Source organism: Phascolarctos cinereus, unplaced genomic scaffold (genome assembly GCF_003287225.1).
Source record: "Phascolarctos cinereus isolate Bilbo 61053 unplaced genomic scaffold, phaCin_HiC Scaffold_3;HRSCAF=262, whole genome shotgun sequence".
Lineage (NCBI taxonomy): Eukaryota > Metazoa > Chordata > Mammalia > Diprotodontia > Phascolarctidae > Phascolarctos > Phascolarctos cinereus.
The window spans coordinates 64,889,114-65,033,292 of record NW_027555736.1 but is presented as its reverse complement, the minus strand read 5'-3'; positions in this window follow the sequence as shown (position 1 = coordinate 65,033,292).

Sequence of the window (144,179 nt, the reverse complement as noted above, 5' to 3'; positions counted from 1 at the left end):
AGAGAAGATAACACCAACATTTCCATAACAGCTCAGAAGCTTGAGGATACCATTTTAGACTATTTGGCTCTCCTTCTTTGACTGGCAAATAGAAAATGAGGGAGCTCCCAGACTAAATATTACTAAAATGGAAATCTGTTGGGCAGGAGGAAGAAGCTTAGACTATAGGGAAACAGCGAAGACTGAGGTGAGTACTAGATAAGGCCGAGAATCTGGAAATTGATATACTAGCTCTGACTCAGCCATTGATGAGCTGAACAGATCATTTAGCTTTTAATGTCTCACTGTCCACATTTGTTAAATGGGGATAATATTATTTATTCTGTCTTTCCCTTGGAGCTGTTGTGAGACAAACTATTCTTAATTAATGTAAAGATGATGTAAAGCAAAGGGATACTGGATAGGAAGATAATAGTAAAGTTAAAGGACCACCAAAAAATATAAACTGTTATTTTACTTTTCCTTTGGTGTTCATGAAATTTATTCCAATAGGAAAAGCAGAAATCAAAGGAAAGATTGAAATCATATAAGAGATCTAGTTAAGGAAAAGGAAAGAATGTCAAGAGTTAGGGGAGTGTTGAATGGGAACTCTAACTGTGGAGCCTCTTTCTCCATAGTGGGATTCTGGGATCCTTTGGAAGGGCCAGATAGTCATTATTATTATTATTATTATTATTATTATTATTATTATTATTATTATTATTATTATTATTATTATTAAATGTATTTAATTTTAATTTTATTTTTAATGAGAAAAAAATAATTTTTCTTCCTATCACTGACCCAGCCCAAATGGCAAAAAAGAAAAGAATAAGAAAAATAAAACCTTTATAACAAATATGTGGAAACAAGTAAAACAAATTTATGCCAACAAATATTAATCTCATTCTTCACCCTTAATCAAACACCTCTCTTCAGGAGATGGGAAACATGTCTTATTATTGGTCTTGTGAAATCGTGGTTGATCACTCCATTGATCAGTCATCAAGTTTTTCAAAGTTGTTTGTGTTTACAATTCCTTAATAATACACTTCTTCTTAATTTTTTTGCTCATTTCACTTGATATCATTTCATGCCAGTTTTCCCAAGTTTCTCCAAATCTGTCCCTTTCATCATTTCTTACAGTATAATCATATGCTATCACATTCACACACTGTAATTTGTTCAGACATTCTATGGACTCCCCCTTAGTTTCCAAGTCTTTGCCGCTTCAAAAATAGCTGGCATAAATTTTTTTTGTGCATATTGGTCTTTGCCCAGGAATTCTTAAGAGTTCCATTAGACAAACTTCGTATTTTAATTCAATCAACAAATATTTATTATGCGCAAAGTTCTGCTCAAGGGGCTCTCCATAAACCTTGATAACCTATTCAGACTAACTTCTGAACACCTAAATCAAAGATACAGTTATCATTAGGCTTTAAAACATGGTAACCCACAGTAGACCATCAGGAGCAATAATGATTGCTATCATAACCTCATGTCATCTGCAGATCTGGATTTCATCTCAAATGCCATAAACCAAGTTTCCTGAATGTTTCCCAACTATGTCATTTTAGAGGGGCTTTCAGAGAAACCCCAAAACATAAATTCCCTAAAGCAATGTCACTTGCTTCCACTTCTGACTAAGTCAGTTAACCTCTCTCAACCTTAGGTATTTCACCTCTAAAATTGGGCATGAGGATAGTCTTCTGGAGTCAATTATTCCTTCAAAAATATTTAAGTAGCTACTACAGGTAAGGAATCATGCTAAACACTGAGGAATATAATAATGACTGAAATATGGATCTTTCTAGCACTCAGTTCCAATCCCTTAGCTTCAGGAGGAAATTCCTTTTGGTATCCACCTTAATTGCAACTACTAATCTTTCTCTTGCTTCTTCTAGAATTGCAGCTCTAGTGGTAGAAGTGGCCTCAGAGGCCCTCTTATCCAGCTCCTTCCTTTTAGAGGTGAGGAAGTGGAGGTTCGTGGAGGTTAAATGAGTTGCACAATGTCACAAGGAATGTTAGAGGTAGAATTTTAATCAAGGTCCTCAGATTCCATGACTAGTGCTCTTTCTACTTGACTACACTGACTCCTTGAGCTGTTGTGCTCTTCATTCAGACCACAGAAATTCACTAGCGTTTCTTCCATATACGTACTCAGTATTTTGCTTATTATGATTTTCATGTTTTAGAACACCATCATTTCAAAATTGATCTTTCTCTTCAATACCTAGAAAATTATTCCTTATAGCAAAGGAGAGAGAGAGAGAGAGAGAGGGAGACAGACAGATGGAGACAGAGAGACAGAGAGACAGAGACAGCGATACAGAAACAGAGGACAGAGAGATAGAGAGAGACAGAGAGAGAGAGATTGAGAGAGAGAGAAAGCATTTCAGCAAAATTAACCAATGTATAAACCAAGTCTGATGGTATATGGCGTTCACCTTTGACTCTACTACATGGATGTCCTCCAATGAAGGCCTCCCTTCTTGGTCCTGAGTGGGACCCTAGGATTCTCTTCCTTCTGCTACCCTCCTAAACCCCTGTGAAATCTAAAATTTTCATGTGTTTCATAACTCTGTTTCTTGGCATTACCAATCTAGCCAGGTGGACAGGATCGCTTAACCTCTCATCAAGCATTTTCATAGACTGTTTTTCTCAGGAAAGTTCTAAGCCTTCACTTCTAGGACCATATTTTATACAATTAAATTTAATTCAAAAAATATTTATTAAGTGCCTACTATGTGCTAGGCAACATACTAAGCACTGGACATCAACATCAAGGAATAAAGGCATTTATAGCTCACTTGTATTTTAATTCCTTGGTTTCTATCCAGATGGACACATTCCTAAAAGGAAGATAAATATTTATAAGGCCTCCTCCCAAAAGCTTAATGGGCATTATTTTTTTTCCCTTTAAAATCAGTGTCCACTGAGGAAGCTGAGACTATTTGCAAAAATGATAAAATTGGCTGATTGGTACCCTATGGAAGTCTTGACTCATTGACCCCTTTTTGTTCTACCATTATTTTTCCTTAAGAGTTTAACGTTCACTCGTGATTTTCATCTTCCCAAGGTACCTCCACATTCCTTACCAACTTGGGAACTTCATTTCATGAATTGTTATCTGTGCTACAGTTTAGGAAGGAAGAAAGGAGTTGAGCTTGATAAGCAGGAACTAGGCCTCCCAGCTCAGGAGCTTGGTTTAGCTCACTGGCCACAGCAATCTTAGGCATCAGCCACCTCCTCTAAATTGTGAGCTACTGATTTAATCATTTAAACTTTATTGGCTTATAATGAGTTCTTGAGCTGTGACTAAAGCTTAGGCTTATAAATTTAAGATTTAATTCCAGTAGCCATTTTAGGTGTCGGGTATTTTTATCATCCTAATTTTCTCAATATTTTTTAACACAGGCTGCATCATAAATATTAAAACTGTGTTTTATCCCCAAATGACTTTGAAGGCATTGAGTAGAAAAGGCTTGTATCACAATTTTAGCTGCAATTATTTATTCTTTATTTGTTGGGTTTGGGGGTGCAAATCATATATTCTGTTCACTAGGTAACCATGACCCATAGGAAAACCTGTCTCCTTCTTAGCAATCAGGCTTTCCTAAAAATAATGCCCTTCTCATCACCCCTTATCACTACTAAAAGACATTTTAAGCATTCACAAAAGCAAATTCCATTCTCACTCCTTCCATAAAATTTTCTCCAGTGACTTCAGTTCATTGTAAATCTCTTTAAATCACAAAATGTATATGGTGAAAGGAATCTATAGAGACATTGCTTGGTATAACAGAAAAAACATCAACTTAGCAGTCAGGATGCATATATCCAAATTCTGGCTCTAAAGCTTAGTCTGTGTGAACTTGGGCAAATCACTTAATCTCCTTGGGCCTCAGTTTCTTCAAATGTAAAATGATGCTATTGGACTTGATGCCTTCTGATGTCCCTTCTTACTCTGGATCTTTGATCCTATGACCCAATCCTGATCCAGCCATAAAAAAAATAATTCCTGCTACAAAATCTCTGACAAGTGCTCTGGGACTTCCAGTTGAAGACCTCCCATGAGGAGCAATCCTACCTAATGTTACTTTTTATTAGGCAGCCCATCCCAGTTTGGGAAATCTCTATCAGATGGTTTTCCTTAATTCAACCCTTTATTTGCACTTCTGAAAATTGCAGCCTTTTTTTTCCCAAAATATTCTCTGGACATCTTTGAGCCCTGCTTTTAACTTCAGAATCACACAAAGAAATCATCCTTACTATTTCAAATTACCAAATTCTTCATAATAACACCTATAATTCATATAATACTCTAAGGTTTGTATGGCATTTTACATGTTTACCTTATTTGATCCTCAGAAGCTCATCAGATAGGTAATACTATTATTCCCATTCTACAGGTATGAAAACTGAGTATGAAAGGTTAAATGACTTAGAGTCATACAATCAAAAAGTATCTGATGCAGGGTTTGAACTTGGGCCTAGCAGACTACAAGTCCAGAATTCTAGCCATTTTATCAACAATCTGCTTTCTTGACCCAGTATGTTCTCACTAGAATTGACCGATCATCTAATTTGCCAGACTTGGTTCCCATTGACTTTGTAGCTGTTATCCCCAAATCATGAAAAAGAAAAGAAACCTCTCCTTCACTTCTCTTGCTATTTAACTGTTCTCTCTATAGCCAATATCTAGTATAGCTTTACTTTCAGACCTACAAAAAATTTCTTTTCTTTTCCTAGAATAATCAAATCTTCTCAACTGTCTACAAATAATTCTGTCAGGTTAATCACCTAGCTTAAGTTATTTCTCATAGGATAATGTAATCTAAAGACAGTATTTCAAGCCTGCTCCAATTATTTGACATTTACAAAATAGAATACGTTGTAATATACAAATGGCTTTGTTGTCTCACAAAGAGATTGTAAGCTCCTTAATCCAGTATATAGGTGGTGCGATGGATAGAGTGCTGGTTTTAGAGTCAGGAAGTCCTAAGGTCAAACTTGACCCTAGATACTTACAAGCCATGCATGGTATTGGGCAAATCACTTAAAATTCTTGCCTCAGTTTCTTTGTCTATAAAATGGGGATAACAGCTCCCAAGGTTGTGGTGAGGATTAAAATAGATAATAATTGTAAAGCACTTAGTACAGTGCCTGGAAAAATAGTAAGTTCATATTTAATGTTGTTGTTATTAACAGAAAATATTTATTATTTAGTTAAGATGAGTTCAGTGAGAATTTCTCCAAGGCATTATGCTGGGTTCAAAAGACATAAATACAACAAAACAGTCCTAATCGAAGTGCTTACATTCCTCTGAGGAGTACATAGTATATACCCTCAAACATTCAAATGGATTTCCTTGTGCATCTACACTGTCTGTTTCAGAAATACACGATATTGAACAAGCTCTGTGTGGTGTTCATATAAATGCGTGTCGCAATATGTACAGAAGACATTCATCATCTACTTGGTATTTCCAGTCATTTCAAATGAATAAATATTTATTAAGTACAAGATAAGTACAAGATAGATTGGAAATAATCTCTAAAAGAAAGCACTAAGGTCAAGGAATTCTGCAAAAAACTTCTTGTAGAAGGTAAGGCTTTAGCTGAAACTTGAAGGAAGCCAGGAGGTGGAGATGAGGAGGTAGGAGGAAATGCTAGTGAAAATGCCCAGATTTAGAGATGGAGTAACTTGTATCAGAAACATCAAGAAGTCACTACCACTCAATTGTGCAGTATGTGGAGGGGAGTAAGGTGAAAGAAGACAGGAAAGGCAGATAGGGTTCAGGTTACGAAAGTCTTTAAAGGCCAAAAAAGTATTTTTATAATGACCCTGGATATAATAGGGAACCACTGGAGTCAATTAAATATGGTTGGTGGTGATAGGCTCAGACTTGAACTTTAGGAGATGAATTTGACTCAAGTTGAAAATGGAGTAGGGAGAGATTTGTGGTTGAGAGACCATCTTTGTTCTTTTTTAATGTACTTTATCTCCTTTATAAACACTCAATGTGTTCATCAAGTACACAGATATGTGGTGCAAAGTCTATGGAAAGTAACACAAAGAGGATTAGAAAAAGCCTGTGTAGGTGATCAGAATAGCTGATGTATAGTCATTACTTAAGAAATATTTAAATATGAAGAGTGAAGTGATTAGAACCAAGCAAATGTTGTCTATAGTAACAGCAATATTGTTTTAAGAACACTTTTGAGTGACTAAGTCATTTTGTCTATTACAAAAAACCCAAATTAACTGTAAAGGGCATATGAAGGACAGACATTATCTGTATCCCAAGAAAGAACTGATAAATAGAAGTATGTCTAGAATGGCTTTCTATATAAATGTATATATACACATGCATCTATATACATATATGTATACATATATATATTTGTGTCCAATGAGAGCCATCTCTAAGACAGGGGTGGAGAGAGGGAAGAAAAAAAGGGGAAAATAAATTTACGTGGTAACTTTATTATACATTTAAAAAGAACAGCAAGTTATACGTAGTAGATTTTCAGTTTCATAAGCAATACCTTATTTTATTATGTTATGGAAATGCTTGTTTTTGTTTCATAAATTGAAAATAAAATAAATTAAAAAATTTAAGACATGATTGACTACATTCTTCTGATGTTTGGACTGTATGCAGTATTTTCACCAGCAAGCTATTACAATAATCCAGATGTGAGGTGATAAGGGCCTGTGCAAGAATGGTGACAGCGTCTGAAGAGTAGAGAGAGCATATATAAGAGATGTTACAGAGATAATAGGAATAGGCAACAAATTAGATATAGGGATGAGTAGAATGAGTGTTTGAAGAAGACATCTAAGTTGTGAACGTTGGTAACTGGGAGGATGGTGGCACCTGAAATTAGGAAAAACGGATGTCTGGGGCTGGTGGTGAAAATGAGTTCAATTTTGGACATGTTGAGTTTAAGATATCTTTTGGAATCCTAGTATAAAATGTGCAATAAGCAGTTAGAGATATGAGACTGAAGATCAAGAAAGAGGTTACGGATAGACAAATAGATCTAAGAATCATCTGCATTGTGAAGAACCCTTGGGTTTTGAAATAACATAGAGGGAGAATAGTAGAGGACCCAGGATTGAGCCTTAGGAAATGCTCCCATCAGTTAACGTCTACTTCTCTTCCCTTTCGTGGATAACCTCCTTGAGAAAGTTGTCTGCAGTCAGTGCCTCCATCTCCTTTCCTCTCACTCTCTTCTTAAATCTCTACAATTTGCAAGCTAATCTCATTATTAAACTCAAGGTGCACTCAGCAAAGTTACCAATGACCTCTGAATGGCCCAATCTAATCACTGTTTTAAAAATCTTCCTATTTCATGAATAAAGCCTTTGCATGAACTCTGCAAGTTTTCAAAACATTGATTTCTCCTGGTTCTTTTACCTATCTGATTTTCTCCTTTGCTGGATGGATGTTCATTTGAGTGGTAGAAAAGGATGAGTAGAAGAGAAGAGGAAGTTCTCTGCAAATGACCTCAATGTTTCAGTAAAATAGAAGGCAAAGTTTTCATTTGAGATGGTGGTGGTAAAGGAATCCAGGGGACATTTGAGGAGTAATGAAAGAGTTTCAAAAGTTTCCATGGTGAGTAAGATGGTGCAGTAATTTGGGAATTATTAAATTATTACCTTGATATTATGTAACAAATATGTAGTGGACCTAGTCAGCAGAATTTTTTTTTCCATCCTCATCCAACAGAACGTGAAAAAGAATGAAGCCAATATTTGCCACATAGTTTTTCTTCAGGCTAGTCTCTAAAAAACTGCTTCTTTTTTATCATTGCCAAAATGATAATACCAAAAAAACTCGGTTATTGTTTCATAAAAGTTTGGGCCATGTGGAGAAACATGGCCCAAACTTTTATAAAAACAATAACCAAGTTCATGCAAATAATATAGACCCCAAATGTAACTTACCTTAAGTTTTAAATTGTAACAATTCAAGACAGCAAGAACTAGATTTTGACTCTTTTTAAACATCACCCAGAATATTATGAGGGCTAACTTTATGTTAAACTACTGATTAAAATACATTGTTAGCTATTTTTGAGGCACCCAGGTATCATGCCATCCTTTTAGTCAGGAATATCTAAGTATAAATCCTTCCTCAGATACTTAACTAGCTGTGTGACTCTGGGTAAGTCACTTAACCTCTCTCAGCCTCAGTTTCTTCATCTGCAAGATGGTACCAATAATCATATCTGCCTCCAGAATTGTTGTGAAGCTCAAAAGGGGAAACGTGAAATGATTTTTAAACTTGAAAACAATGTAAATGCCATGCATTATTATTATTATTTTGTTGCTGTTGTTGTTGTTGTTGTTGTTGTTGCAGTTGCTGTTATTACTGCTGCTGCTGCTGCTGTGAAATGATTTATTCTGGTGACCACTGCATCTATATGCGCCTAGTGTCTCTAGGAGGAAGGGCCGATTTTCACAGGAATGATTAAGATTCAGGATTGTTAGTGTCAGTCTCTTCAATGGAAAATCCAATTTCACCTTGGGGCACGCCCATGTACTAAAATATGGCAACACCCTGTTCCTCTCTTAGGGGAATATGAAGGTGGACCCATTAGGCAATTCCCCTCATTTTATGATCAAGAAGTTAGAAAGCATCATTATTTTGCCTCATTACCCATAACCACTGTGATAAGAATAGAGCTGGAGGATCATTTTTCCAATCACAAGAATAATTCCAAATGTTCAAGATTTCTAACTGCAGTGCTGAAGTACAAATTAAAAGAAAAAAATAGAGATTTTTGTGAAAATAGAAGAACAATTATCTGGAATAACCATGGAGCAGTCCTGATTCTAGGTTAGGAGCTGCTCTACATGTGGAAGAGAGGGAGAGGGAAGTGGAAATGGAATAAATATTTAGATACTACTTACCAGCTATGTGCCAGGCACTGTGCTAAGTGCTTTACAAGTATCATCACAGTTGATCCTCACAACCACCCTGAAGGACAGGATTCCCATTTCAAGGCTAAGGAAACTATTACCCTTGAAGCAATGGAGCTCCTGTGCTATCCATTGCTCATTCTCATTCCGTGCTTGGTTCTCTTCTTTTGTAATGACATCTTTAGTGCTCCTGCTGGCCAAGTGGTCTTTAAAATATGCTCTGGCCTATTTGCCTCTACCATGCATTTTCCTATTACACTTTAATTTTTCAAAGTGTTTTCCATCGCCTTTCACCAAATCTTGTCTTAAGCACTTTCAAAGTGCTTTCACATCTCCTTTTTAATGCAATCTTGTCTTAATTAATCTCCAATTACAGAATTTAAGGCACCAGCAAGAGCCTAGTAAGAGAGATATTTTTGTGCTGTAGGAGTTTTTCAGAGCCTTAGGGAGATGACTAATCTGCCTATATGTAAGGTTGACCTAGATTCACTGATATATTCTTGAATTCACAGATGATGAACTTTATTGGAGAAAGCTAAGATCAAATTGATCACAGATCAAAGCCTATTGACTTCTCAAATGAGACACATTTAAAAAATCTACATATTATTTTCCAATTAACAAAAATAATTTTCTATCCCTCTTGGCTCCTCTTCCTCAATGAAAAGAAAAACAGTGACATTGTAACAAATATATACAAATATACCGACAATCCAAGCAAAGTTTTCCCTAGGTCATATCCAAAATCTTTACGTCTCCATCTATACCTTTAATCCATCACCTCTTTCTCAAGACATGGTTAGCATCAGTGGAATCATGACTGATCATTGCATTGGTCAGATTTCTTAACTCCATCAAAGTTGTGTTTGTTGATATTATAGAAACTATTCTCTTGCTTCTTCTCTCTTCACTATTTATGAGGATGAACATACTTTCTAGAACTGGTTATCAGCTTAGATTCTGTGAAAATCTTATCTCCAGAAGTACCCCCTGAAATCAAGAAAGTGGGATCCATGCAATTTCTGCCTTGTGGGAACTCACATTCAGTTGACAGAAGAGACAACATGATGTAGCAGAGAGAATCCTTGGTTTGCAGGCTAACAATGTAGGTTCAACTCCCTGCTATATGTACTGCCAATGTGACCTTGGGCAAGCCATTAACCTCTCTGGGCATCACTTGCAAAATGAGGTGGTTGGAATAAAAGATTTCTAAGGTCCCATCCAACTCAATATACAATTGGCAATTTCCCTTAGGAACTACAGTATGTCAGGCTAGGAAACCGGCATTCTCTCTGAGTTCATTTTGTGGGAAAGAGCAAGAGAGCTAGGTTAGAAGGATCTAACAGGAAAGAAATGACTTGACTTCCAGAAGTCTTTGCTGGCCCAGCTTTGGGGCCTATACAAACAAGAAGCTTTAATAGAATCACTGCCCAGAAGACCCAATTAAAGAGGCCAAGGGAGATGACTAATGAATGGCAGTTGAGGGGAGAGAGAGAGAGAGAGAGAGAGAGAGAGAGAGAGAGAGAGAGAGAGAGAGAGAGAGAGAGAGAGATTGATTTTCAGTTAGCCACAGAGGTTTTTTATTTATTTGTTTTGTGCAAATGAAATAATTGAGAAAGAGTAGAATCAGAAAAAAAGTCAATGTGTTAAAATCAAATCCAAATTCTAAAATCAAATGTTGCCTTTGTGAGAGGTTTCAGCATTAAGGCAGGGACAAGGCAGTCCTTAAGTGACTCTAAAACAAATTAGCTCAGGTCAGATGGGCAAAACCCCATCCTAGAAATCCATGCAGCACATCACTAAGGCAGCTCAAAAGGAACCAAACACTAAGAAGAACCCACAGGAAATAAAAACACTAACACTACATGGCAGTGCCCCGGCAAACACAGATAACAAGGGTGCCCTGACCTGTCTCTGGCCTTACCTAATAGCTTTTAACCAGTAATGTTCAAAAAACCTCAGTGAGGCTGTCTCTGCTATAATACCAGGAATAGAATCACAGAATCACAAAATCTCAGACAAAAGAGACCTCTTAGACTCTCTTCTAACCTTAGCCCTGGTTGAATAAGGATCTCCTCTATGGCACCCCTGGCAGTAGTCATCTGACCTTTGCTGAGGAGGAACCCAACATTTCCCAAGGCAGTATTTAGACAGCTTTGTCTGGGATTTGTTTGTCTATTTGTTTGTTTGTTTTTCCTTAAGGGGAATCTTGTCCCCTCATCCCTGACAGATGGACTAGTACAATCTCAGGACTTTTAACTGTAAATAATCCTCAAGCTCTAGATCTGTAATTGATTTGACTCATATTAAGCCCAAACCAGATTCTTCCACAGTTAACAGGTTCTCAAAAAACACTTTAAACATAAAATAAATATATTATAAGACATGTAAAATACAGAAAGGGGACTTGCATCTGAGTCCTACTAGCGTAGGGAAAAAAAAATCATTAATCTCCTCTTTTTTTCCAGAAAGTCACTCCCCATCCTGGCAAAAGAAAACAATAATAAGAGAAATCCCAGGAATTTGAGTGGAGTTGTGGGCTCAGAAATAGGTCAGGAGCCCCATACTTCTCTGTAACTCTCTTCCCTTCTGGCATCTGAGTCCTTTATTCTGCCTCCAGAATCAGTCATCTTTGTCCTGAATGCCAGACAAAACTACATTTCCAGTGCTGTCATTTTTAGGGGATGGTCCTGCATCACCTGGCTGGGCTCCAGAACTCCTCACCCTCGTCCAGCAGCTTATACTTCTGTCAGGTGCCGCTAGCTTGTATCCCTCATCACTACCATTTTATACTTCCCCTTCTGTTCTTCATGATTACTCTTCCAAGAAAGACTTTCCCTCCTCTTTACACACATACCCTAAGAAGGATTTCTTTCTTCCATAACCACTTAAGTATTCATCATCATCATCATCATCATCATATTAATAATAATAACTAACATTTATATAGTGTCTACTACATGCCTGTCACTGTGATATGTGCTTTACAAATATTATATTATTTGATCCTCACCACAATCTTAGAAGGTAGGGATTATTATTATTATCCCCATTTTACAGGTGAATAAACTGAGGCAGAGTTTAAGTCACTTGCCCAGAATCACACAGCTAGTAAGAATCTAAGGCAATGTTTGAAGTCAGGTCTTCCTCACTCCAGATCCTGTGCTCTAACCACTGTATCACCTAGGTGCCTTAACATTATTATAACATTAATGCTACATTTACATTAAGTCCATGCCTGTTTTTCTGCAACTGCCTCCCCAACTCCATCCCCACTCCTCCTAGTTTTGCCTTGTGGGTTCAACCAGAAAAAATTCTAGTCCATCTTCCACAGCACTGCCTTTCAAATACTCAGTGACATCTATCATGTGCTTCCCAACTGTCCCTTCAAGTTAAACATCGCAGTTCCTTCCACTAATATTAAACTGTGTGATCATTAGATTCTCTAGTCATTTAGTCGCCGCTCTCCCTCAGATATTCTTCAGCATATATTAATATGTTTCCTAATAGCTGTTGTGAAAAATGGAGATGATACTTTATTGCTGTTCAGTCATTTCAGTTGCATCCCATTCTTCATAATCTCATTTAGGGTTTTCTTGGCAAAGATACTAGAATGGTTTGCCATTTCCTTCTCCAGCTCATTTTATAGATGAGGAAACTGAGTAAACAGGGTTAAGTGACATGCCCAGGCCCACAGAGCTAGTAAGTGTCTGAGGCTGGATTTGAACTCAGGAAGATGAGGCTTCCTGACTCCAGGCCTGGCACACTATCCACTATGCTGTCTAGCTTCCCGTGATACTCTAGCTATGTTCTAACTATGGTAATGTACAGTAGGGGGTGGGGATTAGCAAGCATACCTCTCATCTTCTGGGTACTGTGACTCTTCATGCCACCACTGCATTAATGCCATTGCGTTAAGGGTGCCAAGAACCTTCACTACAATAGCCAATGGCAGCATTTCCCAGAGATGGTTTGATTTTTTTTCCCCTTTTTTTCTTGCTAACTATTCAGGATATATAGCTTAAAAATCAGTGCCAAATGGCTGTAGAGTAGATGCATATAATGATTTTGCTATTGTCAAGTCACACTGGGAGGAATACTTTCATCATTGAGCAATAGTGATAAGACACTGACCTATCTGCACTCTATATGCTACAGGCAACATGATCACTATTATAGAGGCAGAATTTACACTCCAATTTCAGATTTCCTAGGAAAAACTAGAATAGCAAATATGAAAACAATTTAATGAAAAAAATAGAGCAGAAGCTAAAATGTTACTGTCTCTCTGGTACATTTTATTATTGATAATAATTATAACTAACATTTATATGGTGCTTTAAGGGTTGCAGACTGCTTTACAATTATTATCTCATTTTATTTTTACAACACCCCTGGGATGTAGGTGTTATTCTAAGGTAGGTATTGTTGATATTGTTACTACCATTTTAAAGGTGAGGAAACTGAGGCAGAGAGAGGTCAAATGACGTGTGGGGTCACATACCTCTAATTGTCTGAGGCTGACTCAAAGTCTAAAACTCTCTTCATTATCACTATATTTTCAGCCACGTCTCAATGGAGAGGATCAGGTCAAGTTTCTAGGTGTCAAGTATGCGATATAAGAATCATTTTCAACGAACTGTGGATTCTATTTATGAAATGTGACGTGCTAATGAAAACTACTGCTTTAAGTAAGTTATTTCCCCTTTCTAGATCTCAGTTTCCTCATCTGTAAAATTAATGACTTGACCAAATCTTTTTATTTAGTCATGGGCCCATTTGGTAGTCTGATAAAGCCTGAGGATCTGTTCTCATAATAAAGTATTTAAAAGCCTAAAATAAAGTTCATAGCATTGTAAAGGAAAATAATTATATTGAAATACAGTTATCAAAATATTTTAAAATAACCTTACACACTTCAGGTTAGCAACCTTTGTACTAGATCATCCCTAAGGCATCTTTAAATAGATTCTTGAACTTATGATCTTAGGCCTTGTTTTCCATATTCCTCTAAGTTCAGCAAATTCTTTAGTCTTAGGTAAAAATAGGACAATAGAAGATCACATAGCACCATGTATCTATGTCACAGAGATTGTTAGGGACACAGTATGTTTCTGTTCACTGTTACTTATCCAGTTGCTTCAAACTCAAAAGGAGTATCCCTCAGTGACTGACATTGGATTCCTCAACATGACCCAGAGCTTTGACAGCTTTCAAGCTAGAGACCTCAATTTCTGGAATTTATTTAGCATTATAAGAATTCTTTCCTCGACATCTGAAAAGGTATTTATCAGGTATAAATAAGAGATAAAGAGAAATCAAGTATCCATATAATTGTCCTTTTATTTCTATAAATCAGCTCTGAAAAAATGAACCTATCTGAGAGAACACTGCAGAGGAGAATTAGGTGAGTACAAAATAAACAATCAATAAATAAACATTTGTGAAGAGCCTACTATGTGTGGATCACTATGCTCAGCACCAGGGAATACAAAAAGAAGCAAAATATAGGCCTGCCCTCAGGAGGCTCATAATCTAATGAAGGAGAAGGCAAACAAATACATCACACACACACACACACACACACACGCACGCACAAGCTATATATAGGATAAGCAGGAAATAATTAGCACAGAGAAGGTATTAGAATTCAGAAGAGTTGGGAAAAGCTTCCTGTAGAAGATGAGATTTTAGTTGGGACTTAAACTTAGGAAGCCACTGAAATGGATTGGCAGAGATTAGAAGGGCAAGCATTTCCAGGAATTGGGGAAAGCCAGTGAAAATTCCTGGAGCTTAACATGTCATATTTATGGAAGAGCAAGGAGAGCAGTCACTGGATTGAAGACTGTTTATTGGTGTTCCTATGCCTCCCCCTTCTCATGTAGACTGAGCAAATACAAGGCTATGCCAATGTTGGCCAGTTAGGGTAAGCAGCCATAAAGTCAGAATGAAGAGGATTTATCACTACTTGAAATTTAGGAAGGGGTGAGGGAGAAGTAACACCTCTGAATTTTGTAGGAATAGGAGTCAAATACTACAAAGAGCTGTATTCCCTGACTATGAAGTCCTGACTATAAAGTTGGACACAAGCTACGTCTCACTAAAGGATTTAGATAATCCCAAATTCTTTCTGAATTAACCCTAACCTCAGAAGGTTATGATAGACGGAAGGTTGGGAATCTGAAAACAGTAGCTTTTGCTGATTGGCTTAGAGATCTATATAAACGTATTCCTAACATCAGTGTTTGTTCACATTCAGTCTTCTGACCTGTCTACCAATTTCCTGGCTCACATTTCTAAGTATCAGGCCATTCTACCTGGCTGTCTGTCATCACCTGAAGCTTAATTTTTACAAATATTTTATATTTCCACCAAAACAAGTCTCTTTTTCCTGACTTCCTCATCTCTGCCACTGGCATCACTGCCTCCTAACCCTGGAGTTAAATTTGATCCCTCCCTCTCCTTTACCTTCCACATTCAATCAATTGCTAAGTTCTATTAACCCTACCTCTACAAAAAACTCCCTATCCATTGCCTCTTGACCATTTCCACTCCCAGTGACCTAGTTCATATACTCATTAACTAAGAATAGTCTTTTAACTGGTCTCCTTGACTTCAGCCTCTTTCTCCTTCAATTCATATTTGATGCAACTGTCAAAATGCATTTTGCTAATGCACAGCTCTGCTCACATCAATGTAACAGTCAAAATCCAGTGGTGGCTCCTAATTCTCCACTGGAAAAGATATAGACTCCTTAGCCTAACATTCAAAGTTCTCCACCCTCCAGGCAGCACCTTACTTTTCCAGCCTCATTTTATATTACCTACCCTCTACCAATGATGCCTCAAGGACTGTGTACCACCCTCTCTGCGTAGTCCGTGATCTCCTCTCTGTGTGTTTTGCTCATATTCCTGCTCCCTCTGTCTAGAATGACCTGGCTCCCTCGTCTCCTCATTTTGGACTATTTACATCTTACGTATAAGGACCACTTGTTATGGCAAAAAAGAAAGTTGACCTTAAAAGCAGGAAGACCTGGGTTCAAATCTCACTTTCAAATAAAACCATGGGCAAGTTATTTAAACTTTTTGAACCACAGTTTCCTCATCTGAAGTCAAGATAAGGATATGTGTATTACCTACTTCACAGGTGGTTTTGTTTGTTTGTTTGTTTTAGGGGGGGTGGGTAGGGAATGACAGGGAAGCTAGGTGGCGCAGTGGATACATCAAAAGGCCTAGAGTCAGAGGATCTGAGTTCAGATGTGACCTCAGACACTTACTAGTTATGTGACCCTGGGCAAGTCACTTAAACCTGTTTGCCTCGGTTTCCCCATCTGTAAAATAAACTGGAGAAGGAAATGGAAAACCAGTATGTTTGCCAAGAAAATTTCAAATGGTGTGACAAAGAGTTGGATACAACAAAGGAATGACAGACTGAACCTATGATTTTATGGGTTTAGGGATGTTCTAATAAGGAACTCATACTAATGCAAATCAGCACCTTCTCTGTAACTTACGGTCTAATAGTGTTATCTTGACTACAGAGAAGTCAAGTCACTTACCCAAAATCACATGGCAAGTATACATCAGATGAGGGACTTGAACCCAGGTCTCCTGACTGTGATGCCATAGGGTTTAATGGGCTCAAATAAGACAAGGTTTGTAAAGTGCTTTGAAACCTCTAAAATATTAACTATGAGCAGTTCAGTTATTATGATTACTGTTCAGACAAGTTTTAAATGACAACTCATCCCTGAAACCAAAAATGCTCTCAATCTCATTTGTTTTCATCACTTACTGTCTCATCACTGTATACTTCTAATGTACTATTCATATTCTAATCCAGAGGTGGGGAACCCATGGCCTCAAGGACACATATGGCCCTCTAGGTCCTCAAGTGCAGCCCTCTGACTGTTTGGATTCAGTCAAAGGACCATACTTGAAGACCAAGAGGACCACATGCGGCCATGAGGCCACAGGTTCCCCACCCCTGCTTCAATCCATGCTGTATTTATTACTCTTCATTCCCCATCCCACTGAATAGATTGTAAATGCCTTGAAAACAAGGATCAAGTCTCACTTATCATCTTTTCATTGCCTCTCCCACAGTGCCCAGTACAGGTACATCAAGACCCTGTATGTAGTAAACATATCTGGATGTTTTTGATTCCAGAGGAGGTGTCTAGTTTACCTTAAGATATTTTCTTTAATAACCCTAGCCTCTTATATGTTCTTTTGCTCTGCCTTTACCTCTTTTTATGTTTGCTTTCATTTAAGCAGAACTAATCCATTCCTAAGGATCATAAGCCACACAGTTGTATGCTGCATAAATATTTTTCCATTTCTAGCCATTTTAATTGAAAAAATACTTTAAATATTTTAATCCAAGGGACAGAAAAGTGAAATATATGGCATGAAAGGATAGTCTGAAATAGTTAGAGTAAGTCCTGAGATGGCCATCTTAATCCTATCAATGCATAAAGGAACTAGAAAGTCCAATTTCATATTAACTGGCGTCAATCGTGCCTACAACTCAGGTACGCTTCCAGACATCAGAATATTGTTTCTCCGTAAAAAAAAGTAAGTGATGCTTACTTTTTTCCAGCAAAATAAACAACAACAACAACAACAACAACGACAATTGCCTCCCTGAACTCCCCCTAAAACCTAAACCTTTAGTATGTAAAAGCCAGTTTCCCCAATTTCCTTACTTCCTAGAAAAAAAAAGACTATATTCTCCTTGGTGAGAGCCCACCAATGGCACTCTATTTTGCCCTGCTACATTAGGAAGGATAATACTCATACATTTTTGCTGGGCTAAAAGTTATCAGAATAAAGTTGCCTCTCAATACATATAGTTAAACTGAGTTTGATTTACTGATTTCATTAAATAGTAAGAATTTATTAAATATCTTCTATGCACAACCCCCATGTTAGGAACTGGGGAGTCAAAGACAGTTTGAAATAGTCCCTGCCCTCAGAGAGCTGACATTGTAAGGAGGGTAGCAATCTGTGTACACAGAAGTGGAGGTATGAAGTAATTTCACTGAAGAAGGGACACTAGCAACTAGGAACACCAGGGAGGCATGAGTGGATACTAGCCTATAACATACCTTAAAAGTGGTCATCTAGTACCTGCTTGGGTAGGTAGGTGGCTCAGTGGATAGGGTGTCAGGGCTTGGAATCAGGAAGACTTCTCTTCCTGAGTTCAAATCTGACCTCAGACACTTGCTAGCTGTGTGACCCTGGGCACTTAACCCTGTTTGCCTCAGTTCCCCATCTGTAAAACAAGCTGGAGAAAGAAATGGCAAACCACTCCAGTATCCTTGCCAAGAAAACCCCAAATGGGGTCTTAAAGAAGAGGGTAAAAATGAAATGACTGAATAACAAAAACCCATGCTTAAAATCCTCCAAGACATAAGAATGAACCACTTCTCATGGAAACCTACTACATTTTTGGACAGCTTTAATTGTTAAGAAGTACTTTCTAACATCAAGCACATGTTTGCCTCTTTCCAATATTCTCCTGTTGCTCCTTATTCTGCTCTCTAGCTGTAAAGAGAATAGCTCTAATCCTTTTACCATATAATTGTCCTTCAGATATTTGAAGACAGCTATAATGTGGCCCCTGAGTCTTTTTTCCCCTCCAACTAAATATGCCCAGTTCTTCACAGTATTTCAATTAATCTATTTCTATGTCTCTCTCTCACTCCATCTTTCCCTCTTTCCCACTCCATCCCTCCTTCTCTCTGTCTGTTGTCTCTCTTTCTTTTTCTCTTTGTATCTCTCCCTCAACATACACACATGGCCATGAGTCCTATACACACGTATATGTTTACATCTATGCATATACACATATATGTATAGAGATTCATATTGTGTCTTTCTAGGTATATATAAATATCTTGTATCTGTCACTCCAGTTGCCCCCTATTTCTCTCATTTGGCTAAAAAACCGGATATTGACAGAAAGCAGTAATTTTGTCTCCCTCTTGGGTCCAAATCTTTGCTGGGTGTCTGTACCACCATCTAGCTTACCTCACTGACTCACAACAGATCCTCTTAAGTTTAAATTCAACTGCCATCTGCTACTTTGGTTATATTTATATACATATACATACATACATACATACATACATATATATATATATGTATATATATATATATTTATATGTATATATATGTGTGTATATCAGGCTCCGAGTCCTATACATAAATATATATGTGTATATGTGTGTGTGTATACTCCTCTCTTTTCAGTTAATAATAGCTAACATTTAGGTAGCACTTTGTATTTTACATATATGATCTGATTTAATCATCTACTCAGAATTTTGTAATAGACTCCATTTGTCGTCTTTTCTTTTGTATTTGCCACACCTTTGTCCTGTACTTCTTGAACTTGGCTAGAAAACCTGGCATTGGCACAATCATCAACTTGGCTCACTTTTGTGTCCAGAACTATCCTACTTTTCTATACTTTTGTCTAGATTGCCTCCTTGACTCACATGAGATTTTGTTAAGCCAAAATTTAGATGTCATTGGTTACTTTCTTATGCTGTGGGGCAAGTTAACCCCTTTATTCTTTAATCTGAGAATTTAAACTGATTTGTTTTCTAGCTGAGAGGAATATGAGGAGAGAGCAAAAGCCTATCACAGACAGAAAAAAAAAATGCATGTCATAATGGTGAGACAAAGATTTGAAGACAAAATTTCTGGGAATAGAGAATAAACATTGAGAAGTGGTTTGAAATGAATTTGGACTGTCTAGTGTAACATTATTAAATTTAGATCAAGAGTTTTTAATGATTTTTGAGTCAGGTATCCATTTGGCAGTCAGCTGAAACCTGTTCTCAGAACAGTGTCTTTAAATGCTTAAAAACTACAAAAGAAACATATATACATATACATATATAATGCATTATATTATATAATATTATATATATGTATGTATATATGTGTGTGTGTGTATGTATATGTGTGTGTGCATGAAAAATGTTACCTGGATCTCAGGTTAAGAAATCCTGATCTAGAGCTAGCATAATTCCCGACTCTTGACGCTAACAATCTAAAAAATTATATTGTATTTTTTTCCCAAAAAAGTCAATATGAGTTTAATGGAATGGAAATAAATAAAAAATTGTGAAAGTGAGTTTAAATTCAAGGTGCCTAAGGAGATATCTTTTCTCAGTGAATTTAAGTCACCTAATCAGAATGAGATATATCTGAGCATACTGAAAGAACTGGCAGAATTCACATCTGACCTTTCAATGACCTTTCAATGAACAAGGAGAATAGAAAGTAATCTAACAGATGAGTGAAAGAAAGACTAGTGTTTTGTTTTTGAAAATTTGTTTTTAAAAAGAGAACATAGTCTACAAACTATAAGCCAATGAGCTTGCCCATAATTCCAGAATACATTATTTTTTAAAAAATAGTATTTGTAAGCATCTGTAAAGAAAAATAGTGATCACTAAGAACCAGCATGGCAGCATGGCTGTATCAAGAACAAGTTTGGCCACACTGAAATGTAGTCTTTTTTTTATGGGAAACTAGACTAGTGGATAAGGGGAATGTTGTCAGCCCAGGCTCGCTAGAGCTTATGGCTAAAGGTAATACAAAGTTAGGAAGGATATGTAATATGTTGACTAATAGTCAGAAACCTAGTAGTTACCATAATGAGGCAAGAATAATAAGATATTTAAGAGAGACAAATGTAACAATGTGTATGTAGGTTCAAACAATCACTTTCTAGTATAAATGGTGGAGATGCAACTAGATGATGAAATGTGCAATTGTGACAGTCTCAAATAATGACATCTGGGGGAAACTCCAGTATGAGGCAAGTAATATAACTCTACTCTGTGTTGATTAGATCGTATGTATTTGCATCAGATTTTATTATGGACATCTGTCTATGAGGTACTATGCAGAGGAAAGTGACCTGGATTGGACAGTGAGGGGAATGAAGTTTGCGCCAGATATAGGGATCAACTGAAAGATCTAAATTTGGTTAATTTTGAGCAGAAAGTATTACCTGGGACATGAAAGCTGTCTTCTAGTAAGTACCTAAATGACTTTCTTTGGGAGAGAGTTTATGTTTGTACCGTTGTTTTCTCCAGAGGTCAGAAATTGGAGCAGTGGGTAGAAACTGAAGAGAGATATACATAACCTTGCTGGGAAGCAAAACAAAACAAAACCTTCCTAATGATTACAGACTTCCAGAAATGAAATGGGTTCTTTGGGTGGTGGTTTAGGTTCATTTCCTATCATTGGAAGCTTTCAGGTAAAGACTTGATTACTATCCATTGGCAATTAGGTAAAGGGGATTCATGTTTGGGTAGCTAGCTGTCAAACTAGTTATCTTCTGAGGTCTATTTCGTTTCTAAAATTCTATGATTCTGTGATCATAATATCTCTTGTAATTGCTCTTTTATTTTGCATTATGATCATCATTATCACTTTGTATCTGTAATTATCTTGACTTAGTCAATAACTCTCTCTAGCCTCTCTACTAGAAGTCAAAGACAGAGTTTATATTTTAAGTTTTACCTCTGGGTCAAACCCCCACTAAGGGTTTATGTAACATCTCTCTTCTTTCAACAGAATCTCAGATTGCATCTGTGATATTATGGCAGAACTATCCACAATTTAGTTGATGTGTTTCCTTGATCTTTTCTATGATTTTGGAAAAGTCATATTCTAAGGAAAAACCAGTCATACTCCTTATCAAATTTTCCCTTGAGCCAGATAGATCCACCTAGAACCAAGTGGAGTTTTCAGTCTTGCTGAGTCTGTCACTGTCTCTTGCAAAATTCCTGAACTCCAAAAGGTTCTTCTCTATTTATCTTTATTTATGTAATTGATCAATGATTATATCAGCCACTTAAACTTTTTAAGCTTTAGTTTAACTTTAAAAAATGTAGCCCATGATACCTTACTGCTATATTTGCACTGGGTTTTCATTGACGTGCAATTGGATGCTTACAAAAGATTTTGAATTTCTTTTAGAAAGTAGCCCTGGATCTCTAAGGTTTCAGTACTTGGAGAAAAACCCGTCTTATAAATCAGGCTGAAAAAATATTGGCTTCTCCAGATGCTGAATCTCCAGGGTGATAAAACACAAAGGTCAAAATCAAGATGACACCATATTGAAGGAACAGATGACCTACCACTCAACATCAGAGCATGGCCATCATTTTTGATATGTTTTATTTGAATTTACAGGGAGAACTCTAGCAGGCTGACATCTCAATCAAACTTTATAGATGCTACCAAGATCACTTTGTCATTGAAGTTATCTGAGGAAATATTTACATAGGAAACTGCTTCAAAAGTTGGGGGTTTGCTCTAGTAATTTCGTAATTACAAAGTAGATGCTGGAAAATGATTTATTGATAATACATCTATGAATGACTACCTGTTTTCATATCTCCTGAATATCATTTTACTTATTAATGAATAAAAATACGGGGAGCGATGATCGTGGAAAAGCAATAATCTTTTATCATCCTCTTCTTGCTTGGGAACCAGGTAATGGTTAAGATGGCTGATATAGGTGTTGGGAGAGAGGGTTTGCCATGGTGAACTGGAAAGAGCTTGAACTTTGGGATTAGAATTGGATATAGACTCTGACTCTGAAACTACTACCAGCTACCTATGCAATTATGCAAGTCATTTTCCCCCTCTTTGTCTCCATTTCTGCATCAGTAAAATGAGTAGGTTGGACTGTTAAATGATCTCTAGGGTTTTCGGGAAAAATGGTAGGATACAGGACTAGAAATCAGGAAGACTTGAGTTTTCAGACACGTATTAGCTCTGGAATCCATGGCAAGTAATTTAGTTTCTCTGTGCCTCAGTTTCCTTTTTCATTCATTTGGTCAGTCTTGTTATTCAACAAGCATTCATTAAGCACCAACAATGTGCCAAGCACTATGCTAGGTACTAGCAGTTATTATTTAATAACATAACCTTCTCTTTCTTCCTTTTAATAGTTTTAGAGCTCTGTTTCCTCTATCCAAGCTTCCCTGATTATATGAAAGTTAAAACTAATAAAAATAATCACAAGTACCCAGTTAAAAAAATCTTCTAGTCAAACAAGCATCATCTCACTTTTCAACATTTCTTGCTTTAACTGTTACAATTTCTCAGCCAGTACAGTATTTTCTGTAGTCATTAATCTAGTCATTCAAAAGAGATGATCAATTTTCTTTTAAATATCTTGACACAGGTGACCTTAAATGGTTGAGTAGGACACCTTAACCATGTAATAGGTTGAGGCCTTCCTCCTCTAAATCATCTCCATCATCATTCTAAGGTACCAGAGCTACTAATGGGTTAAATATAAAAGATAAGACCCTAGTTAAAGTACTCATTGAATTATTAAATTTTAACAACTTAAGTAATCATTTAACTTTGAAGTAATCACCTCTTACTATGTCCAAAGCCCTAAGTAAAGCAAAGTGGGGAATATACTCATTTGTCTTCCTGCTAACTGTAATGTAGTTTTATGTGTGTGTGTGTGTGTGTGTGTGTGTGTGTGTGTATACACACACATTATATATATATATATATATATATAACACATATATATGTGTGTATGTATATATATATGTACATATATATTATATATATATATATATATATATAATATATATATATATATATATATATACATTTCAGTCTCCTCTCTCATTTCCTACTCCAAACCTGTATGCAAAAAACAGACTAGTAACTTAAAATATGGGAAGGAAAGTCCACAAATTGATATTTGTGGATGAAAACAGCAATTATGAAGAAGTTTGTGAAATTGTAAGCACCCAAAGAGGAGACATATGGAAGCTCCTTTTATCCCTAGGCAAAGGAAAGAAGTGAATTTTTATTCTCTTCTTGCCTCTTCAAGTTCAGAACACTCAGGTGGGGGGGTATACATCAATTGAAACCACATCAAAAACATTATGTTCTCTTACAGACAGATAAGATTCACATCTGTTCAAACCAAATACCTCACTGATAGCTGTGACAGATAGAAAGCAAAAATCAACTGAGTGAGAGACACAAAGTTTGTAAAGAAGAACAATTCTTGGGAGGTTTAAAGTAAGTAGCTCACAGCTGGAATAAAATTTATCCAGTAAACAAACCCATGGGCATTTGTTCCTAGAGATAAAATTGTGGATGAGAAATAGAATACTTGAAGATGGTTTTAAAATTTGCTGTCTGAAAAGTAAAATGGTGGTAGAGTTCCCCTAGGACACAGATGCACCAGGCAAATTTTATAAACAGGAGCTCAGAAACAGCTTTCATTTTAGGAGAGAATATAACAGAGTTAAGACAGCTGACAAAAAAAAAAGAATAATACTGTATATTCTTCCCATCACTTAGGCATCTTATAGGCTTGGCAGGAAAGAATATCGTAACTCAGATGCTCAGTACAATCTCATGTGTAAGTAGAAGTGCTGAAATTGGTAATCATACTGTCATTTCCCTACCTTGCATGAGGAAAACATTCAGTTTAAATAAAAAGACTTAAAATTAAAAAAAAAAATAAGTGCATGTAGGCATAGACAAATTCAAGCATCAGTTCTCTTTTCTAGGATTCATGTTTTATGTTCACTAAGATATCCTCAGTGACTTATAATGCTTAGTCCCTAATTTAGCTCCAGGAAATAAGATACTGTCAAGATGAAGTGTTCTCATGAAATATACTGGCAATCAAAAACAAAGAAATAAACAAAAAATCAAGAGAATAGACTTGGTGGTGCATTTATAAAATAGAATATGTATGAAATAGTTAAAGGAAGTTGAGAGAAGAGTTAGCTGTGATGGGATTTAAGAAGAGCTTTCTAATTGAATATCTGAAGACTTTATATAAAGAAGATTCCATCTAGATATTTCCCATTCTTCAAAGGAATAGTGAGACATTTTCCTTACATTGTACAATGAGTGATGGAAAGAATTTACTTATAATAAAAATTGCCTGATGTCATAAGAAGTGGCCAAAGAAGATGATGTGATTTCTGTCTCTGGAGACATCTAAGAGGAGCAGAGTGGACTTTTTGGCAGCTAGAGGTCAGAGAAAGAAGGTAGCTAGATATATAGATTGGCACAGAAGATCAGATATAGTAATTATCAAGTACTTTCTATGTGACAAGCATTGTGCTAATTTCTGGGGATAGAAATAAATATAAGCAAGCAAGACAGCCTCTGCTCTCAAGTAGTTGATATTCTAATGGGGAGATGACATATAAAGTTGTGCTGGAAATGAGAGCATTTTTAAAGCAAATAACACTTAACAGTCAATATGCATTTTTTAATTTTAATAATAGATCATAATATCTAACAACCTATGGATCAGCAATGAAACAGAGGGCTAATCACTTTGTCACATTTGTACAAAGATTTAATCTTCATTACATAAAAGGAGAACAATGTCTAAAAGGCACTCTTAGAACACAAGAAAAACCAGTCAATAGCTATAAAAACAGATTCACTCTTAGAACACACAGACTTCATCAAGCCACAATAAAGCAAGCAACAATAAAGGTAGATAGTAGATATATGCCATCAAATTTGTTGAATGCAACTGAAAGAGTTTTACCTTTGTTTGGAGCCTGTCATGTGTCTGTGATCCAAGAAGAGAAAAAAAAGACCCTCTGTGGATGCAATCCACATAAATTCAACATTATGTCAACAATGAAATGCATAGTAAAAGATTGAATCATAAAAATTTGCTTGTGTAAATGAAGGTAGTGATGGTTCCTATTCAAGGCTAGGCCCTTGCAACCAGAAATCACAAAAGGGCCTAGACATTACGATCAGTGTATAAGGAAGTGGAACACTTCTCCAGTATCTTTACCAAGAAACTTCAAATGGGGTCATGGAGAGTCAGACACAACTGAAATGACTCAACAACAAATTATATGGTAGAAAATCATAGAATCTCCTCAATCTGTGTATGCTATAAAAATTTGCCACCTACTACATACCTTCGTTGGAAGCTCACAACCATTCACGGGCTAACATATGTTTATATAAATCCAAATACATATACATAAATTCCCATATAACAAATACAAACCTCAAAAAGTCTTGGAGGCCTCAAATAATAAACTATACTGGAAACAGACCATCATCATAGACTTTACTGTTATTCACAAGCTCCAAGGCATAACATTGATCCTTAAAAATAATTAACAACAAATTTAAAATATATATCACCATACCAAATATCCATAATCTCTAAGCTACTGAACTGAAAATGTTTTAAAATATAGAGACCTAATAGAGAACAAAATCATGTGGCAACAAGATTAAGTATTGTCTGCTGCTGTAATTGTACTAGAGATACTTTCAATAACCCTATAGATATGAGCTTGAATCCTATTACTTTTATTCAATAAGGGGGAAAAAAACCAATTATTTTATCAACCTATGCAAGAGTTTGTAGAATATTAAATATAGGGTAATAATGACAGGATAGTAATTTGTCCCAGGAACATTTCCATCTGAATGAATCTTACCAAAGAAATAATTTAATGATAATAATGACAACAATAATAGTAACAATTCACGTTTAAGCAATGATACCTTGAAGTAGATACTATTTCTATCTCCATCTTACAAATGAGGAACAGAGTCTTAGAGAGGTTGCGTTACTTGACTGTGGTCAGATAGTTATAAAGTGGCTGAGCCGGGCTTTGAAGATAGGTCTTCCATTCTCCAAGTCTAGGATTTCTTCAACTGTGTCATGCTGCCTCTACCAACAGTAACATTAATGACCACAAACAGACACACTAGGATGAAAGGGAAAAAAGTTTGGGATGGTGCTATTTGTTCCATCAATGCAAGCTCTTCTCTGGCAATAGGGCCTAGCTATACAGAAATATTTGTTTTTGACTCAGATGCTCACAAGAGAGCAGTTGAAGAAGTCTGTGTTCCCTCTTTTGAGCTCTGAAATTTGCATTCTGTCAACTGCAAAATTTTCTCAAAAGGTCAAGTTCATTTCTAGCTGAGCAAACTTCAAGAGATTCTAAACTAATCAACCTCTAGTCTCCTATCCCAGGGGATGAACATTAATACTGATCATAGTGTTCAGCACTTTTGTTTCAAAATTACAGATATTTCAGCATGAAGTGTTATAGTTCTGGGCCCACTGGTATATCTGGTATGAAATGCACAGATGGGGCCTTGACCTGAATGCTACCTTTGTTTTGAAGTGAAGATTTTGAGTAGCCGATGCTTTTAACAATTCCTTTCTAAAGATATTCAGAAAAGAAATTTGAAGTTGGGGAGAAGCAGTGGGCAGATGGAACAAAAGCATTGAGTCATGCTTGCTGGTAGGAAAAAGAGGGATCTAAGGCATTACAAACCCATTTCCAAAGTGTTTCCTCATTCCTTACATATTAAATCACCCGGTCATTTCAGTGTGAAGCTATTCAATCAGGAGACCCTAAAGAATACTCAAAGTAACTTTATTTTAGAGGCATTAAATTAACAGCTATTAGCCAGAGCAGCACCTGCTTCAACGTGACAGAGTGGAGCATGGAGAACAGATCTTTTCAAGGGCTAGTCCTGCATATGCAGCGCTGACTACCACAAAAATATGTACATTTAATAAAAATATGTATCTACTTGACTCTCTTAAATAGCTTATCATATCAGAAGAAGGTTTTCTTTTCATTCTAAGTATTCATAGTTTTCATAGTATTTGGATACATATATTGCATCTAATGATGCACAAACACGTGAGAATTGTCATCTAAGCCCCTAAAAGCAATGCAGCAGGCAAGGATGGCTGACTCTATTAACAAATAGCTGCATGGCCATAACAAGTATTTTTTTTTTTGTGACTTGGGCAAGCCGCAGTCCAGGGAGAGCTTTACTCTGATTGGTGCACTAGGGAGGAAGTAGGGCCTAGGGCACTGGAGAGTTGTTAGGATGCTGAAAGATGAACCATTTCCTGGGGTAGGGGTTGAGGAGTAAGTGTGTGCATCAAGATAAAGCCAGCTGGTGGGGAGGGAAGAAGGGGGTTGGAGGCGAGCAGGAATCATAGGAACAAAGATTAAGAGTTGGAAGGGATCTTCTAGTTTAGTTCATTTAGTCCAACGCCATTATTATATAGTTGAGGAAACTGGGGTCCATGGAGTTTAGGTGTCTTGTCAAAGGTTACTCAGGTAGTATGTGACATAGGCAGGTCTTCCAACTTTGAATTCAGTATTCTTTTGCAGTAGGCCAGTGGCTCCATCCAAGGTATGCCTCTGGATGGCTCCCTAAATGGTTATTGAGATTCAGATACTCAGGTAGAGGCTTCTAACTCTTCCCTCCCCCAGAACACCATAATACCTCTGGTTTTTGGTTACTTATTTTTGAAATTCCTTAGGCAAGAAACCAAGACTTTCATTTGATGGTGACAAATAAGGTTTAAAGTACAGATGTCCCTGGAAGGAAACTCAGTGATTTGAATCCCCACTAAATTATAAATGACCAATATCAGTGACTTATGTGAGAACAAGTGTTGATGGAATAAGGTGCTAGGTGCTTGAAGGGAGGATGGGAAGAGGATGAGGCCATCATAAGTTTTATAGAGATCTATGGGATGTCAATGAAGATAACATGTCACCAACTTCACCATTTTCCTGATATGTGCATCACATGTTGGAGCTGTAGTCAGAAAGCCTAGGTTTGAATCCTAGCTCAGTCTGATCATGGTCATATTTAGCTTTTATAAGTCTAAATTTCTTCATCTTTACAATTCAGAAAATAATAATATCTATCCAATTCTTTTTTTTCTTTTGCACACCCACTCTTTTTTAAAAATCATTTATTTATTTTTAGTTTTTAACATTCACTTCTACAACTTTTGAGCTTTAAATTTTCTTTACCTCCCTTTCCTCCTCCCTCCCCAAGATGGCATGCAATCTGATATAGACTCTAAATATACATTCTTATTAAACATATTTTCACATTAGTTATGTTGTAAGGAATTAGAATGAATGTGAGAAACCATGAGAAAGAAAAAACAAAAACAAAAAAGGTGAGCAAATAGTATTCTTCGATCTGCATTCAGACTCCATAATTTTTTGTCTGGATGTGGACAGCATTTTCCATCTTGATTGAGTCCTTTGGAGTTGTCTTAGATCCTGGCATGGCTGAGGAGAGCTAAGTACATCAAAGACTAAGTGTAGTCATTGAACAATGTGGCTGTTGCTGTGTATAGTGTTCTCCTGGTTCTGCTCATTTCACTCAGCATCAGTTCATATAAGTCTTTCCAGGTTTTTCTAAAGTCCACCTGCTCAATATCTATCTAATTCTTAGAGTTGTTATGGGGAAAACATCTTATAAATAGTAAAGCCACAGACATAATGGAAAAAGAGCAGGATCTAAAATACAAATCTGTGTACAAATCCCACCACAGTCACCAGATATATGGCATAACCTCTCAGGAACACCATTTCTTCATTTGTCAAATAGGTACAATAATAATTGAATTATCTGCTTCATACAGTTGTGGTAAAGAAAATGCTTTGTGAACCTTAAAGTCATTATATTTATGAGCTATTAATTATAAGTGGTAGAATCAAAACACTTGGGTTCTAGTTCTGGCTCTGTCATTTACTGGGAGGATTGGCCTATTGCTAAGCCCTAACTGAGAGAGGTGACTCCATGTCAGACCACCAATTGACCCTCCAGATGTTTCCACGTACCCAGTACTGCTAACATCAGCTATATTTAGATAATGAATGGTAGTAACGTTAAGATAACTTCATCTACTCTAGGCATATAAATTTAACAAACTTTTCCAATCACAATGTCCTTATGATCCATAAGGTGGGGGTTGAGGGATGGGGTCATGGTCCCCAGACTATTTGCTGATTGGCTCCCCCTAAAATCTCTCTCCTCCCTCAGTCTCTATGAATCTGCCCAGTAACAACAATAAGCTGTAAGGCAGATACTCAGAGATGTGAGCTCTAAACTGGGGTACACATCCTACTGTATACCCAAGCCATCATTTATATGCCTGTGAGATTGGAGGGTTGGGGAGTCATGTGCTTGCGTGCCTATGAGTAATAAATTGCTTGAATCAGGTACTTATATATCTTCTTAGTACCTCGCCCCCAATTTTCTCACAGTTATTATTTGTGTAACTTTGGATAAGTTGCTTCACCATTTGGACTGTCCATCTAGAAAATGGAGATTATGATAACATTTGCCTTATATATATATCCTAGTACTATTATGAGGATCAACATAGATGATGTATTTCAAATGTCTTACAGTCTTCGTAAGCTATGTAAATTTGAGCTATTTTTATAATTTTTATTATATGCATTGTTATGAGTTATTTACTGACCTTATAAATGTAAAGCTTAGATTTAGACTGAATAACCAAAGATATTGTATACTGCCAGCTGTGGTGGCTGTGGCTAACTCCTTTCCTAATTTGGAAGGCCTTTCTAGAGTAGTAAGTAGGAATATTTATGCTCAGGAAAAGGACCTTAAATCACACCCAGGGGCCTAGCCTGGGGCACGGGGCATTAAGGAATGTACAGCAGACATTTATATCGGAGGAGGAGACTAAAGCCCTGATAGGTGGTACAAGGCCGGAGTAAAGTGAGAAGAGTTCAGTCCTGTCGTGTCATCTGCCCAAACTTGAAGAATTTATTCTTGCTAACTTCCTACTAAGCTGCATGGTTTATACACTACTGAAAGACAGCAAGTTTTGCCAGAGCCCTGTAAAGTGGCAAGGCCCCGGTTGACTGACCCTAGTTTTGGTTTTTACTATACTTTCCAGGAAGAATATTCTACAAATCTAGTAGTTATTTTTATCACTTTGCCATGACATTTTATACCATGTCACTATAATGTTACCTTTCTTGCACTCCACCCTCAATAAAAGAAGCAAACTATGTATATTTTTTGGTGCAAAGCTCTCTGTTAATGACCCACAGCTTACTGGAATCATATACACAAGGACATCAGAGCTTTTGGAAGTGAGACAAACCACAGGGTAAGTGAGGGAGTGTGAGGAGCCAGGCATGAAGGTTCAGGCCCTCTTGGGCCATCTGCCCTCTTTGGGAGCAGGAAAGACATGCCTCAGTGGCCTGACATCTAATCAGCAAATACCACAGCAGCTGTGACTTCAGGAACAGTGAACATGAAAAACAGCTTCATATTTATGGCCGGCATATTCATATAGTGTATGAATGTTTGCCATGTTTAAAATATGGAAATGAAGAGTTAAAATATTTATGAAAGTAGATTCTGAGCATGCAATCTTGCTGAGCTAAATAGCTCAGCCATTTATTTTTGAATCTGCCTCTGATGATTAGACTGTATTTCAGTAAAAAATGCCAAACTCTAGATCTTTCCTTTCCTATATGCTAAAAAACCTTCTAAAATAATTTAACTTTCTTCTTCAATTCAGCACAATGTAAAGCTGCTGAGCTGATTTTTTGGCAGGACTGCAGCCTGATTCTCAAGAAAACATGGCATATTGGGGGGGGGTCTGTCTCCCACTGTCTGAGAACCTGAGATCTTGGTAACAAGTGAGGCCTTGTGTACACGCCCCACAATGCAGCTGCATTCTCTCTCCGTGATGGTATAAACTGCAGCTAATTAAGCAACACTAATCATTTGGAGAATATTTAGTTACTCTGAGAACAATTAAATGTTATCCAGAACACCTGAATTACAGTATCAGCTGTTCCATTAAAAAGTTGTGTGATTTTGGGAAAGGCATTTCCCATTTCTGTGCCTCAGTCTCCTCATTTGCAAATGTAGGAGTTTGGACTAGATCATTTCAAAGGTTTCTTCCATCTTTAAATACTTCGGTTTTGTTCAGACATATCTGACTCTTTGTGACCCCATTTGAAGTTTTCTTGGCAAAGATATTGGAGTGCTTTTCCATTTCCTTCTCCAGCTCATTTTACAGATGAAGAAACCAAGGCAAATAGGGTTAAGTAACTTTCCCAGGGTCACACAGCTCTTAAATATCTGAATCCAGATTTGAACTCAAGAAGATAAATCTCCCTGACTCGAGGCCCCCCGGACTCTATCCACTGCACCACCCAGCTGCCCTCTATAAATACTAAGGTCCTCTTCCTCCTAGTTCTAAGGATTTATGATCTGAAGATACTCTATTCTCACTATATAATAAACTATGTTCTAAGTGGGGCTAGCCCATGCATACACTGAATTGGTGACTGGCTATATTGTATGATTTGAATAGCCTACTATTTTGTTTCGTATATATTCTTTAAAGGGTCTTCTGGAAATAGCATTTTAACTTAAATGACGATTGTTACCTGCAACATGTAATACTCTAGCTATCAAATATTTGAATACATTTAATTCATTATCATATACTTTCACTTGGCAGAGAACAGGTATCTTCAAGATTTAAATGCAGGACTAATAAGTTTTGATGAAGGTGTGGGGCAAGTGGGAAAGACATTGAATGAGGAGCTGCCTAGGTTTGGTGGGGCATCTCAGTGGAGGGAATCCGCTCATCCCAAAGGCACTAGTCAGTCGGGTTTTTTTAGGTGCTAAAAAGAGGGCATACCAAAAACCAACTTTGCCTAAGAATGGTTGCAAAAGGAAAGAAGACTAGAAAAAAAGTAACAAGGAAAGAAAGAAAGTGAAGATATTCATAGGATTAGAGATCTGATGCTTGAAGTGGCCTTGGAAATTAGCTAGCCCATCTAATCCATTTTAAAAATTGAGCATAGTTAACAGAAAGAAGGCAACATATTTAATCTATTTGGCCCTGGGAGATCAAAATGGGGCAAATGAAGAGGCATATTTTGTCTCGATACAAGAAAATCTTTCTATCACTTATCCAAATAAAGTTGTCTCCTCCTTTTATTATTTTTAATGCATAGTAGTGGGTCAGTAGGAAAAAATTAATATGAGTCCTACATTCAGCAGGTGCCACAGTAAAAATATAATGTTCCTTAAAATCTAGTCAGCCAAATTTATTTGGTATATGCTGTGTGCAAGGCACTGTGCCAGGCCCTAGAGATGAAAATTTAATAACTGTGATAATTGGCATTTTTATATAGTGCTTCAGGATTCATGATGTACTTTAGGGACACTTATGGGCATCGAGGTGGTATAGAGATAGAGTATTGGGCCTGGAATCAGGAAGACTCATCTTCCTGAGTTCAAATCTGGCCTCAGAAATTTACCAGCTCTGTGACATGGGCAAGTCACTTAACCCTGTTTACCTCAGTTTTCTCATGTATAAAACGAGTCGAAGAAGGAAATGGTAAACCATTCCAGTATCTTTGCCAAGATAATCCCAAATAGGATGAAGAAGACTGAACAATATCAAATATAGATAGTCTCCTCTGCAGGTACTATTGTCTTCATTTTCCAAATGAGGAAATTGAGGGTCAGAAAACTCAAATATCTTCCCTGCCATCACAAAGCTAGTATGACAAGTGAGTTTCAAATTTAGGTCTTTCTAATTCCAAGTCCAGTTTTTTTTTCCCTATTAGACCATAATACCAACATATTCCCTGCTTTCAAAAAGCTTACAGTCTAAAAAAATGGGACCCAAATACACGTACATTTCAAGGTCCTCCATAATCTGATATATTAAAAAGATCAGAGACACAGCCTCCTACAGGAAGTGAATATAAGTATGAAATGGAGGGAATTTTTAATAGATGCTAGAAAAGCGGAGCTGACAGAAGAAGAGGGCACTAGAGCAAAGAGAAAACCATCTGTAGTTTAATACTTGTATAAGCTGCATATTCCTTAGCTGGGATGGTTTGGCATCGATCTCTCCTATTTCCATAACATGCTTAAGCATCTTCGTAAGTTCAGGTCTTGACAGGTTTGAGGATGTTGGCTACAACCATGCAATGCCTGAAACCTATCTGTAATGACTATGGTGGCTATGAGTCCACCCACAACTTCAGTTGATAAGCAATATTCTCCTTGTCAGGATGGCACCCCTCCCTAACAATAGTAGCAAAGTTCTTTTCGCAGATAAAGTTGCTATAGTGTTTGGCAAATTGTTTATCCCAAAATGTCTAGCTTCCCTACTTTGACTTCAGGACCAAAACTAGATGGAGTCATTCAACTTTCTAACCTTGAAGAGTTGGGAATAGATTAGGTGGCTTGTTGGAGGCCCATATTCTTAGGAGAGCTTGCTCATGAATGATTTCCTGGGTACTAACTGTGCTTATGGCTTTGAGAGAGTTATACTTGATCTATATTATATTAAATTTAAGTAATTTGTTAACTGACTGGCTCAAAAGAAAGGTTAAGAAGTCGTTAGTGGATTGGGGAGAATAAACACATAAGACTATTATTCGGAAAGTAATGAGGAAAGCAGTTCTCTAGGGATGTTAAACACAGGCAGGCTTCACACACACACACACACACACATGCACACACACACACATACGGTACAAGTGTTTTTTAAAAAATTAATAATAAATAAATAAATAAATGGCGCCTTAATTCTACCCTCTGTATCCATCTTTTTGAATACAATGTTTTCCTGTGCTGATCCCCATGCAATAATCTCCAAAGCGATGCTAAGTAAAGCTGATGATCCCTGTTTCAGGAAAAAAATCTGACTCCAAGAGACTGGCAGGGGAGCTGAGCTGCCAATTCACAGTAGCCTGGATTGCACTGCCATTATTTCAGTTCTCCTCGAGTGAGCTAATAGAAGACTCAAATTTAATTTGCCTCCACCTTATCAAATTCCTTACTGACAAAGTCCTTTAAAGCTCAATTAATTCAGCAATATGGATTACTTACCCCAGGGAAAACATAAGCATTGCCTCTGTGTGGAAATGGAGAGTTCCCCAATGCATTCTGTTCTGAATAAACATGTAGATTCAAGGGAAAACTTTTAAAAAAATATAAAACATTTACTTTCATCAAAGTTCATCAAAATTCACAAAGTGACACTGATAACTTTCTGCTTTCATCCTTTCCCTGATTCTTAAGAGCACCTATATGGGCAAATCTACTCTACTGGATTACGTCAATTATTGTATTTAAGCAAACTCAATAGACACACATGCTATATACAAGCTAATTTTGCCTACCTGCTATATTTCTTCTGTCTCCTTGCTTTTGCTTGGGCAGTTCCCCATGCCTGAAATGCACTCCCTTCTTACCTCACCTGCCAGGAATTCTTAGCTCCCTTCAAGGCTCAAATCATCTGCCATCTCCTCCACAAGGCCTCTATTGATCCATGACATTCCTAGTGGTTATTGTTTTCCTCAACCCTAAAATTACTTCATACTTACTTTGTCTATATTATGCATTTACTTATCTATTGTTATTGTTGTTCTTTTGTTTCAGTTGTGTCCAACTCTTTGTGACCCCATTTGAGTTTTTCTTAGCAAGGATGCCGGAGTGGTTCACCACTTCCTTCTCCAGGTCATTTTATAGATGAGGAACTGAGGCAAACAGGGTTAAATTACTTACCTAGGGTTACCTAGCTAGTAAGTGTCTGAAGCTAGATTGGAGCCCATGAAGAGGAGTCTTCCTTGCTCCAAGCCCAGCACTCTACTATGCCACCAAGGTGCCCTTTGACTATCTGTACTCTTGTTATATTCTTCCCTTACCCTAATAGGATATAAATTTCTTGACAAGAAGGATTGTTCTATTTCCATCTTTACATTCCAGTTCCCTGTACTTAGTAGGTATTTAATTGATAGTGAATTTACTTAAATTTGTAAGGTTCCCTTCTAATACTGTCTAGTCTAAATCTATTGAAAATGTTTAATTTCCTTTTAAATTACTTCATAGCTACCCTGTACATCTTAGCATTGAGTACATGTTTTGATTTCTTAGATGTCTACCCTTCCATACAGAGAAATGCAGAAAAAAAAAGCGTTCAAATGAAAATTGTGCAAATAACATTTTTGAATTTTTAAAAGCATTATATTAAGCAAGAAAGTGAGACCAGACTCTGAGTAAAACATTTGTACTCTCTGGCCAAGTTTTGACAATCATATCTGCTTTGTGTTGCTGTACACTGGAGGCTATTAACTTTCACCATAACCAACAGGACTGGAGAAGAAACAGAAAATAAACAACTGTGAGCCAAATATAGTAGAATTTTATGATATAAAATGTATGTATTGACATAAAATAATAACAAAATGAGTGTCTTCTTTACCAACCTCTATTCAAATATGTTGCACCTCAGGAATTTGACTACTTTTCCTCCTCCTTCTCTTGGTTTTTGAGTCACATAGTAGCTATTCATTTGAATTCTCCATCTCAACAAAAAAGGACAATAAAAAGACATAGACATTTTTCATTTTCGTTGAAGACTAGTCTCATCCAGGAAATTTCATGTTTTTATGTTCCTGAAAGTTTGCATTACAACTTCTATCATTTCAGAATCCCACTCAGACTCAAGGACACAACAGGAAATAATGCTTATGTTTGCATCTATTCCATAAATAAACTAAAATCAGATAGTCAAAACAGTTTCAGTCTGTTTTGGGTTCTGTGAAAGAGTTTGAAATTTGGGAGCTGTGCTTATGTCAGCAAAATACATATCATATGTGCAATGGTGTTGATTCCCTGGGAGACATGTCTCTACCACTTTAATCTATTACTCCTAGTTTTGTCCTTTGCAGCCAAATACATGAAGTCTATATCCTCGTAGACCTGATAGTCCTCCATATGTGTAAACATAACTATGGTCACATACATTTGTACACACACAGACCTGCTTAGCCCAACTCTATTCTTCCCTAGGTTTAGCATCTTAATTCCTTTAGCTGACCTTGGTATTAAATCATGATATTGAAGCCCTTGATGATCCTAGTCTCCCTTGGGTAGACCAGGGGTGAGGGACCTGTGGTCTCAAGGCCACATATGGCCCTCTAAGTAAGTCCTCAAGTGAGGTCCTTTGAATCCAAACTTCACAGAACAAATCCCCTTAATAAAAGAATTTGTTCTGTAAAATTTGGACTCAATGAAAAGGCCACACCCAAGGACCTAGAAGGCCACATGTGGCCTCAAGACCACAGGTTCCCCACTCCTGGCATAGACACTCTCTATCTTATCAATGTCCTTCTTGAGAGTGGCATGCAATACTAAAAAGAATTCATTAAATGTAATCTGGGCAATATTTAAGGGAACTCTGACCTCTCTGGATTCCATAAATTTTTCTTCACGCAACACACTTTAAGACAGCATTACCTTTTTGAGCTATTCTCAGGTACTCTAACTGATATTCATTCCAAGGCTTCTATCCCTTTCCAAGTGTGTTTCTTAATGCCATATTAACACCAAATTTTACCTGTAAACATATTCATGTAGGTTTTCTAAAGATCCACTTTAAAATTTTGAGCAAGAAACACCTACTAAGCCTTCTGCGATAGATTCATCTCATACAAAACCATGCAAAAATTTGTCTCCAACTATCGTTTTCCCTTCAAAATATACTGTTCTGTGTTTTCATTGTTTAAATATGAATGTATATTTTCTTTCCAAATCAGTGCCTTGGGAGAAACACAAGCTTACTGAAACTATTCATTTTTATGATGTTGACATTACTTAATGATTTTCTGGCTAGCTTGCTTTGAGTAAAAAATTATCTAAAGATATGTATATTAATGAGAAATGTGGAGACCACATGACCAATGCTCTGGTACCATTGCCATTTTCATATTGTCTTAAAGTGAAATAAAATGTACTAAAAGGAAATCTTCTAGTCCCTATGGAAATTCTAGATACAATTTCTCAAAGGGTAATTAATCCCTAGACACAGCTCTCTTTACAAAAATATTCCTGTTATGAAAATGTTGAGTCTAAAACATTTTTTAAATTAAATCTTATTATAAAAATAGTGAAGGGGGTTCTCTAAAAGGAATCTTAAAGTGAATTATTTTGTGAAATGTTAAAGGATTCAATACAGATATGTAGGCCTTGTTGACCAGTACCATTTTCTGAATGGGCTAACTCCCTTTCATAACAACCCAAAGGGAAATTAACCCAAGATATTTCTACTTTTCAACTTTCTGAATCTTATCAATGCTTAACCCATAGCTCAAACAATAAATCTTAACATTCCTGATTAAATTCAGAGATCTATGGCACCTCAATCTTTTTCCCCCTGTTTTATCTCCTGATCATGAAACCAGATGCCCAGCTCTTACATAGGCATCCTCTTGTCCTCTATATACCTGCCTAGTAGACATTTCAGACCACAAGAGTGGTTATAAGAGAAAGGCATATGTTATAAGAGAAAAGGGAATCTCTAAGTTCAGAAATAATATGGCCAACATCCTAGTTAGCATTATTCATTCCAATTTTGTGCCCACGGTCTCGTAGGCCTGGAAATCATACTATGGCATGCTGCCTTCATCCTGGTCAACAAGAATAACAGCATCCTTTGTGGCAAAATACCACTGCCATGCCTTCAATCAATGAGCATTTTTGATTCAGATGATTCATCTCTTCTGCAATGCTAGGTTCACTTCTTGACAATCAGGAACTTCCTGGTCACTAATGGTCTTTTGAGTGGTCCAATCATATTTGTACCTAACTCTCTAATTTCCTCTTCCATACAACTAAGGACAATAAAAGTTAATATAATTAGGCAAATGGTTTTAAGCAAATTATCCCTAAAATCACAAAAATTCAACTACATACACAATCTACCACCAAATTCATTTAATTAAAAAAAAACACAACTCTTTTTATTACATTAACCAACTGCCAAATACAGGCAATAGCACTGAACTGTAATCCAATTTCTCCCCCCTAATTTCTTATTTCCTAATGAAACACCAAGGGGGATTCCTATTTCTTCAACAAAAGACATACAATGTAATAGCTTCGAATTTTCATTTGAAGTCTCATAAAATTATTTCGTTTAGTAAACAATTGTTCTTATTGACTTCATCTAATTGACTGATGTGATCACTAGTGTGTATTCTAGTTAGGAAAGGGGAAACAGCAGCAATAGCAGCAGCAGAAGCAGTAGCAGTAGCAGTAGTAGTAATCACTAAATCAAAGCACATTCCATTGTCCTATTGTGAAAATATACCAATGGTAATGTAGGGGAATGCCAGCTAGGATGATGGGGGGGAGGGGCATCATCATCATCATCATCATCATCATCATCATCAATTTCTATAAAATATGAAATGAATAGGTTCCATACATTTAGAGATATTTCAGGATAAGCCAAAGTCTTGTGGGAATAAGGCAAGGTATGTAACATGCCCATAATACTGTCTCCTATTCTAATGCTGAAGTTGTCTCAAAGTCATTTTCAATAAGTATTAGAGAAAATGGGTTAGGGATTATGTGTGTGTGTTTGTTTTCCTAGTACCTGGTGCAGTGTTAGGCTCATAATGGGCACTTGGTGAATTGCTCTTGACTTATTGATGAATTTACATCATGATGTCTTACTCAATTATAAAAAGCAGATATTTCATTCATTGGCACAATATTTGGGGAAAACATACCTAAAAGAATAATAGTAGGATAGAGACCTACTCTAGGATTTAGTCTATTTTAACTCCATGAAAACAATAAGGATAAAAAATACTATTAATAATAAAAGACATTGAATAAATGATTGTCATCAACATTTAAATAGAAGCTTGTGGTAATGATATAGAAGAGATCATTTATACCAGAAATTAGAAAGCTTATCCATAAAGAGCCTAGGATTGATGTCCAAACCTAATCACTCAATAAAACAGTAGAAACTATACAACATACTATATTGCATGTATATATTATTTCAAAAATTTGGAATGTATTTTACTGATGAGGTGATCAAAATTTCACTATTTTAAAGAAACTAGACAATAATAAATCCCTGTATTGAAAATGCAGATCATCAAATATTGTTGAGAATTCAATACATTATTCATTATGAGAAAAAGAACATATTCAGTGACAAAATTGTTCCTCATAATTACCTGAGCCTATAATGATACATTACCATCTAATATCAACATTTCACTATGTTCTGAAATATTTAATGCCCATAATCTTTAACCTGAATGACAGAAGGGAAAGAAATAAGTTTGAACTATAGGTAACTAGCAGACGAGATCAAAGCCATGTGGAAACGTAATGAAGAACAAGCCATCTCCATCATTCTCTCTGCTAACAAGGATGTCCTGAAGATGCTCATTCAATCTACAGAAGACTAGTTTACATACTAATACTTTCTTTAATTACAAAGCAAACATCTTATTAACCTGCACAATTGGCCACAGACTCATTAATATAAGAGATTAGCAAGAGGATAGTGACTTGTTACATTACTGTTGCTATCTAAAATCCATTGAAAACAAAAAGAATGAGCATGCAACAATAATATCAGTAACATCAACAATAACACAAAAGAATTACAGACTAGTCTGGCTTAATAAACTAGCAAATGACTGCTCCTTGACCTACAGATATATATGTCATTATTGACTCTTTGTTATATGTGGACATTTTGGTTGCAGAAAGGGGGAAAAAAGAATATTTGTGGAAGGAACTGATAAATGACCTAGAAAAGAAACAGAGCCCTCCAGATTTAAATAAATAAATAAATTCTTAAACAGAGACTTAGAAGTTAAGAGAACCTGAGAGAAAACTGTGCCCCAAGAAAAATATAACAAAATAATTTATTTGAAAATAGATCACTGGCTCGGATTCTAAAAGTCTGGCTGGCTTGCATCATTAGTGATACAAATGCTTAGATCCTTTAAGTCTAGCCAATGTGGCAGATTCTTATAATCGTTCTCCTCCTCCCCCATATTGATGTTCCAATAAACTTTGTCTTTGGCTGAAAGAAGGCTTGAGTTGAATTAATTTGGGCAGGACTCATATCTCTTGCTCTCAATATGTGTGGGTCCCAGCACCCCCAAACTTCTAAACCTCAACATTTTAGTGGCCCATACAGGGAAGCTACCTAACCCCAAGTTCTTCTCCAGTTAAGACTGGAAGGTATGCAAGCCTCCCCCCACCCACTTCTTCTTTGCTCTGCAGTTGGGGTCACTCTCCAAGCACCTAGAAAGGCTTGGAGGTGCTTTTTTTCCAGCAGACAGTTACAAGGCTGTCTCACACTCAGCCTGAAGTTCTCAGGCTCTCAGTCCACTGGTTCGGTTTGAAGTCATGGACCTGGGTACACCTTCCACAGCATAGAGGACAAGGACCAGTGCCCTATCTGGAAGTGTATGCCCAATTCTGTCAATTCTGTCAGTGCTAGGGAATTGGGAAAACTGCAGGTGCTTTTTGGTTCCCTGAGGCTTACTTACTTCCTTCCCTCTATACCTCTGAATTCTACTTCATGAAGGTTAAAAAAAAAGTTAGAATGAGGGGCAGCTAGGTGGCACAGTGGATACAGCATTGCCCCTGGATTCAGGAGAACCTGAGTTCAAATCTGGCCTCAGACACATAATACTTACTAGCTGTGTGACCCTGGGCAAGTGACGTAACCCCATTGCCTAGCCAAAAAAAAAAAAAAAAGCTAGAACAGCTAAAAACATCTTAGAAGATTCTGGAGGTCTTGTAATTGATCATTAAGGAGTTTCAAAACACCTCTATACAACCCTGGTCACTCCCTTCTCCCACTTCCTTCCCTTGAGTCAGGATCTGTTAATTCCTCTCATAGGAGAAGAGAGTTTAACTCTCCTCCCCTTGCCTCCAACCTCTGAATTCACCCTCCCCAGCCTGGCAAAAGGAAGGAGTGGGGAAAGGCAGCAGCTACAACAAGGGCCCCACTGGCAATGACTTTGGGCCTTGGGGCAACCTTTACCTGGAAGCATCATCCAGGTCCACAATCCTGCTCAGCCTCCAAACTTGGGTAAGCCGGGTCTTTTTAAAGTTGTAGTTTTAACAGTTAATGATGAGATGTTGATTCTCTGTGTAAAATAGTTTGGAAATGCATTTAACAAAACTGAAGTCACCTGATTGGTAATGGGTTTGTTTCAAGTTTCAAATTGTTGAACTTTTTGTATCAGTTATGTCAAGCAACTTTTCATAATTTGGTTATAGCTAAAACAATTTGGCTATTTTTGGTTTTTGTTTTAATGTGCAAACTTGCCAAAAAGCTTTTTGGGGTTATTGTTTGCTGAGAATTTGCAAGTGTATAGAAATAATCTCTAACAATTGGCTTTTTACACCAGGACAAATTTAAATTTGAGATGCAAATCCTGGAAAAAAGTTTGTCCTAAGCTGTGATCAGTGAAGCTTGCTGTTTGAGGTGAAAGCTCAAAAAAAAAGTATTTTGAGTTTTCTGATGGATCATAATAGTCCATCAACAATCAATAATCTACCATCTCTGAGAGAAATGCCACAAGCTACTCAGAGAGAATGGGATACTGGTGGGAAGTCTACATCGGGAAAAGCTGAGAGGACAATTTTAGCTTCAGTCTAAGATGGGATCCTCCTGGCTCAGTTTCTATGTTATGTTCCTTTGAAAAGGTCATTCCTGAGTCTGGCTATGAGATGGATTTGATACTGTATGGTTGGAAAACTGTGAACTATCTGAATCCAAACAAAGCTAAAGATATTTTATTCTGAAATATTTGGGTCCTAAATCTAGTCCCTGCTTTATCCTTTTATAGCAAATTTCTATAATCAGAGCAAGTGGTCAGTAAAAGATCAGTGCAAGTGTGTGAGATCTTGCTGTTTTGACCTGAATGTGTAGTCATTCAATATCCCCAAACAACTGAAATTAAATCAGAAACATCTTCAGTTTGGTTTGAGGAGCATAATTTCAGTGATAATTGAAGTGAAAATCAGTCTCTGGAAAATTCATTTGTGTAACTATTGAACCCAGGGTGGAAAACCTCTACCTGCAAAAGTGTTACTTAAACGTTTGAGAAAGTAACAAGATCAGCTAATTCTGCAGGTAAAATGTAAATAATTTTAATGGAACCCTTACACTTTTACTGCTTCCTATATCTGGGCCCTGCAGTCTTTTCTGTCAGATTTGTGTCTTCCAGACTACAAGCTATTCACTTACAGTCAGTAGCAAACAGCGAGTACCAGCCAACATCCTCCCATCTTCCCCTGGATGCATCCTGTACTCAGTTCCACTCAACCTCCTCTTTGAGACCTCCTTGAGGTAGGGACAGTGCTATACCCTTGCCAGCAGGAAGCAGTTCCAGAAGCCAAGACTTTTGCTCTTTACCCCAAAAGAATTTCAGTCCCATTTGTTTAAGGGGGGGATGATGGGGATGGGATTTGGACCCCTAAAAGGAAAATGCCATGTCTTTGGGATCTAGAACCCCACAAAAAGAAAATCTTTGGACTTTTCCCAAATCTTTGGCATTTGCCTGAGGCTGTAATCCATTCGACTGGCCTTTCCTTTTGGCTACACCCAATCTCCCAATTCTGTTCTGTTACCTCCTGGCCACTTCCCACCCTCAATCCTATCTAGACACCATTCTCCTTTGGCCACCTGGTCCAGATTCCTGGAGTTCTGTTCACCCCAGCTTACTGGCCACTCTTATCCAGATCCTCCTTAGACCCCTCCCCCAGTCACTTCAGACTACTTGCCACTCCTGGATGACTCCCACAATCTTTCCATATATAAGATTCATCTTGTATCCATTAAGGTGTATCCATTAAAAGCTGTCCCTCTAGCATCAGCAATACAAATGCTATCCCTTAAGAATCTAGTCTATATGGCAGATTCTTAAACTCTCCCCCACCCCACTCCCACATTGATGTTCTAATAAACCATGTCATTGGCTGGAAAAAAAATAGGTCACTGGCTGAGGTAATACTGACAGAAATGCTTTGCAGTCCACCAGATTATTTACGTATGACTCTTCTCAGAATTTTGATAATTATAACTAGGAACTTATAAATCAAATAACTGTCAACTGTGAAATAATTATATGAAGACTATCAGGTCATGCCTGACAAAATGGTGGATTTTTAAATTTTTACATTGCGAGGTAGAAATGAATCACTAAACTCAGGGAAGCATTGATCTGAGCTACTAGGAGCAAAATAGAAAACAGGATGAAGATAGGAGGAGAAATAAGAGAATAAGCTGAGCACAGAAAGTTTCAGAAAATGCCAAGGACAAAAGACATATAAGGTGATGAGAGAAGCTGATTCCAGAAGACAGAACATAGAAACTGACAGGAGCTGAACACATCAGACAGGCAGACTCTGTAGCTAAAGTAGAGAACTGTTTGATTGGAATAGAGAACTGCACCTGCTGGGAAGCAGAGAGGAGGAATGCAGAATGCTCTGGTACTTGAAGAACTATTTGTGCTTATTGTTTTCTGGCATCATTTGTAGACTGAGAGATGGGCAACATTTCAGGGATGCCCATTTTGCTCTTTATTGTTTTCCATAGCTTGAGAGAGGGAAGAAGGGGGAAGAACAGTGAAGCTGTTGTTAGAAGCTATACTGATACATAAATATATACACATATAATATATTTTTTTTTGTTAACTGACTATAACACTCAAACAACACCCTGACAAGGGGAGCTGTGTGCTAAAACAGCTTGACATTGCTTTGTTTTTTCTAGACTACCAGAGAAGTGTCTTTACCTAGCAGGAGATTTGTGAGGACGAGAAAGGGAACAGTTACCAAAGAAGTAGTTTTGCCTACTGGGTGCTGTTTGGTGGCTGACTGTTCACTAAAGAAATCTAGGACATTAAAGTCTACCATCCAAAGTCATGAGATGCTCTATACATGTTTCCTTATTGATTTGTCTCATTACATGAATGATAAAGAACGAATCAATGAATGCATGAACGATATAGTCTTTATTCAGCACTTACTATATATAGGCACTGTACATCACTGCTAGGTTTCTGTAACTGTGTGTCCATTCTCACCTGTGGGCACTGTACATCGGTGGGAGATAACAATCCAGATTATTAGGTGGACTGTGATGTGTTCCTTATTTCTACTTTTTGTAAAGAACACATTTTATGCTGTTTCCTGGTTTTGCCTGCTGATGAATAATGTTCATGATTATTCCGGCTTTTGTTTTATTGTTTAGCAAATGTTGCATGCTTAAGATTCATGAGTTGTGTCATTGTAAATGATTTTGTATAAATGGGAAGCATATCAGTGGGGGCTCAAGAGCTATAGTGGTTGAGTAATATGAATGTACCCCCCAACATACACATATGCACACATAGACAAACACACACATATCCCTGGGTTACACAAAAAGTCTGGGATTTTGTGTTACATTAGAATATTTATAGTCCTTCACTCCTACAACCACCACCGTAATGCTCCTCTTAGACTAGGCCGTAAGAGGGCAAGTGGTAGCGGATAAGCCAGATAGAGAGAGAGGGAAAGGATGAGGAATGAATAAGTTTCATATTAGTGCCACACGTGCACTAAATACAGATAGGGACTGGGCCTGTAGTTTTGTTGTTATAGAGAATTCCCAGATTAGGAAAATCCTTCTTCCTAGGTTGGTCTGCACTATCTTTGCAATTTCTAGTCTTAAGGAGGTGCTTAGGGTACTGAGCAGGTAAATGACTTGCCCAGGCTCACTTGAACAATATATGTCATGGGTGGGACTTAAACTTAAGTTAAACTCTAAGGTTAGTTTTCTATTTACTATGCAATACTACCTCCCATTACAAATATAAATCAACAAATATGGTTGAGAATTCAACAAAGAAAATGTTTTGGAACTGAAACATTATTACAGATAAAAATATTGCCCATGGTTTCCTGTACTATTCACTCACAAAATTTAAAGAACATTTTAGTACATATCTTGAAAAGGAGTAAATCAATTGCATTTTATATTAATAGAGGCATGTACTCTATTTAGCTCCCAGTTACATGATACAATATCTTACTATCTCGGGTTTTTAATCAATACACAAACTTTTAGGAGTATCATATAACATAAAGTTCATTTAGTCTAAGGCCTTCATTTTACAGATGAGGAATTTAATCTCCAGTCTTGACTGAGATCACAAACTGAAGGAAGTGCGAGAAGGAATGGGGGCCAAGAACTTCTATTCAGATTGTATGTAATTATATTATACATAATCAATTATGATTATAATTCCATTATTCTCACCACTGTAACACTTTGCCTACTGATTGGAAAGAATTGTTTTCTCCCTGCAACCTTCATATCCATTATATAAACATTTTAGTATTCCTTATGTTTAATTTTCATAAAACTAAAAGTTTCAGAAAATACTTTCACCTGTTTGTTCAAAAGATAATAAAATCTTATTGGTGCAAGCATCCAATTCTTGCTGTTATTAGTAGTAATTTTGAACTCTGATCAAGAATGATCTATGGCTCTCAGTTTAATCTGCATAGGAAGAATTTAGACTGCTGTTTACCTGAATCTTATTTTTTTTTTCTCTAGTATGAAGTGGCAGGAATACTTCTCCACTATTCTTAATCTTTGAATTGATGATGACTTTGCATAGTACATACTACTAAAATTGCTCTTATAGTGCTTTTCATAAGGTAACATTGTAAAAGCCTACTAATAGCCAATACGTCAAAGGCAAGAATTTTTTTCTTTTCCTGTATGACAGACTCTCTCCCAGGTAACTACTGTGACAGTAATGAAATTTGGATTCATCTGTCTAGTAGCTTACACTTCTTAGATGTTTACTGCATCATAAAAATAAGTGAACTTTCCATAATATTCTTGCCATCTGTTCAGAGGAAACAATGGAGACTTGCCTCTGCAGGGCTGCTAGCTGCTTAGACATCCTGAGGTCCCCCAAAAGAAGCCATCATAGCCCAGCATGAACATGAGGCTGGGATGATAGGAGCTGCCCTAGGACAATTCTCCCCACCCTGCCACCTCCCTCAGCGCCATCACTAAAAGTAATGTTTTCTAGGATGTGGTCCAAATGTAAATGTGTGTGTGTCACTGAAGTGCTCTCCCTCTCTCTCTCTCTCTCTCTCTCTCTCTCTCTCTCTCTCTCTCTCTCTCTCTCTCTCTCTCTCTCTCTCTCTCCCCTCCCCTCTGCCCTTATCTCTGCTCTTTTTTCCCCTCTTTCTTCACTCCAGTCTGTATCTCTCTGTGTTTTTTATCCTGTGTTCCTCTGATATCAAATTTGACTCGGGCTTATATCTCATAGCTGCTGTCCCCTCTCAGGAATGCATCATTCTCTTCTCTATGTCACCTTTGGATGAAAAAAAAAATACATCTGATACAAAGACTTATAGATGAACAGCAAATGGACAGTGACAGTGTTTTCATTTTAATACATTGATTACCATTTTATTTCGGTAATGAACAGTAATTAGCACTAATGAACAACAAGATAATTTACAGCCATAAATTACTAGTTCCTTCTAGGCTTTCCCACTCACCCAAATGAGCTAGGGAGAATATTCTGAGACATTTCAGGTTGGCCAATACATCTTCCTGTCAGGTCAAGATGTGTTGCAATAAGTATAAGATATAATAGTGATTCCCTCTTTTTAGGGGGTAAATATTCTTAATTGTTGACATAAACACACAATAAGAAAGATAAAGGATTAATGTCCCAAATCTATATCCACAGCCCCCATTACCAAGCTATTTCTATTGCCAGCAGCAGAGAAGTATTTGCATCCCCCGTTGTCTCATGACAGATGTCATGCTGTGGCTTTGGCTTTAGGCTTTGCACATGGACTTGGAATGGTTTGGAAGTGAAGAACTTAATCATCTGTAAAATCCAGATGTGAAACTGCAATAGTACCAGATAATACAAATTTTGTGGGTTTCTTTTTGTAAGTAAATATTTTACATTCATTACATACATACTCTTTAATAGTAGGGATTGTTTCATTCTTTGCATCTCCAATGGCATAGCGGCTAGCACATAGTAGGCACTTAATAATGTTTATTGATTGATTGATCCTTCATGAAGCCATAGCAAAGGCTAATTCTGAGTATCTGTATTAGAGGGCTATATCATCCCACGTTAAGGGTTTGTGTCATCCTACAATGAAATATACCTAAAAATCACTTAATAGTTAATTTTGTCAATATTTCAAAGACCTGTGATTTTGTGGAAGATTCCATTCACCAATAAAAATGGAAAATCTTTTATACCTTAGAAGGCCATTTTTAGAGGTTACAGTTGAATAAACTACCACCTTTCTGGTGATAGATTTTGTGATTTGCCTCCTCAAAGTTAGATTAGTCTGAGAACAGCAAAGATATATTCCAGTACTGGACCATACACAAGGCCTTTACAATTCATTATTTACTACTGGAGCTTATGCTCTGCTGTCACAGCTTTTCAGAACTTGGGGTCACTTTCATGCTATGATGCTTATCATGAGACAAGAACAGTATTTTAGTAGTGACTGTAGGTCATACTTATATAGGAATATTTTGGCTATTGAAGTGGAAGTAGGACAAAGTTAGCATCTTTAACAGCTCCATCCAATCCTTTTCATTCTTTCTCCTAGGCTGACTTGTACGGCAATCATGAACATTCCAGGGATTGAAAAGAATCACATGCAAGTTTCACCAAGTTCCTTCACAGTTTTGCTAAAGGGAAATACATGGAATTATCTGAAGGGATCTATGTTTATCACCCATGAATATAAGAGATGAAATGAGACAATAAGATGTTAATTTTATATAAGGATATAGATTATGAGACTCCCCAAGTAATGGCAGGAGAAAAGGAATTCAAAAGAAAAAATACCCAAGAGGCTCTCTAGATAGCTGACTGGCATTTAGATACCAAAGAACTAGATACAGCCCCTGAACTTAAGAAGAGAGACAACGTGGTTCAGTGGAAAGAGGGATGAAATGGAGAAGGAAATAAACATTTACATAGCACATCCTTTATGCCAGGCATCGCGCTTTTTTTTGGCAAATATGTTTTTTGATCCTTACAACAACTCTGCAAGGTAGGCACTATTATTATTCTCATTTTAGAGTTGAGGAAACTGAGGTAAACATTAAATGAGTTGCTTAAGATCACATAGCTTGTCAGTATCTGAGGCTAGACTTGAACTCATGTATTACTGACTTGACTCTAAACCCAGTGCTCTATCTGCTGCACCACCAGATACCTGCAAAGAGCACTGACCTTGGAAGTCTTAGGATCTTAATTTGAAACTAGAACTCTGCCACTTACTACTTATGGGACCTTGAGTGAGTCACAGCTTCTTCGGACCTCAGTTTTCATATCCATAAAATGAAGGGATTGGGACAGGTGATATCTAAAATTATTTCTAGCTCTATAACTATGATCCTGTAAGGTAGAAAAAGCTGTCAGACTCCTGCCCCTACGAGGGAAGAAGTTGGATCATAATTGAAGAACTAGGTGGAAATAAAGTAGCTTATTTAAAATGTGCAGTACAGCTGATAACCTACATGTGGCAGCAAAGATCTATAGCTCAGAAGCTAAGCTTCTTTCTAGTTGATGACCAGCAGAAAAATAGGACAGGGCAATGGTAGGTACCTTAGCAGATGATGGCCAGAAGAAAGCAGTGCAAATTCACAAAGGCCCTTGAACTGGAAAGTTATGCAGGGGAGCCCAAAGTGTTACTGAATGCTACAGTGAAAAATACACTGATACTTACACTTACTAGTATCTTGCCTGGGCAAAACTCTTAAGCTCCCTGAGTCTAATGATTTCTTCCTCTGCAAAATAAGATGGTTGGGCTAGATGGCCTCTGACAGCCCTTCTAGTGCTATATATTGCATCTTATGAACCTATTAACTACACAGACTGAAATATACATAAACACATTATTTGGAAGTGAATTCTATTCTTGCAGATTTGGCTCAGGCATTCCTACTAAGAAGCCTTCTGTGACTGGTGTCTGATCTCATCCCATACAATTCATCCCCTTGCTTTTAAAGTGACACTTTTCTACAATTCATATCATATCATCTGTAGCCAATTTACACACTGTGGCGATACTTATGTTTTATCACTCCTTTAGGGCAAGGACCACATAGCCTATTTCTTTTGAATTTTCCCCACAGTGTCAAATACTAGACTGTCACACAGTAGGTGATAAATAAATGCTCATTGAATGGAAGATGGATGCACTGGTTTATAACCTGAGATGGGAATAGCCTTTCAAAACAAAGTAGGTTAATGAGATTAAATAAGTGCTAATAAATAGCAGCCATAAATCCCCTGAAGCTCCAGTGATGTTAAAATACAGATTGTGGTTAGAGCAATGGTGCCATTTAAATGATTCATGAGGAATTAACATCTCTTGCCATCTATTAATACTTTTTAATAGCTTCTAGACAGGCTGAATCAACATTAACTCTCCTGATTAATAAAAGATTGATCAAGATGTGAATAGAATTCAAAAAGGAGATAAAAGAATTAAATAACAGCCACATGCCTCAAAGAGTTAACAATAAGATTTCATTATGAGAATCATGCAAATCAGGGAATTTTAATACAGTTTCAACTCAAAGAATGATGAATCTTTTAGAAGAGGATCTTACAATGCCTTCATATTAGCTGTAATATAAATGAGAAATTATAATTTTAAGGCCATTTAAATAGTCATTCTAAATGTGTTACTACCAAGGAGAAGGGTTTGCCAGTGGGATGTAAGGAGAAATAAAACTGAAATTCAAAATGGGAAGACACATCAAGGCATCGAGCCCGAGAGGACAGAGAGTTTATGGATAGGCGTCTGCTTTTTTTTTTAGGCTAATAATAACAATGTTTGGACTAAGAACCCCCTTGCTAGCTCTTTACATTACTGAGAATCATGAGGTTGAGAACTTCAATAACTTGACGTATGCTTCTTAACTGTAACAAGAGAAAAGTCCAGGGCACTGTACTTGAAGTAAGTGGGAAATGATCACTGAGTCTGAATACTGCTTTCCAGTGGATTAGCTTCATGATCTTGTATAAATCACTTAACTCCTCTCAGCCTCAGTTTACTCCTTGGTAGGATGAATGATGGGATCACAGATCTGGAAAAAGACCTAGAAGGCCATTTAGTTCAACTTCTCATATTTTAGTAAGGAACTGAAGCCTACAAGCATTAAAAGACTTGCCAAAAGAACCAGGTGATAAGCAGAGCTGGATTTTGAACCCAGGTCTTTTGACTCTTTCCATATTACCACTCTGACTCTTTGACTTCTTACTGTGCAAGCTTGTTGGGAAAAAAAAAATTGCAAAGGTATTTATTAATCACCAATAATGTTGGTTAATCAAGATTTTTTTTTTAATTTCCCAGAATATGCCAAGTAGCACAGCAGATATTCTTGTAAGGCCCAGGGTTAAATGCAGAAGTGAGCATCTGAAGTAAATAATGAAAAGCAAACCAGGACAAATTTATATGCACTGGGGAAGTTTGCACAAACTAATTCTCAGCTCAGTACCAGGTTTTTGAAGAAGTCTTTCCCGATTCCCCTTGTTGTTAGCCCCTAAGCCCCACATTTACTTTGTATTTTTATTTGTAATACTATATTTATGATCATGTTTGATACCTCAATATAAAGTAAGCTGTTGGAAGGCAGGGGCTCTCTCACTTTTTCTTTTTGCATCCTCAGGGACTGAAGCACTACTGACATGAAGTAGGTACTTAGTAATGTTTTTGAATGATTGGTTTATTTTAAATCTTGATGTAAATCTGAGCATTCCAAATATATATAAACACATCATTTGGAAGTAAATTATATTCTTTCAGACTTGGCTCAAGCTTTCCTGCTAAGAAGGCCTTTTAAGAAGTCTTTGGATGATCGTTCAGGGATTCTTAAATTGGGATCCATGAACTTGTTTAATTTTCTTTCTGCTTAATTTTTTTTAATGATTTTGATAACACATTTTAATGTAAGTTGTTTCCTCTTTAATTCCATGTGTTTTATTGTGTGCATTTAAAATCATTTTTCTGAGGATGGCTACATAGGCTTCACCAGACTGGTAACGGGGTCCATAACATTAAAAAAAAAGTTGAAAAACTCTGTTCTAAAGCAATAGTAGGGACTGACACATGGAATCAGAGAATCTCAGAGTTCAGAGTGACTTCAGAGGCCCCACAGGGCCACATGTATCTAAAAAGAAATTCTTTCTATAGTCTCTCTGACAAATGGTGATCCATATTTGACTTGAATATCTCCAACGAAGGAAAACCCTCTCCTAAGACATACCAACCTTTTAGAAACATATGATAATTAAGAAGGTTTTCCTGACATGGAGATGAAATCTTCTCTGCAACCTTCACCCATTCCTCCTTGTTCTGCCCCCTTGAGGCAATGAGTCAAAGCTTATCCCAACTACTCTTATTATAACTCTTCGAATTACTTGAAGGCAATTGCCATGACTCTCTCAAGCCTTCAGTTTGAAAAAAATCTAGTTTCTTCAATCCATTATTGTCTGTCATTGTTTGTTGCCAGGCCCTTCAGTCTTCCAATCACCTTCTTCCAGATATGCTCCAACTTGTCAGTATTTGCCCTAAAAGACATTTAGCAATAGGAATTGAATTTGTGATTTCACTGACATCTTGAATTCCCTGATAAAATCACTATACCTCCACCAATTCAGGTCAGCATTAAAAAAAAATAATAATAAAACAGCAACATTAGAGCAGGAGTTAATGGCCATTTTTGTGACATGGAACACTTTGGCAATCTGGTAAATTTTATAGAATTCTTCTCAGAATAGTGTTTTTAAATGCATAAAAAAGGACTATAAAGAAAACTAATTATCTTGAAATAGAGTTATAAAATCTATTTTAAATGTTCACAGAACTCAGCTTAAGAACTCTTACTAAGAGGCAACTAGATTATTAACAAGCAGAATGACTTGCCCATTTATATAACAGTATGTGACAGAAGTGGGGCAAGAACTCAAGTGATATCTCTATCCATTAGGCTATGTTGTCTTCCCCCAAAAAAATGAAGGAAGGGAAAAAAGAAGGATGGGAAAAAGGGGAAAAAAAAGAATGGAAGGAAGGAAAGAAGGAAGGAAAGGAAGGAATGGCACATAACAGTTATTTAATGAATATTTTTTGAATCAAATAAAATTGCATTTCCACCAACGTTAGCTTTGAGTTCCAGGGAAGAAAGATACAATAAAAATCATGGCCATTACCACACTCCATTTTTCTTATGTCCATATGAAATTCTTTAAATCCCAGTTTCCTTACTGTTCTAAGAAGGTCAGACATTATACCTCCAAGGACATCCCTCCTAATATGAACTTAGACAGGAAGTAAGCTGTATTTTATATCAAAACATCAAGTAACAGATATGTTGTTCTTAACTAACTAAACAAGCAAAAAACAACAACAACAACAATAACAACGTGGAAGTGAAAGGTGGGAAATGACAATGTCTCCACTTCTTATTCATTTTTTAATGATTTCTGCCTAGTCCTTATTGTTTCTCATATCCAACAACCCCTAAAACAGGGAAGAGTACAGAATGTCAGAAATGACTTTCTATTCTGCAGTGTTAGTGTCTTTTTGGCTAAAGTTCACAAATAATATTGCTTTTCAGCAGCTCTCCCATGCAATTGTAAACAGCAACAAACCACAACGTCCAAGGTCATCCAGGTTCCCATCAAAACAAGTCATCTGTAGCTTTTAACATGGCAATTCAGAACAGGGAAAGAAAATTCGTATAAATATTCAGGTGCTTTCCCATTTGTGAACACCAGCACAAACAAACGCAGAGCTCTGTGACAGCTTTTGGTACTTAAAAATCTCATTATTCCAGTTTGAAAGGTAGTCAAAGAAGTGGCAAGACCAAAAAACGGGTTAGAGATATATACCCCCAGATGATTTATTCATACGCTTTCTGCTTCAAATAAAAATAAATTCTTAAATCTATTTTAAATTATTTTTTAATTGGATAAACAGGGTAGTCTCTTACCTAAAACATATGATTTTCCATCTGAGGGACACCAAAAGGGCCTTTGACCATCTTGCTATGGCACTATCTCTCCTGTTTTACTTGGTTTATATATTCTCAGTGAGAATTTCCCCTCACATTACACAACAAAGGAGGATGTACCATCTTTAGAAGAGTGCAAGTAAGTTTTAATTGTGCACTTGGATGAGAAGAAAAGGTAGAAGGATCCTGGAAAGGTCCTCTACTGCTTTAGGACATCTTCCATAGAAAGTTAGATGGAGAAAAGACCTTAGAGTCTGAACTCTCTATTTTATATAAGAGAAAATTAAGGTACAAAGAGTCTGTAGTACTTGCCGTAAGTCAAGCAATTAATTATTGGCAGAGTTGGTACTGAAAACCAGGCTTCTGTTTTCCAGTTCATGCCCTATCTACAGCAGCACATGGCTTCTTGCAGTGTTATCCAAACCAATGCTACTCATTTAGCATTGTTTATTTATTGATTGGTCACTAATTTCTGATAATAAGATTTGAATTTCTGAACCAAAGATGAAATATAAATGAAAGACTCTCAGACAATGTACTCAAAAATAGCTGGTTAAAAAAGAAAAGTTTGCCTAGAGTCTAATGAATCTAATAAAAGGACATGAAACTGAAAAGGTTGGGGTGCGTTTTGGGTATCATTTGCATTCATATGAGATATGTGGTATATAGCATATACGTATATGTACGTGTACATATATACATGCGATATATGGTATATAGCTTACATGTATGCCATATACCATAGAAACTAGCTATAATATGCTATGAAGAACAAAAGACTTTTTCAGTATTTATGAGACACAAAACCCAAGAAGAAATGGCCAATAAAACCAATGGCTTCAAATATCTTATATACAAATGCAGAACACATGGGGAAGAAGTAAGCTGAATTTATATCCTATTTCAAAAGGGCAAATTGACTTTACAAATAGCACAGAGGCTTAATTGGATGGGATCTGAAACTGGAATATGGCTATGGAAGGGTATAAATTATTCTAAAAAAAGTAGAAGACATAAACAAGATGATGACATAACATTTTGTATTAAGGACATGTACTCATATGAACAATTTCGGTAAGCAAAGTGGGGAAAGCCTGGTAGAGAACTTTTGGGTGAAGATCATTGGAGAGAGAAGGACAAGCGATACTATCATTTGAGTAGACTGCCATCAACCTGTATAGAAAGATGAAATAAATAAGGAAATTAGGTTCCCAATTCCAATTTTAGCAGAGTAATGATACAGGAATAATTGCTTCCTGTTTATCTTATCAGAACCCAGGAGTTCAAGTAACATCTCTTAGCAGATAACTCACAGATCTTTATCTAGAGACCTAGTCTCTCACCTTAGCGACACTTCTATAACATCAGTTACCTACAAGGCATCTCTATGAATTTCAAATTCAATACACGTATAACAGAATTCAATAACCCCACTCCTTCCCCATTCTTCTAGACAAAACTTCCTCTCTTCCTAACTTCCTTACCTTTGTCGCGAATAGCCACATCCTTCCAGCCACTAAGGATTGCAACCTCAGGGTCATTCTCAATTCTTCCATGGATCTCATCCTCTTTATTCAACTACTAGCTTATTCTTATTGACCCATACTTTATCCCTCCATCTACTCCTTATTTCCACTTACATTACCAACATCCTAATTCAGACCTTAATCATCTTTCTTCTCGAAGAGTCCTTACTTTCCTTTAAGGCTCCATGCCATCTCCTAGAGGACGCCTTTCCTGATTTTTCTTATTATTAATCCTCTTTCTCTTTTCAAGTTATCTCCGTTTATGTATCTATTCATTCATTCATTCATTCATTTATTCATTCATTTATTCATATAAAGAGGGAATGAAAACAGTGGAAAGAACATTGGCTTTGGAGTCAGATAGCCTGGGTTCAAATCCTGACTTTGAACTATTACTATTTAGGGGACCTTAGGCAAGTCATCTAATCTCCATAGGCATCAGTTTCCTCATTTCCAAAAGAAGGAAACTCAACTAAGTAATCTTCATTGTCCCCTTTCAGCTCCAGACCTGTGATCTATCAGCCACAATATTATCATGTACCAAAACAGCATGTAAGCGCCTTGAGAACAGGGATTGGATTTGGTTTTTTTATAAAACCCCTCAGATCAGGAAAATGTCTTATTTCAATCAATCAATCAACTATTGTCAGTTATTAAACACTATGTGCCCAGCACTGTGCTAAGTGTTGGAGATACAAAAAGAAGAAAAAGACAAGGAGCTTACAATCCAATGAGGATTAGGTGAATGAATTGTCTTACATATATTAGGTACTTCATAAATATTTGCTGAATTGAATTGAAACAATGAAGTGAAGGTGTCTTTGTCTGTTCTAATTGGTTCTAAGATTAGCGGAGTTTGGAAATCCTATAGTTCTTAGTATGGAAAAAGTCAGCTAAAGTACCCATGATATAATGCCCTTCCCTCTGATAAAAGCAGATAATTCCTGATTTAAAAAAATAGTCATAAACAATTCTGTTTGAAATATTTACATCAATGAGATATGACTAGGTGAACACAAGTCCATCACATTTTTGAATTTTTATGGAAAATTATTTTAAAGCATTAAGACCTCAGACTAAACTGTTAAAATATTTGACTCCTATATTCCTCATCGATTATCTCCAATCTACCTTGTATAAAGCTTGTTTGTACATGGTTGTTTGTATGTTGTCTTCCCCACTACACTGTGAACTCCTTGAGAGCAGGGACTGTCTTTTCCATCTTTTAATATCCTCAGCCCTTGACACATTGGCTGACACATAGTAAGGACTTAATCAATGCTTATTGGCTGATTGAGAGACTACATAAAATAAGTAATTTAAATCAAATGGCAAACCTGTATTATATATCAAAAATAAAATTCTTATGTTTTAATGTCAATGACTTAGGAAAAATCACTTTGTGTGTTCATGCAAAATATTTAGAATTCATGTTATACGTATACCCACACACATATATACGTATATACATATATAATACATATTCATATATATAATATGCACTCATATATGCATATAGACACACCAACACACATATACACACAATTATAGTATGCTATGACATGAGAACCAACATGCTATAATTGACACAGAGTTGGCTTGAGACCCGAATTCCAGTTACCTGGGACATACGGGCTAGACAAGTCAGTTGATCTCTCAGTGTTTCAGGAAACTCTCTAAGACAGTAACTTACAATGTACATGCCTATCTTCAGCAGTTTGAATGCATTTCTTGATAGAGACTTCCTTATAACAGCAAAATCATAGACTTGGTCAAAAGTATTTCTCTCGAAATGTATATATTTGCGGACGTAATTTTCATGTATATATGTATGTATGTTTATGTTACATATATACAAGTATGCATAGGTTGTTCCAAAAGTTTTAGTGTTTTAAACTATTAAAAATACACATATAGATACCTACATATAGTAATGTGTCTTTATACCAATATACATAAATGTATACATATAATGTATATATATATATGTAGAAATATATACTCACGTATATATAACCTTGTAATATATCTGATTAAAACTGAAATAAATTGGAAACCTAGACACAGATTCTCTATGTTACCATCAAATCAGGAGACATTAATTACAGCGTCTATAAATAAAATAGATACCATTAGAAGAAAAACATAGTGTGATAACTACCAGATTGACTTACTCAGCAATCATCCAATTTAGGGAGGAAAATCGTGAGTTACAAAGCAGCCCAAATCATTTGAGTAATGGAAAGACTGATATTTATAACGTTACTAAGTTCCTATAATGTTATGAATGACTTTCTTGTGTCGTTAAAGCCATCTCTTAAGCTGTTTGACCTTCTTCTGTACTGTATTCAGAACACTGCTAGTGCTTAAAAATTCTTCAAGGGTCCTCCAGCCAACGTTTCTGTACATCTCCACTATCTGTTTCAGGGAAGCATAATATTTTATTATTCCTCCTGAGGAGTACTTAGGGCACTCGGTGTGAATAAGGGGTGGGGAGGGGAAGCAAAAGAACCATCACAGCCAGGGGAACACTGTATACTCAGGAAAGGAATGGGGCTTGCATCCTTTCATTATACTGAACATTATGAGTCTATCAAAGAAAGACTTTTTATATTTCTTTATATGTTTGTCTCTTTTGCCCCGATAGTTTTCAGTGCTCCACACGCAGGGTATTAGGAATGATTCTCTTATGAGAAGAGCTGAAGAAGACTAGCTCTTGAGAGTGCAGAAAACATGTAAGAAAATTTGACCGAGGCCTGATAAACAATAGCTAGACCTTGAAAAGACAGAGAATAGGCTTTCGGAACAACAGCTTTGCTAACTTGCAGCACCATCCTGCTAGCTGATTTGGAACCTTTCCTAGGGTGCACACATTTATGGAAGTGTTAACTTTGTGGTGTCTTTAGAGGCCATTTTGTAAATTTTTTTCTATCCATAGAAAAACTCTGCCTATTATGCACATAATAATCAATGAACACATATATTAAAAAAAAACTATTATGTACAAGTGTCTGCCTTCGAGGGGCTTACATTCTACTACAAAGAAACCACACATTCAGTCTGGAGAAGGGAACATTAGACTAGCTAAGACCACATGTGTGTGTATACATGTATATGTTTTTGATTATTATGTAAATTTTCTAGAAGTTTATTTTTTTAGAGTAACAGAAAAGGCTAATGGAATATTCATGAGATATAGTGTTTAAGGAGACTGGTTTTTTTTTTTAAATATGGTTTTTGTATATTTCTGGGGTAGGAATGACAATACCCTTCAGGAAAAAAAAATAGAATACCTTCGCCCTTATATTTATTTAATAAATGGCAGTGATCACATACTTATCAAATTGGCAGATTATAAAGTTGAGAGGAAGAATTAACATGGTAGAACAATTCAGGATCCACAAAGATTCCAATAGGTCAAAAGAGTGGACAGAATTTATTGATCATCCTTTGTTCATAGATTTTGGAGTGGGGAAAGGACTTCAGAGGTTATCCAGTACTCACTTCATCACAGCTTTTCAGCTTGCTTTTTTCTTTTCTTTTGTGAGGTGACTGGGGTTAAGTGACTTGCCCAGGGTCACATAGCTAATGAGTATTATGTGTCTGAGGCTGGATTTGAACTCAGGTCCTCCTGACTCCAGGGCCAGTGCTCTATCCACTGCACTATCTAGCTGCCCCTTAGTTTGCTTTTGTATGTTGTCTTACCCCTTCAGAATCTAAGTTTCCTGAGTTTAGAGATTATCTTTCATTTTTGCATTTGAATCCGGAGCAATTAGCACAATACTTGGCACGTAGGAAGTGCTTAATAAATGTTGGTGGAACATTAAATATTGATTCTAAATTCTCATCAGGAGCTCCCTGTGCTTGCTAATTCGTGTAGATAGTGTGACTAAGCTGAATTTCCTGATCTTCATAGCATCTCTATTGCTGTGACCTTCTTAAAAACTTTTATGAAAAATTATGTCTGCCCAAGGCAAAACAGGGCAAACCTATATGAGCCAGTGGAAATAGCATACACCCTGGCCATGGGACACACAGTACTCTTCCAAATAAAGGGATAGGGACTGAACACTCGACAATATAAATGGGCAACCAGGTTATACTTTGAAAGTTACTTTTTTTCCTAAAGAAAGAACAAATCCTTCAAATTTTTCCTGAGAAAGCCTAAACATTCATGTTTTTGCATTGTTTACTCAGTCTTCTATGTTGTTAGGCTGTGGACCCTTTTTCTAATATACCAAATCACGTTTAGGTGTGACATTTTTTTTTTCTAGAGGTAATGCTGTGGGTAGGAGTCTAGCTATTCGCATAGAGTTCAGAATGATAGAAGAGCCTGTCCATACATTGCAATATATGTATATCTCTAAAAGTATTGTGTGTTTGTTTGTGGTTGCTGTATACCCAACCAACAGGAAAGTAAAGGGGTAATTATGAAGACACTCTGAATTCCAATTTGTCAAAAAATATTTATTAGGCATCTGATCATGCATAGTACAGTGCTAGGCATTAATAGAAAGCTTTGGTGTGGAAGTTATTAGTACGAGGAAACAGTGCGCTTTTATTAATATTGTCTTAGCTGGAAAGAAATTGCTGCCCTTTAAAAAATGCAATAGCAGCAAAAAAATTAAATACTCACCTCTCTGTACATTTTTCTCCTGCAGGCTAAGGAACTATTAACTAAGAATGCTTATGATGTTTGAGATCTCTTTACAGTTTCTGCTATAAAGGATAAGTCTCTTCCCCAAGATTTCTAACAGAAATAGTCTTTTGAACCCTATAAACATTGCAGGAAATAGAGCATAGGGCCTGGAGATAAAAACCCTGCTTTGAACACTTACTAATTGTGTGACAAGGAGTAAGTCACTTAACACGTCTGCCTCAGTTTCATCATCTGTAAAAGAGGGATAATATTAGCACCTACCTCCAAGGATTATTGCAAGGATCAAACGTGATAATATTTGTAAAGTGCTTTGCAAACATTAAAGCACTCTATGCATGCTAGTTATCATTATTATTTCTACCTCAGCATTTATCGTCTCTACCTTTTCTTCCTTTTAAGCATAATTGTCTATATCTGTTAGTTCCTTGATGTGGGTGTTCGTTCATTTCCTAACTACCAATGACAACCCTTTCAGACCTCCTGAGATTCTTATTCATGACTTTCCTAAATCTTCCATAGGGGTTTTCACTAACCTTGTGATTGACCTTTATTTATTTATGTTTTTAATATTTTAAGACTACGAGCTGGCAAAACCAACGATTGTGAATCAGACAGGGAAGGGATAATAGGAAGAGAATCAAGAAAATGTTATGTTTCTGACATAACAACGTAGGGAGAAAATATCCAGCAATAGAGATTGGGCAACAGTGTCAAATACTACAGGAAATTCAAAGACCCTGGAAACCAAAAATACATCATTAGACTCGGTGATTAGGAGGAGACTGGTGACCTTTGAGAGAGAATAATTGGAGTAAACAGGAGCAGAGAAAAGCTAGATGATGTGATTTTGCAGAGTGATGAGAGGAAGTGAAGAAGTGGTTACGGAGGAAACAGGTATAAATACTTTTTTCAATAAATTTAATAGTAAAAAGGAAAAGAAAAATAGGATGGCAATAGAATAGGACAGAAGAATTAATGACACAAATTGAGGGATTAGTCAGGATAGAGTAGAGCCTACTTCTTTTGTGACCAGGGAGGATGAGGAGGGAGTGGGCGATGTTGCTGAGAAGGATTAAGGATTCAAAGAGAGAAAAGGAGGGAACTCGCACGACATAGTCTAAATCTTCTCAGTAAACAGGGAGGCAAAGTCATCTGCTGAAAGTGTGGTGAGTGGGAGTGAAGTTATGGGGAATATGAGAAAGTGTAAGGTGTGAAAAAAATGCTGTGGAGAATGAGATGGGAAATGGATAAGTGTGGAGTAGAAGGTGCAGCAACAAGAGAACACAGTAAATTTATACACTGATAATTAGTAGTGGATGGAGGAAATTAATTTTTAAAGGTTTTCAATGTGAAGTACATCTATCTATCTATATTTATATACATATATATATGTATATATATATATATATATATATATATTTCAAAATGAAAGTTTTCAGAACAGCAGAGAGATGAATTTGATAACAATTCACAAAAATATGGGGTAAGCACACCAGGCATGATGTATACATTAGAAGATCAAGTCCTTGGCTACCTTCCCTATATCACATTAAGTTGATTTGTTACCTGTTTCTTGGGTGCAAGCCTAGGTGCAAAGGGCCTGTGATACAGATAGACAAAGGAGTTTGAATCAATTAAATCTCATCCCTATTTCCTGTAATTATAAGAAGCACCAGAAAGAAATGAAGAAATCAGATTTTAGATGTTATTGAAATTTGATGACATAGAATGCCAGAAATTCTAGGTTGTAGATAATGAAACATTAAAAGTGATTCAATAATCCTATAATTATAAGATCAATGCTGGTTATGGAGACAAGTGATTCAAACTAATAGAAAAGGAGAATTGGATGAGGATCCAAAATAAAGTTGCTTTTTTTTTTTAAATAGAATGTAGAATAGACAGAGAGATCGAATTACAATTGAAGTATAGAATTTCTAAGGTCTCACTCTTGAAGTTGGTGCAAGTGGAAGAGGTAGGGAGGTTTAAGGTAACCACCTCACTGTACTACTTGAAGGAGGACATAGGAGTTTGCATGATCAGGAGTTGGGTGGTCAGGTTATTAGGCTGGTAATCAGCCTGAACATGAAAATTCCATAGAATGATAGCAGAGGATAGAGCACAGAAGACCATAATTTGGTCCTATCATAATATCCACAGTCTTAAGATTGTGTTTGTTCATTTATATGAGAGTGCCCAAGTTTACCTTACTCATATTTCAAAGCCTTGATTGCATTTTGAACAATTCAATGTTTAGGTGTATAAATAGTGTATTGTGATGCTAAAAACCAACCTTCTTATGACAGTGAGTCCCTTCATTTCTTTCTTGCTTTCTCTCTTGCTTTCTTTTTCTTTCTTTCTCTCTCTGTCTCTCTATCTCTTTCTTTCTTTCTTTCTTTCTTTCTCTTTCTTTCTTTCTTTCTTTCTTTCTTTCTTTCTTTCTTTCTTTCTTTCTTTCTTTCTTTCTTTCTTTCTTTCTTTCTTTCTTTCTTTCTCTCTTCCTTCCTTCCTTTCTCCAATAATGTATACATAATGCAGATATAATATGTACTACATAATATATGCATATGTATGTATATATTTATACACATATATAGGAATACTTACATCTATGCCTGCATGTATACATGCATATATAAACATATAGGTGTGCACATGTATGTATATAAATGCATGCTTACATACTTATGCATATACTTGTATTATATTTTGTGTCTATGTGTATATTATGCACTGTTATTATTATTCAATCATTTAGTTGTATTTGACTCTTCCTGACCCCATGGGCCATATCACACCAATACTGTCCATGGAGTTTTCTTGTCAAAGATGCTGGAATGGTTTGCCATTTCTTCCTCCAGAGGTTTAAGGCAAACAAAGGTCAAGTAACTTACCTAGGGTGACATAGCTAATATGTGTTTGAGACCAGATTTGAACTCAGATTTTCTTGGCTCTGGGCCCAATGGCCTATTCACTGAGCCACTTACCTGCCTCCAATATACATGCATACTTATATATGTATATATGTGCATATCTACATCTATGTATGATCTTTTTGTATTTCTAGTGACATCAAAGGGTAGAAATTACGCATCATATCATTCATCTGATTACCTAAAAGCATAATTTTCGCTTTCCTTTGCTGGAAAATATTAAAATCCCTGAGCTATTTGACTTGTGGTAGGTAGGAAAAATACAATGTAATATATTCTTCTAAGTTTTTTTTTCCTCCTCTTTGCTTTATTTATGTCTCTGAACCACTAAATGAGTCTTAAGATTGTGTTCGTTCATTTACATGATAGTGCCCAAGTTTACCTTACTCATATTTCAAAGCCTTGATTGCATTTTGAACAATTCAATGTTTAGGTATATAAATAGTGTATTGTGATGCTAAAAACCAACCTGCTTATGACAGTGAGTCCCTTCATTTCTTTCTTGCTTTCTCTCTTGCTTTCTTTTTCTTTCTCTCTATCTCTCGGTCTCTCTATCTCTCTTTCTTTCTTTCTTTCTTTCTTTCTTTCTTTCTTTCTTTCTTTCTTTCTTTCTTTCTTTCTTTCTCTCTTCCTTCCTTTCTCCAAATGCTTCACCCCAATATATGTATATGTATGCGTGTGCATGAGTGTGTGTGTGTGTGTGTGTGTGTGTGTGTGTGTGTATTTTTAATCCACACAGAACAGTTAAATGCCACTGGTCCAGGACACCATCAACGTGTCATACATTCTGTCTTGTTGTTTAGTTCTTTTTCAGCCATGTCCAACTCTTCATGATCCCTTTCGGGTTTTCTTGGCAAAGATACCGGAATGTTTGTCATTTCCTTCTCTGGCTCATTTTACAGATTAAGAAACTAAGGCAAGGGGCAGATAGGTGGTGCAGCGGATAGAGCACCAACCCTAGAGTCAGGAGGACATGAGTTGAAATCCAGCCTCAGACACTTGACACTTACTAGCTGTGTGATGCTGGGCAAGTCACTTAACCCTGTTGCCTAGCAAAACAAAATAAATAAATAAATAAATTTTTTAAAAAAGAAATTAAGAAAAATGGGATTAAGTGACTTGCCCAGGGTCACATAGCTAGTAAGTGTCTGAGGACAGATTTGAATTCAGAAAGAGCACTGTTCCTGACTCCAGGCCCAGTGCTCTATCTGTTGTACAGTCTACCTGTCCATTTCTTGTAAGGACTTGTAAAGGACCCTACAGCAATGCCTTATCGCCATCTTTATACATGGACTATGATTTATAATCCTATTTTGGGAATAAGTTCATACCTTTGAATACTGATTACTACTTAGACATAATTGAAAAAACATGACATTAAATCTAGTTTGGACAGATTTGCTCCATTTTAAAATCACATAATGCCACCAGCTTTGCCTTACCTATAAAGCAAATGCATTCTCAAGGAATCATTGTTCAAGAGTCAGAAGGGACCTTACAGGTCAGTGAGGCTAAAACATTCATTTAACAGATACGGAAACAAACCCTCAAAGAAAATTAGTGACTTGCCCTAGGTTGTACATGTAAGGATACCAGGTCTTCCGGTTTTATAGCCAGTACTCTTTCCACTATACCACATGAACATCTTCATTTTTCTTTCTTTCTTTTTTTTTTAAAACTATCACACAAATGCATACATGGGAAATCCTTCCCACTTAAAAAAAATCAGCACGTGAGTATTTCATTGTTCTTAATATTTCTTTCATGTAAAAGAAGCATAAACCCCTTGGTCTGGTCTCTAAGTCTCTCTTCAGTCTGATTATGTGATCTAAATCACTTCCTGTTCTGAGATTCTGTGATTGCATAATTTTCAGAAAGATCACTTTCATGTTTGGAAATAATAGTAGTCTCAGAATGAGGACAGCCAAGGTCTAGCCTCAGGTCTGCCACTAACTGGTTGTTTAACCTCAGGCAGATCATTTCACTTCTGTGTCAATTTCCACAACTCTAAAATGATAAGATTGTATTAAATGACTTCTAAGGCTGCCTCTTATTATTTTTTTCTCTTATGTAATCTTTCTGCTCCAGCCAAATAGGACACATTATTCACCTCAAATACACCTTGTTTTCACCCAAAAGAAACTCAGGCTTTCATTTTTCCCACTTGATTACCATCTGCACACAATGCTTTCTCTGCTTACTTCCCTCAAATGCAGCTTACTTGTCTATCCAAATTTCAATTATTTTCAAGAAGCTGAAAACATTTCTTCTTTCTTCATCATCAAAACTTAAAGGACCATTTAATCCAACATCCTCATTTTAAAATTAATTGTCTGTAGAAGTCACGTGACTCAACTGAGTCCATACAGATAGGAAGTAGCAAAGGTAGAATTCCATCTCTGATATCGTGACTCCCAGTCTAGGTATTTTACAGCACGTTCTATCTCCCCCTTTTTAACTCCAATTGCATTGACGTATATGCATATTTAATATTGATATAGAGACATGTATATACACATATACATGCAAACATATATATGACACATATACATATGTGTGCATTAACATATGTACATGTGTGGTGTATTTATGTATGCATCAATAAACACAGTTGCATATGCGTGTGTGATAGTACATGTGTATTAATAGTATAGGTGGCTCATGAGAGCCACACTTTGAAGTATGTACAGATATCCCCCAGTCCTCCTCATGGAGAATTGCAGGAAAAAAAAATCCTTCTAGGAATACATGATGGAGGGGCTTGAACTAGGGAAGGACAAAGAGTTCCCCAATTTCTCTCTAAACCAGAAGAATTGATTATGCAGGCACTAGCAATGACAGGTGATTGAAGGGTTCCCTAATTGATTACTGAGCCAGAAAATAAATAAGTAAACAAAAAAAAACAACCCCCTCCCTCCGTTTTAGTTTTATCTGAGGCCAGACTGGTTTGAAATGTCTCCAGAGACCAGGTGGGAGAGGGCCAGAAGCCAATTAGGAAAGTATTGGCCACGTCCAGTTGCAAACTTCTGAGTCATCATCTCTTGCAGCTCACCAGTCAATTGGGAGACTTCTGTCATCACAGCATACAAGACTATTAATTACATATTGGCAGATGTCCCCTTGCACCACCCAACCCCCACCCCAGATTCTATAATGAAGAAGGGAACAAAGCAGGGAATATCTGTGCATGCTCCGAGAAATGACCACCACAGACCAGTCTACCACCAAAACTTATAATATGTGTAACTCATACTGACGAGCAATTGTTTACTACACTGTGACATCTCTCCTATTATTGTGTTAAATTATTATTTAAATCTCACTTAATGTTTTGAAAGAATCATACAATGAGTGAATTTTAGAGCTGGAGACAAGATGTATTTATGTCTTGATTCTCCAAATAGATTGGAAACTCCTTTACTGGAGAGGTTATAGTTGTTAGCTCTTTACACCTTGGCTTGAGCATTGTGACAAATATTTTCCATTTTGATTTAAATGCTACAAAAAAAAATCAAGGTGTCACAATACATAGCTCCATCGTTGCTACATTAAAAAAAGAAAACCTCTTTTTTTTTAAACTCCATCTTTTTACCAGAAACCATGAGCTCCCTCTACATATGAAGTTGTATTTTACACATTAGTTCAAATTAATTACATAACTATACTTTTTGGTCATTGCCAAAACTATATAACATTTAATGATATAATATACCAAACCAATTATTTAAAGCTAATGGCTATCGTGAAACTTTTCAATAGAAGTAGTAGTAGGTATAGTAGATAAAGTGCTGCACCCGAAATCAGGAAAACGTGAGTTCAAATCACGTTTCAGACGCTTACTAGCATGGGCATTTGCTAGCGTTTCCCTGGGCAAATCAGTTCAACTCCGTTTACTTCAGTTGTCTATTTGTAAAACAGGAATAATAATTATGCCTACCTCATAGGGTTCTTGGGTGATTAAAATGAGGTTTTGTGTGTAAAGTGCTTTGTAAATCTTAAAGCACTTTACAAACAATAGTTATTATTACATTCCTCCCACCTCAAAAACTTGGCTTTTTAACATCACTGGGAAGGAAATACCATTGATAAGCTTGGATTTCTATTCTAGGTAAATACTCTAGACGTGCACAAGCAGAAATGACCTTGAGGAAACCAGAGAACATTATTGCATAAAAGTAAAATTTCCCCCACCCTCGCACCCCCGCCAAGTTTTCAGTATTTTGAATATTGTTTTGTAGTGGAGTTGACTGAAAAATAGTACCTTGTGGGAAGGCATAGTCAAGTCAACTATCATTTAGTAAATGCCTACCATGTGCTAAAAACTAGATACAGAATGAAAGGCAAACAATAGCCCCTGCTCCCAAGGAACTCACAGTCTAATGCAGGAAAAAAATCAGAAGTAGTCTGAAAGGGAAGGCACTGGGATTAATAAGATTAATGTGAACTGGGAAACACTTCTTGAGTTAGTTTGGACTTTAGCTGAGACTTGAATGAAGCCAGGAAAACTAGGAAGTGAAGATGAAGAAGGAGAGAATGCCAGCAATGGGGGACAGTCAGTGAAAGTACTGGAAGTCAGAAGAATGAAGTACTATCCCTCCCCAGTGAACAAAATGGGAGGGAGTCTAAGTGACCAAAGTGCTCATAATTTTCCCCTCTTGTTTGCTATTTTTTAATACAAGTTATTTAGTTATAATCAGAGTTGTAACTAGAAATGTTTGCTCCTGGAATAAGAGTTAGGCCAAGCAAGAAGGGACATGGAGCAGGGATGGTAACAGAGGGACTGGGGTGGAGGCAGAAAACTTAATGGTAGCACAGTCATTGGGATGAGTTAGTATGCTCCCAGAACACTAAAATATTTCTGTATTATTAAAAATTGGATACTTCTGGGAAGTCAGAGGTTTGTGTCAAAGAGATGTAGCCATTCAAGGAGAATATATGTTCTAGGATAACGCTGTCAAATTTCAGCACTCTGGGAAATAGCTCTTGTTATTCTGCCCTAGTTACATAGCTTGGGACCTAATCCTTGCCTTAAACACTTTGAAAGGCACATGGGCATTAGTTTGATTTTCCATTTATTCATAAATCTCTCATAAGATTCCCTTGTCATTCACGCAACTGTGGAATTTTGACTCATCTCTTATTTCAGTTGCTGAACAGTGAAGCATTTCTAGCATGAGCATTATGCTGATGAAATGCCATCGGAGTGGTAACCCAAATGATCAAAAAAGTTGCAGATTACTAAAAAAAAGTGTCAAAAAGTCAGGGCATTACATGAAACATATAGAAGTTTATTTTTTCTTTTAGTTTTCACTGAAGGGATAACATCTCTTTTATCTTTTGCTGATACTTTCCATAGTAATTCCAAAAGAATAGGAGTGGTGTCTATTAAAAGTTTACTCAGACAGGATTGATTTTGTAGTTTCCTTTCCTCTATCATAGAACAGAATTATTTTAGTATGGCAGAATAAAGTCATGAATGCAATAAAAGTCATCTTAATCCAAATATCAGCTTTATAAAAACACCATCAGTTCAAGGGCTTCTGATCCAGTTTTTGTTTTTGCTATTTTTATTTTTAAAATTGTAGAAGGGAGAAGTGCTATGGTTGAAGTGGAATAAGTGGACATAGGTTCAAGCTTTAATTCTGTTATTCATTATTAATGTGACCTTGGGCAACTCATTTCCTCTCTCTAGGCCTCATTTTCTTTATCTGTAAAATGTTCTCTAAATAGTTTTTCATTCAGGATAGCTATTTTTCCTTGAAAATCATGCGTAAATCAAAAATCTAATAAATAGAATAATTCATTGTATGTGAAAAGTATGGGTGATTTCAATTTTTCCTCGGGAGGAGAGTTGTTGGTACTTTTATATTGTTCAGCATCAGAATTCTAGTACTTAGAATGGGTCTCTTAAACACAGCTATCCAAAACATGAAATTCCCATGGGGACAGAATGACATTTTGATCTTCACATGGATCATATCTTTTGAGGTACCACATTATATGGGCCTGCTTAACTTTAAGTAAACTGGATGCATGAAACTTTGTATTTATAACAAAATATAAATTACAAAATACTTATTCACTTCATAAAATTTTATTTTTACCTCCTCCCTTCCCATTGCATTGCCCTCTTTATCTGTCCTTTATTTTCTTTAAGTTTCTGATGAATTGCTTTTTTCTCCACAAAACCTTTTCTGCTATCCCAGGCTTCATTGACATCTCTCTCCCCAGACTTCCATATTGTTAATTATTTGCTCCTAATTTTATATTTTATCATAAATATTTTCTGTTATGATATTTACATTAATATTGGTGTTTTATTTCTAAACCAAAATCTCCTGCCCATAAGAATAGGGACTTCATCTTATATTTCTTTGTGTCTTACCCCAGATCCTTACTTGCCAGCACCTCACAGCATCTAATGCAATTTTTATTTCATTTTGTTTTATTTTAATTTTTGGACTAGGATAATATATAAGGAACTTCCAAGTGTGGACCTTTATATTCTTAAAGATTTGGATGTAGAAGGCACTGAGAGTTTAAGTAAGTAGTCCACGGCTATATGTGTCAGAAGCCAGACTTAAACTCTGGTCTCACTGATTCCAAGGTTGGCCTGTCATGCTGCCTCTCTTCTTATGCACAGTAGATGTTCAATTAATATTTGTTGGATTGAATTGTTGACAATGCTTTGGCAAAAAGATTAATCATTGTAGATTCATTTGAATAGTATGTAACAGTAAATGTAAAATATTATTCTATGTATTAAAAATTGATTTGCATACAACTTTCTAGGAAATCATTTGTTTTGAATGATTTTATTCATCCAATAAGCTTTATTAAATTCCTACTAAGTTTCAGACACTGTGCTAGGCACTGGGGACAAAAATGTAAAAAAAAAAATCAATATATTCCTTGCTTTCAGGGAAGCTTACATATTAATAGGAGGAAGTAATACATCTAGGGCAATTATGGACTGGGAAGGATACTTTGGTCTGGAAAGTTGCTAGAATGATGAATGCAGCCATAGGGCAATTGATTACCATACCTTTCTCAGAAACAATGGCAATATTGTTTTGATGACTGTTCCCAGAACAAGAGATGGAAGACAAAAGAAAGGAAAGGCAGCTTAATCAGGACAGATCAGCCCCAGGGCAGAGCTCCAAAGCAAGGCATACTGCAAGCCTCTACTCTAAGACATGATTACTATCAGATATACCACCTCTTTCTCACTGATGCCCAGAGTTAGAATATCCCTTAGGGGCCATCTAGTCAAACTTTAATCCAAGGAGAAATTCCCCCTACAACATCTCTGACAAACTGTAAATAAACCTTCTCCTAAAGACTTCCCAAGAGGCTTTTAAAATTCTGTAATTGGCTCGATTGAATCTGGGGTGCAGGAACAGAAAATACCAAAAGCCAGATACTGCAAAAGAAAGATTACTGAAAAATGTATTTAAATTTAGAGAAAAACAAATATTTACAAGATTTAATAGAATAGAAATTAATGACAGCTAACTTAACTGCATATTTGTGCTCAAAATGAATCAAGAAGAATATTACCTTCCTTAAGACCTGTGGCCTCCTTATCCAGAAACATGCCTCAGCTATGTAGGCCCCCTTCTCCTCTTGGTGAGTTCCTTCTGTTGCTTCCAAATGGGGCATGGGCCTTGGCCAATCATGCTTTGCTCCCCTCCTGCAATGTTTCTGACTCTCTCCAGACTTCACCATCATATCTCCACTGTGGGTAATTTCCAACTGTCCACCCACTCCTTTCATGTATTTTAGGTTTCATTGTTTAGTTGTTTTTCCATTGTGTTTGATCCTTCGTGATCCCATTTGGAGTTTTCTTGGCAAAGATACTGGAGTGTATTTCCAGTGGATCCATTTTATAAGGCAATCAGAGATTAAGTGACTTGCCCAGGATCACAGAGCTACAAAGTGTCTGAGCTGGATTTGAACTCAGGTCTTCCTGACTCCAGGCCCAGTGCCCTATTCATTAAGCCTCCTATGTATTGCATACTTCTGTTAGAATTTAAGCTCCTTGAGGGCAAGGACTGTTTTCATTTTTCTTGTATTTGTATCTCCAGTTTGAGCCAGGGTGCCTATCACAAAGTAAATGTTTGTTTAATAGGCTTCAAAGGAAGCCTTGGTATCTGCCTGCCAAATGACTTGAGAATGCTATAATTTAATGGCATTACCAAATACAGCATTATAAAATCATTTGAGAACATCTGAAGAATGATCTTTTTTCTTTCTTTTTTCTTTTTTTTCTTCTTTCTTTTTTTAAGTTGATGGTTGGAGTCATCTTCATATAGCTTATACTTGGGGATAATAAACTTTACAACCAGTTGTCTGATACAATATCAAGACAGTGATATAAAGTGCTGATGACTTTAAGACCACAAAAGGAAATGACAGAAAAGTTATTGGAAATTTTAGAGAGAAGAAAATGAGCAAACAATAAACATGACAAGACAAACTGTTCTATAGACGACACGTAGCTATCACATTAGAAATAGCAGTACCAAAGGCCAAAAAAGCTACCCAATCCATGTTCATAGAAAACGTTTGTGAGCTGAGTTGCCAAGAAAACGACTACCTTCTCTGCTACTCATTCCTAGAGAGATGCCTTCCTAAATTTGGAGAAATTAGCCATTTCATTGCTTTAGGAGGGCAAAGTAATAAAATGATCAGGAAGCTAGAGTACTAGGATTTTCTGTTTCTGCCACTATATACCGTGTGACATTAGATACATTATTTAACTTCTAAATAAAATCTGAGAGCACTTTCTAGGACTCAATCCTATAATTTTAACTTCTAATAAAGCATTTTAGAAAAATCCTTGGGCAGGTAGGTGGTACAGTGGATAGAGCACTGGCCCTGAAGTTAGGAAGATCTGAGTTCAAATCTGGACTCAGACCAAGCACTTGACACTCAACTAGCTGTGTGACCCTGGGCAAGTCACTTAACCCCAACTGCCTAAAAAAGAAAAATCCTCATTTTGGTGGCATTTACAAGACAGTTGCAAACACAATGACTGTACATTTGTATAATATGTCATATATATATATATATATATATATATATATATATATATATATATATATATGCATCAATAACTATGCTATCTTCTGCATAAAAGCTATTCCCAGCAATTGATATTGCAACATTTCTTTAAGTTAAAGTCATGGAGAGGTTTCTAAAGCTGAGAGATGTTAAGGGACTTATCTATGGCCACAGAGTTAGTGGCTGAAGCAAGATCAGGTCTCAGGTGTACCCAATTCCAGATATAGAACTTTATCCACCTGCTTCCCATTTTTTAAATACAAATGATATACAATATTTTCCAAGGACTATAATTATGATTTATTGTGCATCTCACTTTCAAAAACATTTACCTAATTGCTCTATAATAAATTATAAAACAAAACATGTAGCTGAAGCCAAATTATGAATATTGATTCTAAAAATCAGGGAATAAAAAGTTAAATTCAAAGCCAAGTTCTCTCTAATTTGCTCACTGATCACTCATTCATATTTTTTGTTTTTGTTGTGATATAAATCTTTCCCACATACATATGTATAAGTTTATACACACACATACATATTTCAATTGATAGCTGAAATTATGCACAATACTTACATGTGTTTATACTTACAGATAAGTATATAAGTAAAATGTGCTTTTGTGTGTGTGTGTGTGTGTGTGTGTATGTGTCTTTAGTGAGGTTGTAAGTATCAACAGCTAGTAAGTGTTGGAGGTAGGCTTCGAATCATGCTGTATCTTGATCTCAAATTCAACATTCTTTTTTATTTAGAAAGAAAACTGACAGATTGTCAGGAGACAGATGAACAAAACTGGAATAAAGAGTTTGGGGAGTAGAATGTATAAATAGAAGAAAGGAAGAAGCATGGCTTAAGCAAGAAAAGCACAGAAATGGGATTCAGAAGACATGGGTTCAAGTCCTAGAAACATTAACTAGAAACATTTGACCCCTCTGGTCCTCATTTTCTTCATCTATAGAAGGAGAAGGTTGCACTTAGAGACACTGAAGTTCCTTCTTTAGCCAGTTTCTAAATGAAGAGTTACAATTAATTATTTATTTTAGGACTAAGATTTAGAGCTTTAAAGGCCTTAAGAGACTATCCAGTCCAAACCTCTCATTTTCCAGATGAGCAAACTGAGGCATGAAAGGGTTAAGAGACTTGCCCAAGGTCATAATCTAATATATTTCTATGGCAGGATTTGAAACAAAAAGTCTTCCTGAATCTAAAAGCCAGTGTTCTAGGCTGTTCCGAAAGAGTGTGGAACTGGCACTTTGTAGGAATAAGTAACATCCTGATAGCCATGCAATGACGAAGAGGGTAAACAGAATTCACCAGGAGCAAGGGAATCTATTAATTCACCTTGGAAGGAAGGGAGACTCCACAACGCAGTAAGTGACTCCTAGCTAGAAGGAACTATATATCAACCTGACATATTCAATTAGGAGATGATGTATTATCTTTCTGTAGCATATATCTGGGCTCAATCAATCAACGAGCATCTATATGCCTGCCACTATGCAAGACACTGGGACAATGAATTTAAAGAATAAACAATCTCTATTCTCAAGGAACTTAGATATGACCTATAACTTATAGGAAACTTAATAAAGCTCATGGTTTCCACACAGTTATTATGGCTTTTGTGGAAAACTACTGGAAAAAAGAAGTCAAAGAAGTCCCAGTAAAGAAATTGAAGGTAACAATTTTTTTATTCAATCGATAAGCATTATTAAGTGCCTAATATGTGTGAGGCATCAGACCAGTCCATAGAAATACAAATATAAAAATTAGAGAAGTGCTACCCTCAAGGAATTGAAATTCAATTGATTTTAAGTAAAGAGAAGTACTTTAGAAAAGAATGGGTATTAAGGGAAGCCAACAGCTATTGACGTTGGAAAATGAGATGTGGATTTTCTAGACCATGGCTAACACATTTCACATTTTGTATTGGTTCAAGAAATTGAGCGTGAAAAAGAAAAGCCATGAGAAAATGAGAAGAGCTTGGAGTTATTCTCTTCAAGTATCAAATAGTTGTTAAATATGTCTACAAGATCCTATTCCAATGTGTTATAGCATGGAGGGGTACCAGAGATCTAGAATGTTATGCCACTAGAGCATAAATTTCAGTTATTTTTGTTGTTCAGTCATGTCCAACTCTATGTGACCTCATAGATTTTGTTCATAGGATTTTCTTGGCAAAAATACTGGAGTGGTTTGCTATTTCCTTCCCCAGTGTGTCCCCATTTTATAGATGAAGAACTGAGACAAATAAGGTTTAAGTGATTTGCCCAGGGTCACACAGCTAGTAAGTGTCTGAGGCTGGATTTGAACTCAGATATTCTTAACTCATGGCATGGTGCCCTATCCACTGTACCACCTAGCTTGCTTCCAAAATTGTAGTAGATTCTACTGATCTAGAAAGGCTTTGAAAAGGGTCTCAATGACATACTGACTCTACTGCTTGACTCCCAACTAAGCTAAATATAGAAAGGCTAATTATTAGTAAATTGGCTACCAGCTGAACAATAAAAGGGTTCTCAGTTTTTTGTGTCCCATTTCTTTTATTCTTAAGTAACAGTACTTAAATGGGGAAAAAAAGTGGGGAAAGTGACACACACATTCTTTACACTAAAAATGTTAGCAACTTTTGGAACAGAGTGATATCATTGTAGAACCAATGCAGTTCAGTGGAAAGAGCACTTAACTTAGAGGAATGACCTTGGCATCAATGCACCTGCCTTTGAATATTGTTTACTATTTTTGTGACCCAGAACGTCACTTAATTTATCTGAGCCTCAGTTTCCTCAATTTTGAAATGAGGGAGTTAGACTAAATGGCTTCTAGGGTACCTTCCAACTATAGATTTATGATCTTTTATTTCTCAATTTGCATAATATTAGAAATGAACCATGTCAATATTGACATTTTCATGATATATAAAGTCACATGATGAAAGGAAGTTGCAGGTAGCCTTAGACTAGTGCCTGGAACATGGTTGGTATTTAATGAAGATATCTGAGTTGAGCTTTGAACAAGATAAGGATCCTAATAGACTGGTGTGGGGAAGGAACATATTCCAGAAATGGGAAATCGGTCAAGTGCCACCTTCAGCATGGAGTATGGTTTGAACAAATGTATACAAACAGGAGGTGAACTTCCAAGTTTTGGAAATAGTGACCAGCTTAGTATGGCTGAACCTTGGAACATATGATAGGAAATAAAAGAGAAGGAACATGAGAAGATGTTTTGGAGTCAGACTGTGAAGGCCCTTAAAAACCTTCATCACAGCTTACCTAGGTTATTCAATTGTGTCTTAATTGATTGCCTTCTTCTACTCTGTCTCCTTTATAATGTATCATACAGCTGCTAAAGTGGCATTTCCAAAACACAGTTATAACTTATCATTTCCCTCCTCAAGAATTTTCAGGAGCTCCATATATCATCTAAGGATTTAATCCAAATTCCTCTTGTCTGGTATTTACAGTCTTATCCAACCCTACTTAACACAATACCTAGTCCTCAGTGGGCACTTACTAACTGCCTATGGACTAACTAGCCCCAACCTATTTTTTCAGGTTGATTTCATATCAATTCATCTCATAAACAAACACCAGCTTACAGCTCAACAAATTGATTTTCTGTTCCCTGTCCATGGCATTCTATCTGTTCCCTTGGTGCCTTTGCCTGGCCTTGTCTACTGGAAGGAATATTCTCCCTAATTATGCTTCTTAGAATCCCTACCTTTCCTCTAGTCTCATCTTGAGTGACAACTTTTATGTTACTGATACCCCCATTACAAATTTTAATGACCCCTTCCACTGTAAAATTACTCTGCATTTACCTTGCATATATTTTCTATCAATGTATTTTTCCTCCCTAGGTGAGTATTTGTTGAAGAAATGAACAATTTCACTGTTATCTTTTTGCGCCCAGTTCCTTGCACATAGTTGACACTTAATAGATTCTTATTGAATGAATAAATTAACAGTTAATTTAAGGACTTTATATTTCATTCTAGCATCAGGTAGGAGGGACCAATGTTTTATGAGCAAGAGAATGAAATGGTAAAACTTCTGCCCTAGAGCAATTATTTTGGTAGCTTCGTGGAATATGGATTAGAGAAAGGAAAGGAAACATTGAGACCAATTAGGAGGCTGTGACGATAGTCCAAGTCAGACACGATAAGGCCCAGAAGCAGAGTGATTGTTGTGGGAATAGATAAGAGATGGGTATGAGAGCCATGTCAGAAGCACATTGATAGGGAGGTAAAATCTTGGTAATTGATTGCATATTAAATTCACTTCAACAAAGTCAGTTTAGGTAAGTCAGGTGGAGAGGGAACTATAACTCTGTCACCTTCGTATTCCTAGAGGCAACTCTAGTAGTTTTATCTAAATCATATTATCAGGAGAAACCAAAGTCCAATGTCAATGAACGAGTAAACTAACACTCATGTTCTTGGGACTTGGTGCTCATCTAATTGGTGGCCTAATACGTGGTATTCAATATGATTTTTTACTCTCATGATTTGGGTTTGATTATTTCTCAGGGGAATGAAACCCTTTGATTCTAACCATCTGGAAATGAGAGCTGTTTTCATGCTGACATTTTAGCTGCTGTCAATCTCTGTCGTGTTCTGAAAGGGAGACCATCCAACAGCATGTATGTTGATTCAAAAATAAATTACCAAACACCTATTAAGTGTAAAGGCAGTGAGGCATCATGGTGGAATGGATAGATGGCTGGCCTTTGAGTTAATAAGAACTGGGTTCAGGTCATGCTTCTGATTATAGTAATAATAACAGTTGGGCAAGTGTGGAAAGTCACTTCAATTCTCAGTGTCTAAGGCAGTGGTATCAAACAAATAGAGATGATTCCTTCATGCCACATAATGACATAGAAAATTACAAATTAAAACTGTCTGTTTCTTTTATGTTTTTATTGATTTAGTTAGTTATCTATTTGTTTGTTGACTGTGTTGTTATCTATTCTGTTAAACATTTCCCTATTACATTTTTTCCACCCACTTGAGAGTTTTGCCTACTGTGTGCAACTGGTTACGGCCTTGAGTTTGACATCTCTGGTAAGGTACTGATGAGTTGCCGTATAATTGGCACTTAATAAATTCTTATTGAATGAATAAATGAACAGTTAATTTAAGGTCTGTATAATTTTGGGGGGTTTCCAAACAGATGAGTTCACAGATCTGGACACTTCTTCAGTTTATCCCCACCAAAAGTGTAGTGGTGATACAAAAACCAATAACATAAGAAAGGATAAGGGAGAAACCTTTGAGCTTGAGGGAAGGGGAAAGGTTCTGAAACAGAAATGCCTTTTTAAATTTATCTTTAGAATCGGTGTTTGTTTATCTGTGAACATTTTGTGTCACTAAGTAAAACGTAAACCCCTAAGTAGAGGAACCTTCCTTGGCACACAGCAGCATATGAGATGCTTTGTCGTTGTTCAGTTGTTCAGTCATGTCTGACATTTTGTGATGCCATAGACCACATTGTCTATAGGGTTTTCTTGGCAAAGACACTGGAGTGGTTTACATTTTTCTTCCAGGGGATTAAGACAAATAGAGGTTAAGTGACTTGCCCGCATGTCACACAGCTAATAAGTGTCTGAAGCCAGACCTGAACTCAGGTCTTCCTGATTCTAGGTCTAACACTCTATCCACTGAATCAGTTATCCGCCTTCTAGGCAAACAGAGGTTAAATGACTCACCCAGGTTCACACAGCTAGCAAGTATACGAGGCCAGATTTGGAGGCAGTGAGGTTGCTCAGTGGACAGAGCACTGGATCTGGAGTCAGATAAAAGTGTTTAGTGCTTGCTTATTGATTGTTTCCCATAGCCTCATCTTTCACAGTCTTACAGTCTGAAAGGGCACAGATACACCCACACTTTGATAGGTATATAAATCAGGCAAACAGAAATGCAAACATTCACGCAGAGTATGTCTCTTTCAGAGCTGTAGGAAATCCATGACTTGAAGTTCCCTGATGGAAATAATCTACCACTTTCTCAAGAATACATTATAGGCTACTGTTAGTAGATTGAAAGTAATGGAGAAGAGAAACGGCAGTAAACATATGAAGACGTAGCTGTTATTACTTCATTAATATAGCTAGAAGTATTGCTCATGGTACCTTAAATGCCATTTTCTTTCTCTAAAGCTGATTAATTCAGTCAGCATTGCTGCATTCATTTTCCTAGACATTCATATTTTACAAGTCAAGTCGCTTTACTCACGACGAAATCTGCCTTTTCAAATATCACATCATTTGTACTGACAGTAGGAACCATCAGACACAGAAATGAGTGAGCTCACAAAGCCACATTCGCTTTATTGAGCAAGAGTAGCCCCCATTCAGTCACTCAGGGACATCTTTGAGCTATTTAGCTTAATCTTTACCAGTTAGGAATGAAGTAACCCCCATCAGCTACATGCAGTGCTACGCCTTCAATCATACCTGCTCGCCTTTCTCATCATTTCCTGTTATCCTGTTCACTACATACACACACGTTAACTTTAATTTAGCATTTATGTAGAAAAGAGGGTAAACTAGAGATTATTCATCAAGAGTCTACTTCTCACTGAAAGAGGGTAAACTAGAGATTATTCATCAAGAGTCCACTTCTCACCCTACTCAGCCGCCCCATTGAGTTTATCCAAAGACAAAGGCTCCACTGGAGTTCACAGGAGCTCCTGTTAGCAGTGAAGCACAGAGGAAAGAGACCAGTTTTATCATTTGAGAATGCTCGTCAACATTTGCTATTATCTATTGACTGCTGAGTACTGCCGTCTCATCAAAGGAAGAGAAAAAGAAAAGTATAATTTACAAGTGGCTACGCTCTGAGGTAATACAGTTTTCCTGAGCAATTTTAAAAGGGGGAGAGGGAGGAATAAATGACAAATGTACCTGAACAGGACATATTGATAACATGTCTAAGTTGGTAATCTTACCTCAGTCATTCCTTTAGAAATGTTTAGGCAATTCTCTTGATCTATTAAGAAAAATCTGATGGTCAATATGACCTCCTAACAGGACCAGTAAGAGAGGGAATGAAGAAGGACTGATGAATGTACACATGTTGAAGATGTGAAGACATTCTTCCTAGTGTTCATTATTGCAAACAAATTTCCACTTCCTCTGATAATCTTGTTTCAGATACAGATCCTCTTAGGTAGGTGATCCTGATGTGAAAGGTAGAACCTTGGGGAAAATGTCACATTGATTTAAGCTTCTTTGAAAATATATGTGCATCTGTATTCTCTGGAGGATAAAAGCATTTAACCTCAGCCAAATAAGAAAATAGGAACTGGATCAGTGTTTACTTTATGGCAAATAGACAACAAGCTATTCCATAAAAAAAAAAGACTAAATAAAATTAGCTGTTCACCAGGATCACTGGTCTATTTCTTGAATCATGCCTCACTTGGATCTTTCTCTGCTTTGAGATCTCCTTAAGACTTTTTTTCTTTATGGCGTTCTCTCTCTCTTTCCTCTCTCCTTTTTTTTTTTTTTTTAGGCAATTGGGGTTAAGTGACTTTCCCAGGGTCGCACAGCTAGTAAGTGTCAAGTGTTTGGTATGAGGCCAGATTTGAACTCAGGTCCTCCTGACTTCAGGGCCAGGGCTCTATCCACTCCACCTAGCTGCTCTCCTTAAGACTTTTGGCACCACTCACAGCCATTAGTGAGACCAATTAAATTCAGTTCAACAACCAAAAACAAATGTATTATGTACATTGTATATGCAAACATTAAGTGATGTACAGAAGATAAAAAGGGGAAAATCAAAACCAAAATCAAACAAAACATCATTTCACTGTCCTCAGAAAGATCACATTCTACTGGAGGAAAGCATGTGAACGTGGACAAATAAGCCAAAAAAATAAACAAAGTAAATCTAAATTAGAAAGGCAGGCAAGTGTTATTTAGGAAGTCATTTAAGGTGAATCTTGAAGGGAGCTAGAGAGTCTAAGAAGTGGATTGAGGAGCATGAATAGTTGATGATTTGATTCTCTATCAATGAATGAAATCTCATCAGGACTGAAATTTCAAGCTTGCATTAAAGTAGCTCAAGATTAAAAGTTACATCAAAGGCCATATAATCAAACCTATACATGATGAAATCTCTACAAAAAGTGGCCATCCAGTGCTTACTTGAATACCTGTAGCACAGAGGAGTCCAAAAAAGGCAATCCATTCAAATTTTGGATAGTTATAATTGTAAGGCATTTTTCCTTGCTATTTTAAAATTCATATCACTGATCATTTGCTAAGAGTTTCATCTAAATACAAGGTTTCCAGAGCCTTGGTACAATATTAGGACAAAAAAATCCTACCTTCCATTTTACCCCATCACCTTACTAGTTGTTAGATCATTTTTTTTTTTATTACTCATTTTCCATTCCCCCACAACATCCATGGACCTACTATGTCATCCTCAAAGAGGAAAAAAAAAGCTGCCATGTCATGCTGCTGTTATTCAACAAAATCACTGTTTAAGGACATAAACTTTCCCTCATATCCACCTCCCAAATCAATTTATTAATTTCCTTTTTGTTATTTAGGTATTTAGATTAGAAGGCAAACAATATAGTGGAAAAAATCCTAAGAGCCTTGGTACTCTGTGTAGGATCACAGGATTTAGAGCTAGGAGGCAAAATGTTCCCAAGCCTCTAAATTTTAGGTGAGAAAAAGGAGTTCTGGAGAAATTGTGACTTGCCAAGGGGAATACTGGTAATTAATAGGATGGACAGGAGTTAAGCTTAAGAATTCTAATTTCTGAACTCCTACCCACCCTTTAAAGCCCAATTCTTGTCACATGGCTGACCCACCTGATAATACCTCCGTCTACCATCACCCTAAGTTTTCACATAATGTTGTTGCTGTTGTTGTTCAGTCTTTTCATTCATGTCTTACTCTTTCTGCCTAGATTAGAGGTTTTCTTGGAAAAGATACTGGAGTGGTTTGCCATTTCCTTCTCCAGCTCATTTTACAGGTAGGGAAACAGAGGCAAACAGAGTTAAGTGATTTGCTCAGAGTCACACAGCTAGTAAGTGTCTAAGGCCAAATTTGAACTCAGGTCTTCCTGACTCTAGGCATGGTGCTCTATCCACTGCACCACCAAGCTGCCCCATTTCACACCATACTTTATATCTTCTATGCACTTTTCATATATACTTTAATAATACACTTGTTTCTGTATGTGTCATATCTATGCCTTTACTAGAGAGTAAGCTCAGCAAAGTAAGGACTTATCTTTCTGAGCAACTCAGCAAAATACTTTCCATACATAGCAGGCCAGTAATAATTGGTTTGTTGTATATAGGAGGGTGGAGCCAAGATGGAGGAGTAACAGCAGTGACTTGCTTGAGCTCTCCCCCAAACCACTCCAAATAACTGTAAAAAAAAAGTCTCTAAACAAATTTTAAAGCAGCAGAACCCACAAAAAGACAGAGTGAAGCAAATTTCCAGGCCAAGACAACCTAGATGGTTGATCAGAAAGGAATATCACGCCAGGCTGGGAGAGGAGAGAGGTTTGGCATGGGCGTGCAGGCTGCAGTGAATCTGGAGCAGGCCTCCGAGGATTGAATCACAGGCAGCTGTGGTGGTTTACAGACTTCTCAACCCACTAATGCCAAAGGCAACTTAGAAGATCAGTAGGAAAAGTCTATATCTGCAATGAGAGAGAAGCATGGTCCCAGCCCCAGCCCTGGCTGCAACTCTGGGGCAGTGGCTGCTTCCTGAGCTTCTTGCCCACAGACTGAGGGGGAAATGAGTGGCTGATCAAAGGGAGATTTCAGGGATCTCTCTGATGGTGCAGGATTGTCTTGCTTTGCCTGTGCTTGGATTTCTGGGTGGTGGTCCTGGGGTGAGGAGGAACACTGGTGTGGTGGAGCTTGTAGTGGTGGTAGAGAGAAAATCCTCCTCACAGTTCCAAGGCAGAAAAAGAGTACTTGTGGGCACTCATAGACCAGAGCACAGACCAGGAAAGGAGTAAACACCTCGCCCTTGATCATAGCACCTTGGAAGAACTGAAAACTTATAGGTCCCTAGAAGTATCTCTGAAAACAGCTACACAAAATCCCTGAAACTTGGGACGGTACATTCTCAATACTAGAAGCACACACCTACCTTAACAAAGAGTTTATAACTCAAGTAATTGGCTGGGATCATGAGCAAGCAAGTAAAAAAGATTCAGACCATAGAATCTTACTTTGGTGACAAAGAAGATCAAAGCATACAACCAGAAGAACACAACACGGTCAAAGCTCCTACATCCAAAGCCTCCAGGAAAAAATATGAATTGGTCCCCGGCCATGGAAGAGCTCAAAAAAGATTTTGAGAAACAAGTAAGAGAAGTAGAGGAAAAACTGAGAGTGATGCAAGAAAATCATGAAAAACAAGTGAACAGCTAATGGAGACCCAAAAAAATACTGAAGAAAATCACACCTTAAAAAATAGCCTAACCCAAATGGCAAAAGAGGTCCAAAAAGCCAGTGAGGAAAAGAATGCCTTAAAAAGCAAAATTGGCCAAATGTAAAACAAATCCAAAAGAATGAAAAAAAAATAGAAACTGTGAAATATCTCATTGGAAAAACAAATGTTCCAGAAAATAGATCCAGGAGAGATAATTTAAAAATTATTGGCTATCTAAAAGCCATGATCAAAAAAAGAGCCTAGACACCATCTTTCAAGAAATTATCAAGGAAAACTGCCCTGATATAGTAGAACCAGAGGGCAAAATAGAAATGGAAAGAATCCACCAATCACCCCCTGAAAGAGATCCCCAAAGGAAAACTCTTAGGAATATTGTTGCCAAATTCCAGAGTTCCCAGGTCAAGGAGAAAATATTGCAAGCAGCCAGAAAGAAACAATTCAAGTACTGTGGAAACACAATCAGGCTAACACAAGATTTAGCAGCTTCTACATTAAGGGACTGGAGGGCTTGGAATATTATCATATTCTGGAGGTTAAAGGAGATAGGATTACAACCAAGAATCACCTACCCAGCAAAACACTATAACCCTTCAGGGGAAAAATGGACATTCAGTGAAATATATAGGACTTTCAAGCATTCTTAATGAATAGACCAAAGCTGAATGGAAAATTTGACTTTCAAATACAAGACTCAAGAGAAACATGAAGAAGTAAATAGGAAAGACAAATCATAAGGGACTTACTAAAGTTGAACTGTTTACATTCCTGCATGGAAAGCTGATATTTGTAACTCATGAGACCTTTGTCAGCATTAAGGTAGTTGGAGGGAAAAAATTATATATATGTATAGAAAGACAGATAGGTAGATAGATAGATAGATAGATAGATAGATAGATAGATAGAGGGCACAGGATGAGTTGAAGATGAATGGGTGATATCTGGTGAATAAAATTAAGGGATGAGAGAGGACTGTACTGGGAGAAGGAGAAAGGGAGAGGTAGAATGGGGTAAATTATGTCACATAAAACAAACAAGAAAAGGCTTTTACAATGGAAGAGAAATGGGGGAAGGTGAGAGGGAATGAGTGAATCTTATTCTCATCAGATTTGGCTTAAGGAGGGAATACCATACACATGCAATCGGGTGTGGGAATCTGTCTTACCCTACAGGAAAATAAGGGGGAAGGAGACAAGAGAGCAGGGGGATGATAGAGGGGAGGGCAGATTAGGGGAGGGGTAATCGAAGCAAACATTTCTAGGGAGGGACAGGGCCAAAAAAGAGAATGGAATAAATGGGGGGGCAGGATAGGAAAGGGAAATCTACTTAGTTTTTTACAACATGCCTACTATGGAAGTGTTTTGCATGACTACATATGTATAACCTGTATCGAGTTGCTTGCCTTCTCAATGAGGGTGAGTGGGGAGGGAGGAAGGGAGAAAATTTGTAACCCAAAGTTTTAAAACAAAAGCTAAAAAAAATGTTTTCACATGCAACTGGGAAATAAGATACACAGGAAATGTGGCATAGAAATCTATCCTGCACTACAGGAAAATTGAAGGGGAAGGGGATGAGAGAAGGGAGGGAGAGATAGAAGGAAGGGCAGCTTAGGAGAAGGGGCATTCAGAATGCATGCCATCTTGGAGTGGGGAGAAGGATGAAATGGAGAGAAAATTTGGATCTCAAAATCTTGTGGAAGTGAATGTTGAAAACTAAAATTAATTAATTAAAACAATAAAATATAACAAAATTAAAAAGAAAAAAATTGGTTTCTTGCAGTTAAAAAAACTAACTTGAAATTGTGTGCTGAGGATAGAGAGAAGGGAGCTGATAACATGAGATATCATGGCAATAAAATCAACAGAATTTGGCAACTGTTCATATTCACTCAATAGATGTTTAATAAATGTTGAATTGAACAATCCAGAACAGATCAGTTCTATCCCTATGAGTACCTCCTTCTTAATACTCAAATGATACTTCCTAAAGATAGATATGATCACTGTTAGTAGCCAAAAGAAAAAATTCAAAGAAAAATTAATGAATCTGCATGTAAAGGAAATTGTGAATACAACTTTGCCTCCCTCTCATTTCTTTTGCCCAGAGTCTCCTTGGATAGAGCTGATGAAATGAAATGAAATTATCTTTGGAGTTTTTGCCAATTTGAATACTTAGGTCAACTAATCATTGGTACAATTTTGGTTTGGGCTATAGTGTGTGCAAAGGGGAGGAATGGCCAATTGCTTTGGAAACAGCATTTCGGTTGCTTTTCCTGCTCTGTGTCTGGGAAGCCGCGTACTAATTCGGCACCATTCTGAGATGTTGTTTGTTTTTGGAACAGATGGGTAAAACAGCCATTATGGAATGATTTAATTCACTCAAAAACACTGCATCCTGTGGTTTTGAATGGCATGACAAATATGGAAAATACCAGGATCCAGGAAAAGCTGTAACTCACAATATGCCAACACCTAAATTGAGGATTGTCTCAGCCCAGTGATGCTGTGTAGAAGGATCAGTTGGACTCCTGGATGATTAGTCTCTTTGGACTGTCAGTCACTGATGAAAGAGCAGCTTATAATTCAGCTAAGTAGTTTGTAGTAGATGTATAAACGAGTTATATTCTTTTTTCAACTCCTAAATAGCATTTTCTACAATTGTGCTGATTTCCTTCTCAGCAAGAGAGTTTCCTACTTGGAACTATCCCTGTGTCTTTATCTCATTGTCTGTCTCTATTAAATTAACACTGAGAGTTATAAGTTATTAAGACTTACATTAATTTTAAATTTTCTCATTGAACTTGGAATCATAGGATCCCAGACTTTGAAGGGGCTGTTGTATGTTGATGTTAATTCCTCTTCTGAGGCCAAACTGAACAAGTCTAACCTCTTTTCTCTTTTACAGTACTTCGGATTCTTGAAGAAAGCTATAGTATCCCACATCCACCGCGTCTTTTCTTCTCCAAGTTAAACATTCTAAATTTCTTAATTTGCTTGCATAATTTATAGATGAGAAAATTCTTATCTTCTCCTTCCTTTGGACTCCTGTTGCCACCGTCCTGTTACTAATGAGGACTTACATGTCAAAAATTACATAAAAGTAGCACCAAGGAAATGAATAACCTGAAAATAAGATTGGACCATAATATACCAAGGGATGACAAATGGACAGACAAAGTACTATGCTGATAAAATAAAAATATTCAAACGCTCAGATGAAAACCTTTCTTCAGTATTTTTTGGGGTCTCCTTTAGCAAGCTGTTGACTTGTTTTTCGTGATTTTCTTGTATCACTCTCATTTGTCTTCCTAGTTTTTCTTCTACTTCTCTTACTTGCTTCTCAAAATCCCCTTTGAGCTCTTCCAAGGCCTGGGACTGATTCAAATTTTTCTTGGAGGCTTTGGATATAGGAGCTCTGACTTTGTTGTCTTCTTCTGCTTGTATGTTTTCATCTCCTTTGTTAGCAAAATAAGATAATATAGTCTGACTCTTTTTGTGCTGCTTGCTCATAATCCCAGGCAATTACTTTAAACTCTTTACTTCCATTGTGGAGAATGTACTGTCCCAAGCTTCCGGGGGTTTATATAGCTATTTTCAGAGATACTTGTAGGGACCCATAAATTTTCAGTTCTTGCAAGGTACTGTGATAAGGGGCAGGGTGTTTGCTCCTTTCCTGGCCTGTGCTGTGGTCCATTAGTGACCACAAGCACTCCTTTCTATCCTGGAACTGTGAAGAAGGTTTCTGTCCACAGCCACTACAAACTCCACCATGCCAATGCTCCTCCTCACCCCGTGACCCTCATCTAGAGCTGTGACCTAGATCCAAGCACTTGCAAAGCAAGAGATTCCTGCCTCACCACCAGCAGAGAGATCCCTGCAATCCCCCTCTGATCAGCCACTCGATTCCCCCTCAGTCTTTGGCCTGGAAGCTTGGGAAGCAGCTGCCCACCCCAGGGCCACGTTCTTGGGGAACTGGAATCTGAGACCCCGCCTTCCTTTCTCAGCACCACAGAAACAGACTTTTCCCACTGACCTTCTAAGTTGCCTTTGGCATTCCTGGATTGAGGAGTCTGGAAACAGCCACAGCTGCCCAGAATTCAGTCTTCTGATGCCTGCTCTAGGTTCCCCGCAGCCTGTTCACACACGCAGCGCTGAGCTACGCTACCAGCCTGGAGCGATATACCTTTCTGATCCATCATCCAGGTCATCTTGGGCTGGAAATTTGTTTCACTCTGTCTTTTTGTGGGTTCTGCTGCCTTAGAATTTGTTTACAGCCATTTTTTATAGGTATTTGGAGGAGTTTGGGGGAGAGCTCAAGCAAGTTGCTGCTTTCACTCAGCCATCTTGGCTCTGTACCCCCCACCCCACTGAATTTTAAACAGGAAACTTTTGATTTTCATGAGAACATATTTAATTATGGAGCATGTATTATAGAGAATTTCAGTTTGTTTGACAATGGCAATAGTAACTTTTATTATGTTTGTACATTAATGTGCAAGGAAGTCCATAACTTTACAGGATTCTATATTCTGATGTATCATTTTTAAATGAATCTGTTATGGCATCTCCTCTGTGAAAAACCAGTAAGGCTCTTCAATCATTCCCAATGCCACTGAACCTTCTTTGAATCATAGAGCATACCTTTTGCTAGGCTCAGTCCATATGTATGTTCTTGTGAAATTATGCTATTAGTGAAGATCTGGTTGCTACAAACCAGAATTTTGTCATTGCTTTTGTGTAAAGACAAATTTGTCTTTTATAGCAAAGCCAGAAAACAATTTAGCAATCACAAGGAAGAAATTTAACTCTCTGTGCACTGCCAAATGAGAATTGGTAAATTTGCATAAAAAATCTTCTGTGCCATTCTCAGAGTGATGCATTGTTTATGAGTCCATTTCAAAATGGTACTGCACCTGTTCTCTCACAAAGCTCTCTGTTTGGAAATGATCACATATATTTTATCACAGACAATGACAACTCTGTGCAACAGAGATCACTCCACCCCCCAAAAAACAATTTAAGATCACATAGAGCCTAGAACACTTAAAACATTGGCTAGTTAATTATCATAAAATAATCTCTTTCCAAGGCAAACTTGGCCTACTTGTGTTATTTTTTTTTTTTGGTCAGCTATCTCATCTCATTGCTTGTTTGGCTTAGTAAACCAAGTTAAAGAAGTTTTGTGCTTACAAAATTTTCCGTATTCTATATCCCTGTATGGCCTCACAGGATGAAGAGTCGAGAATGGCTGACCCTAAAATCTCAATTCTTTTAGTCAAAGCAAATAATATTTATTTACATAGCAGTTTCATTTTTATAAAACATACCCCTCTCCTCCAAAGTTGGGGAAAAAAGGCTAAATGCCTTATTATGTCCATTTTTCAGATGAGGAAAGTAGGCTCAGAAAGATTAGATAACATATTCATGGTCACATAGATAGTAAGTGCCAGAGCTAAGCTTCCAATCAAGGCTTCTTGACTCTAACCCCAATATTCTTTCCATTATATCTAATAGCAGGTTAAGTATGTGATCTAAAATTACTATTTTTCAGTTATTTGTTTCATATTAACTCTTTAAAATTACAGATAAAATGACAAATGCTGGTTTGAGTATTTCAGACCTCTTGTCCTAACCATTGGATTTTTATTACTTATATTATCTTGCAGTACAATATGTTGTATAAACATAGAATTTCATAGATAAACATGTGTGCGTATGTGTATACATATACACACCTATATATACATACATGTATTATATATACATATATTCATATATATTCCCTATATAAATATACTATATACATGTAAATATGTGTGTGTGTGTGTATATATATATATATATATATATATATATATATATATGTATGTATATTTACATATATATTTATTGTAGTTCCCTAAATATATCTGCATGTTAGGCTTCAGATTGGTGCTACTAATCCCTACAAATTTCTAGAGGCAACCCTGAAGTGAGTTCTAATACCATTTCTCATGAGCCTCCATGTAATGTCTTCTTGAATGCAGCTGAATTAGTTTTCATCTCCATAATTGCAGTTAGCATGAGTTAACGTTTACAGAGTACTATATACTGATAATGTATGGCAAGGACCAAAGTGCGGCAATATCTCCACAATATTTGGTTAAACATTCTTTCACAAGGAAACAGAAAAAAGTAGTCATAAGCTAAGAAAGTATATAGAGCAAAAGGGTAACTCATAGCTCCTAGATGGATAGGTATTCTTTTATAATTTTATAATTTCCTGTGGTTTTCATGAATTCCCCTTCCTTGCTGTGCTGGGTTTACCCTCTCTCAGCTCCCAGGTGGATGTGTTACTTATTATTTTCATAATATCTCCAATAATATTGTCAATAAGGGTGATCTGGATGCAATCCTCACCCCCCCATCACTCCTTGCAGCTTTCTGGGCCTAATATCTCCCCTTCAACTCTAAAGATATTGCTTATAGTTCTGAGATATCAGACATGATGGCTCATTAGAATTGTCCTAAAGATCAGTCAAGGTCATTGTTATCAGTGTATGGCATCAGTGCAATCAAGCAGTTGAACTGCATCCAAGTGCTTTTAGAAGAAGTGAATATACTATTATTCTTTGTCTAGTTTTCAGTGGGTGGTGCCAGAGGAACATTTGGATTCCCTTTGTGCTGAAGTCAGTGTCTGGGCTTGCTGTTTGCTGAAGGAAAGATCAGTCTGATTTTTCCATGGTCTGGTCCATGACTTGGGTATTAAGCCCAAACAATTCTGCCTGGTTCTATCCTGTCCTCATCAGTATGTTCTGAGCACAGATTTTGGCAGGGCCTCTTTTGTGGCTACAGGTCAAACTGCAAGTGTTTAACACAATTCCTATACATGGAAAGTGATGTACACTAAAGGGCATTTTCCTTCCTTGCTGTCAGCTTATTTAGGATCTGGAGTAGAGCAGATTATTGGAGCAAAATCCATCTTCCAATGTAATTCCAGAAATGTAATTAAATAGCTTAAAGAATAGCTTAAAGAAAGATGGGTGCTAAAGATTTCTGGGGCCAGTAAGGAGAAGAATATAGCATATTCATTAGCTTTATAGTCTCCTGATCAATCTTTAATTAACCTTTTTTTTTGTCTGTCTGCAAATATCGCTTTCATTTTATATTTACTCCCCTTTATTCCCATCTCCCTCCTATCTTTCCATAAATTCATTCTGCCATCAGTATATATGGGGACAACTCCTCTTGAATAGTACTGAAAGTCTCTTGGGAAGAAAATCCTTAGACATGGATGAATAAATGGAAAATTTGTATGATTTAATCATAACTCATCGATGTTTTATTATAAGTCTATCCTTGAGTTCTGTGCTGTTGAAACACTTTATAACAGAGTCTTTTAAATACATCAGTAATGAAATCCTCTTGGGAGGGATTTAAGATAGATCCATCTCATTTTGAAGAATATTAATATAAAACTTCATAATTTTTCCTAAGATTTCTCTCACCATTTCATTTAGTAATGTGCTGTCAGCTTATCATACCCAATGTGTTATGTTGTCAGAAATTACAGAAAATAACGCCATCTGCAGTGAGTAACCTTTCAGATATTACAGAACCATGACTACTATTTAGCAATCCAAATACAAGAGGAGGCAGGGAAGGTTTAATTTTTCTTAGGGAATAAAAACTGTGTGGAAAGGCCTAACCAATAGAACTATTATTCTCTGAAATAAAATATTCAGTAAGAAACTACAATCTAAAAGGCATAAAAAATATAAAACTGGCTACATAAAACTGTAAGTAATCAGTCCAGTTCCAAAACAAGGAAGATAGAAATATGCTAGATAACTTTATCAGTCTGAGTCATGTAAGTGAATAAAATCCAAGTGAGTAAAGTATATGTTGCCGTTGCTGCTGTTTTATCACAACAGTAGCCTAGTACTTAGGCATATCAAACGCAAACAAATTCAGCAACCAAGGTTGATTTGGAGCAACTGTAGGAATAGCTTTTCAAAGTATCAAAGAGTTAAGTTGCGAGGTCTTACCCATGAATTCGATCCCCAAGTGGTCTGCTGCACCAATGCAAGCATATAAGAAGGAACAGAAAAGAGAGAGAGAGACAAAAAAGTGGTTAGAAGTGAACCATATGAAACAAACAAACAAAACCTGTAAGTATTAATGACCTAGAACAGGTAGGACGTTAAATTACTAACCATAATACTCATGATAAGAGAGATATACTTAAGATTTAGACAGAATATGGAGCCTTGGTCTAACTCAGTCATTCTTACACACCTTAGGGCTCAAGAGGGTATTTGGAAGTACTCTGAAAAGTACAGTAAATATAGAATAACCTTAAGAAAGCAATCATAACATTAAAACATTGGTCATTTCCAATAAGACATTCATAATCAATTATTTATATACACACATATATACACACATACATACATGTATATATGTGTGTGTGTATATTACATATATACACACACATGTATATATGTGTATATACACACACATATACAGATATACAGATATATATGTACACACATACACACACACACACACACTTCTTTTGCATAAACCTGTCCACACACATATACACATATGCACAGGTTGTAGAAAGACAGATGCCTTGGGAGTCACGAAAGCTTGCAGTAAAGCCTTGCCTCTGGTGCATCCTAGACAAATTACCAAGGACACATTTACCAGTGTGCTGAGGCAACTCTCTGAGCCTCTAAGTTACATACTAGCTTGCTAATCCTCATTGTTGCACTGTAAGTTCCCCACAGTTATGATATATCAGACTTGGGGAAAAAAAGTTCTGACTATGCCTTGTATGTGCACATGTGTGCATGTGTGTATATACACACACACAGAAGTGAGACAATTAATTTGGTATCGTAGATTTAGTGCTAGAATTGGAGTTGAGAAGACTTAGGTTCAAGTACTGCCTTTGAGTCTTCTGGTTGTGTTACATGTGAAAGTTACTCAAGTTGTCTAAGCCTCAGAAAACTCTCTAAAATTTTAAGTCATAGATCTGTATCTCTGTGTATATTTGTAAATAGAAGGTTGCCAGTCTACTTTGATCCTTTCAGCTGGGTAGGACCTATCAGAGACTGTGGAAAGAATAGTGCCCTTCAATAAATCAAAGTTATCTTCATGCCAGTTTCCCTAAAAGATAATTATTCCATGTAATTAGTATATGATTACAGACTTCTCTTGGCACATGTATATTGTCTACTTAATATTTAACTGCCTGAATGAGCGGATTCATATCATGAGGACCAATATTAGTAAGAAGTGCATAATATCACTGATCTACAGCTACAAGGACCTGAGGGCTCATCACACCCAACTCCCTTATTTACAAATGTATTTCAGTGATTCCATCCTAAAATTAAATACATGCTCCTCTACTCGCCAATGAATATCCTTTAATATGTGGCTCCAAACTACTTTTTTAGGCTTATACTTCACTCGTCTTCACAATTCAATGATCTAACCAAGTTATCCTTGCACTTCCTTATACTCAACATTTCATCATCTGTTTTCATTAGCACAGGCTAATTTCAATATCAGTTATAGACTACCTTCTGATCTCTGTTTCTGATAATCCCCAGCTTCCTACAAAGTACAGGTAAAATACCAGCACCTATGTGAGGTTTTCCTTGCTGGCTTTCCTAGAAGAGAATCTTCCTTCAGTCAAAAAGTCATCTGTGCTTATTTTATACAAATGTTGTATATATTTACAGCTGTGCATGTTGCCACTCCCAAAAGAAAGTAAGGTCCCTGAGGCCAGAGGTTATTTTATTTTTGCCTTTAAATCCCCAGTGCCTTCTATCTTTTCTGGTACATAGTAGGCCTTTAAAACAGTATAGAAGTTAGCACTTGTATAGCATTTTAAGGTTTGCAAATTGTTTTAAAGATATTGTCTCATTTGATCCTCACAATAACCTTGGGAGGCAGGTTCCATTATCAACCCCATTTTACAGATTGTAAATGTCTGAGGTTGATTTACCAAAGCTCTTTCTGACTCCAGGTCCATCATTCTCTTCCCTACATCAACCTATGCTTTTTGATTGATTAGCTGTTGAGAGGTTGATTGAGGAAACTGAGGCCTACTACTCTTTTAATATTTCATCAAATCTAGATCATAAATAAAAAACTGGAAGGAAGCTCAGCAACAATTTATTATAGCCCTTTCATTTTTAGATGAATAAAGTAATGTCCAGATGTGTTAATTGAATTGCCCAAAGCCACACAGGTAGTACCAGAAGTAGAATTTGAATCCAGTTTCTCTGGCTCCAGAGGCTGTGTTTTTTCCACTATGAAAGACAAGTCATGGGAGAGATGGCACACAGTAGGTTCTAAATTTTTTTTTTAATTGCTTGATTGTTCAGTTGATTGAAATGGAGTAGTCATCTTCTGTGGGTATCTCAAGGGATCATAAAAGGTCTGCTTGAAGTCTGTGATGCAGCTGAGCGAAGGCAAGGCAAAAGGACTACTTTCAGCCAAATGTCACCTGCTGCTGCAGATGTGATGCTCTCAAAAGACCCAGACTGTCAAGACTCACATGCCTGAAAACTATTTACGGAAGTGGTAAATTTGATCAATTTCAAACCAATTTGAATACTTTAAACCATAATCAACTTGTGTCAAGGGTAGGGAATGTCAAGAAAAGATCAGATGTGACCGAACATATAATTTTTAAATCATTCAAAAGCAAAAAGAGAATGAGTAGAAAAGTTAAAGAGGAAAAAAAAAAACCCTGTCATCTCTTATCATCACAGGAAGAAGCATCTAAATTACAAAAGTTATAATTCTTGGGACTGTGGCTAGGAGAAAGAAGATTGATAATCTTCATTTACTATAGAGAAGAACAATTAGAAATTGGTTATTTGTGGAAACTGGCTAAGCCAGGATAGATTCACACACATAAATAGGCAAATCACATTTAAAAGAGTTAGACCACATTTCATTCCCTGTTCTGTGTAAAATTTAGGACACTCTTGGCACTTAAATATATACAATGATAATAATAATAATCCTATTAATGGGCATGATGATAGAACCAATTAAAAGAATAACTCCTGCATTTCATAGTCCATGGGCTTGAAGTTTTATCCTTGCTCTTTTCATTCTACCCAAATTTGCTTTTTTGCTAGTTATGTTTTTTTTAGACAGAAGTTATCATATTTTAAGAAAAGTGAGGAAATAATCATTTGAGCAATTTTAACAGCTCTATTATTAAAATAATACTGAGAGGCAACATGATGTACTAGATAGGGAGTTGGTTTCATGGCTAGGAAAACCTTGGTGCAAGTCTGATGTTGAGCTAGTCATTTTTCTTCTCAGTGCTCTAGACAGCTCTAAGAATATAAATTGCAAAGAAGATGTCATTCTACATTGATAGATGGACTTTCCTCATCCAGGAGTTCTCTAAAACAATGAAATTGCAAATCCAATCTCTCTCCCTATTATTAAGAATAATTATAATCAATAATATTATTTTATCTTTAATTCTATAAATATTAATATATTGTCAGTATTGATACTCCATGATTTACACTATTTTACTTAAAATATAATCTCTGCATCAGATACTGAATGAGTTCATTTGCAAGAAAGATCAAGAATTATTGGTTTTAATAAAAAAATCTAAATCAAGTCAATGTTGAAAAAAGTTGCTCTTCTGAGAATTGGACCATCCAGGTAGCACAAACAACAATGATTTCCATCAGCCACCTACTGTCTGATGCCATATAAAAGAGGTAATCTTTCTGTGTGGCATATAGATCTGCACTGAGCTGCTGGGAAGAAATTTGCGAGGGCAAGATATGGGACCTAGGGAAGATAAAGCTTCTCTGGCATTAAAATCCAATGACCCATGACATTTGGCTGGCCACATATTTTTCTTTTGTAACTTTGCTTAAGATGATATTAATTGAGACCCTACTCATTTGGAAAATGTTGGGTCAAAATATTTGAATAAAGGGATACCTTTGTAATGTTATGGTGCAAAGACATTCAAGGAAAGGCTGGCTGCTTAATCACTGAGAATATAAATTCCAGTAAGCACCATATAAGCTTCATTCATTCACTCATTCATTATGATGTTTTGAGTTAGAAGGGGATTAAACAATTAGCTAGCCCTATTTCCTTCATTTATAGATGAGCAACTTAGGCCTGCAACAGTAAATGTCTTACCCAACATCATAAGGTTAGTAAGGGTTAAATCTTGGATTCAAATGTGGATCTCCTACTTCCAAATTCAGGACTCTTCCTAATACGTGATGATGTTATTATTAGTAAGAGCCATACCACTCTTCATATTCTTGCCATGGGTGGCTGAGTCACAGAGCAGAATGCTGGCCATGATGGGGCAGCGAGGTGGTGCAGTGGATAGAACACCAGCCCTGGAGTCAGGAAGACCTGAATTCAAATTCAGCCTCAGATGCTTGACACTTCCTAGTTGTGTGACCCTGGGCAAGTCACTTAACCCTACTACCTAGCAAAAAAGAAAAAAAGAAAAAAAAAGAGAAAGAAAAAAAGAAAGAAAAAAGAAAGAAAAAAGGAAAGAGAATGCTGGTCATGGTGTTGACTCACCTCAACCCTCAGGTATTTTCTAACTAATAAGTAATGAGGACTTCAAAGGTGAAAAATTAGGGATTCTTATTTAGTTCAGTTACAGATCATCAGGTATATCCTTTGAAAGGTTTTTGTTGTTATTGTTGTTTTGTTTTTGTTTCTGTCAGCATTATTGTATTTATTAGAATTCACTGCTTTGAGGAAATATTCTTAGAGGACAGTTTATGATAGGAATCAATGATGCAAGGATACCTGTTCCTGCAATATCTAAAAGTCTAGTCTTTTGTTTCTACATTGGTAAATTCTGATGCCTTTCCTGAGCCTGAAGCAATTGCCTTACATCTAGAATAGAAGAATCATCTTTTCTAATTTCTAAAAAGCAAAATTAGAATTCTTTATTGGGGACTCACTAATTTGAGTCAGCACTCTTTGTACTGTACCATTGCACTTAAAATCCTAGTCATAGGATCATAAGTCCTAGTAAACACTAAATACATAGAATGTCCTGTTGTACTCTATGAACATTTTTACAACTGAATTTATATAGACATTCCTGAAGACAATGAACTCAATTACTCTAAGAGGTTGTTCATGGACCTTTGTTTCTGAGTTTCTCCTTATTCTTGTAAAGTTCACATCTGGGTGTAACGCAGCTAGTAATTTCATAAGAAATGAGTAGGCTTAGAATTAGCAGGCTGAAGTGATGCTTAATCTGCATTATTTCCTAATTTATTTTAAACATTCTTGGAATTATTTTATGGAAATATAATTAGAAGTCAATTATAGCAATTTTATTTCCTTAGAGGGCATGCCTCTTAAATTGTTATGTAAAAAGAAACTGTAGTTTAAATCAACGGCTGTTTTCTCCCATCATATTATTATTATTATTATTACTTTACATAATTTCTCTGAATGTTCCACGTCCTCTCACTTTATGAAAATCCATTGCTGAGAATTTCAATTTTTTTATTTTTTCATTTGATTCTTGCAATGATCACAATTGGGAAGGTAAATTATAGATTAATATCTTCACTTAATATCAAGGAATTTTGGATTCAAAGAGACCACATGTTTTGCCCAACGTCACAGAGCTATTTCACCTCAGAACTATCTCTATAGTTCATGCTTCCAGGTGATTCATCAATTGCTCTTTTTATGAAACCCCAAAATATTACACATATGCCACTGCATTCAGTGAGCTTATAATCTAACTGGAGAGAAAATACGAAGAGATATGAAGCGATCAAATACATATAAGACCTCACATAGTTAATTGCACAGGGAAGTAATACCAAAACCGTGAGATCATGGAGAGGAGTGACATATGTAAATTGCAATTGCTTTTTTTTTTATTTTATGGAGGAGGGGGCATGAGATGAAAGTAGGAGTTAGATAGGTAGAAGCCATTCCAGTGAGGTAACAGCATAAGCAAAAGTATGGATTTGGGATGAGGCATGGGGTACTTGTTGAAAAGTGAAGGTGAAGTAAAACAGGCAAAGATTAGTAGATTAATTTGGAGATGTAGAGATAAAATAGGAAAGGAAAGCCCTTTAAAAGTAGACTGAAGAGTTCTTGCAAAAATGGGAGCCATTAAACAATTTTGAAAGGAGTGATATCATAGAAGTAATTATGGAAAAGTGACAAAATATTTGCTAAATGTATACCTGTGTAAAATATTTCTGACACTGGAAAATTGACTAATTACTTGGGGTCTTCTATTTATTTTACCCAAGTGGTTTATAAAATCCCAAGGATGCCAGATAAAATCTGTATTAGGGAAGTAACCATGTGACTTCATGGTGCACAGATGATTGAGGCTGAACAATTACAGTTTCCCCTCAAAAGAAACATTATAAGGATGTAAGAAATTCTGTTGAGGATCTACCCAAAAATTCTGAATTGGTATCATTAGTACTGGAGCCAAGAACTCATAAACATTTATTGAATCCTATATTTTCTTGACTAATCTTATTGAATTATTATATCTCCAGAACCATTGTAAGGAGACACAATTGCCCCACAGACTCTAGAAAATCTGTACCATGTTTTAAAACATGGAGATCCCACCTCCCATCTTTGATATATGGATCAAGTAAGGAAATTTGTTAAAGTCTGTAGACTCAAATAACAAGCTCTTCCAGTAAACCTTCAGGTTTAGATGATTCAATATAAGCTAACACAAAGTTAAATAATGCACAAAAATTCTGTTGGTGGTGGGAAGTCCATCATAAGAAATAATAGTATCATCCTAAAATAGAAAAGATGAAGTTGACTTATTTATACATCTCTATCCTTTTGCTTCTAATGAATTCTTTTTAACCAATTGGAATCACCTTGAAAAATTCCTACTGGCATAAAGATAGGAAAAGAAGCCAGAAAAGTCCATTTATAATCAATATCACTCTGCGTTATGTCTACATCTATGAAAGGCATGTTTTCCAAACTTAGCCCAATAGTTCCAATTTGAGGCCCATATTTCAATTCCCTTCCAAAAGCACTGATGGCATGTTTTTTTTTCTCTTTTTTTCCATCCCAGAGCAGACTATAGACAAAATGACTGTGGTTAGAGGTACACATTATAGAAATTATTAATAGTTTAGCAAAACCTGTTTTGTTTTTTAATAAAGCACACTTTAGCGGCAGCTAGGTGGCGCAGTAGACAAAGCACTGGCCCTGGAGTCAGGAGGACCTAAGTTCAAATCCAGCCTCAGACACTTGATATTTACTAGCTTTGTGACCTTGGGCAAGTCACTTAACCCCATTGCCTAGCCCCAAAATAAATAAATAAATAAACAAATAAAAAGTAAAGCACACCTTACAATCCTTCTTTAAGTTGTTCCCTAGATCTCTATACAACATATTTTTTTTTTGCCTTCACAAACCTGTATGACTGATTTCTGATTCACTGAGTACTTTAGTATCCTATTCTCTCATCCCCTAAAAAAGCATTCATTTGTATCAATGGAATGAAAGCAGGTGACCATGGATATCAGACAACAGCATCATTCAGTGCAAACTAAAGACAGAAATTTTGCTCCAACAAATTGCACTTTTAGGTCAGTCAGTCAAAACACATTTATTAAGTGCCTAATATGTGCCAAGCACTATGCTATGTGGGGATACAAACATGAAAAAAAGGAATAAAGTCCTTGTCCTTAAGGAACTTGCAATCTAATGGGTGAAGTCTACACACACACACCACACACACACACACACACCACACACTCCTGAAAAGAGAGAGTGAAAGTGCCCAGATTAAAGGAGTATGGCATGATAGAAAATGAAGAAATGGTTTTTCCATAAGCCCTCTTCAACTAGAGGCTTACGGAGGAGTTCTTTGATCCACTCTTCAATCCTCCAATCAGGTGGGAAGAAAGTACTTACAAGGTACTAGTACCAAGGCTTTTGTAATCTCATGCCATGATGAGTCTCCTGGTGATAAGGTGCCAGGGGCATGATGGAATTCAGTCCAGTGGAATACTAAGTGGGAAATAAAAATAGCTGTCCTGAGAACCCTCTTTAAGTGGAGACTTCAGTAGGAGTTCTTTACTCTGCCCTCCAGCCTTCCAATCAGAGAGTCACTTGACTGCTCATGGTTGACCCCTTCCCCAAACTAGTTTTTAATAGTGAATCTGTTTATATCCCTGAAAGCAGCTTGTATCATTTCTCACTCAACAGAAACATTAATGTCAGTTAAGGTCCACTGACTTCATATAGACACCCCAATTCTCCCACACCCCTCACCTCACTACTTTCCTAGGTCATTACACCATTTCTGACTTTGTTTTCCTCTCTTTCCAATAACAACCCCATGGTTAACTATTTAAACCACACATTGTCATCAGCTCTCTAAACTTTTGCCCTCTTGTAGTACCTCTGCTTATCCTGTATTATTTTCTCCATCTTTAATTTCCAATCTTTTTTCCCATGCTCCTGAATAGAGAGGGAGGAAGTGAGGGGAAAAAAATGTACTAAATAGATACACTCATGTCATCTATGCAGATGACTCAAGGATCTATATATATTGCCCTGGTTTCTCTTCCAAGTTTTTGTCCTATGTCACCAACTAAACATTTGGCATTAAAAACTGGATGTCCCAGAGAAATTTCAAATTCATCATATCCACACACAAACAATTCTCAGAACCTCCCCATTTCTGTGGAAAGCCCCATCAGTCTTTCAGCTTCTAATATTCACATCCTCTGTATCAACCCTGAAGCATTCCTCTTTCTCACACCACATATTCAGTGATTGTTGTCTTGTCATTCCTACATCCACATCTCTTGAATTCAATTTCTCAATACTCACAGAGCAACTATTTTAGTGGCTCCAATCACCTCATTACTTGTCACCTAGATTATTGCAATGGCCTCCAAATTGGTCTCCTTAATTTAAATGTTTTACCACTACAATTTACCTTCCACACAGATGCCAAAGGATTTTCCTTAAATTTAGATGTTACTATGCCACTCCCCTATTCAATGAATTTCAATACCTACCTATTGTCACTAGGATAAAATGTAACCTCTTTTGTTTAGAGAATAAATCCCTTCCTTGGCCACTTGGCTCCACCCTATCTTTTCAGACCCACTGTTTTACTCATTGATTTGGCCAAACTGGACTTCTCTTTCTTGCTCAAAAGGCAGCTAGGTGGTTCAGTGCAGTGTGTTGGGTCTGGAGTCAGAAAAACACTTGGGTTCAGTTCTGGCCTCAGACACTTGTTAGCTGTGTGACCCTGAACAAGTCACTTAAGCTTGTTGGCCTTAGTTTTCTCATCAGCAAAATGAGCTGGAGAAGGAAATTGAAAACCACTCAAATATCTTTGCCAACAAAACCCCAAAAGGGATCATAAAGAATCAGACATGAATGAAATGAACAAATTAATCCTCAAACATGCCATTTCATCTTCTATCTCAATGGCTTTTCACTAACTACCTCTCATGCCTGAAATACATTCCCTCCTAACCTTTGACTCATAAAATCATCCTCTTCTTTCAAGATACAGCTCAAACATCATCATTTACACGAAACCTTTCCTCATTCCCCCAAGTGCTAGTGCCTTCTCTCCCTCTCACCTTGTATTTAATCACTGTCTTTATTTGCTTTATAATTATTATGTATAAATTTCTATATGTACTTGTCATTTTGTTCAAATGTAAGGTCCTTGTGTGTAGGCATTATTTCCTTCTTGAGTTCTATATCCCTGGCATCTATGACTATATCTGATATATAGTAGGTGCTAAATAAGTGCTTGTTGAATAATTGATTTGTAAACTGTAGGGATGATTTTGTTTTAATTTTACTGAATAGGTTTTGTTTTCACAGTTATATGTGGAACACAGATTCATCTAGGCTAGATAGCAGTGTTTTCTTGTAATTCAGCAAGTAGGTTAATTGCCTGTCCAATGAAAAGGAGGAAGCCTTCCTTCTTGTGGAGGTGGTGGACTAAAGATATGGCTTATTGCATGTACTGAATATTTTGTCAGACTCAGATGATATGTTAGTTTTGATGAAATGCTTTTCTTTCTTTTTGGTTCTTTGTTACAAGGATTGACTCTCATAAAGTAGATGATGTATTTTGAAATGAAAGTGATATAAAGGTACTATAAATAAATTTTTTAAAAAAGGAGAGAGAAGGGAAGACCAGTGAAGGGAAAGAAAGAGAAGGGAAGGGAAGGAGGTAGGGGAGGAACAGACAAAGAATAAGAGAGTTGAAAAGATGACGATGATTCAGGTCCAAACCTTCCTTGATCTGATCTTCAGAAATTTTTGTAACTCTTAAAAACACAGCAAACTTTTTGAAATGTGTTTATGTGTAAGCATATTTGTGTGCATGTATGTGTATACACATATACAAATATAGGTATATGTGTGTGTGTATATATGTATAAAATCTACACATGTATATATGTAAACATAAGTGCATATATGTATATTATTGAGGTAAAACTAAGCTACTTACAGAAAGGAATAACAACGTAAAAACAGTATGGTTTAATGGAAATAATTGGGCCATATATTTACTTAGCAAATACTATGTACCAAGCACTGTCCTAGGCCTTTGGGAGTCAAAGACAAAAATGAAAGCAGTCCCAGTCCCAAACTCTGATTTCTGTTCCTATCTTCCTGTATGACCTTGGGTAAGTCACCTCTCTAATGATCTTGATGTCCCCTTATCTATAAAATGAGGGATTTATACTAATGACTATCTCTAAGTTCCCTTATCAGGTTTCACAGTCATTGATTCTACTTGTATTTCACTGGCATTTAATACATTGGTAGGCTCACTGACACGGGTAGGATTTGAGGGAGAAAATCATTAGTGCACAGCACACATGGCTTGAAATTTCATTGGCAAGTGAGCTTTCTGCGTTTGCTCCTGAATAGTTCCATACTGATAGGATCGGTCTTTGCACTTTTCTATAATATGCCCTTCAACTTTTCCTAGCTCTTTGGCTTCCATCTCTCCTAGGACTAATGAAGATAATGAAGATGTACAGGAGAGATTATGTGTAACAAGAATAATGATTACAATTTTAAAAATAGTTATACTCTATTCAAGAAGGGGAAGAGACATGGTAGTAAAAAATTGCAAGGAATACTACCAGGTGGATGTGTAGACAACCTGCCACATTATGCCAATTTTTCATTTGAATATCAATTAATTAAATCCATTGTCAACTAAAACATTAAATAACATGCTTTTAGCCATCCTTCTAAATTCCAAGTTGTTGTGTGCATGATAATGATAAAAATGAGGTACATATTTAAGGAAAGATTGTTCTGAAGAGAAATCTTAAACATCGAGATTTAAGCCCACCTGAAGATCCTACATACCATATGCCAAAGCCCTATTAAGGTATTTGTGATTTGGGCTTGCACTTGCCTTACTACATTTTGCAACATGCAGTATACTAGGACAGCTTTAAGTCTGACTTGCACATGCACAATTTTGTCCCAATTTATTTAGTATACAGGTTTACCTTGTTTTATGCAAATCACCCATTCATTTAAAGTCCCAGGTAAAGAGTATCACATTTCACATCCATTAGGGTAAGTCTCTATTAACTTTACAATCACAAAGAAATGTTTTGTAAATTGAAGTATTTTTTCATGTCATTAATCATTCTTTAATTTTCTTAAATTTTATATATATGTACATATAATCTGCAGATTTATAATAGAAGGAAAACTGTATTATACAATGTAAAAATTATGTGATATTTAAGAGGGAGCAAAGAGTACTTAACTAGAAAGCCTTCCTCAAAGTTAAGAAGACCTGGGTTCAAGTGGAAAGCATGGTACAGAGGAAAATGTGCTAATCAATACACAAATTCTTCCTCCACTACTTATTTAACCTCTGTGTTTCAGTTCCTTATTTAAAAAATAAACAGATGTTCTATCGTAATAAATTCCATGTCATATTCATTTATAATTTTTGCTATATGGGCAATTCTCTCCATGTCAGTGAACCCCATTGAGGACAAAGTCAGTCTTTGTCTTTCTTCCATTGCACCACTACAGGTCCCAGATTCTTATTACAAGGCTACACAAAGAGGTAGCAGTGAAAGAGGAAGCAAGTCTTCTTTGTGGCTTTAGAAAAACATTATGTATCAACAGTTGCTATGATAAAGAGACATGGCCCAGGCAATGAATAATGTACTCTGATATTACCAATTTGGTGTCATTGCCAAGAACATCTTTTCTTTGGGAATCTGGCCAGATACTAGTATTCTACATCGAATCTCTGCTGCCAGAGTCACAGAAACAAAAGAGAAATCTAATGGGCATGAATAAGTCATTGAAAAAAAAATACAATGGTCCCAGAGTTTCCTATTGTGGCTAATTTATACACACACACACACACACACACACACACACATACACACATACATGTGTGTATACATATATGTATATATGAACATATATACACATATGTGTATATATGTGTGTGTCTGTATACACATATATATGTATACACATATATACACACATATGTATGTGTGTGTGTGTATATATATATGTATATATATATATATATATATATATATATATATGTATATATAAAACAGCATAACAACTTCCAAAGTAAGGACATTATACATTTTCCAATTGGTTTTCATATGTATTTAATAACTGCTGATCTAGGAGTAGTTTAATGGCTTATAGTCTTGGTGCTATGTATTTTTGTTGCTAAGTTTAAGAGTCACATTAATTTATCCTTTATAAACACCTGAGCACCTGGGAATATTTGATAATGAACACAGCAGAAGATTCACTTGGGCTCATTAATGGATTAATTTATCACTTTTCTAGACTGAAAATGTAGCACTAGGACTAAACTTTTTTTTTCCTTTTCATAAAAGTATAATCAGTTGAAAGTGTTATTTCTCCCTTTTCATGCAAAATATATTATTTCTTTATCCACTCCCAAGATCCATTAAGTAGTCAATAACACAAAGTATGCTTAAGGCAGTAACTGGCTGATAAAGCAGAATAAATTTAATTTGCAGAGATTTCTTCTGATCACATCTTTCCCCTGAGAGACTGGATTATTTTTGGTAGACAAGAGGATCAAAAGGGAGTCTTATCACCATAATGAAAGTGAACATGTATGTGTGTATGTATGGATATATGTATATGTATGTAGATAGATAGATAGATAGATAGATAGATAGATAGAGATGTGCATGTGTGTATGTGTTAGAAATGGAGATCTTTATGATATTCTAATCCAGGGTTCCTTAACCTGGAATCTGTGCATTAAAAAAAAATAACTTTCTGACAAATTTATTTCAACATAATTGGTTTCATTTTATTTCTATGCATTTTATGTACTTAAAAACATTATTCTGAGAAAGGTTACCGAAAGTTTCGTTAGATTGCCAAAGGGATCTAAAACCCACAAAAGGTTAAGAAAACCTGTTCCAATCCAATTTCACCTCCTTTCCCTTCACCCACTTCAAACCAAAGAAGAAAACCCCAAATTTGGAGAGGTCAAGTATTTTACCCAAAGTGACAACAGTAAGGCAGTGGTAGAACAGATACTAGAGAATAAAAACCACACTTGCTTCTCTCTCTAGCTATATTTATATAATCAAATGAACAGTTAGTGAAGATGCTCAAATGGAGTAAGATTTGTGGACTCAAATTCCAATCCCAATGATCCCACCAACTTCTATCACCTTTCAGTACTTCTAGAATGAGGACAATTTTTTATTAGCAAGTTAACCACTGCAAAAATGGTTTGAAATTGTCAAATGCTAATTGTCATTTAATATAGGAAAAACTTTTTTGATGTCTCTAGTAAGACCACATACGGGGAATGTTATAGAAAATATTATAGAAATATTAGGGAAAAAATAAATCATTACAAAAGTACTTCTTAAGTGACTATTCTGTGCCAGGCACTGTGTTAGGTTATGGGTTGGCAAAAACAAAGGATGAAATAATCTTCTACTTCCAAGGAATGTTTTCTAAAGGAGAAGACAACCAATACATATTTAAGTGTAGCTAAAAGGGATTTATGAAACAGGCAGAGACATGCTACAGGCCAGAGAGCTTCAACCTTGTTGTGTACATATCATGTATCCCTCAGGTAGTCTGTTTAAGTCTATTAACACCCTTCTCAAAATAGCTTTTCATATAATTTGTTTCCTTTGTAATCCTATGTGCTTTATTTTATCCATTTAAAAATATAGCTATTCTCTCTCTATCTCTGTCTCTGTTCTCTGTGTTTCTCTCTCTCTCTCTCTCTCTCTCTCTCTCTCTCTCTCTCTCTCTCTCTCTCTCTCTCTCTCTCTCTCTCTCTCTCTCTCTCTCTCTCTCTCTCTCTCTCTCTCCCTCCCTCTCTTTCTTTCATTAATAGACCTGAGAGTACAAAATCCCTCCCCAAATGACTCTAAGGTCCCTTTAAATTATGGGATTAACAATATAAATTAAGACAATATAAATTCATACTTAGATATTCAGATTCTGAATTTCCACAAAGATATATGGTGAATGAACTGCAATATTGATACATGGACATCCAGCCACTCTCATGGCACTCTCCTTCCTCTGTAAGTTAGAAAATAGGTTGGGTGTTGAATTGCTTTATTTGGCATATTTAATGAAATAACTAACATTTTTAAACATAAAATCTTGAGTTTATTAAGTATGTTGAAATTTGCAAAGAGCTTTCCAAAAATATCATTTGAGCATCAGAACAATCCTACCAGGTTCAAGTACACAGAGGTTATTATGCTGAATCCTAAGACTCAAAGTCATTTGCATAATTCTTTCCTCTTTAGTTGAGATGGGAAATTGATTAGTCAATTTCTCAATCAATTAGACATTTATTAGTCAATGTTCCATGCCTGCCTGAGGCAATTCTAAATTGGTGAGAGTTTGAGATAAGAGAGCCAATTTTTCTGGTTTCCAGCTTTGAAAGAGGTCATAGTTCCTGGTTCTCTTAAGGGACAGGATCCTGTGGAGAGAGAAAGACTGTGAAGGAACCAAAAGACAAAGAAGCGAGTGCCTTGATCATATCTCTATCTCCAAATTACAACCATAGAGACTTTAGAGAATTTCATCTTTAGGGGATTCCCTAGGTTGAGCTAACTTTCATTGGGAGAGCACATTTACTATGTATATTATCTGATATTTTTTAATCCACAGCACTCCTCTGATTTCTGTTTGCTATCAGCTTGGACTTTTTAGGTTCAAGCTGCATTCCTGATTGCTATACTTTCAGAAGGATGGAGTAAGTCCATGGTGTACTGGACTCTGTTTCCATGAAATGCTCGTTAAGGAAAGACCAGTATGCACAGTGAATAACAAAGAAATCCACTTAATCCAGGATTATCAGGCAGGCAGGATGTATTGAATCTCTACCAATGAGGAGAATCTTATCAAAATAGGTTTAAATGATGAGTTACAATATCAGTTGGACAGATGAAGAAACTTCAGCTCAGAGAGATTGATTTTCCCATACTCACATTGCTAAGAAATATTAGAGCCCTCTAGTTTCCTTGTATACTAAGCTATTATTCCATGTACCACATACCTCATGTGGGTGGCTAAGCATACATGAATAATTTCATTACTATTATTTCAAAGTTAGAGCTAATCACCAGTCACATGGTGTACTACTAGTATACACTCTTCCTGGTGTTATATACTTCAAATGACTACATGTACTACTGTTCATTAGCCAATACCAAGTTAGGCTGAATTTTTGTTTCCAGCATTTTTTTTCCCTTTCCAGAATGATTGGCTAGTGCTGCATAAGGGATTCAGAGCAGAGGGAGATTTAGGTATTGACATTTACCAACTTGTTGGACTTTACCTCTCTTCCAAAACAATGAAAGTAATGGATTTGCATATAAAGTGATATGTGGCCCAAAGTCTCTGTGGATCCAGGATGTAACCCAGTGATATGAATGAAGTGAGAGACTGGATTACGAGCTACACTTGTGTTACTTCAGTATGGGAGAGGTTTTTTTAATCTGTCTTGCTCAGCACCAACAGAGTAACCTGCATTAATAACTGTTTTCTTAACGTGTTAGTCATCCTACTCAAAAACCTTAAATAGCTCCCAATTTCCTATTGTGTTGAATGGAATAATAATAACTTACATTTATGTAAAAATTGCAGGTTTGCAAAATGATTTCTAAGCATTATTTCATTCAATCCTAACAACTGTCCTGTAAGGTAGGTATTGTCTGTAGATGAAGAAACTGAATATCAGTGATTTAAGTGATTTGCCCAGTGTTTCAAAGTTAGTAAGTATCTGAGATCGAATGAAATCTTAGGTCTTCAAGGACATCTCCCTGTCACTCTGCCTAGCTTTGAAAGGTCTCCCTAGTTCTTGCTAAGTATTTTGTCTCTATTACTTCCTCTCTCTTATCCAGAAATTTAAAACATGTCTGTCCTTCAAGACCAAGTTCAATTCCCACTTTCTCCAAGAAGCCTTCCCTGATTTCTCCAATCCCTCACTGATATCTCTCCAAGTTGATATTCTATAACTGTTACAACAAATATTTTCTCTCTCTAAAGATTAGTATTTAAAGAGTCTTAAATTGTTTGCTGTTCTCTCACTTTCCAAATAGAATGCTGGTTCATTCAGGATAAGAAGAAGGTGTTTTACCCTCAATGGATATTGATTGATTGATTGATATACAGCTTCCGCACTGAAAGAAGCACTTGTTTTTTACTCAGAGGTGGAAGCAATTTACTTTGTATGTGTGCAGCTCTACAAAAGGAAAACATGATTAGTCAAAACAAGTCACTCTTTAAAGCTAGAAAAGACCTGAAAAATCTTACACAATATTTCACTTGAAATATTTGACTCAGGGGGGCTGAGCCAAGATGGTGGAGTGAAAGCAGTGACTTGCTTAAACTCTCCCCCAAAACCCTCCAAATATTCATAAAAAATAGCTCTAAACAAATTTTGAAGCAGCAGAACCCACAAAAAGACAGAGTGAAACAAATTTCCAGCCCAAGACAACCTGGATGATTGATCAGAAAGGTGTATCGCACCAGGCTGGGAGTGCAGCGTGGGAGTGAAGGCCGCAGAGAACCTGGAGCAGGCCTCATAGGAGTGAATCATGGGCAGCTGTGGAGGTTTCCAGACTCCTCAACCCACTAATGCCAAAGATAACTTAGAAGGTCAGTGGGAAAAGTCTGTTTCTGTTGGTGCTGAGAAAGGAAGCCGGGGTCTCAGCTTCATTCCCCAATACCACAGTCCTGGGTGGTGGCAGCTGCTTCCCGAGCTTCCAGCCCAAAGACTGAGGGGGAACCCAGTAGCTGATAAGAGAGGGATTTCAGGGATCTCTTTTCCAGTGTAGAGGCAGGAATCTCTTGCTTTGCCCGTGTGTGGATCTGGGTCACAGTTCTGGGTGGCGGTGCTGGGTGAGGAGGAACACTGGCATGGTAGAACTTGTAGTGGCTATGGAGAGAAACCCCTCCTCACAGTTACAGGACAGAAAGGAATACTTGTGGTCACAGGCCAGGAAAGGAGTAAGCATCTTGCCCCTTATCATACCACCTTGGAAAAACTGAAAATTTACAGGTCCCTACAAGTATCTCTGAAAACAGCTGTACAAACCCCTGAAGCTTGGGACAGTGCATCTCCACATTGGAAGCAGACTCTTACCTTAACAAAGAGTTTAAAACTCAAGTAATTGGCCGGGATCATGAGCAAGCAGTACAAAAAGAGTCAGACTATATTATCTTACTTTGGTGACAAAGAACATCAAAATATACAACCAGAGGAAGACAACAAAGTCAAAGCTCCTACTTCCAAAGCCTCCAAGAAAAATCTGAATCAGTCCCAGGCCTTGGAAGAGCTCAAAAGGGATTTTGAGAAGCAAGTAAGGGAAGCAGATTTAAAACTGGAAAGAGAAATTAGAGTCATGCAAGAAAATCATGAAAAACAAGTCAAAAGCTTGCTAAAGGAATACTGAAGAAATAACACCTTAAAAAATAGCCTAACCCAAATGGCAAAAGAGGTCCAAAAAGCCAATGAGGAGAAGAATGCCCTCAAAAGCAAAATTGGCCAAATGGAAAAGGAAGTCCAAAAGACTACTGAAGAAAATACTTCCTTAAAAATTAGAATAGAGCAATTGGAAGCTAGTGACTTTATGAGAAATCAAGACACTGTAAAACAAATCCAAAAGAATGAAAAATTAGAAAACAATGTGAAATATCTCATTGGAAAAACAACTGACCTGGAAAATAGATCCAGGAGAGAGAATTTAAAAATTATTGGACTATCTGAAAGCCATGATCAGAAAAAGAGCCTAGACATCATCTTTCAAGAAATTATCAAGGAAAACTGCCCTGATATAGTAGAACCAGAGGGCAAAATCTCCTCCTGAAAGAGATCCCCAAAGGAAAACTCCTAGGAATATAATAGCCAAATTCCAGAGTTCCCAGGTCAAGGAGAAAATATTACAAGCTGCCAGAAGGAAATAATTCAAGTACTGTGGAAACACAATCAGGCTAACACAAGATTTAGCAGCTTCTACATTAAAGGACTTCAGGACATGGAATATAATATTCTGGAGGGCAAAGGAGATAGGATTACAACCAAGAATCACCTACCCAGCAAAACTGAGTATAATCCTTCAGGGGAAAAAATGGTTAATCAGTGAAATAGAGGACTTTCAAGCATTTCTGATGAAAAGACCAGAGCTGAATAGAAAATTTGAGTTTCAAATACAGGACTCGAGTGAAACATGAAGAGGTAAACAGGAAAGAGAAATCATAAGAGACTTATTAAGATTGAACTGCTTACATTCCTGCATGGAAAGATGATATTTATAACTCATGAGACCTTTGTCAGTATTAGGGTAGCTGGAGGAAAAAAATTGTATGTATGTAGATAGATAGATAGATAGATAGACAGATAGATAGAGGGCACAGGGTGAGTTGAAGGTGAAGGGGTCATATCTGGAGAATAAAATTAAGGGATGAGGAGGATTATACTCAGAGAAGAAGAAAGGGAGAGGTAGAATGGGGTAAATTATCTCACAAAAAAAAACAAAAAGAAAAGTCTCTTACAGTGGAGGGGAAAGGGGAAGGTGAGAGGGAATGAGTAATCTTATTCTCATAGGATTTGGCTTAAGGAGGGAATAACATACACATTCAATTGGGTATGGAAATTGTCTTACCCTACAAGAAAATAGGGGAGAAGGGGACAAGAGAGCAGGGGGATGATAGAGAGGAGGGCAGATTGGAAAGGGTAATCAGAAGTAAATACTTCTGAGGAGGACAGGGTCAAAAGAAAGAATAGAATAAATGGGAGGGAAGAATAGGATTAAGGGAAATAGAGTTAGTTTTTCACAACATGTCTACTATGGAAGTGTTTTGCATAACTGCACAAGTACAACCTATATTGAGTTGCTTGCCTTTTCAATGAGGGTGGGTGGGGAGGGAGGAAGAGAGAAAATTTGAAACCTAAAGTTTTAAAAACATATGTTTAAAAAAAAAGTTTTCACATGCTATCGGGAAATAAGAAATACAGGAAATGGGGTACAGAAGTCTATCCTGCCCTACAGGAAAATAGAAGGGGAAGAAGATAAGAGAAGGGGGAAGAGAAAGAAAAGAGGACAGACTAGGGGAAGTGATATTCAGAGTGCATGCTATCTTGGGGTGGGGGGAAGGTGAGACGGGGTGAAAATTTGAAACTCAAAAACTTGTGCAAATGAATGTTGAAAACTACAAATAATTAAATTTATATTAGAAACTTTAAAAAAAAAGAAATATCCGACTCAATGAAGTTTTAAATGTCTTGTTCATGTAATTCATCAATAGAGTGTAGTCTGCCCAGCAGTATTCTTTACACTAAACTGACAAGTCTTCAAATTCATTTTTTTTCTTTAAATTTAAAAACCAGTAGATACCATTTCAACATTTTGGCTACATTCCTATTGATAGAAATATAATTTAAGTAAAATCAGTTTCATCCTATCTGGTTTAAAAATACTTTGAATCACCATTCACACTAAGATATGCTAAATATCTGCTATTTTCTTTCCATTAAAAAAAAAGTATCCTCTAAAGATAAGGAAGGGCATCTTTATCAGGTCTTTGATATTTAAAGAAAGCACAAATGATGGGCACACTTTGATGATCTCAGGATGAAATCATTGGATAATGAAAATATGAAAGATAACAATTTATACACCAAAAAAGAGCTGCTAACTTCATGAAGGACAGAAGTTCCAAAGAAAACAGTGTAATTTGAGAGTCCCCCTATCCAGTGGACATCTTTTTTTCCTTACACATTCAGTATCTGCAGTCCTTTCTAAGTCCTCATAATCCTTTTCAATCTCATTAATTCATGTCACTATTTTACCTTCTTTATCTTATTTCTACAAGCTTCAAGTAAGACAATACACTCTTGCCGAGTTCCTTCATCATCTCTTCTACACGGTAAAATTCTTTACCCTTTGATTTTGGGAGCATTTCTTCATGCATTAACATTAAACAATCTTCTATTTTTTTTGAGATTTCTTCTGGGCGTTTCTCAAAATATTCTGTATTTTAGAAAATTCAGTTTAATAGATTAGTGGGCCACAATCATCTATATTTCTAATTCACCAAATTTTAGCTGCCTAAATTCTAATATTCTGCTAATATTATAAACTTTAATCTCATACTTTGGAAATGAATTTGATTCTCATTTTTTCTGCTGTTACTAATGCCAAGTTTTTCTTTGTTCTCTGGGAGCTTCTCTCCATGATTTAGAACAATCCATTAAAATTTCTTTTAAATTGTATTCTTAATTTCTGGGTCATACAATTGTCTTCAACATAATGGAGGATTGGAGCAGCTAGGTGGTGCAGTGGATAGAGCACCGGCCCTGAAGTCAGGAGGACCAGAGTTCAAATGTGACTGCAGACCAAATACTTGACACTAGCTATGTGACCCTGGGCAAGTCACTTAACCCCAATTGCCTAAAAAACAAAACAAAACAAACAAATAAACATAATGGAGGATGTCTTTGTCATTTTGCATTAATATGTATCTTTACCCCCAACTGTTACATAGAAAAAAAAATTCCTGATGTTATCAACGACCTCTAAGACTGGCAAGATTGGGAAGTTAGCAGGGCACTAGCTGCCACTGCCCACTGCTTCCCCAGATGCAAGCCAGCCGAGAGTTGAAATAACAAGATACAGGTCTTTTAGAGATGCAGGCTATAACTCTTTTAGAGTGAAGGAAGAAATTCCTTTATTCAGTTCTCTCAAGAATTGGGTACACTTCCTCCCAAGAAGGAAGCACACTGAGCACAGAAGCGAGAGCGAGCTTTATACTGTTAGTCTGGTCCCCTTACCCCTCCCTCCAAGACTTGGATTGGTCCGAGTTACAATCAAAAGTTTCACAATTAGTTAGGTTCACAATTCCATATTCTAATTAGAGAAACCTCAGTTGGAGTTACAATTGGTGGAAAATCCTGATCGCTGATACGCATGAAATTCACTGAGCCTAAGTAGTAGCAGATTCTTGTGCTGGGACATTGACCCTCCCAAAAAGCTTGGATTGTAAATACAGGAATCCTGCTGTCTTAACTGGCCAGAGGAATGTCACTGTCCCCTGAATTATTTTGCCATTCCTCACCTTTCCTGTGTTTTTGTTTTCACTTTTGTGCAATTTATGTGGGAACCAAATAATTCCACATTTCTCACAAGGATAATCTCATCTTTCATTTATTTATTTATTCAGTTATTTATTTTAATTTGTGGTACACTGATAGTTACCCTAAATAAATATTCATCTTCATAGACTAATTGTGGGTTGTCACACATGTTCCCTGTGGTTTATCATTGGTATTTTATCCATTTTATCTTTTCCAAAAGTACTCAAAACATGCTTTATTGCAAATTATATCACACTCAAAATGCGAATTCTTCTGATGAATATGGTCCCTTTCTAAACTTTTCCTCTTAATCTCTCTCCCATATTTATTTTTTTCCATTATTTTCCTATTGAATTTTGTAGTACTGAAATTTCCAAGTTTGTGTTATGACCTATCATATCAACACTTCATTAAAAAATGCACATTCATTCCATGGCTTTAGTTCTAATACAATGCCATTCAAAAAGTGCCTACTATTAATTGACTACTATGTCCAAAGAATTATACTGGGTACTAAGTACAGATTAAAAGATAGAAGGAAAAATATTTTCCTGCCCTCAAGGAGTTTTCATTCTACTCTAAAGGCCTGTTAACTTTTATGGAAAAATACTTATAGTGTCTTTCCGAGGTTGCATCTTATTCTGCATATCAATAATTTCCCATTTTTGACTGGGAACATTTTGATAGATTATCTGTCAGGTATCTCGGGCAAACATTGTAAAAAAATGATATATGAGATGGCTCTATGTAAGAACATAAGGCAAAAAGAATTGGACTTTACGATAATTATGAGACTAGAAAAGGGGCAAATGACTTGTGAATTCCTGACTATGCAGAGAACTAAACTACCTTTCATGAGATTATAATTCAATGAATAGTATCTCTCCATCTATCATAGAATGTCAGACCTAGAAGGAGGCTGAAAATGACTTATTTAATCCCCTCATTTTACAAAAGGGGAAATTGAGTCCTGGAGAAGGAAAACCTCTTGTTCAGGCTTAAATAATTATTTAAAGGAAAAAGATAGACTAGAACCAGATCATTGGTTTCCTAAGCCAGGACCTTTTTCACTCTGCCATTTTGGCTCTCACCTGTTCCTTGACTAGAATATCTATTAAAAATATATTTTACAAATACACGGCAAAGAATTAGAAATTGAGAGGATGCCCATCAATTGGGGAATAGCTGAGCAAGTTTTGGTATATGAATGTAATGGAATGCTATTGTGGTATAAAAAATGATGAACAGGCTGACTTCAGAAAAACCTGGAAAGACTTGTATGGTCTGATGCTGAGTGAAGTGAGCAGAACCAAGATAACATTATACACAATAACAGCCATGTTGTGCGACGACTAATATTGACAAACTTAACCCTTTCCAGCAAGACAAAGATCTAAGACATCTCCAGAGGCCTCATGATGGAAAATGCCATCCACATCCAAAGAAAGAACTATGGAAGTTTAATTTTTTTTCTCTTCTGTTGAGTTTTGTTTCCTCTTTCTGATGGTTCCTTCTATTGGTTTTAATTTTTACTTACAACATCACTAATGTGAAAATATGTTTAATAGGAATGTACATGTATAGCCTATATCAGATTGTGCACTGTCTAGGGAAGGGTGGTGGGGAGGAAGTGAGAGAAAAATTTTGAAGTCAAAAGCATATGGAAGTGATTATTGATAAATCAGAATAAATTAATTTAAAAAATACAAATGTATCTTCTAATGTTTATTCACACCTGTACACTAATTTTTTGAGAGACAGTTTTATTGACATGTAGGTATATAGAACAACTGCATGGAGATGCTATTGTTTTCTCATAATTCAGTTGCTGAAACCAAATGATAGAGCTCACATTTCCAGAAGTGGCATAAAAGAATCTTGCAAATTAAGGTTATGGTTGATTCCATTATACTCCATTGCATAAATTGTAACTAAGTGACCTTCCATTTATAACAGAGTTGCTTGAAGGGACTTTTTATAATGAAAAGAAAAACACATAAGACACATATTAATTAAAAATAGAAGACTAAAAGTAAAATATTTCCATATGGCAAGTTTCTACACGAAAAGAATCAAAGTTAACTAAATTAATTTTTACCATTGGTCAATAACTCCAATACGTAGCCTTGCCAACAGGGAAAGAAAAAAAAAGTCAGCCAGAGAGCTTTCTTCCTTTTAAAATACTGATTAGTTTTTCTCACTTTGTGAAAGATTGAAATAAGACAAAGATAAATTGGCTTTTCAACTTCCTTCTCATCCCCACATGGTACAGTCTTTCAGTAGTGGAAATAAAAGGTAAATTATTTTATAAGGAAGATAGAAATAAAAAATGCAAATCATGCCCTGAAGCAACATGCAATGATTTAAAAACATATTACCTAGAAAGATTTTGGAAACCTATATGAATTATCTCCTTTGTATTGTAACGTGTTAAGAAATAAATTTGGCTACAGAATTTGTATATGTTTTTAAGAAATTCAACTCTTTAAATTAAAGGGATGCTTTTATTAATACTGCTCAAGGTTCTAAGTACTATGTGGATAGTGTTTTTGAATTACTGTAATCAGGTATGGTAATCCCATTTGAAGCAAGATATTTGGTAAATTGGAGAGCTTCTAGGGAAAAGCCACAAGTATGGTGAAGGGCCTTATATTCATGTCATATGAGAATGTGTTTAAGGCAACACTACTTCTTAGGCTAGAGAAGAGAAGATTCAGGAGGGACACCACTGTTGTCTTATAGTTCCTAAAGTGCTGTTACGTGAAAGAGGGATTATGTTGTTGTTGAGTTGTTTCAATCATGTTTGACTCGTCATGACCCCATTTGGTGTTTTCTAGGCAACGATACTGGAGGGGCTTGCCATTTCCCTCCGCAGCTCATTTTACAGAAAAGGAAACTGAGGGAAACATGGTTAAGTGACTTGCCTAGGGTCACACAGCTAGTTAGTGTCCGAAGCTACATTTGAACTCAAGTCTTTCTGACTGCAGGCCTGACACTCTTTCCACTGTGCCACCTAGCAGTCCCAGAAAAGGAATTATACTACTTCCATTTGACCCCTGAGAGCCAAATCAGAAAGGATGAATGAAATCCCAAAGAGCAAACTGAGGCAAAGACTTCTTAATAAGTATAGCTATCCAGGAGTTGAATGGGTTGCCTTAGGAGGTAAAGGGTTCATTTGTAGCTTTTAATTTAAAACGAAGGAAAAGAAAAGGTTAGATGACCACTTGCCATGTACATCAGAGGAGGCTCCTTCGGGGGAATGCACATGGGATTAGAGAACCACTAATGTCCCTTCTGAATCTGAAATTGTGACATTCTGTGATTTTTTTTTGATCTGTGCTTTTGTCTATGTGAAATTTCTATGAATATATATTAGGTAAATTATTCATTTAAGATGGCACATATAAAAAAGGAGACTTTTTGTAGATATTTATTATAGATTTTAGCCTAGGCATTGCCAAATTAGCCACAAGGGCTTTGAGAAAGGGGGGAAATTAGCAAAATGCCCCAACAAAAATCTAGTGGTAACCATAAATTAATATTTTGATGAAACTTTACTGTTCCAAAGAGTTTAGTCCAAACTCTTTCTTATACAGTTAGGGGAACTGAAGATGTAGAGAGGTAAAGAGATTTGCCCAAGGTCACCTCATAAATAAGTGGCAGAGTCTACAGCCAAACTTAGGTTTTTAACTCCAAATTGAATATTCTTTCTAGCATCACAGTGATATGCTTGTCCCCTAATTATATTATAAATTCTAGGAGATTAAGAACTATGTCCTACCTAAATTGTGCTTCTTCCCTCAGGCACAGCATAATACTCTTAAGTACTTAATAAATGTTTATGAGATTTAATTGACCTGAAATTGAATTGAATTTGAATTATAGAGGATTGGTGACTATCAGACTCATCATCTTCTTGCACCTAAACTATGCTTCTCCCTCTTTTTCCTATTTCTGTCAGCATATTAGTTCCTTAATCATGTAGGCTCAAAATCCAACTTTATCATCTCTTTTAAAAAATTTTTCTTTTGTTTTAGATACTGAAATTAATAGACAACTAATAAAATGGACATTTCCACTTCATAGTTGAATACAAAAAGGTGAATTATACACAAAACTGAATTATTAGTATATACAACTTTCTTCTTAAATATATGTAATAGAGTAATTGAGCAATTTTCAAAGCTTTAGCGTTTGTGATTCTTTCTGATTTTAATTCTGTTCTTTTTTGTGCAATATATGTATATGCATACATTTTTGTTGTTCAATTGTTTTCCAGTTAAGTCCAACTCTTTGTGACCTCGGTTGGGATTTTCTTGGCAAAGGCACTGGAGTGGTTTGACTTTTCCTTCTGCAGCTCAAATGAAGATGAAGAAACAGATGAAAAAACTGAGGCAAACAGGGTTAAGTGACTTGCCCAGAGTCACACAGCTAGTTATTTTCTGAGGTGATATTTGAACTCAGAAAGATGAGTTGTCCTGACTACAGTCCCAGCACTCTACCTACTATGTCATCTAGCTGCCCTGAATATACATAAATGCACACATATATTTTTGTGTATGCATATATACACACACATACAGGTAAATATATGCATATGCTTATATATACACACACATACATACATGTGTATCTGTGTGTATTTCAATGAACCTGTTTTCTTTTTCAAGGTTTTCTTCCTCTATTTTTGGTCTGTCTTAACTTTAAACTTTCTCTGTCACATCTCTCAATTGAAAAAAGAAAAAAAAAGAAATAAAAATCTTGCAACAAATATACATAATAATGCAAAATAAATTCCCATATTGTGGAAGTCTGAAAGTATATACCTTATTTTACATTTGAATCTATCAGTTTTCTTTTCATATGTAGGTAGCACGCATGCTTCATCGTCAGTCCAAAGAAATCATGTTTTCTCATTTAATCAATCAGTACTCAGTTCTTTCAAGGTTCTTTTTATTTATAATGTGGTTGTTATTCTATGAATTGTTATATAATTCTACTTATTTCCCCATACATGAAGCTATATAAATGTTCCCTGGTTTCTTTAAAACCCTCCCTTTTATCATTCATAATCTTATTACCATAATACGTGTAACTATTCCCCAATTATGGCCATTAGCTTAGTTTCCAAATCACTGTTATTTTTAAAAGCTGATGTACATATTTTTGATTATGTGAATTATTTACTTCTTTCTTTGTTTTCTTTTGGGCTGCATATTTTCTCTAATATATGTCATTTCTTTTTTCTTTTCTTTTTAATCCCAATCTGACTGATATGAGGTGGAATATTAGAATTGTTTTAGTTTTCATTTCTATGACTATTAATGCTTTTGAGCATTTTATATATGCTCAGTGATAGCTTAGATTTTACCTTTTAACAAAACTGCCTGCTTATATTCTTTAACCATCTATCTATTGGAGAATAGCTCTTCTTTTTAGAAATTTGAATCAGTTCCTTATATCGTAGATTTTTTTTAATCAGAGAAATTTACTACTAATACTTTCCTCATTTAATTAATTCCCTTCTAATTTTATCTGAATTGGGTTTTTTATGCATTTTTTTCATTTCATGTTATAAATAGTCAGTTTTCACTTTTGTGAACTACTAATACTTCATTTGATCATGATTCTTTCCTAATCCATAATGAAAAAAAGTTTAGGTAAGAGAGGGTCTTTGTGTTGGATTAGGTGAGATATTCAGAAGGGCCTAAGGCAGAACAAGGCAAATTTCATATCAATTTCACAACTTAAAATGGGAATTAAGTCAAAAGGACATTGCCTAATGGTGGTCCTTGCTATGAGTGGCTTTAAAAATTGTGTGCTAGAAAACATCAAGTTGCTTTGGGAGAATAGTCTAGTAAAGCTAGTGGACAGCCAGCTTTACAACAACACCAATAACAACAATCTTCAACATTAATAAAGACGAAAATTCCAAGCTTAGTTAAATTCTTTTCATTATCACTCCTTTGTTTACTCCTCAGCCTAAAACTCTAGATTGTTATTTTTGACTAATGTATTGGAATTCATTGTTGTAATTCTTCCCTTTAACTAAATACAGTGACGTGAGTGGGCTGTGATTTTGTATGGGTAGGCCTTATTAAAAGAAGTAGAGTAGGTAAAAAGGTTTGGGATAGCATTATGTACTTAGAAGGGAAACTCATGTGAGGAAATCCACTAACCAGAAATCCACTAAACCCAATTAAGAGGATTTAAATGAAATTCAAAGGAAGGATAAACTGATGCCATTGGAAAATAGTACCAATGATCAGATATATTAAATGGATGAAAAGTTCAGGATACAATCCTAAGTATCATCAAGAGGTTTGTATTTACTTAATATCTTCCAGAGCTTACTCTACCAGAGGCAGAACAATTAATAATCCTGCGATGTGAGATAGTGATGATTCATCCTTTCAAATATGAAAGAATGAAACAGGGAAGATTCTATTCTGGATCTTATTTTCACTAACACAGAGGAACTGACTGCTAGTGTGGAAATGCTAAGAACCCAGCTGAGAAGAAATCACACCATCCTGGAGTTGGTGATAAAGACAGGAAATCTAGGCATAGTCTGACATTTACCCCAGATTTGAGGAAGGTATACTTCAAAGGCTTCAGAGAAACAATGCATAAGATACCACTGATACACTGATTAGGGCATTGTTAAGTTGAATTGGTTCACCAAGGCTTCAAGATGGAGAAAAGATGAGAAAGTGGCTAGTACAAAGGAGATTTCCTAGGAAAGAACTGACGGGTCAAGGGCTTGGAAATTACTTTATGGATAAAGAGTAAAGTTTGGGAATGGAAGGCAGAGGGAGAGGCATAAAGTCAATATATTATGGTCAGATAAGGAGATTTTAGAATTCTTAAACATGGAGGAGGTACATTTGTAGGTGATGGCAAGATCAAGCATATAACCATCTTTATGAGTGATTGAGGTGGAGGATTAGGTCATGGTAGTTGAATATGTTGAGGAACTGAATGGTTAGTTCTCAAACTGAATGTTTGAGAAAGAGTCATTATCTATGTTGAAGTTCCCCAGTATGAAGGTAGGAGTAAGAGAGGAGAGGAAAATTGTGAGACAAGCACGGAACTCATTAAGGAAGCAAGAGAAATGACCTTGAAGTCTGTAGACAACAGCTACTAGAATTTTAATTAGATGGTAGATAGAAACAGTATGAACCTCAAAGAAAGGGTAGTTACTGAGTGATGGAGGTAGGCAGAGAAGCTGGAAGAAGAAATAAGAAGCAAGGGGTATTTCAACTCCCCCATTTTGACCAGTGAGCCAAGGCAGATCAGTAAAGGGTAGCCTTATTATCGAGTGGGATCCAGATTTCAATTATGGCTAGTAAACAAAAGTAGTGGGAGAAGAAAATATTTAGGATGAAGAGACATTTGTTGCCTATTGAACATGTATTCTGCAGGGTCCTGTGGAAGACCTGGATGATATTTGGTTGAAACTTTGAAGTAAGAGGTTTTAGGGTATGAATAAGGAATCATGAGGTAGAAGTGCAGAGTGAGATTTGGACGATGACAGATCACTAGGTTCACTTGGTTGTGAAGGGTATGACTAGGTATGAGAACATTTATCATGGACACTCCACTTTCCAAAGGGGGCTGGATAAAGGGCTGGAGGCAACTGCAGTATGAGATGGCAGGCATACAGTCAGATGATCAGATTGATGGACTCACTTAACCATTCTTCTAGCCTCTGAATGGTAAATATTAAGCAAAAAAAAAAAAGACACAGCATAAGACAGTATTTGAACCTGAATCTGCATTGTGACTTCAATGAAAGGGCAGATTGCTTAGTCACTGTCAGCAATATTTGAAAGTTTGCAGAAGATGGCAAAGATTTTACAAGAATGGCAAAGGACACTTACTAGCTGTGTGACCCTGGGCAAGTCACTTGACCCTGTTTGCCTCAGTTTAATCATTTGTAAAATGATCTGGAAAAGGAAATGGCAAACCACTATAGTAACTTTACCAAGAAAACCCCAAATAAGGACATGAAGACTCAGACATGACTGAAACAAATAAACAATAAAAAAATCCCTTAGTTTATCTTGGCAGTTAGATTCCCAAGTATGTTATATTGTCGGCAGGAAATTTAAATGGAATTTCTCTTTCTATCTCTCCATGTTGTGTTTTGGTGGTAGTACATAGAAATGATGATGATTTGAGTAGATTTATTCTATATACTACAACTCTGCTGAAGTTGTTAATTATTTCACCTATTTTTTTAGTTTATTCTCCAGGGTTTTCTAAGCATGCCACCATATCATCTGCAAAGAGTGATAGTTTTGTTTCCTTATTGCCTATTTTTATCACCTTAATTTCTTTTTCTTGTCTTATTGTTATAGTTAGCATTTCTTGTACACTATTGTATTTCCTTATCTTTTAATTTGGACATTTTACATGTATTTTAAATATTCACCCATCTCACTTATATTGTCAGTTTTACCAGCATATGATTGGGCAAAATAAATTATAATCATTGTTTTAATTTCATCTTCACTGATGTTGTAGTAGCCCTTTTCATTTTTGAAACCAATAATTTGGTTTTCTTCTTTCTTTTCTTTACATCAGATTAACCAATTTTTTTCCCTTTTTTTCATCAGACCCGCTTATGATTTTATTTATTAGTTTAATGGTATTTTTACTTTTATTTTTATTAGTCTCCTTTTGATTTTTATGAGTTTATTTTGGTTTTTAATCAGGGATTTTTAATTTGTTCTTTTTCTATTTTTTTAGTTGCATGATCAATTCATTAATCTGTTCTATCTCTCTTTTATTGATGTATACAGATAGTGATATAATTTTTCCCCTAATTATTGCTTTGGCTGCATCCCACAAAGTTTGGAATGATATGTCATTGTTTTCACTGTCTTTAATGAAATAATTTATTATTTCTATGATTTGTTCTTTGACCCATTCATTTTTTAAAGGATTAGTTTCCAATTAGCTTTTAATCTCTGTTTCCACAACCCTCTATTGATTCACATTCAGTTTTCTCCAGCATCTGTCATATCTTTTTTTTTTTGTATGATTCTATTCATTTCCTTGATTTCTTTCTTGTTTGTTTTATGGTTAGATGTAACCATTTCTGAGAGGAGAAAGTTAACAGCCCCCATTAATATAGTTTGATTGTCTATTCTCTCATGTAATTCATTTAACTTTTCCTTTAAGAACTTGGATAGTATGCCAGTTGGTGCATATGTGTTCAGTACTGATATCACTTCATTGTCTTTTGTTCCTTTCAGCAAGATGCAGTTTCTCTGCTTATTCCTTTTAATTAAGTCAGGTTTTGTTTTTGTTTTATCTGAATTCATAATTGCTATCCCTTCCTCTTTTACTTCAGCTGTAGCATAATGGGTTGTGCTCTTACCACCACCACCCCCTTTTTAAAACTCTTTGTGTATCTCTTTATTTTTGGTGTGTTTCTTGTAAGCAACATATCATTAGGTTCTGATTTCTAATCCATTCTGCTATCTGCTGCCATTTTATGAGTGAATTCATCTATGTCACATTCAAAGCTAAGATTACTAACTGTGCTTTTCCATTCATTCTATTTTTCTTCTGTTTATCCTTCTTTCTCTATTTTTATCCTATCCCTCCTCTAAAGTATGTTTTGCTTATGACCATTGCCTTCTTTTATATGTCCTCCCTTTTATGAACTCCCTCTTTCTTTTATAACATTCCCCTCTTACTTCCCTGTTGGGTAAGATAGATTTATATTACCAATTAAATTTGTGTGTGTGTGTATGTGTGTGTGTGTGTGTGTGTGTGTGTGTGTGTGTGTATTTCCCTCTTTGAACCAATTTAGATGTAAGGTTCAAGCCTTACCTACCTCTCCAGCCCCCATTACTTCCCTCTCCATTGTAAAAGCTCTTCTTTGTATGCATTTTTTTTTTAAGATGGGATAATCTTCTCCCTTCCTCAGTCTCCCAGGCCATCTCTCTTTCTTTCCTATCTATTTTTCCCTCACCCTAATATAATCAACTTATTCCCATACTTTCTTTCTATGTAAAGTCCTTCTAACTGACCTAATAATGATTTAATTCTTATAAGATACATATCTCATCTACCCCTATAGAAAGGTATGCAGTTTAAACTTATTTAGTCCTCTTTGATTTCTCTTTTATGTTTATCTTTTTATGCTTCTCTTGAATCTTGTATTAGAAAATCAGCTTTTCTATTAGTTTTTTTTTTTTAATCACAAATTTTTGAAATTCCTCTATTTCATTAAATATCAAAATTTTTCCATTAAAGATTATACTCAGTCTTGCTGGGTAGATTATTCTTGTATCAAAAGATCCCAGATCTTTTGCCTTCAGGAATATCATATTCCACTCCTGTTGCTCCTTTAACATAGTAGCTGCTAAATCTTGTGTGATACTCACAGTAACTCCATGGAAATTGAATGGTTTCTTTCTGGCTGCTTGAAGTATTTTCTCTTTGACCTAGGAGCTCTGCAATTTGGCCATAATATTCCTGGGAACTTTCATTTTGAGATCTTTTTCAGGTGTTGATGGGTTGATCCTTTCAATTTCTATTTTACTGTCTGGTTTGAGTATATCAGGAAAATTTTCCTTGATAATTTCTTAAAGCATGATGTCTAGGCTGTTTCTTGATCATGGCTTTCAGGTAACGAGTAATTCTTATATCATCTCTCCTTAATCTATTTTAAAAGTCAGTTGTTTTTCCAAGGAAATATTATATATTTTCTTTCATTTTTTTTTCATTCTTTTGACCATGTTTTATTATTTCTTGAAGTCTCATGGGATCATTAGTTTCCACTTGCCAAATTCTATTTTTTAAAGAATTATTTTTTTCAGTGAGCTTTTGTACTTCTTTTTTCCATTTGTCCAATTCTGCTTTCTAAGGATCTATTTCCTTCAACATTTTTGTCCCTCATTTACCAAGCATATAAAATATCTTTTCATAATTTTCTTCCTGTGTTTTATGTCTTTATCTATTTTTTCCTCTAGCACTCATTTGATGTTGAAAATCATTTTAACCTCTTCACAGGAATTGTTGTGCTTGTATCCAATTCACATTTTCCTCTGAGGCTTTGCTTGTAGTTATTTTGACTTTGTCTTCTGAGTTTGTATCTTGATTTTCCCTGTCACCATAGTAGCTCTTTATTGTCATTTACTTTTTTGGCTCTTTACTCATTTTCTCACCGTATTTCTTGATTTGGAACTTTACGTTAATGTTGGACTCTGTCCCTGGTGTGGAGGTCCTATATGAAGGACTCTGTCTCAAACTTCAGGCTTTTTCAAACTGCTGTTTTCAGAGCTAGTCCTGAGGTTTTCAAAATTTTCAGTGCTCCCCAGGTGGTATGATCTGGGCAGACATGTGGTCACTGCTCTCTTTGTATGCACTATGATTCTTACCTAGGAATGGTCCCTGATTTCTTAGAATTGAAATCAGTATATCTCCTCAGGGCTCCTCCTTTCTTGGGACTGAATGTGATATTGTTCTTCAGGGTCCCCTGATTCACTGGGGTGAGAAGTGATACTGTCCCTCAGGGCTTCTACTGCCTTCTGACAAAAACCTTTGAACTATCATCTAGAAGTGGTTTTAGGCAACAGAGTTGCCAAATAGCCTCTGATCTTGCATCCAAGTGCTAGCACAAGGGTACCCTGTAATATCTTTCTGTCCAGTTGTCAGTCCCCTTACTATCTCTAGCTAGAGAGCTCCTGAAACTGCTTCTGCTTCTGTTATTATCACTTAGTCCCACCAGGACTCCTGGCCAGCCTCCTCTCCTTTTCAAAAATCTCTTTTTCTGACCTTGAGCTAGAAGAATCTCTCACTCTCACCTTTTGTTGTCTCTACCATTTGAGAATTCAATTTGAGGAATTATTTTGAAGTTTTTTGGAGGGAAACATTGGAAAAGTTTGACTGAATACTTCTTTACTCTTCCATCTTAGCTCTGCCTGCCTCCACCCCCCCCAGAAGTCCCCAGAATATAAATATCCCTTTTAAAGGGATATTTACCAAATATCAAGAAAAGGTAGTATTGAACACCAAAAAAATCAGCCTAACTTCATCAAGAATGGGCAAAATATTTTGTTTCCTTTTTGGCAAACGTAATATGTTGGAAATCTGTACAAGATAATACACCTAAATTTGAAAAAAAAAAAACCTTTATGTTATAATTGTGGGATAGAAATGTAAAATTATTATAAAGATAGATGATTTGTGATTTGGTTGAATAACCAGGTTCATGAAGCATTCGTTAATAACTTCATGTCAACTAGGAAGTCAGGTTTTTTTAGCAAAATGATTCAAGAAACTATATATTTTTACAAGTGACTTGGATAAATCAATAAATATCCCCAAATTTACAGCTGACATAAATCAGGGAGAGAGAGAGAGAGAGCACATTGGATGGCAGAACCAAGATTTTAAAAAATCTAGAAAGGCTAATATAGGCCAAAATTAGTGAGAAGAAATACAATAGGGATAAATGTAAATTCTTACACTTAAGTTAAAAATATTCAACTTCAGAGTGATAAGATGGAGGAAGAATGATGATATACTAATTCATCTTAAAAAAGATAGATTTCCTATCCAGGGTACTTTCCAAATGGGTGAAATGATATACAGATTTTACACAATATTGTATTTGGATCTTTCCTTTGTATTTTTTTTACTCTTCTTTGTATTTTTGCTGTTATTTATGTCGATGTTAGCTCAAAATTATTCATTCTTTAGAATGCTTTAAAACAGGAATGGTATCCTGGACTAAAGAGGTGATAATCCTTTATTTTGTCCTGGTCTGTTCGTAACTCCACTGATGTGTTCATTTCTGGGAAATAGATTTTTGGTAATACATTTGAAAATATCCAGTAAAGGGTAGCCAGGAAAATGAAAGGCCTTGAGATTTTTCTATATGAGATCAGATGAAGAAAATAGAGATATCTAATCTATAACGAATAAGAAATGGGAGAGAGAGAGAGAGAGAGAGAGAGAGAGAGAGAGAGAGAGAGAGAGAGAGAGAGAGAGAGAAAGAGAGAGCACTATCTCTAATATGTGAAAGTTTAGCATGTAAAAGAGAAATTAGCCTAGTTCTGCTTGATTTCAGAGGGCAGAATTAACCAATCTGTAGAAGTTGTAGACTGAGAGGGGGAAAATGCTTCACAATTTAAATATCTGAAAGTATAATTCTCTGGTTAAATATTTACTGGGTTCCCTTACACTACAACTCTTCAAACAAAGGCTGGATTACCACTTGTCAGGGAGTTGAAAAGGGAATGATTGGTTTGGTCCAGATTGGGCTAGATGACCTTTCTCATCCTGTTTACCTGCAAAACGTAATTATCCTAGTGGATCTATACTTTATAGAAGAAGAGAGAGTATACTTTTTCAAAGGCATTTAGACAACATTTCTGAGAGATGCTTTCCAAAGCAATAAGAATGCTGATCCCAATTCCAAGAGGCATTTGCATTAAGTTGAACCATCTTCTATGTAGAGGTTTGGTCCCTAGCAACCATATGTATGGATTTTTTGCAATATGGTAAAAAAAAATCGCATATTCCTTTCTTTGTCTTCTGAGAGTATATGGCTGTTAATTAGCATGGATCTTTAATACCATAAAAGAAGCTAGAGATAGTTAAGGAATATTGTAATTCCTTCTGAGATATGAATAAACAAATGAATGGAGATTAAATGATGCCTGGCATAGAAAATACCTGCAGGATATTCCATGGTTTTCATTTGTATCACCATTGCCCAGGGCAGCCTTGCTGATTCTTTCAAGAAAAGACCAGCATGGAGAATTATCCATTGTCATCCTGGACCAATTAGTCTACCAGCAAAAAACCCTAGGGCACTTCTTGGGTACCAGTTAATATAAGTTAATAACAAGCAATTAGTTGTGCATCCTAACAGAAATCAGGGTGAGAGGGTGTGCAGCATGTAAACTTTGTCTCACAATTCTGACTTCTACTAAAAATATTTTATATCTTAACTCCATGTACATCAATTATTTAATTTTGCTGTAATCTGCCTTTTAAAAAGGACATGGCAGAAAATATTTGATGTTATATAAGAAAGCGGTCCACGAAATGTGGTAAGATTCTCTAAGCATGCTAGCAATGAACTATCTTTTACATTGCAGTGTGCCAAATATTAAAGTGGAGGTAATTTAAACCACCCCCATTTGGGTACGATAAAGAAGAAACAGAAAGGTTTATCTTTCTGGCTTAACTTGACTTATTTAAAGATAAGAACATCTCTCTACAATATCAGAATGAAGATAATGTAATGCCATATCTATATCTTCAGTTTATAATCATGATAAGTTTTCCCATTCTAAATGGCATGGTTAAGAAAAAAAAAAATCACCCTGGTTGGCCTGCTGCATGACACTGGGAAGGTCTGGATCTTGGACTTGTAAAAGTAGATTAGGTAATAGCTATAATTTTGACTCCTTGTTCTCTATCTCCCAAACAACCTCCTTATTAAGATCCTTACCATCTATACCAGTGATTTATAAGCTCTGCCCTGGAGCCCAATTCTGATCGGTCAATAATTTTCCCTGAAGATTATTTCAAGAAGTCTCAACCATGCTTCACTTCAATCTCTCCCCTTGCATCACTTCTTCCATGTCTTCTAAGGCTTATTTTAACATCACCTCTGGCACAAGCACTCTTGTAAGGACCCCTACCCAGCTCCCACCACTCCAGTTCTAAAAAAGATTAACCATGATCAAATTAACATGTCCACCATTCCTGGATGGGTGTCAGTTTAATATTCTACACTCCCTGCCACCATTCTTATAACCCAAGTTTCCCTCTCTAGCCACCATTCCCTGTGTATTGTTTTTCCCTTTAGAATGTAAGCAAGCTTTTTGAGTATAGATTATATTTGTATTGCCATCACTTAACACAGTGTTTGGCACAAAGTAAGTGCTCAAGAACATTTTCCTTCATTTTCTGTTCATTTGCTCATTCTTGCTACACCATTCTATGTTTTGAATAATCTGATTCCTGAAATGAAATTGTAATGAAAAAGAAAAAGAATAATTTTGGTTTCTTATGATTTAACCTAAGAACAGTAATCATTATTCAGAAAAATCATTGCACAGTGAACTCTGGGACAAGCAGAATCAAAGTTCTACAACCACAGACTAGACTCTTCCCATTATTACCTAATTAGTCTTTCTACGTATGCTAGACATAGCAGGCATTAGTTGATAGAAAGCTGGCCTTCAGTGGGAATGACTTGGGTTTAAGTACTTCCTGTGACATGTACTGGTTTTGTGTGCCTAGGCCAAGGGTAGGGAACCTGCAGCCTTGAGGCCACATATGGCCTTCAAGGTCCTTGGGTGTGGCCTTTTGACTGAGTCCAAGTTTTACAGAACAAATCCTTTCATTAAAGGGATTTTTTTCTGGGAAGTTTGGATTTAGTCAGAGGGCCACACTTGAGGACCCAGAGGGCCACACTTGAGGACCCAGAGGGCCACATGTGAGACTTTATATGAGCAAAACATGTTGCCTTCGTTCCATTGCTTAGTCTATTACACTCTATTCAAACTAGATGACAATGTGATGAGGTCGTTGTATTCTAAATTCCAGTATATCCTCTAAGCATAGGTAAAATACAATAAATAATTTTTTTCATCTGTAAACTGGAGATAATTCTGCATATTATATCCCATCTAAGCAAATAAGAAAGTATTCGTACCTACACACTGTCTCATTCTTTCACTCAAAAATGCTCTGATCACTTTTATCATATGAATAAATATTCATCAGGAATACAAACAAAAGAGACATTTCTTTTCATTTATTATTGATTTAAAGATTGACAATGAATCTAAAAAAATAAATGTTTTTGCTGCCAAGCTGGTGAGAAGAAAAAACAGAAACAAATGGAAATGGAAAAAAAAACTTTATTAAAATGAGATATTAGGTAGTAACAAGTCAGCCCATCACTTATCTCTTCAGAGCCTGCTGATCTAATAGGTTTCGTTAAAAGTTTTTAAACCAAGTGGCTTAGTAAAGTATTAGAAGGTAAATCCAGCAATTTTGTTAGCCTCAGTTAACATTTATCATCCCCTTCTCCCCCAAATAAAAGAACACAAGATATTTAAAAAAAAAAAAACTAAACTAAAAGGAAGCCTTTAGCTTTTGCTTCTCATACAACAGTATACAAACCATGCTTTAACCATTCATTTGTGCATTTTTGTTTCTCTGAAAATGACTATAAATCAAGTAAGCTTTATGCTTATACAATTTACCCAGGCAAGCTTAAGATTCATGGAATCAAGAAAAAAAAGACTATAAATACTCAGAAATGAATTTAGATAAAAAAAAATTCTTAATGGATGTGGACTGATCAGAAGGCAAACTGGAAATTAACCTCATTTTCATTAGCCTCTATTAACACGTTTTTCAAGACAAAAATACAATTTTTATTACAGTGACTTCCCCTTCCTGTATTCCTTAAAGAAATATTGCATGTGTATCAAAAGCATTAAGAGAAATCATGTTGTATATAGATTGCACAACAAAATAGCTGAAGGACATATTGTCTTATATCATTCATTTATTTTCTGATATTCTGTGGGTATAAGAAATGCTGTACAAAATTATTTTGAATGCCAAGAAGTTTAAGTTTTTAACATTCACATTAATTCTTAAATTTTCCCCCATTTTAGTTTTTCCCCCTTTACCATAATCTCCTAATGTATTTTATGTCTTCTGATATTAATTATTCTTTTTTCAAAGCATAATTAGAAGAGAGAATTCAACAGATGCTGTGGTATTTTAAATGGGAAAAATTATATGGGTCTTACTAAAAAAGAATTAAGTTGTAATTATCCCGATGTTTAATTGGTCTGAAATATTAGCATATGTTACTAAAATTCTACATTATGGCAAAATGCAGGTTATTGAAACCTCCCCATTATTGAGGTTCCACAAATGGCTGAGAATGGTTAAAATAGATGGAAACAGGTGAGGCTCACAGCTGTACACTGAAAATATCTAATTGTTTCTCTTTTTTTTATATAAATGAAATAAGCTCCATATAAATAAGATTTAAGGGCTTTGTTTACATAAATCCTAGAATGGAAAATATAACTTAAACTTTTTCTTGAGCAGGAATGGCAAAATGGAGAGCACAAGGAAACTAGACTCTGGAAGTCAAGGCTTGAAGTCCTTCCTTTGATATACAGCAGCTAGGGAATAAGACAAGTCATTTAAATTCTCAGTACCAATAGTCAACTCTTTGAGATTTTAAACTACCAACAACAACAAAAAAAGTTGCTTATCTTATTAGAGGGAATTCCCAAACCAGGGAAAGCTCTAAGCTGATGAAATTGATGGGGTACAAAACTCTCCTTGAATTTCCCCACATGGTCTGGTCTCTGGGTTCACCTGAGGCATCCACCCTTCCCAGTTAATTAACTGCTTTTCATCGTCTGCACCTGGTCCCACCCAAGACCTCCACTCCTTGATCCTATCTAGACTCCAGTCTTCCTTGGCTACATGGTCTTAGATCCCTGGCATTCCCAGTCCTTCTCTGTTACCTCAAAGTCACCTCAGACTACTTGGCCACTCCTGATTCCTCTCCCAGTCTTTTTATATATAAGATCCACCTCACCTCCATTAAAGTGCTCAGATTCCTTAAGAGTCTAGCCAAGGGCTCAGATTATTAAAATCTGGCCAATGGTTCAGATTCAATCTGGCCTACTTGTATTAGTGATACAAATGCTTCAATTCCTTAAAAGTCTGGCCTATATGGTGGATATTTAATAAACCGTGTCTTTGGCTGAAAGAAGGCTTGGGTTAAATTCATTTGGGCAGGACTGGCTTCTCTTGCTCTCACTATTTCAGGGTCCTGTGCCCTTAAACCTCAACAAAATGACAGTGACTTGCCCATGGTCCCCATGGTCACAGATGAAGACTAGAACCCAGGCTCAATTGACCCCTAAGATCCCTTCTGGGTCAGATATCTATAGCACATAGGACCTGATCGAAGGGAGTCTGAGTCACAAGGTAAAGAATTAAGATCAGGACAGTATTGTACTTTAAGTCTATTGTTTCAGAAGGTTTCAAATATCTATTTGCTTTCACTGCAGTGGCCTTCACAAATCAGATCTTAATGTAATTGCACCATTTTTTGAAGTGCAATACAAAGCCATCACTTTTTCTTAACTTGTTGGGGGAAAAGACATCAGAGAGATATTAGGGCTATAGTGAGATACAGTGCGTTTCACATCTCAACTCAATTTCCCACTTTTCACAGACATTTCTAGTCTTGTGTTAAGAGTCTCAATCTATCACCCAGAAAATCCCAGTGAAATGAACTGACGAGACCTTGCTATCATTTCAAAGTAAATCTTTAAATGGGAAAGAGATACGGATTCTAATGCCAACATATTACAAAACATTTAACTGTCATGTTTGAACACAACCACTATGTTGTTAAAAAACAAAACAAAACAAAACAAAATATCTTACCTACAGAACAAGCATCCTAGATTAAGCAGAATTTGAAAAAAGAAACAGTGAAATGGTGAGAGGCAGTATGACCCAATGTGGGGGGGTAGGAAATGCATTTGATTTGGATTCTAAAGGTTGGATTCAAAGATAGTTTCTATCATTGACTAATTCTACTATTTTGGGCAACTCACTAATCCTCATAAAGTCTGAATTTTCTCACATATAAAATGAGTGTGTTAAAGCAGTTTGTCCCTGAGATTTATTTAAGCACTAAATTGATGATCTAATGAAAAAATGACAAAAAAAAAAATTCAGCTCCAGTTAACCCTCACCAAAGTCCATTTCTATTCATTTCAGCGAACCTTTAATGGGTAGTTAGTAAATTCAGTGTTAGCACTAAGGGAGATGAAGAGAAAAATGAGTCATGGTCTACCTCTACCTGAAGATCTAAAACGTTTCAGTAGGACACCTGAAAGCTAAAGACTTAACAAAGAGGTTACTATGATGTGGATACAAATGGTACCCTGGGGTTAAGAAGAATATTAAGGGTTGCTTTTCCAGTACTTTGTGAGGCCTCTCCTGGGGAGGGGTGTGGGGCTCATTCCATAGCTCATCATGTAACTTGAGGGCATCCTAAAGTCCTTTTCTTCTTATTTTTAAATATAATAAAACTTCTCTTTAACTTGTATCAAAAGAATTCCCTTTGTCTCTTTCATCCTGTGTTCCCCTTGCCCTTAATCTTTAACCTGTGTCCCCTCTGCCCTGTCCTTAATCTTTCAGCAACCATAAAACGCTAAAAACCTTGCTGTCCTTAATCTTTAACCATTATAAGCCCCTAAAAATCCATAGGCTATTCAGCTTTCTGTCTTTAAAAGCCTAGTCTCCTCCCAAATATCAGTACCTATACTCAGCTATGTTGCTACAGTAAAGTGCTTTCATGTTAAAGCTCCTGATGGTTAAAAGAGAAGTCTTAGTGAATTCTTTCAACTACAATTTCTTATTACTTGAGGGTAGTAAAATATTCCCAGGAATTAACCATATTTCATGGGTTATCCATGGTCTCTATAAAGATGACTCCCAATCTATCAAATATCAAGTCTGAATTACTCTCCTACTGTAACCATTTGCTTATTGTATACTTGAAACTCGATGTCCCAGAGACATTTTAAACTTAACACATCAAAAACTGAACTCATTATCCTTCTCCACTTAACTGTGTCCTCTTCCAACCACTTCTTTCTGTCAAAGACAGCACAGTCTTTCAAGTCTCCCCAGTTCGTAATCTTGACATTATTCTGGACTCCTCACTTTCTCTCTTCCCACATATACAATCAATTTTCAAACATTGATATTTCTAGCTTTACAAAGTCTCTCACACCTAACCCCTCCTCCACCTCACAAAGTTACTACCTTAGTGCATCTCTAGTCTAGATTGTTTCAACAGGGTCCTAATTGGTCTCTGTGATTTAAGTCACTCACTACTCCAGTCTCTTCTACACAATGCTGCCAAAGGTATATTTTCTAAACACATCACAGCATGTCAATATTCTTCATGAGTGGTTTCTACCATCTCTAGACTAAAGTACAACCCCCTCTGTGTAGCATTCAAAACCCTTCACAATCTGACCCTGAACCTATCTTTCCAGCTTGATTAGACACTCCTCCTTCAAAACTGTTATCCAGCCATACTAGACTTTTCTCATCTCTTCAGACAGCAACCTGTTTCCTTTTTTAATGTTTTTGCACTGGCCTGGGGATACAATAATGACAAATAATGCAGTTTCTGCCCTCAAGGACCTTAGAGTATAATGGGAGAAGACATGTATACAAAGGGTGCTGAACCTGTAGTTAGGAAAACCTGAGTTCAAATCCTGCCTGAGTTTAAAATACTCCTTCACTTACTAGTGGAGTGAACTTGAACAGTTCATTTTATCTCTGTCTGCCTCATTTTTCTCATCTATAAAATATGGAAAATAATAGCAGATACTGACCATGGTTGTTATGATGATAAAATGAAACATTTATAAAAATACTTTGCAGGCCATAAATATAAACATGAGATACTATCATCATCATCATCATCATCATCATCACTACATAAGGGCAAGGAAGAGATCCAGGCAAAATGGTTAAGAAATATGAGAAGAAAGAAAGACAATTTTCAGTTGGACATGTAAGAGAGAATACAGGAAATTTTAGGATGAAAGTAGCCACTGAGCTAATCTTTGTACAAAGAATAAAATTTCAATAGGTGGAAAGATGGAAAGACTATATCCTGGAGGCCATGATCACCTTTTTCTTCAGACTTCTTTTCACTTCTAGTTGGGGAAGAGTAATAAAGAAAATAGGATAATCAGAGGAATTTGCAAGTCAATCAATTTCCTTAAGGCTCCTCAACCCACCTTCCACTACACTTTACAGACCAAAACAACTCCCTCTTATAGATTTTCTCCAATTAGAATCTAAGTACCATGAGAGCAGGGCATGTATATACATACATACACACACACACACACACATATATATATATATATATATATATATATATATATATATATATATATATACATATATATATATATGTGTGTGTGTGTGTGTGTGTGTGTGCGTGTGTGTCTGTATGTGTGTGTGTGTATATGTGTATATGTATACACACACATATACACACACACATATAATCTGCATTTCTAACACTAGCACTTAGCATAGCACATTCATTCATTTATGGAACCTGGCCTGCTGATACTAAGCAGCCAGGGAGGGTAAAATGAATTCATGGGGGAAAAAAAGCAAGTTAGTACTCCAGTTATACTTAAACATATATTAGATGAATTTACTTCTATTGAACAAACACTTATTACTCTATGCTAGTGACTGTGTCAAATGCCTGGATACCAAGGAAAAGGAAAAAAAAAAAGCCTGTCCTTAAGAAGCTTCATTCTAATTGAAGAGACATAGAGGGAAATAAGACTGGAAAAGTATTGGTTGGGGCAAGATTTCTGAAAGTCTTAAGTGATAAGCTAAATATCTTTATTGGGCAAGAAGGAAGCAATGAAAAGTCTTGATTAGAGGAGTAATATAGTCAGATCTCCGCATTAGAAAAAAATAATGCATTAGAAATGTGGAAGATAGATCTGAGGAGCTGGTCTGACCCATGTTCATGATACTGGGAGTGTAAAATTTTCTGTATTCCATATTTCAAATTGATAATTTAAGCAAGGGTAGATTTAGAACCATAATTTTTGAAAAAAAGTAAAATGACCTTAATGTAAGTTTAGTCCTCTTCATTAGCTGCCACCTGAATAGCTCAGCTCACCTGAGTTTCACTGAGTCACCTGAGTGCTATATTCCAACAATTAATTGAGAAAAGACTTGGTTTCCTTGAAACAGCTTCCTGAGAAGAGTCTTTCTCATTCCAGAGCTTAAGGGTAAGATTCAGCTACATACAAATTCATAATTTGAGCTCTGTGAGAGCCATGACTGTATATTTCTTTGTATCCAGAACTCTTATAAATGTTTATAACTGACTTCTATAAAGGGCCAGTTGAATAAATTATTTATACTTTGTGGGTGGGTGGGAGCTCCATTAGCGTACAAGGTAAAGTCTTGTACCAGCTTCCTGGCTATAGATTCACATGAAGTCCATATTTGTAACAACCTTCACCAACAGAACAGGAAATGCAGACATCAGTACAAATGTTGGACAAGCCTCCAAACTGATCTAGTACAGATCCAGGCTAACTATTTTTGATGCAGATTATGACATACAATTTTAACTGATTAATATTTGAGGGTTCTTTCAGGTATCTCTACCTACCCTGGTTTTCTTCATTCCTTCAGTTTATCAATGAGTGGTTATTAAACTTTGCTGATTATAGCTGATGAATATAAAAGCCCCTAATCAAGTCACTGGACAAATCTGTTCTTCTGGAATGCCAAAGTGTCTTTTTGGACATCAAAAAAAAAAAAAAGAGTACTGCTGATGCCTGGCAGAAGTTCACTAACATATCCTTGATTCAGGGTAATGCTTTTAGTCACTAGCTACTTTTTCTTCAAATTACCACATACATAATTATCTATTTACATTTTTATGCCACCCCAGTAGAACAAAAGGTCAGTGAGGTTACAGATAAAGATGTATGACGTAGGTATATGTGTGTATGTGTGTGTGTGTTTGTATATAAACCGGTACATTTCTGTATATCTATATTTATATCAATCTATCCCTATATAGTAATGTGCAACAACCAATTTTTTAAAATGTTTTCTTAACACACTTTAAAATTGTAATCTTCATTTTCTCCATTTTCTTTAGTCTAGAAATCAACAAAACAATAAATCAAGCCCAAAATTTATAGTATGTGATGATTTTGCAATCTAAATTCTCACATAGATAATTTAATTATGGATTCCTTGTAAGCCAATTTGAGTTGGTTCCAGCATATCCCTGTTATTGCTTTATTTCTGTAACCTCAGCACCTAACACAATACCTTGTAAATAGTAGGTGCTTAATAACTGCTGGTTGATTGGGATTGGGTTGACTCATTCATCTTTTGGGTACAACAAAAAGATTGTAAGAGAAGGCTCACTCCACATGAGACATGATAGTGCCTGCCTATCAACCTCTAGGCTTTTTAGAATTTCATCTCCTCCCTCTCTCCTCCCCATAGTAAGTATATGAGTGGAAGGAAGTGTTGGGGGGAGGTATGTATGGAAACAGTTTGCCAGATGACTGGAAAAAGAGTGGTTTAGGTTATGATTTATCATGACATAATTAATGTTCCCAAGTCTTAAGAAATATAAAGAAAGTTCCTAGGACTAAAAGTGAATCAAACTGTAGGAATTTTTCATTCCATGTTTTGTTATATGAAAAATAACTTGATCTAAGTATTTTGACAGAATGGTGATGATTTCATTAAAAATACATGTCAATTCTTGCTTAGGAATGTCTAGATCCATGTAATACCTAAGGCTCAAGTTTTCAAAGAGAAAAAGTTGTTACATTAGATTATTTTCTTTTTAATCTTGTTGGCACATAAGCAAATTTGTATTCTATGTCTAGAAAGGGCATATGCACGTACATAAATAAAAATTCTATGAATTTTCATACACATTTACTATTTCTAATGTTTTTAACTTTTATCTTTAGCTATTACCGAAGCAGAATGTAGTGACAGCAAAGCCGTCTTTTTCCCTTCTACAGTACTATGATGTCCCTTATTATTTGGAAAGGCATAAGAAATGAAGCTTTCTGATTATTCCAGTTTGTTTATTTTTTTCACATTGTGAAATGTTGATTCTAGTAAATCAATCCTCTGACGAAGAAGGACAAATCAGTGGGTGTCATGACTCAGCAATCACATTTAGAGTAGAAGAGCAGAATAAGCAGTTGGACTAGGAAGACGGAGTTCATCATTCAGTGTCCCAAGTGTCCACTCTCTCAGGTTTAGCAAAATGAAGTAGGAGCCAGGGATTCCCAAGGTCTTCCATATTTTATAGAAATACAACTGAGTATGATATTTCATAATGTTAGGATCTTAGAACATAAACTTCATGTCTCATATAATTTTTAAATCCCTAGTGTGTAAGGATAATTTTGATACCTCTACTCAATTTAATCAGCATTTATTCACTTCATTGTGATTTAATGGGCATCAGTGATTGTATTAGTAAATTAAACAGAATAGATTTAAGTGTGAATTAGTCATATTAGTTAATGCTGTTAGAATGAGAGTTATGATTAATCCACCATGTACTGATGATTATATTAGTTGTATTGGATTTATCAGATAGTATCATACTATATTAGGTTTATTATAAAGATTTATTAATACTACCCCCTACTTATAAGTGTACTCTTCCTAAAATAAGGTTCATAAACCTCAGCAACACCCCTATGAATCACTCCCACCACTCCTAAGTGACCCTTGCTTTGAAACCACAACTTCTTTGGTTCCCAAGGATACTGTTGGTCAAATATGAGTGTTTGATGCCCTGGAGAAGGCCCAAGATCTTTCTGAAAGAGTCTTATGACCTGTGGAAGGCCTTGAGATGTTCTTGACAGGGTCTTATGACTTTTGGCCTGCAGTTAATGGCCTATAGCTGTTGACCTATGAAAAGCCTTCTGACAAAGTGGTTGTGATTGCTGGACATTGTCCTTGGCCAATCATGGGAGTCCCTTCACTTCTGAAGATTAGTCAGTCTTAGAAGTTTCCATGCTTCTTAAGGAAACTCCAAAGGACTGGAGAACCTCCCAGCAACTTCCCAGGATTTATAAAATCCATCAGTCCTTGAACGTTAGGGTCCTTGACCTGAGAAAGTTCTTGGGGCCAACTGCTTAGGGCTTACCAGTCTCTGTAATAAATAGATTAAACATGCTCACAGCTCTACTTTAGTGACTTTTGATGCAGATCAGAATTATGTGGCCCAGAGTGCCCATGTCATGAAGATGCCTAACACTGGGAAATTTTACTTAGTGATGGAGAATAGAGCGCACTCATAAAGTATCTCATGAATATCACTGAATCTGAATTTCAGATTCAACACTTTATTTACCACCTCTCTGCTTTTGTATTGGCTATCCCCCATGCATGGGATGTACTCTCTCTTCTTCACTACCTCTTAGTATCTCTAGTTTCCTTCAAGACAGGGCAAGCACTGTATTAGACATAAAAATCTTTCCTGAGTCTTCCATCTGATAGATCTTCTACCACTTTCCTTGAAGGGAAAAATTTTTTTGTTCCTAATTTATATACATAATTTGTATGTATCTATAAGGGTTCATGTTGTCTCCCCCAATAAACTCTACAGTTCCTTGAGCATAGGGACTTTTAAAAAAAATCCCTTCTCCAGCCATAACCACAATCTCAAAACATAGTAGGTGCACAGTAAATGCTTGTTGATTAATTGATTGAATCTACAAAATCCTTCCTCAATATTCATATTCCTAAGTTTGTGTCCTGACTGCAGAATATAATTAGGCACAATAGCCCAAGTAGAACAATATTCCCTAAAGAAATAAGAGCATGTCTTATGAACATCCTACTCCTTGTCTTCCCCAGAAATAACCCAGCCATGGCTACACATAATGCAAGAGATACGAGAGTAAAAACTCCCAGGACAATCACAAGTGAGCCAATTTATGCTTCCTGGAAATTTATGTTGTTTCCCCCCCCCCATTTTCCTGCTTTCCTAGACAATATTAATCTTGCATTAAAGATTTGTTGATTAGATGTCACCAGGGTGCGTTAGTATAGATCTTTATTGGCAAGTCCCAGCTGAACTCTTCCCTTGAATTCGCTGTCAATACTAAGATTCTGATTTTCATCTCTTGCGCCGGTTCCTCCTGAGCTTTTCCACCTCTAGTTGTTGGGGGTAACCTACCAGAACACAAGTAAATGGTAAGTACTTTATATGTATCTATTGAATTGAACAACAAAATGACTTAGTGAGATGTATGGGGGGGGCAATCTATTCTCTGAACTATGGGAACTGAATTAAAGGGAAGAAAAAAGGACAAGGAAAAGACCTATGTTCTTTCCCCTCAAGTTAAACTGATGTGGTCCCTTTGCAAACCATTCCCCAAAATTTTCTCTTTAGGGGTTAGGTTTAATAATAATATTTAAATTCAGAAAGAGATATGAAGGATGCAGATTTTAATATACATATTAGTCACCTTATTTGCTGACTCTGCTCAGAGAATATCAACCTAGGGTTTCAAGTTTAGGTTTCAAAAATTTTACGTTTCAAAAAAAATTAAAAATTAAAAAATTATATTTTAAAAAGAGAGATATATAGGTTGCTATGAAAGCAATCATGAGTAGGAGATAGAACACCATATTGAAGTGTTTATAAAATAGTCCTGCATGATCATATGCTGAATTAACATTTGGACTTCTCTCCAGGAGTAGTCAAAATGCCAGTTCTGTGATTGTCCATGGTAGGTCTCAAGAACACATGTTGCTACAGCATTAAATAAATAAATTATTTGCTGAAGAACCACGGACAAAGGTTCACACTATTGTATAGGAGGCAGCAACAGCAGCAGCAGCAACAACAACAAAAACTTTCCAAATAAAAAGAAGAGCAAGAAAGCAAAATGGCTGTCTGATAAGGCTTTAGAAACAGCTAGTCAAGGAAGGAAAATCAAAAGTAAAGGGAAAAGGTAAACATACATCCAACTGAATGCAGAATTCCATCAAATAGCAAAGAGAGATAAGGTTTCCTGAAATTAACAACTCAAAAGAATAAAAGAAACAATAGAATGAGAAAGACAAGAGATCTCTTCAAAAAAAATTAGAGCCATCAAGGGAACATTTCACGCAAAAATTAGCATGATAAAAAGACAAAAATGGTAAGGACTTAACAGAAGTAGAAAAGACTGAGAAAAGGTGAAAAGAATAAATGGAAAAACTATATACGAAAGATCTTAATATCAATGATTATCATGATGGTGTGGTTACTTAAAAGTCAGACATCCTAGAGAATAAAGTCAAGTTGACCTTAGGAAGAATTGCTAACATTAAGGCTAGTGGAGGTGATAGACCTCTAGCTGAACTATTTAAAATCTTAAAAGACGATGCTGTTAAAGCACCCTATTCAAAAATGCCAGCAAATTTGGAAAACACAACAGTGACCACTGGATTGGAAAAGGAGAAACGCCAAAAAATGTTCATATTACTTAACAAATCCACTCATTTGACACACCAGCGAGGTATTCTTAAGGTTATGCAAGCTAGGCTTCAGCAATATATAAACCAATAATTATCAGAAAAGCAGGCTGTTGTTTTTGTTTTTGTTTTATTTTGCTTTTTGGTGAGGTGATGGAGTTAAATGACTTGCCTAGGGTCACACAGCTAGTAAGTGTTAAGTGTCTGCGGCTGGGTTTGAATTCAGGTCCTCCTGCCTCTAAAGCCAGAACTCTATTCACTGTGCCACCTACTTGCCCCCGCAGACTGATTTTTGAAGAGGCAGAGGAACTAAATACCAAATTGCCAACATTCTCTGGATTATGAAGAAAGCAAGGGAATTCCAGAGGAAAAACAAAATCTACTTTTGCTTCACTGACTACACTAAAGCTTTTGATTATGTGGATCACACAAAATGTGGCAGGTCCTAAAAGAGATGGGAGTATCAAATCATCTTACTTGTCTCCTGAAGAACCTGTATGTGTGTCAAGAAGCAACAATTAGAACCGAACAAGGAACAATGATTGATTTAAGATTAGAAAAGGAGTATGACAAGGCTATGTGTTGTTATCTTATTTAATTCATATGCAAAATACAATGCAAAATATCGGGTAGGATAAATCTAAAGATAGAATTAAGATTACCAGGAGAAATATCAACAATCTCAGATGTGCAGATGATACCACTCTAATGGCAGAAAGTGAAGAGGAATTAAGAAACCTCTTGATGAAGTTGAAAGAAGTGAGTGTAAAAGGGAAAAGCGGGCTTGAAGCTTAACATAAAAATCAAACAAACTAACCAAGAAATACATAAATAAACCTAAGATCTTAGCAACAGGTCCCATCACTTCCTGGCAAATAGAGGGAGAACAAATGGAAGCAGTGTCAGATTTTATATTCTTGGGCCCAAAGGTCATTGCAGATGGTGACTGCAGACATAACATTAAAAGACATTTACTTCGTTGAAGGAAAGCCATGGCAAATCTGGACAGCATACTAAGAATCAGTGGCACAACCTTGCCAACAAAGATCTGAAAAGTCAAAACTATGGTTTTTCCAGTAGCAATGTATGGCCTGGTGCACAACTGATGCTTTTGAATTGTGGTACTTGAAAAGACTTTTGAGAGTCTCTTGTGTGGCAAGGAGATCAAGTCAGTAAATACTTAAAGAAATTATTTCAGACTTTTTACTGGAAGGTCAAATACTGAAGATGAAGCTTAAATACTTTGGCCACATAATGAGAAAACAGGGCTCATTGGAAAAGACACGTATATTGGGAAAGACTGAAGACAAAAGGAAGAAGGAATAGCATATGATGAAATGGACAAATATTCTAATGAAAGCAATGAACATGAGCTTGAATTAACTTTGTGAGATACTAGGGGATAGAAAAGCCTGGTATGCTATGGTCCATGGGGTCATGAACAGTTAGACAGAACTGAATGACTGAAAAACAACAATAACATTTTATTTATTTATTTTTTGCCTAGGCAATGGAGTTAAGTGACTTGCCCAAGGTCACACAGCTGGTAAATGTTAAGTGTATGAGGTCAGATTTGAACTCAGGTCCTCCTGACTCTAGGGCCAGTACTCTATCCACTGCACCACCTAGCTAGCCCAACAATAACATTTAGATGGATAGGGACTTTAAAAAAAAAGTATGACAGGTTTTTTTTTCTTTCCTAAATCATAAGCTGCCTGATTGATCCATGACAGCATGAAAAACTTCTTTGTAGGCTTCTTCCAGCATGTTCTACTAGATGCTTTAAATAGCAACTTATAAAAACTAGAGACCTATGGAACAATTGAAAATACATGATAATGATAGAGTATAATTTAACACATTTACAAACTTTTTAATGAATTTCAGAAATCATTTAGATTAATTCCTTACTTCAGTGGTGCTAAACATGACTAGAATGGATCCTGCCCAAATTTTCTTAGAATGCCACACATTAACATTATATTTTATTGTCTTTTTATTTATTTTGTTAAACAAATTTCCCAATTTGTTAAAGATTTCCCAATCTGGGAGTTTTGCCACACACCCTGGGCAGCAAATTTGATAATTCTGCACATAATGATTTATTTTTGTTGGTGTAAGTCTTGTGGTAGAATTAAATATAAGCTGTAAAAGAAAATAAGATTTTGGTTCTCCTGCAAGCCTAAAATGGATGGATCAAGTGTTACTAGTTGGCATTATTTTTAGGTGTGAATTAAATTAAGTTGTATCTGAGCCCTCTGCTAATTCTAAAATTCTGTGATTATGTGTTCCTGAGCCTCATTTGAAGAATATTTAGGTTCATGAAGTCAGGTCTTGTAAAACTGATTCTTATATTTGGATGAGTTACTATAAAAAAAAAAGTGCTCTGTGAACAAGACGTATGATCTGGGAACTTCTGCTTCCAGGAGCCAAGATAGCGGAGTAAAAAGGTAGTCACTGTCACTCTCCCCTATCAACCTCTGAAAACCCAGAAAAATGTCACCCCAGAAAAAAACCCTGGAACAACTGAACTAGAAGTAAAACAAGGAGCAGCAGTGCAGCAGCCCAGCAAAAGGGTCTCCCAGTGCCTCAGCAAAAATAAGGGAAGCAGCACTACAAAGGGTCCCATGAGGACAAGCACTCAGCAGCATTCATCTGAAAGGAGCTGAAGAAAGCAACCTAAAGTTTTCCTAAAGTCCCAGCCTTGCTGAATCCAACCCAAGACCAGGTAAGCTGTCAGAACACTACATCTGTCAACTATCAACCAACCTGAAGCTCAGGTGGTAGAGCAGGCAGACATCAACACTTGGACCTCCAAGTGCCTCAGTGAGGGCAGGGAAATGGTGGAAACCAGCTAAGAAAACCACCAGGTGCCTTGGCACTCTACCACAAAGGAATCTCCCAGTGCATTAGCAGAAAGGAGGGAGGCAACACTACAAGGGGCCCCATTCAGATAAACACCCCGCAGCATCCATCTAAAAGGAGCTAAAGAAAGCTAAAGGAAAGGAAAAGCAGGCAACCTAGAATTGCGTGAAAGTTCCAGCCTTGCTGATTCCACCCCAACACAAGGTAAGCTGCCAGAACCCTATGGCCTCCAATTACCAACATAAGAGACCCCAGAACACAAAGCCAGTGCCCAAGACCTAGGCTCCCAACACAAGAAGCTTGGGTCAGTGCCCTCTATTCCCCAGCAGGAGAGCTCAGTCTCTTCAAAGGCCAGGGAATAAAGAAACACCACGAGTAAAAAGAAATGTACCATAGATTCATATTATGAGAAGACTGAAGATCAAGACAGAAATCCTGAAGAGGACAACATTGTCAATAAACCCACATCTGCAACATCAAAAGGGTATATGAACTGGTCTGAAGCCCAAAAAGCCTTCTTAGAAGAGCTCAAGGATGATTCTAAAAATTAGAGAGGTAGAAGAGTCTTTAAAAAATAAAATCAGTCAATTGTAAAAAAAGGACACTGAAGAAAACAAGTCCCTAAAAAATACAATTGGTCAATTGAAGAAGGAAGAACAAAAACTAACAGAAGAAAACAATCTGTTAAAAGCTAGAATTGTACAAATGGAAACTAACGACTCTATGAGAGAGCAAGAATCAGTTAAACAGAAACAAAAAAATGAAAAAATAGATAAAAACATAAAATACCTCATCGGTAAAACAACCGACCCAGAAAATCTATTCAGGAGAGACAATCTAAAAATTATTGGACTACCTGAAAATCATGATGAAAAAAAGAGCCTGGGCAGTATCTTTCAGGAAATCATAAAGGAAAACTGCCCTGAAGTCCTAGAACCAGAAGGTAAAATAACCATAGAAAGAATACACTGCTCACCAGCTGAAAGAGATCCCAAATTGACAACACCAAGGAATATAATAGCAAAATTCCAAAACTGACAGATGAAAGAGAAGGTGCTGCAAGCAGCCAGAAAGAAACATTTTAAATGTTGTGGAACCACAGTAAGGATTACACAGGACGTTGCAGCTTCTACATGGAACATGATATTCCTTAAAGCAAAAGAGCTTGGATTGCAGCCAAGGATCAACTACCCAGCAAAAATGAGTGTAATTTTTCAAGGGAGGAGATGGATATTCAATGAAATAGAGGAGTTCCAAACCTTCCTGATAAAAAGACCAGAGCTCAACAGAAAAATTGATCTTCAAGTAAAAGATTCAAGAAAGACATAAAAAGGTAAATGGGGCAGAAAGATACAATAAGTTGTTAATAAGGGTGGACTGTTTACATCCTTACAAGGGAAGATGACACTTGCAATTCTTGAGAACAGTATTGTTATTACACAATGTTAAAGGAGTATACATAAAGAGGTGGATATTAGTTGACTTTGATGTGATGATAAAAAAAATTAATAAAGTGTGTTAAATGAATCCAAGTAAGTGATTAGTCTGCTCTCAGAAAATGTACTGAGAAAGGAGGATGCAGACAAGGGTAAATCACTTTACAGGAAAAGACACAAAATCCTGTTACAGCAGAGGGAAAGAAGGGAGGGGGGTGAGCATTGTTTGAATCTTACTCTCATCAGATGACTTGTCTCAAGAAGGGAATAACATAATCGGATAGGTCCATATAGGCAGTAGGAGGGAAAAGGGGAAAGAAAAGGGAGGGGGGATGGAAGGGAGGAAAAAAGCAGTAAGGGTAAAGGGGAAAAAAAGACAAAGGGATAAAAGAAGGGAGGAGGGACTGAAGGAGGTGGTGGTCAAAACCAAAACACTAGTTGGGGGGGGGAAAGGAGAAAGAAAAGCATAAGCGGGGGGAAAAGGGTGGAGAAAAAGACACAGATAGTAATCATAACTGTGAATGTGAATGGGATGAACTCTCCCATAAAACAGAAACAGCAGAATGGATTAAAAACCATAATCCTACAATATCTTGTTTACAGGAAACACATTTAAAAAAGAGTGACACATATATATTATGCTTCAGCTAAATTGAAAAAAGCAGGGGTAGCAATTCTGATCTCAGACAAAACAAGAGCAAAAATAGCCCAAAT